Source organism: Amphiprion ocellaris, chromosome 17 (genome assembly GCF_022539595.1).
Source record: "Amphiprion ocellaris isolate individual 3 ecotype Okinawa chromosome 17, ASM2253959v1, whole genome shotgun sequence".
NCBI lineage: Eukaryota > Metazoa > Chordata > Actinopteri > Pomacentridae > Amphiprion > Amphiprion ocellaris.
In genome coordinates, this window is record NC_072782.1 from 32,149,543 (window position 1) to 32,293,721 (window position 144,179).

The 144,179-nt window shown below is 37.5% G+C and overlaps 6 protein-coding genes across 12 annotated transcripts in view; 4 read left to right on the top strand and 2 right to left on the bottom strand.

The window, feature by feature from the left end:
* Window positions 1–13,093: 13,093 nt before the first annotated feature.
* Window positions 13,094–17,175, bottom strand: LOC129347249 (uncharacterized). 5 transcript variants are annotated; one of them, XM_055004109.1, is made up of 4 exons: window positions 15,799–17,172; window positions 15,369–15,455; window positions 14,711–14,802; window positions 13,094–14,615 (listed from the first exon to the last, which is right to left on the bottom strand). In XM_055004109.1, the coding sequence occupies exons 2-4, from the start codon at window positions 15,371–15,373 to the stop codon at window positions 13,540–13,542; spliced, it is 1,173 nt and encodes a 390-aa protein (XP_054860084.1). In that variant the 5' UTR covers window positions 15,374–15,455; window positions 15,799–17,172; the 3' UTR covers window positions 13,094–13,539. The 5 variants fall into 5 exon arrangements, with proteins under 5 accessions (XP_054860084.1, XP_054860081.1, XP_054860083.1 ...); XM_055004106.1 differs by lacking the exon at window positions 15,369–15,455; XM_055004108.1 differs by having other exon boundaries at window positions 13,094–14,802.
* A 33,552-nt stretch (window positions 17,176–50,727) lies between these two features.
* Window positions 50,728–57,437, top strand: ntmt1 (N-terminal Xaa-Pro-Lys N-methyltransferase 1). Its single transcript, XM_023267894.3, has 4 exons — window positions 50,728–50,879; window positions 54,081–54,240; window positions 55,045–55,297; window positions 56,905–57,437. Exons 2-4 carry the CDS (start codon window positions 54,082–54,084, stop codon window positions 57,159–57,161), a joined length of 669 nt encoding a protein of 222 aa, XP_023123662.2. The 5' UTR covers window positions 50,728–50,879; window position 54,081; the 3' UTR covers window positions 57,162–57,437.
* A 2,293-nt stretch (window positions 57,438–59,730) lies between these two features.
* zcchc9 (zinc finger, CCHC domain containing 9) lies at window positions 59,731–63,613 on the bottom strand. The gene is made up of 6 exons (XM_023267905.3): window positions 63,525–63,613; window positions 62,138–62,526; window positions 61,254–61,404; window positions 61,045–61,137; window positions 60,019–60,087; window positions 59,731–59,928 (listed from the first exon to the last, which is right to left on the bottom strand). Exons 2-6 carry the CDS (start codon window positions 62,522–62,524, stop codon window positions 59,816–59,818), a joined length of 813 nt encoding a protein of 270 aa, XP_023123673.1. The 5' UTR covers window positions 62,525–62,526; window positions 63,525–63,613; the 3' UTR covers window positions 59,731–59,815.
* On the top strand, window positions 62,198–72,398 carry LOC111567049 (high choriolytic enzyme 2). 2 transcript variants are annotated; one of them, XM_023267906.3, is made up of 11 exons: window positions 62,198–62,335; window positions 64,634–64,803; window positions 64,900–64,932; window positions 65,012–65,074; window positions 66,330–66,379; window positions 66,493–66,562; window positions 66,634–66,748; window positions 67,977–68,149; window positions 69,487–69,568; window positions 69,664–69,785; window positions 72,169–72,398. In XM_023267906.3, exons 2-11 carry the CDS (start codon window positions 64,752–64,754, stop codon window positions 72,366–72,368), a joined length of 960 nt encoding a protein of 319 aa, XP_023123674.2. In that variant the 5' UTR covers window positions 62,198–62,335; window positions 64,634–64,751; the 3' UTR covers window positions 72,369–72,398. The 2 variants fall into 2 exon arrangements, with proteins under 2 accessions (XP_023123674.2, XP_035802991.2); XM_035947098.2 differs by lacking the exon at window positions 69,664–69,785.
* Window positions 72,399–80,006: 7,608 nt separating this feature from the next.
* Window positions 80,007–97,601, top strand: LOC111567046 (alpha-2B adrenergic receptor). Its single transcript, XM_035947088.2, has 2 exons — window positions 80,007–80,567; window positions 83,175–97,601. The coding sequence occupies exon 2, from the start codon at window positions 83,296–83,298 to the stop codon at window positions 84,778–84,780; it is 1,485 nt and encodes a 494-aa protein (XP_035802981.1). The 5' UTR covers window positions 80,007–80,567; window positions 83,175–83,295; the 3' UTR covers window positions 84,781–97,601.
* A 40,531-nt stretch (window positions 97,602–138,132) lies between these two features.
* Window positions 138,133–144,179, top strand: part of LOC129350900 (uncharacterized) — an 8,615-nt gene continuing 2,568 nt past the window's right edge. Inside the window, exons 1-2 of one of the 2 annotated variants that reach the window (XR_008604479.1) lie at window positions 138,133–139,160; window positions 143,365–143,490. Coding sequence is in view for 1 of the 2 variants with exons in the window: in XM_055019031.1 (XP_054875006.1) it covers window positions 141,783–142,703 (921 nt within the window). In the remaining variant the exon portion in view is untranslated. Of the gene's footprint in view, window positions 139,161–140,692; window positions 143,340–143,364; window positions 143,491–144,179 lie in introns of those variants that run through there. The other variant, XM_055019031.1, reaches the window with a different exon arrangement.

The following is a 144,179-nucleotide window of genomic DNA, read 5'->3' on the forward strand; positions in this document are numbered from 1 at the left end:
GGCAGCATCATGATTTGGCCTCTGGTCCAGCTGAAGACCAGTATTTGTGTGATTCAGTAGTACAATGACCCAAAAACATCCAAGTACACCAACTATGGACAGTTTTACAGTTTTGACTATTTCCTTCGTCTTTTTTGTTTGTTTTCTCCTGAAAAGTTAGTAGTCAGTAAAATTTAATGGGGGATTTCAGGTTGAGGTGCAACAAAATCCAGTGTCCAGATTTCATTAACCCTCCTGTTGTCCTCATTTACAGGCACCAAAAAATCTTGTTTCCTTGTCTGAAAAAAATCCAAAAATTCAGCAAAAAAATTCCCCAAATTTCCGAAAATTTGCAAAACCTTCAGGAAGAAAATTCCAATAATTCCTTAAAAGTTTCCCTTAAAAATTTTATAAAAAAAAAACAAAAAAACACCACAACAAAAAAGGATGACAGATAAAGTTTGTGTCAATTTGTTTTCTAATAATTTCTACGGTTGCACGTCACAGTTTATGTTGTTTTAATGTGGTTTTAAATTAATCTCGTGTTATTGAGGACCTGAATAAATTAAAAAAAACATGACTTTAGTTGGACTAATAGACTCCATTTGAACTGTTTTATTGATCATATTTAATGCATAAAAATGGGATTATTCCATGGTATAATCTAGGTTTTATATCATCTCTAGTATTTGATTTTACTGTATGCATGCTAACTAGGAGCTGATTTAATAAAAATAACGTCTCTTTAGTCAGACGGATAGAATCAAGTTTGTCTGATCAGTTTCTAATAAAAAAATAAAAAATACTGATCGGATCCATTAATGTTAAATTCCACGATCTGAGCCTCTTTTATTGCACTTACTTTAACTTTTGTCACTTCAGCATTTGTTGAACCAAGCTGTTTAGCACCGTCTGTGGTTGCTATGCTAAGCTAGGCTAGGCTAACCATGACAAAGCTGCTTTATATTGTTTTATTATGGTTTCGAAATAATCTCTAGTATTTAATTAAATTGAAAAACATCAGTTAAGTCAGACTGATAAAGTCTACAGAGAGATTCACCAAAAAGTGACTGACTTTAGCTGTTTTTACTTGTTCCAGGGGATAAGAAAAGAAGCATAATGTTAAAAATATTGAAATGTCCCATTAATGTTTTAACTTTTGTCACTTTAACATTTGTTGAACCAGGTTGTGTTTTATCACTGCCTGCGGTTGCTATGCTAAGCTAGGCTAGGCTTACCATGTCACTTTGTTATAATATGGTTTTAAAATAATCTCTAGTATTTCATTAAATGGAAAAACTGGAAAGTCTACAGAGAGAGTTACCTGATTTTAATTGTTCCATTTGCCTTTTTCAAAATCTTTAAACAAGTCATATTAATCAATCTCTGCATGTCGCTTTCAGAGGATAAGAAAATAACTCATCTTGAAAATATTGAACTTTATGCATAATTGGACTGTTGGAGCCTCTTTTATAACATTTGTGTTGCAGATTTTGGTGTTTTTCTTCTAATTAAGGTGTCGTACATCTGACCATCACTTAATGCATCTATATGTACTACTTCTATCCTTATGAACTCAGTCTGTATGTACTACTTCTGTCCTTATAAACTCAGTCTATATGTACTACTTCTATCCTTATGAACTCAGTCTATATGTACTACTTCTGTCCTTATAAACTCAGTCTATATGTACTACTTCTGTCCTTATAACCTCAGTCTATACGTACTATTTCTATCCTTATAAACTCAGTCTATATGTACTACTTCTGTCCTTATAACCTCAGTCTATACGTACTACTTCTATCCTTATAAACTCAGTCTATATGTACTACTTCTGTCCTTATAAACTCAGTCTATATGTACTACTTCTGTCCTTATAAACTCAGTCTATACGTACTACTTCTATCCTTATGAACTCAGTCTATATGTACTACTTCTATCCTTATAAACTCAGTCTATATGTACTACTTCTATCCTTATAAACTCAGTCTATATGTACTACTTCTGTCCTTATAACCTCAGTCTATATGTACTACTTCTATCCTTATGAACTCAGTCTATATGTACTACTTCTGTCCTTATAAACTCAGTCTATACGTACTACTTCTATCCTTATGAACTCAGTCTATACGTACTACTTCTATCCTTATAAACTCAGTCTATATGTACTACTTCTATCCTTATAAACTCAGTCTATATGTACTACTTCTGTCCTTATAAACTCAGTCTATACGTACTACTTCTATCCTTATAAACTCAGTCTATACGTACTACTTCTATCCTTATAAACTCAGTCTATATGTACTACTTCTGTCCTTATAAACTCAGTCTATATGTACTACTTCTGTCCTTATAAACTCAGTCTATACGTACTACTTCTATCCTTATAACCTCAGTCTATACGTACTACTTCTATCCTTATAAACTCAGTCTATATGTACTACTTCTGTCCTTATAAACTCAGTCTATATGTACTACTTCTGTCCTTATAACCTCAGTCTATACGTACGACTTCTATCCTTATAAACTCAGTCTATATGTACTACTTCTGTCCTTATAAACTCAGTCTATATGTACTACTTCTGTCCTTATAACCTCAGTCTATACGTACTACTTCTATCCTTATAAACTCAGTCTATACGTACTACTTCTATCCTTATGAACTCAGTCTATATGTACTACTTCTGTCCTTATAAACTCAGTCTATATGTACTACTTCTGTCCTTATAACCTCAGTCTATACGTACTACTTCTATCCTTATAAACTCAGTCTATATGTACTACTTCTATCCTTATAACCTCAGTCTATACGTACTACTTCTATCCTTATAAACTCAGTCTATATGTACTACTTCTATCCTTATAAACTCAGTCTATACGTACTACTTCTGTCCTTATAAACTCAGTCTATATGTACTACTTCTATCCTTATAAACTCAGTCTATACGTACTACTTCTATCCTTATAAACTCAGTCTATATGTACTACTTCTGTCCTTATAACCTCAGTCTATACGTACTACTTCTATCCTTATAAACTCAGTCTATATGTACTACTTCTGTCCTTATAACCTCAGTCTATACGTACTACTTCTATCCTTATAAACTCAGTCTATATGTACTACTTCTATCCTTATAAACTCAGTCTATATGTACTACTTCTGTCCTTATAAACTCAGTCTATATGTACTACTTCTATCCTTATAAACTCAGTCTATACGTACTACTTCTATCCTTATAAACTCAGTCTATATGTACTACTTCTGTCCTTATAAACTCAGTCTATACGTACTACTTCTGTCCTTATAAACTCAGTCTATATGTACTACTTCTGTCCTTATAAACTCAGTCTATACGTACTACTTCTATCCTTATAAACTCAGTCTATACGTACTACTTCTGTCCTTATAAACTCAGTCTATACGTACTACTTCTATCCTTATAAACTCAGTCTATACGTACTACTTCTATCCTTATAAACTCAGTCTATACGTACTACTTCTATCCTTATAAACTCAGTCTATATGTACTACTTCTGTCCTTATAACCTCAGTCTATACGTACTACTTCTATCCTTATAAACTCAGTCTATATGTACTACTTCTATCCTTATAAACTCAGTCTATATGTACTACTTCTGTCCTTATAAACTCAGTCTATATGTACTACTTCTATCCTTATAAACTCAGTCTATACGTACTACTTCTATCCTTATAAACTCAGTCTATATGTACTACTTCTGTCCTTATAAACTCAGTCTATACGTACTACTTCTGTCCTTATAAACTCAGTCTATATGTACTACTTCTGTCCTTATAAACTCAGTCTATATGTACTACTTCTATCCTTATAAACTCAGTCTATACGTACTACTTCTGTCCTTATAAACTCAGTCTATACGTACTACTTCTATCCTTATAAACTCAGTCTATATGTACTACTTCTGTCCTTATAACCTGAACCACACGTTCAGTTTATCCTATATATATTTTCAGAAAACCTGCTGCTTTCGTTCCATCCTCATGCCTCCTTTCTCTCCAAACATTCTTGGCTTCTACTGCGGCGTCTTTCTATTTTCAGTCTGTCCTCGTTGTATCTGCCCTCCCCGTCCTCCCACCCTCCGTTTTTACGTTCATCCCTCATCTTTTCAGCCTCGATGCTCGCTGCCTCTCCTTTTACCACTCCTCTGTGAGCTCTCTGGTTTTTCAGCCCTGGCTTTTCTTCATGTTTATTTCCCTCCCCATGCAGCACTGCAGCACAGTTGCAGGTTCAGCAGAGTAGACGCCGTTTTCTTCTCGGCTTCCTTTGCTTGCTCTGTCAGCAGTGAAGCATCAGTCCTGCATCCATACCTGCTTTTACCACTCCCCGTTCAAACTCCCGGCTGCTGCTCTTCCTACCAACACTTCCTCCAGCTTTGTTTGCCTCTCAGCAGATAAATTAGATTTTAAATTCCAAAGACTTTGCTGTGAAAACGAGGAGTGTGATGATTAATTGATGAAGACTTTCTCCCACGTCGAGGCTTGGGAGGGACGATCACGCCTGATTTCTCCACCCAGCGCTTTATGTCCATCAAGCTAAATATATCAGATGCTGCTGATTGGATTTTAATGAAGCTCTGGAGAACGATACGTGTCGCTGATTAACCTCAGGCCATAGAAGCAACACTTGATTTACTGAGCAGTGGATGTAATGTAGGACGCCCACAATGATAAAAGATACCCTATGTAATGTTTACTACGTACTGTACCACTATGCAGTAGGTCAGTTAATGCTGGAAGACATATTCATTGTTTGCTTGAAAGCAGCTGCCAATTACTGGAAATATAATTAGTGAAATCAATACTTACAAGGTCGGTTCAGCCAGATAATAAATAGAGTAAACATACATTTCACATACTTCTAGACATGCAGTACTTTTATATATACATGTAGATAGAAAATAAATAAACAAAAGAACTCCACTGAAATCAGTTTTAACATAATTTTCTAAATGTAGAGTATCTGTTTAACCAAACTTTTAGGTAGTTTATATCGTCTGTAGTAACATTTCTGAATCACTTTCAAAACAAAACAAGTCTAAGCTGAAAGCCGTCACATTAAAATATAGGCACGGCCACCAAGACACCCATGAGTCCTCTGAAGGAGAAAGAGACTAGAGAGGGAGGCCACCAAGACTCCTATGACTCCTCTGAAGGAGTTCCAGCTTCAGCAGCTGAGATGTTAGAAACTGTTCATCCAACAACTGTTGTCTGTTCTTCACCAGTCAAAGCTTTATGGAGACAAAGAGAAAGACTCTGATGGAAAAAGCTCCAATTAAATCTGGACTAGAGTTCACCAGAAGACATGTGGAGACTCTGAAGACACCTGGAAGAAGGTTCTTTGGTCTGAGGAGACCAGGATGGAGCTTTATGACCATCAGACTAGATGATATGTTTGATGGACACCAAACACTGAACATCATCACAAACACACCATCCCCACTGTGAAGCATGGTGGTGGCAGCATCATGACATGAAGCACGGTGGTAAATACTAGCTTGTAACTCCTTCAGAGGAGTCATAGGAGTCTTGGTGGCCTCCGTCTCTAGTCTCTCCTTCAGAGGAATCATAGGAGTCTTGGTGGCCTTCCTCTCTAGTCTCTTCCTCCTTCAGAGGAGTCATAGGAGTCTTGGTGGCCTCCCTCTCTAGTCTCTCAGGTCTTGAGGACATCCTGCTCTAGTCAGATTTATTCATGTTCCAGCTTCCTTCCATTTCTTAATGATGGATTTAACTGGACTCCAGGAGATCTTCATGAACTTTAAACGTTCTTGTATTGTCCTGACTGATGCTTTTCAACAAGCTTTCCTCAGAGTTTCTTGGTTCTTTAGTCTTCATGGTGTAGTTCTATCCAGGAGAACTGATCCACCAGAGACTGGACCTTCAGATCCAGGAATCTTTATCCTACAATCACTGACCTCAAATCATCCATTTACTGACTGATGACTTCTAGAACCAACTGGCTGCAGCTGAGTCCAATTAATTACTTTACAGGGAATGAATATTGATGAGATCATTAATTTCATTTTTCTTCCTAACTTTTAAATGATTGGCATCACTTTGTAGAAATCTGTTTTCACTTTCACACAAAAGAGTTTTGGTAGTTTCTTGTCCAAAAAGCCAAATTAAATTGACTATGATTCAGTGTTGAAAAGCAATAAAAGGAAACTGTTATGATTCCTGCTTCAGCCTCTGCCCTTCTTCCTCCTTCTCCCTCTTCTTCCTCCTTCTCCCTCTTCTTCCTCCTTCTCCCTCTTCTTCCTCCTTCTCCCTCTTCTTCCTCCTTCTCCCTCTTCTTCCTCCTTCTCCATCTTCTTCCTTCTTTCTCCTATTGTTCCTCATCAGTTTCTGTTTTGACCTGTCTCTCTCTCCCTCCTGTCTCTCTCTCCCTCCTGTCTCTCTCTCCCTGCTGTCTCTCTCTCCCTCCTGTCTCTCTCTCCCTCCTGTCTCTCTCTCCCTCCTGTCTGTCTCTCTCTCCCTCCTGTCTCTCTCTCCCTCCTGTCTGTCTCTCTCTCCCTCCTGTCTCTCTCTCCCTCCTGTCTCTCTCTCCCTCCTGTCTGTCTCTCTCTCCCTCCTGTCTCTCTCTCCCTCCTGTCTGTCTCTCTCTCCCTCCTGTCTCTCTCTCCCTCCTGTCTGTCTCTCTCTCCCTCCTGTCTCTCTCTCTCCCTCCTGTCTGTCTCTCTCTCCCTCCTGTCTGTCTCTCTCTCCCTCCTGTCTCTCTCTCCCTCCTGTCTCTCTCTCCCTCCTGTCTGTCTCTCTCTCTCCCTCCTGTCTCTCTCTCCCTCCTGTCTGTCTCTCTCTCCCTCCTGTCTCTCTCTCCCTCCTGTCTCTCTCTCCCTGTTCTCTCTCTCCCTGCTGTCTCTCTCTCCCTCCTGTCTCTCTCTCCCTCCTGTCTCTCTCTCCCTCCTGTCTCTCTCTCCCTCCTGTCTGTCTCTCTCTCCCTCCTGTCTCTCTCTCCCTCCTGTCTGTCTCTCTCTCCCTCCTGTCTCTCTCTCCCTCCTGTCTGTCTCTCTCTCCCTCCTGTCTCTCTCTCCCTCCTGTCTGTCTCTCTCTCCCTCCTGTCTGTCTCTCTCTCCCTCCTGTCTGTCTCTCTCTCCCTCCTGTCTGTCTCTCTCTCCCTCCTGTCTGTCTCTCTCTCCCTCCTGTCTCTCTCTCCCTGCTGTCTCTCTCTCCCTCCTGTCTGTCTCTCTCTCCCTGCTCACCTGTCTACATTCTACCTGCTGATTACTGTAATGAGGTTCAGCTGCAGTAATCAGTTCACTCTACTCTCCTGCTCACTGCTTCACCTCCAGCTATTTAAACTTGGTTCTTTCATTCACTCCTTGCTGGATCATAAAGACTCACTTCCCTTCACAGATTCTGCACCCCTCTTAGATTCTTTTTTCCCCACTGAGCTCTGCTTCCCTTTCGATGGCTTCAGCCCCATAGACTGTGATCCCCACTGATCCCAGTTTACCTCCAGCCTGCTATAGCCCCACCTGGACTCTGGTCCCCCCATCCCTGGATAACTGCCCCCAGCCTTCTGTCTGCCAGTTCTGTTCTCCTACCAGCTTCTGGATTCCCTGATCCCGCCTGCTTTGCCCCCTTAGTTCTGTTTCCCCTGGTTTTGTAAGTACATGACTTTGTTGTCTGGTTTAGTTTATCCCTGTTTGGGATTTGTAGTTTAGCAGTGGGATTTTGTAGGTTTAGTAACGCAGTTTATTCTAGTATTAGATTTGGTTTAGTTTATCTCCTGGTTTGTTTTCTCTTTTCTGTATTGGTGGGGATACTTTATACAGACACTGTAAAGGCAGCATTTAACTGGGTCACACCGTCAACTTTGAGACTGCTGAGATCAGAAAACAACTGAAGCCGTCACAAAGTTCCATCTTTGAACATGTTAACATTAAAAACTGATAATCCAGAAGTCAACTAGGGATATTTTCTGAATCACATGTAATAATACAAAGCTAAACATGTAGAATACTTTAATATGAAATGCTTGGTCATAAAAATGAAAAAGGGCCATTTTCGTAGAATTTTCATAGCTAATTGAGCAGGTTTGACAAGTTAAACCTCACCAAACTAAAATATTAACAGATAATCTGATCCAAGTAGAGTTCTGGCGTTTCCAAGCTTCTCTTTCATATTTCAACCATCCATCCACCCTGATCTCCTCCACATGCATTTCTAACTCTACTTTAATTATATCCAGATTCTGAATTAATGTCATGATGAGAAATGACAGAAAAGTTCAGGTTTTTGTCTTTAACAGTTCCTCAGATATTGTTGTTCAAATGGACTCAGATTTAAATGCGAAAAAACCTGATGAAAGAAGATTGGTGGGTGATTTTAAAATAAACTGTCTTGGTAAGTATTTAACATATCGAGCTAAAACTGGACATATATTTTTATAAATATCCAGGGTTCATGACAGCAAAGTTTGAAGTAAATGCAGTGAGAGTGGAGCAGAAAGAACCTGATGATGTCGCCTATTTAACCCCCTGCTAGATATAAAACAACAAGATTCATTCAGACGTCTCAAAAGCTGCACCAAGAAAACCAGATTTTTTGGGGGTGTTTTGGATGAAACTAAAAGGTTCTTTGAGCTTCTACTGCAGGAAAATTAGTTTTAGTTTGTTGCAGAAAAACACACAAAAAAGGCTTTTTACCAACTTGTCCTTTGTATATTTGTTCTTTTGCTAGCTAAGGTAGCGGCTAACCAAACAGAACCAATAAAACCATTGTTTTTCTTTATCTCTTTAAGTATTTGTAAGATGGAGCTAAAATTCCACAGATATCTTTATAAAAATCTACAGTTTATGATAGAAAAGTTTCAGGTAGATGCAGAGATAGTTGAGCAGAGATAACCTGGTGGAACTGAGATGGAAAAAACTCTTAGTTGATGTGACGAGCAAACAGTGGCCTATTTAAACTGAACTGAATTCATTTGCATGTTTCAAAAACTGCACAAAGAAAATCTGATTTTTTTGGGGGGTGTTTTGGATGAACCAAAAGGTTGTTTGAGCTTCTACTGTAGATTTTTTTTTTGTTGTTGTTGTTGCACAGAGACAGAAAAAAAGACTTTTTAACAATTCGTCCTTCAAAGATTTGTTCTTTTCTGAGCTAAGGTAGCGGCTAACTGACTGAATCGAACAGAACCATTTTTCTCTTTATCGCTCTAAGTATTTGTTATATGAAGCTAAAAATTCCCAGATATCTTTATAAAATACTATCGTTTAAAATAGAAAAGTTTCAAGTAAATGCAGAGATAGTTGAGCAGAAAGAACCAGATGATGTCACCTATTTAACCATCGACTAGACATAAAACAATTCATTTGCATGTCTCAAAGACTGCACAAAGAAAATCAGATTTTTTTTGGGTGTTGGATAAAGCAAATGGCTCTTTGAGCTTCTACTGCAGAGAAAGTTTTTTGTTGCACAAAAACACTAAGACTGAGTTTTTGACAGCTTGTCCTTTGTATATTGGTTCTTTTGTGAGCAAAGGTAGTGGCTAACTGACTGCACTGTTAGAACCGTTTTTCTCTTTAAGTATTTGTTATATGAAGCTAAAAATTCCCAGATATCTTTATAAAATGCTATCATTTAAAATAGAAAAGTTTCAAGTAAATGCAGATAGTTGAGCAGAAAGAACCAGATGATGTCGCCTATTTAATGCAGAGATGGTCAACTAGAAAGAATCTTAGATTAGAAGGTCTTTATTCTACTATTCATAAGTGCATTGAGATGATTTGCAGCGTTGAAATGAGACAAAAACACCAACAACTACTGAATGACTGAAGGCATCCCCAGAGGATGAACCCTTCTCCCTCCTGAACTCCCCTGCAGCGCCACCTACAGCTCAGACGTCCATTAGCTCAGTTACTGGAAACCTTTTGTCTTCTTCTTTCTGTCCTCGACTTGTTCGTCCTCCCATCGTTATCTGCCAGTTTTTCCCTGAGACAAACCACCACCTCCTTCTCTTTTCACTTCTGTTCATTATATAAAAACATAAAAGCTTCTTTCTCTGCTGCCAGTAGAAAGAAAATGTGTTTTTTTCCTCGCTGTCTGGGTCCCTGCTGCTCTGCTGGCTGCTCCCCCTCCTTCCTCTTTGCTTTTGCTGGCTCTGCTTTCATTGCAGCTCCCCCATCCTCCCTCCGTCTTCCCTCTGGAGAATAGGGGTCATTGCACAAATGATTACTCAGACCCCGGTCGCCATGGCAATGCTGCCGTGTAACGGGCGACAGGCATGCATCGAGCACGGCAAAGACGCCGATTAGTAAGCCGGCGATGGAGAAAAAGCAAAGCGCTGCCTTTGTGTGGCTTCGTTTTGCCTCCATTTTTTCTCTTTTTTTTTTCTCCAGTGTCTCCAGCTAACTGGGGTGGAGGAACGAAGGGAGGGGAGGCAGCGAAACAGAAAGAAAAGCCTGCAAACATTCTGCTCACAGCCCTCCAGCTTTGTCTGCTCTTTCTTTCTCGCCTCCTGAGTCTGAATGAAGACGGCTGTCGGGTTTAGAAAAACGGTTCCAACGGTTCTGCAGCAGATCTGCTCCGTTAGCTGCTACCTTAGCCCAGAAAAGAACAAAAACACCAAGGAAGGCTTGTTAGAAAGCCATTCTTTGTGTTTTTATGCAACAAAAAAGCTCATTTTTCTGCAGTTGAAGCTCAAACAAACATTTAGTTCATCCAAAATACAAAAAAATCAGGTTTTCTTTGTGCAGCTTTTGAGACATAAACAAGCGACTGTTGGTTCGTTATTTCAGCTCATAATGAGTTAATCATCGGGTTCTTTGTGTTCAGCTACCTCTGCATTCACTTGAGACTTTTCTATCATCAACTACAGATATTTATTAACCCATTTTAAAGTTTAAAGTTTTTAAAGTATAGACCTGTTTTAAAGTTTGAAAATGTGGGGGAAAAAATATATTTTCACAGTGAAACTTCTGATGTCCACATTTTCAACATTTTTGGGAAATCTATGAACATTTTTTGGTGGGAAAAAAAGAAAAAAATTATTCTTTAAGAACATTCACAAAAAAATCAACCAAAACTCCAGCGAATTTTGCTGGATTTTGGTTGATTTTTTTTTCTGAATGTTCTTAAAGAAAATATTAGAAGTTTTACTGCTATATATGGAATCACTTCAGATATTTTTAGAATTTTTTTTTTAAAGATTTTTAATCATTTTTTGAAAATATTTACAAGAATTTTCTTGCCAAATTTGGGGATTTTTTTTTCAAAATAAAACTTTTAAGGAATTATTGGAATTTTCTTCCTGAAGGTTTGGCAAATTTTCAGAAATTTGGGGGATTTTTTTTGCTGAGTTTTTGGATTTTATTCAGACAAGGAAGCAATATTTTTCGGTGCCCATAAATGACGACAACAGGAGGGTTAAAGCCAGAAATGTGTAGGGAGGAGGTTGAGGTGGATGGACGGGTCAACAAAACGTTGGACTTTAACCATCTGTAATGTTGGACAGGTGGTTCAAATATGGAAAAAAATAATTGAAAATTCCATCCTTGACCTCAAATTAACAACAAAATTAATAATCCAGAAGTCAACTAGTGATATTTTCTGAACCACATGTAGCTGCAGGTCACAATAATACAAAACTAAACATGTAGAATACTTTAAATATGAAATACTGGGTCACAAAAATGAAAAAAAGCATTTTTGTTCTCTTATTTCTCATCATGTCATTGATTCAGAATCTGTAATATTGGACAGTAGATCAAATAATCTCTGATTATGGAGGAGTTGAAGTCGAAGTATCAAAAAATGAAATTGCTATGAAAAGTTTCACCTTTGAGCTCATATTAACAACAAACTGATAAAGCAGAATCAACTAGTGATATTTTCTGGTCTGAGAATGAAAACTGTTCCCATATTTTTAAAACAATATTTTCTTAGTTATTTTGAGAACCATGTTGAACCTCCAGAACTCTGCTTGGATCAGATTATCTACTAATATTTGGGTTTTTGTGGTTCAACCTGTCAAACCTGCTCAATCAGTTATGAAAGTTCAGCTAAAACAACTTCATTATGTTTTTGTTATCTGGTATTTCAAATTAAGAAGTTTTCTAGGTGTTTTGACATTGCTGTTTTTATCTTTAATAGTTCCTCGGTTATTGTCGTAGCTTTAAATTTCAACGTCTTCAATATCTTCAGGAGTTTACCAAAAAGTTTCGGCTTCTGTGACCTAAAATTGCATTAATGTGTTAATAAAAGGCCAAAAGACAGACAAAAGCGCTGATGTTGGTGTGAACCAGCTCCAGTTTTGTTGGTCTGAAGGATTTTAATGTAATTCATGAGTGTTTCTCAGGATATCATGTAGACGAATCTTGAGCTGAAACACAAAGAACCGAAAAAACATTCTGTTAGTTGGACATCTGACAGCTGGAAGCAGCTGTCCAGACCTAACAGCGACCGTCCTGACTGTAATCTGATCCACGTATTTAACTCTCAGGCTGCAGTTTTTATCCTGCAAACATCCAGAAAACGCTGCAGATCTCAGAGAGTGTCGAATATTCCCAAAGCAGCGAACGCCTCACGCTCACAATTCAGACATACAAATAAAACTTCACATGTTAAACACAGATTCTACAGATTCTGAATCAATGACATGATGAGAAATAAGAGAGAAAATTTCAGGTTTTTATCTTTAATAGTTCCTCAGATATTGTTGAAGTAACCAGCAGACTTTGTAGGGTACGTATACTGGTGGTGGAGATTGTCCTGTTTAAAAACATCTAAAAACACACAAAAATACATGAAACACACTAGTTTTACCTCAAATGGAAGGTTTAAGATGTAATATTTCTCAAAAGAAAGTCTAATAGTTCCTCAGATGTTGTTCAAACAGACTCAGATTAAAATGTGAGAAAAAACCTGCTGAAAACAGGTCGACGGGCAGATTTTTAAACAAATATATCTGAAAGTATTTGATATATGAAGCTGAAATTACACAAATATCTTCACAAATATCTGTAGTTTATGATAGAAAAGTTTCAAGTAACTGCAGAAATAGAAATACAGAAAAAACTTGCTGAAGCAGTAACTGTGACTTGAACTGAAGCAAGAAAAGTCCGAGGCACTCTGTACTTACTCAATTAAAAGTCCTTTATTAGCTACATGGACACCACCAACATGTTTCGACACCAAGTCTTCGTCAGGGCAACATTTGTAAATGAACTGAACAGCAGGAAGTCTACTTTTAAAAAACACTTAACAGGAAGTCACATGATCGTGTGTGGTCATGTGACTCCACCCAAGTATTCATTCATAAAAGACAAATAAAATATATACACTTTGGAATATTTTCACAGAGCAATAGGCAAGCATATCATCCATAATGCATAAATAAAGCTCATTATGTAACACTATATTTCAATAATAAACCATGATGCATCATGTTAACATATAGAAGAAAATAAATAATGAAAAAATTACTGACTGCAAGGCACTGTGTGTAGAATAGGAAACAGTGGCATGAAACAGTGAGTAAACCCTCATCATCAAAGACAATCATTCAGAACACATTAATATATTTACAGAAACGGAGAAAAGTCTATTTCTTCATTTAGTCCAGGGAACACAGTTGCTTTCAAAGAGTGGATCCAGAAGGTTTCCCTCTGCAATAATCTTTTCAACCTGTCACCCCCTCGGGGAGTGTTCTCAATAACTTCAATTGCCATGATTGTGAGTTCATTAATGTTTGTGTGGGTCATGTTCTTGAAATGTTTTGCAATCGGATATTCCATGTTTCCTTTACGGATAGCATATTTGTGTTCTGCAAAACGCTCTTTCAGTTTTCTTTTTGTGCGACCAATGTAAAAACACCCACAAACACAGTCCAGTCGGTATACCACATGTGTTGTATTACAGTTTGCAAAAGAACGACATTTAAAAGTGTAGGTGCATGTAGAGTCCATAAAATGTGTAGAACGATTGATCTGTGTGCAATGGACACATGCCCCACATCTGAAGGTGCCAATGGGTTTTTTGAAAAAAGTCTCAAGTTTTGATGCTGGCAAATAGTTTTTGACGATTTTGTCCTTGAGGGTGGGGGCTTTTTTAAAGGCAAACCTGGGGGGCTCAGAGAACAAGGGGCCCAGTGAAGGGTCACAAGCCAGTATGGACCAGTTTTTTGTAATGGCGTTTTTGATTTTGTATGCCATGTTGCTGTACTGTAAAGTACAGAAAATTCTGTTTTTTGTTTGTGATGGAGCTCGCTGTCTCCTTATGAGAAGATTTCTTCTGTCCAAAGTTTTTGCTCGTGTTAGAGCCCCACTCAGTGTCTTTGCTTTGTAGCCCCTTTGAACGAACCGCTGTTGCATTTCCGTAGCTTGGGTATTAAAGTCCGTTTGAGAGTTGCAGATGCGCTTGAGACGTTGAAATTGCCCAAATGGAATGTTTTCAATGAGACTCTTAGGATGGAAGGATTCAGCATGTAAAACAGTATTTCGATCTGTACTTTTTCTGAACAGAGATGTGTGTATTGAGCCTTGTTCATCCAGTGATATTAGAAGGTCCAAGAAGTTTATTTCTTTGTTGCTGAATTCCAAACTGAGTTTGATGTTAGGATTAGTGCTGTTTAAATATTGATGAAATTCTTGAAGTTGTTCTGTTGTACCAGTAAAAATGAAGAAAAGGTCATCAATGTAACGACCATAGTATTTGATGAGCTGTTTGAAGGGGTTTTCAGTGCTGTGCACATACCTCTCTTCCCATAGCCCCAAAAATAATCCCGCATAGTTGGGGGCGTATGAAGCCCCCATGGCAGTCCCCTTGGTTTGTTGGTAGAGACGATCCTGGAATAGGAATATATTGTTATTGAGGGACCATTGGGTGAGAGAAACAACAAATTGTGTCGGAGGAGTCTCGGTGTTTGATCTTTTTTGTAAAAAATGTTCAAGGGCCTCTAGGCCTTCCTGGTGGTCAATATTTGAGTAAAGTGACTCAACATCCATGGTTGCTAAAATAGCATTTGGGGCTTGTTGCATTTCTTGAAGGTCCTTGAGTATATGTGTAGTATCTTGCAAATATGCTTTCAGTGACATTGTTAGGGGTTTGATAACAAAGTCTATATATTGAGAAGCTGGTTCTGTAATAGTGTCAATTCCGTTAATTATTGGTCTACCTGGGGGTGAATGAAGGTTTTTGTGTATTTTGGGAAGAAGATAAAAAGTTGCCAGTTTAGGGTTAGAGGGAGAGAGAAATTCAAATTCATTCTTGTTAATCCACTTATTTTCCAGTGCAGGGTTCAAAATTGCAAAAAGGTCTCTTTTTATGTTCTCAGTGGGGTTCGATTTGAGTGGCACATAATACTGTCTATTGTTTAATTGTTTTTGGGCTTCCATGATGTAATCATTCTTACCCCATATTACTGTAGCTCCCCCTTTATCCGCTCTTCTCACCACGATGTCTTCTTCTTTTTTAAGCCACACCATAGCTCGTCTTTCACCTGAGCACAAATTTGACGTAGTTGCTGTGTTATTTTGTAGAATCAAGTTGACATCATGATCGACTTTCTTCATAAATGCGTTTAAGCATGAGTTGTTACTCAGTGGGAAGAAGGTTGATTTTCGTTTAAAGTAGGATAGGGGCTGTGAAGGGTCCGTGGATGAAGTGGTACAGGGCGAGGGGTGTGTGTGGTACCATGTTTTTAAATGTAGGTTGCGGTAGAATTTATAGAGCTCTATTCTAGTTTGAAAACTATTGGTTATGTGAGTAGGTGCAAAAGATAATCCCCTTGATAGGAGTTTTTGACAGTCTGGTGGGAGAGGAACATTAGATATATTGATTACCGTTTGTGGTGGTGGTGGTAATTTTGATGGGGCTGTCGAGGTCTCAGCTGTCGTTTTCCTCCTCCCCCGTCTGCCCCGCCGTGTTTTCTTCCTGCGCCACTGTGAGGTGTCCGGGTTTTGTCTAAAAAATGAGAAGAACCAGCCAGACTTGTGTCAGAGCGGTCCTCGTCCTCACTTGTGGTGCTGCCCGGTAAGCTGAATGAGACTGTACGGCCGCGTCTCGGTGGTCCCCGGGTGTGCCGGCGCTGCCAAGAATAGATGGCTCCTTCATCATAATCTTTTTTGTCTCTTTGAAACTTATTCATTTTTGTACTTGTGATGGTCTTTGTCAGCTCACGTATGTCGTCGTTTATTTTACTTTCAGTGATAGCTGCTTCCTCCTTCTGTTGTTGTGTCACGTTGACAAGTGACAACTTCCGTTTTACTTCCGGTATCTTCTGTTTGATTTCTTCTCTTTGATTTTTTGCCTCATCAATCAGTAATAGCATCAGGTCAAAAGAGCATTTATTTAGTACGGACTCCCATTTTTGTTTAAATTCAAGGTTATCTTGTCCAAAGGATGGAAATTTATTTATCCGGAGCCCACGAGGTATGATGTTCTGCCGCCAGTAGTCGGATAGCGTTATTGCATGTAACTCCAGTTTCTTTTCTTTCTCAAGAAGTCTTTTAAGTTCATTGTAAGAAGGTAGTTCAGGTGAGCCTGGGTTTTCCATGCAGAATAAAGAGTCTTGTACAATAATATTGCGTCCTTCCTCTTGGGTAAAAAATAATGTGTTCTTAGATGGCTGTGTCATCTTGTGATCCAATAACGTCCAGGGTAAATTGAACGGAGCAACTCAACAAAAAACACCACGGCCCAGTGGTGGGTGAAGTAGAACTTTGCAAAAAAAGGGAGGATTGTTGAGTGCTGCTTATGGCTCCAAAACAGGTGTGAACAATGGGTAAAAAGCAGGTGCTCTACAAGGACCAGGCCCGCGGATGAATAGAAATACAGAAAAAACTTGCTGAAGCAGTAACTGTGACTTGAACTGAAGCAAGAAAAGTCCGAGGCACTCTGTACTTACTCAATTAAAAGTCCTTTATTAGCTACATGGACACCACCAACATGTTTCGACACCAAGTCTTCGTCAGGGCAACATTTGTAAATGAACTGAACAGCAGGAAGTCTACTTTTAAAAAACACTTAACAGGAAGTCACATGATCGTGTGTGGTCATGTGACTCCACCCAAGTATTCATTCATAAAAGACAAATAAAATATATACACTTTGGAATATTTTCACAGAGCAATAGGCAAGCATATCATCCATAATGCATAAATAAAGCTCATTATGTAACACTATATTTCAATAATAAACCATGATGCATCATGTTAACATATAGATGTGGGGCATGTGTCCATTGCACACAGATCAATCGTTCTACACATTTTATGGACTCTACATGCACCTACACTTTTAAATGTCGTTCTTTTGCAAACTGTAATACAACACATGTGGTATACCGACTGGACTGTGTTTGTGGGTGTTTTTACATTGGTCGCACAAAAAGAAAACTGAAAGAGCGTTTTGCAGAACACAAATATGCTATCCGTAAAGGAAACATGGAATATCCGATTGCAAAACATTTCAAGAACATGACCCACACAAACATTAATGAACTCACAATCATGGCAATTGAAGTTATTGAGAACACTCCCCGAGGGGGTGACAGGTTGAAAAGATTATTGCAGAGGGAAACCTTCTGGATCCACTCTTTGAAAGCAACTGTGTTCCCTGGACTAAATGAAGAAATAGACTTTTCTCCGTTTCTGTAAATATATTAATGTGTTCTGAATGATTGTCTTTGATGATGAGGGTTTACTCACTGTTTCATGCCACTGTTTCCTATTCTACACACAGTGCCTTGCAGTCAGTAATTTTTTCATTATTTATTTTCTTCTATATGTTAACATGATGCATCATGGTTTATTATTGAAATATAGTGTTACATAATGAGCTTTATTTATGCATTATGGATGATATGCTTGCCTATTGCTCTGTGAAAATATTCCAAAGTGTATATATTTTATTTGTCTTTTATGAATGAATACTTGGGTGGAGTCACATGACCACACACGATCATGTGACTTCCTGTTAAGTGTTTTTTAAAAGTAGACTTCCTGCTGTTCAGTTCATTTACAAATGTTGCCCTGACGAAGACTTGGTGTCGAAACATGTTGGTGGTGTCCATGTAGCTAATAAAGGACTTTTAATTGAGTAAGTACAGAGTGCCTCGGACTTTTCTTGCTTCAGTTCAAGTCACAGTTACTGCTTCAGCAAGTTTTTTCTGTATTTCTATTCATCCGCGGGCCTGGTCCTTGTAGAGCACCTGCTTTTTACCCATTGTTCACACCTGTTTTGGAGCCATAAGCAGCACTCAACAATCCTCCCTTTTTTTGCAAAGTTTAACTGCAGAAATAGTTGAGTGGAAAGAACCGGATGGGAAAACTTCTTTATTAGTTGATGTGACGAGCAAACAGTTGCCTATTTGAACCGAACTGAATGAATTTGCATATCTCAAAAGCTGCACAAAGAAAATCTAATTTTTAAAATCTGAATCAATGTCATGATCTGAAATAACAGAGAAAATTTCAGGTTTTTGTCTTTAATAGTTCCTCAGATATTGTTGTTCAAACAGACTCAGATTTAATGTGAGAAAAAACCTTCTTGAAGCGGGTCGACGGGTGATTTTTAAACCAATTTATTTCAAAAAGTGTTGGATATATGAGGCTAAAGTTACACAAATATCTTTATAAATATCCAAATTTTATGTTATAAAAGTTTCAGACAAATAAGAGATGGTTGAACAAGAAAATCTGGGGACTTTTGATGGATAAAAAATTTAAAAGTGACGCATTAAAAACGTTACTTAAAGTATGTAAGTACGGTCAGAAAAAAGTAGTACGTATACTCATGATTGTTGCACAATAATACAATTTATTTAAAGTTTCAGGTTTTTATCTTTAATTGTTCCTCAGATATTGTCGTTCAAACTGACAGATTTAAATGTGAGAAAAAAATCTGCTGAAAGTGGGTCAATGGGCAGATTTTGAATAAAATATCTTGATAAGTATTCCATATATGAAGCTAAAATTTCACAGATATCTTTATAAATATCTGCAGTTTATGATTAAAAATCAAGTTTAAAGCAAATCAGAGCTGGTCAAACTGCTGATTTTAGATGTTCTAACTCTTATAAAACAGTCCGTCCAGCTGTGTGAGAATTACAAAGATTTGTTGAAGCAATTTCACGGCTTCGTTGCTCCTCGATGACTAAAGTTGTTGTTGTTGCGTCATCAGACTGAAGGAGGCAATGAGGCGATCCGGGCCGAGGAGAATGTTCCATTAGGGCTGAATCACAACACAGCGTGAGCTATGAGTCCTGCCAATCAGCTGTGGAGGACGTTTGGTCCATCAGCTCCACGTCCACAAGGACCTTCAGGTTCCTGCTCAGAAAAAGACCTTGAAGAAGAAGAGAACACTGTTTATCTGACTTAAATGCCACAAAGCAAACCAGTGTTTTCACAACAACACACCCTAAGGTCAAGTTTCAATAAGACCTCCAGCTTCACTGTTGTTGTTTAGATGACGTTGTGTACTTTTGAGAAAACACCAAAATTAGGCTTTCAATCCAGTCTAATGATCATAATCACAAGATAGAGTCCGTTTAGTTGACATTAAATAGCATTTTTTTAAAGGTGTATTACATCAAACGTGCAGTTGATACTGAATCGTGGTTAGCAAACTGCACACCAACATAAAAATATCATCCCAAAAGTGAAGCACGGTGGTGGCAGCATCATTATTTTTGGGGTGCAGTTGTTGCCTCTGGGTCTGGATAGATCACCATCATTCAGGTCAAAAAGAATAAATAGTTTATGAAGGTATCGAACACAATAATGTCAGGATGGAGGTCCAGCTGAAGGCTACTAGTTGGATGATGCAGTAGAACAATGATCCAAACATGATGCTGCCACCACCATGCTTCACATCATGATGCTGCCACCACCGTGCTTCACATCATGATGCTGCCACCACCATGCTTCACATCATGATGCTGCCACCACCATGCTTCACATCATGATGCTGCCACCACCATGCTTCACAGTGGGAATTGTGTGTTTGTGATGATGTTCAGTTTTTGGTGTCCATCAAACACATCATCTAGTCTGATGGTCATAAAGCTCCATCCTGGTCTCCTCAGACCAAAGAACCTTCTTCCAGGTGTCTTCAGAGTCTCCACATGTCTTCTGGTGAACTCTAGTCCAGATTTAATTGGAGCTTTTTCCAACAGAGTCTTTCTCTTTGTCTCCATAAAGCTTTGACTGGTGAAGAACAGACAACAGTTGTTGGATGAACAGTTTCTAACATCTCAGCTGCTGAAGCTGGAACTCCTTCAGAGGAGTCATAGGAGTCTTGGTGGCCTCCCTCACTAGTCTCTTGCTATTTGTTATAACCATGATCACCCCATAACTTAACCACATGTTTATTAATGTAACTATGACCAAAAATGTTCTAAGCTTTTAACCAATCATATATTAGATAGACTTGTCTCCATGGTAACTGAGGAAATGGAGGAGACGCTTTAAACATGGAGTGAAAGACTCGTGTTTTAACCCAAACCATGACATTTTCCCAAACTCTAACCAAGCTATTTTGGTGCTGAACCTTCACCAGGCATCTAACTCGCTGTCTAGTTTGGTATTTTTCTGAAACCGAACCAGAAACTGAGTAAAAACCCAAAGTAAACAACGAAGGAAAACTAAATTGAATTAAAGCTGCAAGCAGCGTTGGACGGGTCCTTGCATCCGTGCGGCCCGACTGGCCCACGCATGTCCACCAGGAGGCGCTGCAACTGAGACAGTAAAGTTTCAGGCAGATTGGACCATGTACAGGCTACTTACACAGCACTTCCTGTTTCATGGTGAGAAATCCAAAATGGCTGCCAGGTGGCGCATAGATGTGATTTGGGCCGGACTCTGATCATACCTGTAAAATTTCAGGCAGATTGGAGCATGTACAGGCTGGCTACACAGCACTTCCTGTTTCATGGCGAGACATTCAAAATGGCCGCCAGGTGGTGCTATGACTGTGAGTGTACATCGACCTATGGACGTGATTAGGGCTGGACTCTGATCACACATGTAAAGTTTGAAGCAGATTGGAGCATGTACAGGCTAGTTAGATAGCACTTCCTGTTTCATGGCGAGACATTCAAAATGGTCGCATTGCACTGGTCACTATGGCCACGCCCTCAGACTTTTGCAGAGCATTTTGATAACTTTTGATCAACCATGACTGGTGTCCATCCTGACCAAATTTGAGCTCTCTCGTGGTTACGCTGTTTGAGTTAATAGCTTTTGAAAATGTCCAAAAATGACAAAATTGTCCAAAATATGAATCATATTTCAAAATGGCCGCATTCCGTGGCTCGCCATTTCCACGCCCTCAGACTATTGCGGAGCGTTTTGATAACTTTTGATCACCCATGACTGGAGTACATCCTGGCCAAATTTCAGCTCTGTCGGGGTTACGCTGTTTGAGTTTATAGATTTTGAAAAATGTCCAAAAATGACACAAAACTGTCCAAAATATGAGTCATAATTCAAAATAGCCGACTTCCTGTTGCATTATGGGTAATGATGCAAGAGGCTTTTTTGTGCGTCTTGATGAGTTACATATGTGTACTGAATTTCGTAGCTCTAGGTCAAACTCGGTCCGGGGGCTGAATTTTCTTAGTTTTCTAGGGGGCGCTATTGAGCCATTTTGGCACGCACGCATGCCATTTCCCTAAAATATCGAATTTTTCGCTGGTCCTGATGTGTGTGGCGATTTTCATGCGTTTTCGTGTATGTTTAGGGCGTCAAAAAGGCCGATTTCGACGCCTAAAAAGAAAGTATAATAATAACTAGAGAGGCGACACATTCACATAGAAAATCCAACAATTCCTTCTGTTTTTACAGTTTGTGACTCTGGTAAATGGTGTCATTTTTCAAAGCTGGTGGGTTTTGGGCTTCACAGATTGAACCTAAATGCTTTTCTTAAACAAACTGCTGAGCTGCTGCACAGTGAAATGTTTGAGTGGAGCTCAGGATGAAAGCATCAGAGCTGTTTTACATGTTTTTATGTTCAGCTAATATCATTTCCTCTGGACAATGTTTGTGGTGTTAGAAGTGGACGTTTGTAGGGAGTTTTCAGTTGTGATACTTTAATGCATAAATATTTGCAGTGGTGGTTTCACTGCAAGCATCTACTGATGTCACCAGTGAAGTAAATAAAAACAGCATTTGTTGAACTTTACGCCTCTCAGTGTCTGCAGTTAGTTTAGCTGAATCAATGCAAAGATATTTCTATTTTTCTACATGACAGGAATGTCAGTGAAATCCAAATGCTAAGAATAAACAAGTGATCTGCCTGGTCACAGATCCCACTTTAATCCAAAATAAAGACTTTGCAAGGAAATGAACTTGAGATATGAGCCACCAGTAAAAGTTGTGATCAGACAGAAGGGCCTGTATTTTATCTTTGGAGAAGTTTAACATGTAAGTTTGTGCAGCTGATCAGTGGTGAGGCCTGTGGATGACTGGAGATGTGTGTGGACACTTAGACGAAGCAGCAAATGTGTTGAAAATGAGTTGTCTTCTCAGAGTCTTGAAGATGTTTTGTCAGAGCTAAGAAAGAAGTAAGAGATCCTGCAGGTGATTGTTGAGTGGTGTTGAGGAATTTGAATGTAGAGGAATAGCAAAGAGATTTTGAAGATATTTAAGCCATAAGTTGTATTTTATTTGTTTGCTGTTCTCTCCCATTTGTAGTGAAGAGAAGTGATTTGACATGAAGAATGTGATTTGTGGCTTTGAAATTGTGTTAAAATGTAAAAATGAGTGATGAGGAGAAGAGTGTGACTTTTTAGTATTGTGTTTTTTAGCGTGTTCTTTAAAAGTTGTAGGTAGATTATGTTCTTTTTTTGATTTTGTGGATTGTTTTTGTTTTCTTTCAGTGTTGATGTCACCGCCTTGACGAATAGAAGAAAAGCCTGTTTTTGGGGTATGTAGGACCGGTAGTCCAGAGGTAGTGATGGTGGTTTGGAACCTGGAGAGTGCAGGTTCAATCCCCCACTCTGCTCAAGCTTTTTTTTCCACATTTGGGCAAAATTCGCCAAAAATCTTCTTGAAAGAGGGTTTGCGCTCTTTGCGCTCTTTGCGCTCTTTGCGCTCTTTGCGCTCTTTGCGCTCTTTGCGCTCTTTGCGCTCTTTGCGCTCTTTGCGCTCTTTGCGCTCTTTGCGCTCTTTGCGCTCTTTGCGCTCTTTGCGCTCTTTGCGCTCTTTGCGCTCTTTGCGCTCTTTGCGCTCTTTGCGCTCTTTGCGCTCTTTGCGCTCTTTGCGCTCTTTGCGCTCTTTGCGCTCTTTGCGCTCTTTGCGCTCTTTGCGCTCTTTGCGCTCTTTGCGCTCTTTGCGCTCTTTGCGCTCTTTGCGCTCTTTGCGCTCTTTGCGCTCTTTGCGCTCTTTGCCTTTTCCAGCAACTTCTTGGTTTTACAGGAACCACCCTTCAACTCCAATCCACTGACACCACAGACCACAACCTTTCCACTCCACTATCATCCTCCGCAAGGTTCCCAGTGGGGATTCGAACCGTGACCCTCCACATGACAGACACACAACCTATGTGTGAGCTATCTTTCACACAAGGTCCTTCGTGGACTTTGTTGTAATGATGGTTGAAAGAGGTTGTCATACAGCCAAAGTATGTATATATTGTAAATAAAGCTGCTGTAACAATGTAAATTTCCCCTGGAGTGGGGAGAAATAAAGAACTTTATCTTATCTTATCTTATCTTAAAAAGTGTCAAAAGAGCCCTGGGCTGGATTCGAACCAAAAACCTCTTGGATGAGAGGCAGATAACTTACCACTGCACTATCCTTCCTACTAGGTGTAACTGTTAGTTTTCGTAAATGATGGTACACAAAACTATTAAGGAGGTGAAGATAATAAAGGTACTAAGGTGGATTTCAACCGGGGACCTTCAACATGCCAGGCAAAAAACTTACCTCTACACCACCTGTCCTACAAGATGCTGCTCTAACTTTGCTTAAATGATGCTAGCAATTAGTACTGGAGCATCCAAAGGACACATAAAAAGTGTGAGTGGGGATTTGAATCATGGACCTTCAACATGTGAGGCACAGAACTTACCTCTGCACCACATTTCCTACAAGGTGTTGTTGTAAATTGGCTTAAATGATGGCATCAATCAGTACTGGAGCAATCAAAGGACAAATAAAAGGTGTGAGTGGAGATTTGAATCATGTGAGGTACAGAACTTACATTGTAGGTTTGTTTCTGAGACTGAATACACCCAATCTCATCTGATCTGCAAAGCTAAGCAGGGCTGGGCCTGGTTAGTATTTGGATGGGAGACTACCTGGGAATACCAGCTGCTGTAAGCTTTTTACTTCTCCTCACAACCTGAACAAGACACTGCTGGTCATTCACTAGAGACAGCTATCAACTAAAACCACTTGGTTTCTTTATTATACACTCTATGAGGTGGATAAGCTGCAGCTCATGCTGATTTATTGCTGGTTCTGGTTGGAGCCAAAGAACAAAGGCGTCACCTGTTGGAGCAGCTGATGTCCTGCAGCCTCTTCACCACAGAAAGCCTCTGACAGCTTCAATTCTTTACACTCTGACTGCAAGACACCAATCACATAGGAACATATACATGTGTGGAACAAAGAGCTGAGCTGACACTCAACATGTGTTTGACCATTTATTGATAAAGACATTCAAACATGTCTAGAGATAGAACACCAACGCACGGTGTAAGAAAGGTCAGAACAGACTTCACCTGCTCAGGAAACTGAGGTCCTTCGGGGTGCAGGGAGCAATTCTGAGGACCTTTTATGGTTGTGTGGTGGTATCAGCCATCCTGTATGGAGTGGTCTGCTGGAGCAGCAGCATCACGGCTGCAGACAGGAAGAGACTAAAGAAACTGGTTAAGAAAGCAAGCTCTGTCCTGGGCTGGTGTTAGACAGGAGGATGATGACAAAGCTGTTGTCTATCATGGAGGACATCTCCCACCCCCTGCAGGAAACAGGACCATCACCGGCAGCTCCTTCAGGGACAGACTGCTTCACCCACGATGTTTGAAGGAGGTCCTTCCTTCCTGCAGCAGTCAGACTGTGTTCAATCAAACCTGCTCCCAGTAGTTCAGATCACCCATGAAGTAACTGCAATAAAATGTAAATAAGTCAATATGTGCAATTTCACAAGATTTTTTTTTTTTACAAGCATTTCTATTTCTTCTCTAAGGAGAAAGCATCTATTTATATCTGTGCACTGAGTGCTGCTTTTCTTTTTACTTTTTTTCCTATCTGCTACTGCCACACTGAAAATTTCCCCACTGCAGAATCTACCTATCCATCCATCTATCTATGGTCCATCTACCTCCCTACCTATCTATCCATCCATCCATCCATCCATCCATCCATCCATCCATCCATCCATCCATCTCTCTCACAGGTGTGGGGGTTGATTCACCTGTTCTCAATCACCTTAATCCACGAAGGCCCGGTTCTTCATTCTTCCGCTCTCTGCCAGACCAGAGACTTTGAAACCAGAACCTTTCTCCTACAATTAGTCTGGTTTCCCCTTTTTGTTTTCACCTTGGTTTAGTTATCCTTTCTGTGTTGGTTTTAGTTTCATTCGTTAAATAAACTCCTTGTAATCTTTGACCTGTGTCTGCAGATGTCCTGTGACACCAATGATCCCATCTGATATTTAGCATGTTTTCAATTATTGGTCCCATTTCTTAAAAAAAAAAAAAAAAAAAAAAAGCCCCCTGAAATCTGATCAGATAAATGAATGTGAAACTACTTTGGGTCTGCTGCAGCTGCCTCCCTCTGATCTTGTTCCTGCCCACAGCACAATCTGATCAGTGAAACACTGAAGGACAACTTCAGCATGTAAAACATAAATAAGCAAAGGCTGCAACTCGTGATTATTTTAATTTTAATTTTAACTTAACTTTATGTGCTGTTCAAAAACTTTATTTTTTCTGCAAATGTGTAGTGATTCCAAATCTTGGTTACTGATCTCCTTGATTACAAAAAAAATCTGTATCGACCCGGAAAAAAAACAAACATGTCAGGCACCCTATGATGTTAACTGTTTGCCTGAATGTTTTTGTTTAAAATCCTCAGTAATAACCTTTGACTGGTTGCTCTTAACCCTGTAAAACTCACTGCTGCAAAAATACAACATCAGCTTATTTTTTAATTACTATTTTCTATTATATATATCTGAAATAAACCCTAATCTGGGGTCTGACAGCAGCGTGAGGTCAAAGAAGCTGCCATCAGCTGCTGCACTTCTGTCCGTCCAGCAGATGGAGCCATGGAGCTGCAGTGAAGTGAAGAGCAGCACAAGGCAACCACCACTTCCATCCACTGACGCATTCAATTTGACTGACGCTAATGTTTTATTGACTTCCAACCACTAAACCAATAAAAGCTGCAAGCAGCGTTGGACGGGTCCTCGCATCCGAGCGGCCCGACTGGCCCACGCATATCCACCAGGAGGCGCTGAAACTGAGAGAGTAAAGTTTCAGGCAGATTGGAGCATGTACAGGCTACTTACACAGCACTTCCTGTTTCATGGCGAGAAATCCAAAATGGCCGCCAAGTGGTGCAAAGATGTGATTAGGGCCGGACTCTGATCATACATGTAAAATTTCAGGCAGATTGGAGCATGTACAGGCTGGTTACACAGCACTTCCTGTTTCATGGCGAGAAATCCAAAATGGCCGCCAAGTGGCACAAAGATGTGATTAGGGTTGGACTCTGATCATACATGTAAAATTTCAGACAAATTGGAGCATGTACAGGCTAGTAAGACAGCACTTCCTGTTTAATGGCGAGGAATCCAAAATGGCCACCAAGTGCCACAAAGATGTGATTAGGGCCGGACTCTGATCATACATGTAAAATTTCAGACAAATTGGAGCATGTACAGGCTAGTTAGACATGACTTCCTGTTTCATGGCGAGAAATTCAAAATGGCCGCCAGGTGGTGCTATGACAGTGAGTCTATATCGACCTATGGATGTGATTAGGGCTGGACTCTGATCGCACATGTAAAGTTTGAGGCAGATTGATGCATGTCCAGGCTAGTTAGACAGCACTTCCTGTTTCATGGGGAGACATCCAAAATGGCCGCATTCTGCTGGTCACCATGGCCACACCGTCAGACTGTTGCAGAGTATTTTGATAACCTTTGATCAACCATGACTGGTGTCCATCCTGACCAAATTTGAGCTCTCTCGTGGTTACGGTGTTTGAGTTAATAGCTTTTTAAAATGTCCAAAAATGACAAAATGTCCAAAATATGAATCATATTTCAAAATGGCCGCATTCCGTGGCTCGCCATTTCCACGCCTTCAGACTTTTGCGGAGCGTTTTGATAACTTTTGATCACCCGTGATTGGAGTACATCCTGGCCAAATTTCAGCTCTCTTGGAGTTACGCTGTTTGAGTTTATAGATTTTAAAAAATGTCCAAAAATGACACAAAATTGTCCAAAACATGACTCATAATTCAAAATGGCCGACTTCCTGTTGCATTATGGGTAATGATGCAAGAGGCTTTTTTGTGTGTCTTGATGAGTTACATATGTGTGCCGAATTTCAGAAGTCTTGGTGGAACGCTGTCCGGGGGCTGAATTTTCGTAATTTTCTAGGGGGCGCTATTGAGCCATTTTGGCACGCACGCGTGCCATTCCCCTAAAATATCAAATTTTTCGCCAGTCCTGATGTGTGTGGCGATTTTCATGCGTTTTCGTGTATGTTTAGGGCGTCAAAAATGCGTTTTCCCCGTCCGTAGAAAAAAGTATAATAATAATAATAATAATAATAATAATAATAATAATTCCTAGGGTTTCAATAGGTTCCTCGCACCACTTCGTGGTGCTCGGACCCTAATAATAATAAACCCACGGGTTTCAATAGGGTCTTCGCACCATTCGGTGCTCGGACCCTAATAATAATAATTCCTAGGATTTCAATAGGTTCCTCGCGCCACTTCGTGGTGCTCGGACCCTAATAATTCCTAGGGTTTCAATAGGTTCCTCGCACCACTTCGTGGTGCTCGGACCCTAATAATTTCTAGGGTTTCAATAGGTTCCTCGCACCACTTCATGGTGCTCGGACCCTAATTCTCTGATGATAGACCTCTGGGTGAAAGTCTGGCTACTGGTTTATACCTGTTGACTCAGACTTTAACTGGCCACCTTTCCTACAACATGACTGGTTGGAAATTACATTTATTTGAAAAAATGCTCCTGAAAATGTAGTTTAGTTTCATAGTAATGTGATGTTGTGGAGACTGGGTGGACCTATAACCGTTTCCACTCTGAGAATTTATCACCTCTAGTCCACTCACCTTGATGTAAAAAATCATCTGCTCTACCTTTTTCCAAACCTCAGACAGCGCTGACCTGATCGACAGCGTCCATTTACCCTCCATCAGTAGGTTCCTTCTGGTTTATCCGACGACGTAACACCAATATTGCAGCATCTTATGTAAATGTCCCATCAGAGAACAACCACTCTGTGTTTTATGGTTCCATCTGGATCATAAACCACCTATAGATTGTACACAGGCCATCAGCACGGAGTTATCACATCGTAAATCTGCTTTATGATGTGACGAAGCTGTGGGTGTGTTTAGGCACCGAAATGACTTGATTTAGTTTATGGTTTAGTTTCAAAGAACTTCTTTTAGACCCGAGGAGCTTTTTTTTTTTTTTTTTTTTAAAAAAAACAAAACATGATTACATTTATAATTAAACAGTTCAAATGGAACATTTGCATTGAAAATGGGAACCGAACTGATGTTTCTTGGTGTTAAAATCCAGTGTTTTGTTCACCCATCCATCCACCCCAATGTTTATTTTGTTCCATTTGTTGTAAAATGTGTCTAATTTTGAAATTTTTCCAAAACTAATACTTCTTTAGCACTAAAACAACTCAGAACCAACAAGTTCTTCAACCTAAATAACCAAACATTTATTGAAACCTGTTTTTATAGACGTGCTTTTATGTGATGTTTTCTATTTTAGTTGTCTGTATTTTTGTTTTTGTTTTTTTACACTTTTTTATTTACTTGTTTACATTTTCAGCACCAACATTGTCTTGTGTGTCTGCCATAAGGTGAGTTTTCACAAAAGAACGTTAGCCACATGAATGTTTTAAACCACTGGCAACCATTTTTCAACACGGCTGCCATTGATCGTTGATCTCGAATGATCTTGTAGAGCGATTTATGTGGAATTTATCATGTAGAATCGAAACTTGCATGCTTTGATGTGATAGCTTACATCTTTATAACTTGTTTTGATACAACAATCTACCTACATGTTGGTCCTGGTGTAAATGGGCCACCAAGACAACCATGATCTTCTTATTATTGCTGCAGGAACATTCTCACAACTTCGAGAACTTCAGTAATGTGGCTAATTCTTGGATCCACGTTTGTTTACATGGTCTGCATGTTCTGATCTGATGCTAACTTGTAAAGCTACGGGGATAAAACAGTTGGAAAAACAAACCTGCGTTAATCTATAGTTGACTTTTCCAACTACGACAAGATCTCCTTAAGTCAAACACGTAGAGTTCAAAGTACCCGCTTCACTTGAAGTGTTTTTATATCCAGTAAGTCTGGTTAATTCTAAGGCTTTTAGTCCATTATGTGTTTGGTTTAATGAGATATTAGTGTACTTAGAAGGTTCATAGATGCTTTCTGTTTCCAGTATCGAACTCTAAGGTTTTGGAAACGTATGGAACAATGTGAATATCATAAAAATTAGATAACCGAGTTCCAAAATTATGTTGCCAATATCCGTCATTTTGGATCTTTCTCATGTCTTTCTCTAAAAATGCACATAACACATTTGATGGCTAACAGTTTGACTGATCTTTCTGTTATCTCCCCTCCACACCTTTGATCATTTTTAATTAAAGTATCTCTCAGACGTCTCCAAACGTTATAGATGCAAACCAGTGGAGTATCTGTTAAAGTGGGTAATTAAAGCGAACCGACCTCTCTTCTCCCACCAAAATCAGAAATAACGGAGAAACCGAAATTGAACTAATGAGGAGGCGTGTGCAGAAAAGATTGTGCTCAGTGTTCCTGAAAAAAAAATCCAAATGCACAGCACGGCGGCTTTTTTTTTCTTTCCACATTCGGTATATTTGTCTGTGTGGTTCTGTCAGCTTTGTCCCTCAAAGAGGCTCTTTTTTCCCTCCCTTTTTGCTTTTCTTTTCCATAGAGAGAGAGAGAGTGTGAGAGGGGTGGAGGCTGCCGGGTGGTGATGGGGGGCTGGAGCCAGCAGTCTGGAACAAGCATGACAGGATTTGAATTATAGAAGCAGCACAGCAAAGAGGAGAGGGAGCTAGGGAGGGGAGGATGGTGGAGGATGGGGGTGGAGGGAGGATGGTGGGGGGGGGGATGTGGAGGGAGGATGGTGGTGGAGGGGAGGATGGTGGGGAGGCTATGGAGGATGGGGGTGGAGGATGGTGGGGGGAGGATGGTGGAGGGGAGGAGGGGGGAGGAGGGTGGAGGGGATGATGGGGGTGGTGGTGCTTCTGTTTCTGTGTGGCAGGGAAACAGAGAGAAGGCAAAGACAGAATCATTTCAGCGGTGGAGGCTGTTATTTCGAAGGCGTTGTTGAAAAGGAACCGTAGTTTAATCGCTAATTTGTCATTTAGCTCGATAGAATCTACAGTACAGATAAAAACTCACACTACGAAAGCAGTGAATACATCGTGAAACTGTCCTAAATGTAGTCCAAAACACATTTTGTGAGGTGGAGCTTTGAGCTAATGTGTTCACAAATGAGTCGACAATCTGACACCATGCTCAGTTCATTGTAGTGTAATTCAGCTTTATGGATATACAGGAAGTCCTCGACCTACGTTGGCGTTCCGTTCCTATGGATCGCCGTAAGTCGGAACTCCAACGAAAATGTAAACAAAGCCGTTCCGTGCGTCACATTCTTTGGAAAAGTCATGAATACCAACGACTTTAATGCATGTATGAATCATTTTACAAAAACATAGCAGAATATGTTGCACTGTTTTTACAACTTGAGTGTTTTATTCTATCTAATTTCACTTCCATGGAGACGGCTTTCCTTTTCTTCCATATACTCTTGCATCAGAAGAGTCTGACTTATGCTGGGAGCCATAATGAAGGGCAAGAAGTTAGTGAATGTAGCACAATCCAAGGTGGTGTACAACCAGAGAATGTAAACAAAGCCGTCTGAATGTAACGACATATTCATCCACTCCACTCACCAACTAGTTCCATGTAACCAGTTCCGACGTAACGATGAAACACCGTAGCATGTTTGTGCTAGCTTGGGTAGTCACCATTTTCAGATTGATGATGAGGTCATGCATGCTGTTAAGGAGTCTGAAGATGTGACCTTCTTCCATGAAGCGACAGCAAAGTTTAAACATAAGTGAACCACGTGTCTTAAAGTTAAAGGAGACTATTTAGATGAATAATGTAAGAACAAACTTTCTCCTGCAACATTTTCTGATGAGTCCAAGAACTTTTTGAACTTTTCGACCCACTTACTGGTTACCGTTTTCAAAGTTGTTGAGGAGAATTTGGAGGTTCAAGATGTAACCTTCCATGAAGCAAAGCTTGAATGCACTTGGCATTGTTGAACCAAGTGCATTAGAGTTGAATGAGAGTATGCTGCAAAATAATACCATGTTGGAACTGTGTTTCATAGCTAGTTTTTCATATAGATGGGGGGTTCTCTTCACCCTGTCATAATGAGGAGAAAAGATGCTAAACGCGATTTACAGTACAGTAAAAACCTCTAAAAACAGCCTGGTCACCAGCTTTATAGAGACAAAGAGAAAGACTCTGATGGAAAAAGCTCCAATTAAATCTGGACTAGAGTTCACCAGAAGATATGTGGAGACTCTGAAGACACCTGGAAGAAGGTTCTTTGGTCTGAGGAGACCAGGATGGAGCTTTATGACCATCAGACTAGATGATATGTTTGATGGACACCAAACACTGAACATCATCACAAACACACCATCCCCACTGTGAAGCATGGTGGTGGCAGCATCATGATGTGAAGCATGGTGGTGGCAGCATCATGATGTGAAGCATGGTGGTGGCAGCATCATGATGTGAAGCATGGTGGTGGCAGCATCATGATGTGACGCATGGTGGTGGCAGCATCATGACGTAAAGTATGGTGGTGGCAGCATCATGATTAGAAGCATGGTGGTGGCAGCATCATTATTTGAAGCATGGTGGTGGCAGCATCATGACGTAAAGTATGGTGGTGGCAGCATCATGATGTGCAGCTGGTGGTGGCAGCATCATGATGTGAAGCATGGTGGTGGCAGCATCATGATGTGAAGCATGGTAGTGGCAGCATCATGATGTGAAGCACGGTGGTGGCAGCATCATGATGTGAAGCACGGTGGTGGCAGCATCATGATGTGAAGCATGGTAGTGGCAGCATCATGATGTGAAGCATGGTGGTGGCAGCATCATGATGTGAAGCATGGTAGTGGCAGCATCATGATGTGAAGCATGGTGGTGGCAGCATCATGATGTGAAGCATGGTGGTGGCAGCATCATGATGTGAAGCACGGTGGTGGCAGCATCATGATGTGAAGCATGGTGGTGGCAGTCTGTGATCTGGAAGTTGTAATGCATAAATGATAAACGGACGCTGAATATTGTCGAAATTAAACTCAGGAAATTTCAGGTTGTTCATAGTGTTTTGTAAAAAGATATTTCCTTCAGCATGAACATTTTCAGAATGTACTTTTTGCACAAAAACAAAGGAAACATTTGGACTTGTGGTTCTTTACAGGTTGTTATGCTGTGATTTTACTGGTCACTGGAGATGAACTTGGGCTGAATGTGGTCTAAGATGAGTTTGATTCCTCTGGTCTGGAATCAGCCTCATCCCAACACAAACCTGTCAAACGTTCATTCCAGAGCTGCTGGGAAGGTGGAACATTCCAGAGCCAGAAAGAGAAAGAGGGGGACCGACATCATGCAACTCGATAGTCCTGCATGCTGAATATTCCCCCAGAGGGCTTTTTCCATTACCCCAGCCCAGCTTTTCCTCTCTTTCTCCTTCACTCTTTCCTCCTTTGTTTCTGCCTTTCTTTTTCACTCCCTCCCTTCTTTTGCTGTTTTTTTTCTCTTTTTTTTTTCCGCGGACACATTGTGCAAATGTAACCTTTCGCGAGCCCCGCCGCCTCCCATCCCCAGGAAGTTGGATCGCCACTTAGCTGCCAAGAAATATGAAAAACTGGCAGGCTGCCCGTTTCATCTGCAAACACACGGCGAAGCGGGGAGGGAGGATGGAAGCAGCGGGAGATGGAGGGAGGAAGGAGGGAGTGGAGGTGACACTGCTGCTGGAAAAAAAAAAAAGACTGAAGCGCAGAGAAAGCAGGCTGCCGCGAGATAAGGATGAATTTTACTTGCATGAAAAGAGGCCACATTACCGACTGAAGATAAATCATATGTGGACGTTTCCTCAGCCGGTTTAAACACAAACCGTCCAAATCTGAGCTCGGCGTTTCCGTGTCGACGTAGTGGAGCAACCGGTCGCCACAACATTACGTTCCTATGCAACTAAACTGCATCCAAACATGTAGAGGAAGAGTCGTATTTCAACCCAAACCAGGACGTTTTTCCTCTTCCTAACCAAGTTTCTTTAGTGCTGAACCTTAACTAAGATTCTAAGATCTTAGTGTCGAACAAAACAGTAATGTTTTCCTAAATCAAACCGAAACTAAAGAACGACAGTAAACTTTACTGAACAGAAACTTAATTCTGAGACTCATATTCTCTAATCAACCCAGTCTCCACAAAGTTACACCACTGTACAGCTAAACTGCATCTAAACATGTCGTGACAGTTTTATTTTCGCCAAATCACATTTTCTGAACACTAACCAAGTGTTAAGCCAAGCTCCTAACATGTAAAAGTGTCAACAAAGTGGGATATTCTCCCAAACCAAGCAGAAAGCACTTAAAAAACAAAAGTAAACAGCGCAGAAAGCGAAGTTAAGTCTGAGACTAATGGTCTGTCGTCAACCCAATCGCCACAACATTATGTTCCAATGCAACTAAACTACATTGAAATACATAGTGAAACAATCATATTTTAACCCAAACTATAACATTTTTGTGATTACTAACCAAGTAATTTTGGTGCTGAACCTTAACTAGGATTCTAACATGTAAAAATGTTGAAAAAAAGTGTGATTTTTCCTGAAATGAACCTTAAAGCAGCTAAAAACAAAGTAAACTACATAAAACTTAATTACAAGATTGATAATCTCTCATCAAACCAGTCTCCACAAAGTTGCACTGCTCTACAACTAAACTGCATCAAAATATGTAGTGAAAGAGTTTTATTTCGACCCAAGACAGGACAAATGATCATGATGTGAAGCATGGTGGTGGCAGCATCATGATGTGCAGCATGGTGGTGGCAGCATCATGATGTGAAGCACGGTGGTGGCAGCATCATGATGTGAAGCATGGTGGTGGCAGCATCATGATGTGAAGCATGGTGGTGGCAGCATCATGATGTGAAGCACGGTGGTGGCAGCATCATGATGTGAAGCATGGTGGTGGCAGCATCATGATGTGAAGCATGGTGGTGGCAGCATCATGATGTGAAGCACGGTGGTGGCAGCATCATGACATGAAGCATGGTGGTGGCAGCATCATGACATGAAGCATGGTGGTAGCAGCATCATGATGTGAAGCACGGTGGTGGCAGCATCATGACATGAAGCATGGTGGTGGCAGCATCATGACATGAAGCATGGTGGTGGCAGCATCATTGCATTTGACCTCCATGGTCTCATTTTCTGGTTGTTAAATGATATCAGAATTATTAAATCAGGAAACTGGAGCTTCAGTTGACTTTTCTTCAGCAACTATTGAAGATGAATTTATTTCCCCACTGGTCCGATGGGATTTATCTACATACATGTATGTTGTATGTGTTCATACAACATACATGTATGACTTATTAACATTTACAGCTTCAGGCTGCACAGATTATAGTAGAGGAGGAAACATTTGTAACTACATGAGCGTTTATTAATGACTTAAACTCTGTAAAATCTGTGGTTATGAATTTAGTAGGTGTTCATCCCAATATTTAATATTTATTCCAGAAATACGGTCGTTAACTCTGATGGACTGGATTTGATGTTCTGAAGCAGGAGAAACCGACCATCAGACAACCCAAACTTAGATTAGATTTCTATGATTTATAAATATGATAAATAATCCAGAGCTGCTGGGACTCACTGGGAGCTTTAAAGGAGGTTTTATTTTCTGATCTTTGACTCGTCACGCTCTTATTGTGAAGGTCTGCAGAGAATTTCCTCCTGACATGCAGAGTGGATTGTGGGACATTAAATATACACAGATGTGCCTTTAAATCATTTCCAGTCTGTTAAATTCACTCCAGTCTGCTTCTATAACCAGATTTTATTTTTAATTTCTACAAACTATTTTCTCTTTTGTTAAACTGCAGATATTATCAGTAAAATCACATTTATTCAAATGTTTTAATTTACATGTTAACTCCAAAAAACTGTCAACATCAAAAACCTGTATTTTTACAAATAGTTTTTTTTTTACTAAAAATATTATTTGTTTATAGAAAAATTATGTGTATTGACAAGTGAAAAATGGCAAATAAATGTATAAATACACTTTTTACAGTTGTTGTGATTTATTTTATAATTTTCCTTGTTTTATTTGATGACAGATAATATCTGATAAAATCAGAGAAAAATATTAATCTACATAAATAATTAAAAAATAAATTGTAAATAAAAATAATAGATTATTTTATATATATTAATATGCTCTTTTGCAACATTTGACTAAAATCTATATTTGATATATAAGATAATATATATAAAAAATAATTTTTCAAAACATCTTAACTGCAACACAACTAATTTGTCACTAATTACATTATCTGTATCTATATATATTTTTTAAAAATTATGTATATTGAGAACTGAAAATTGACAAATAAATTTGTAAATAAATTTATTTTTGTTTTTTATTTTATCCCTGTTTTTTTTGTGACAATAATATTTAGTAAAATCAGAGAATAAAATATTTATCTACATGTTGACTGTACAGTAAAAAAAAATAATTCAAAAATTTAAAAAAATTGTGTTTTTACTATTTTTTTCATTTTTTAACAACATTTACAAAAAATGCTATTTGAAAGAAAATGTATTTATATTAATAAAAACTGGCAAATCGTTTTTTGACTGTTATTTTTCAATTCTCTCTGTTTGGTTTGTAAAAAAATTAAAAAATTGTAAATAAAAAACTAAACTAAAAGAAATAACAAAGAAAAAATGCTATTTGAAAGAAAAATAATGAAAAATAGTAATTTAAAAAATTGTTATTTTGTAATTTTCCTTTGTAAATTACAGATCATGTGTAGTAAAATAAGAGAAAAGTAATAATTTACATGGAGAGGACAAACTGTACGTAACATCTACATAAAAAATCTCTATTTTGACAGTAAAATGAGAGTTCCATATATGTAAATTTGTTAAAAATCTCTTTGTTTTACAGATGTTCATCATTGTTTTTCACAGTTTTACAATTTTTGAACACTACAGTATTTTACTTTTTATTGGACAGTTGTATGTTGTACATCCTTGCTGCCATACTTTCACTTTTCTAATGTATTTATTCTTTTCTTTTTACAGTTTATATATGTCTCAACAGTAATTTAATCAAACCATTTAAATCTGAGCTCCATTTGAAGCTGCACAGTCAAACATCTGAACCCTGAAGAACATTAAAAGGTCGTATTTTCTGGACTATTTTCTATGATCCGTACCTCCTGCTGGTCCAGTCCAGTTCCACCAGTTTGCCGGTGAAGCAGAACGTTGTGCTGATGCTACAGAAAGCAGAGATGACGCTCTGTGAGGTCTTTATTGATCATCTTAAAAGGCTCAATCCATCCTGATGATGGCAGAAAAACTGAAGCAGCTGCTGAGCTTCAACTTATTTCATCTAAAATTATCAAAGTTCTGCTGCTGGACCAGCTCTGATCATAAACTACTGATATTTAACATGGAATATGTGAAATTATAGATTAAAAATAAAGACTTTGAGAGATATTTATTTATTTATTTTAATGTTTATTTGGCAGGTACCATACATACAACATTACCACCGAAAAGGGAAAATGCGATGCATAGAAGACGTCCAGCTTCAGCTAATTTGCAGTCTTTGTCCCTGGTCAGGCATTTTAAATACAATGAAATATACTAAATACAATTAAAAATGCAATGACACAAATACAATGAATAATACAATAAATAAATAAACACAGTTGCAGTTATCAATTACTGATAAAAGAAAACTGAGTTGAATTTAACATTGAACTTTAGTAAAGTGCTGTTATGTTGAAATGAATGTTGACACTTCTGCTGCTGCTTGAGCCAGTATTTAACTTTCACACTAAACCTCTTCAACTCTGTTTGGGATTTAATTTCTGATGGTAAGGAATTCCAGAGGTGTGTACTTTGATTGGCCAAACGTTGTTCTGCATCTTGGAATCTGACAGTTCTGCTTGGTTCTGCTTGGTTCTCCTCCTTGTCATTGTCCTGGAGCTGTCTGTCTTTTTAAAGATCTGAGACATCACTTGTCCATTTAAACACTTAAAAACAACTTTTAGGAAGGAGAACTTTATACAATTGGAAAAAGTCAACAAATTGTATTTTTCAATGTTTTTACAGTGATGCCATTTTTGTGGTTTCTGGTCTAAAATTTTCAAAGCTTGTTTGTGAAGTGAGAGTAGAGGTCTGGTAGCTGAGTCAGCGGCAGAAATGCAGTAGGACGAATGTGAAAGAACCATAGCATGCAGATATAAATGAGCTGCCTTAAAAGAGAGACATGGTCTGATAAGTCTAAAGCAGTTCAGACTGGTTTTTACAGTTTTGGATAACTTCTTTATATGTGCGTCAAACTTAAGTTGTGTATCTAGAATTATACCTAAATATTTAAACTCATTTACCACCTCAGTTTCATTAGTATCAATAGTGATGTGAAATTTCTCAGGGACTTTGTCTTATTGAAAAGCACATTGATACTGTTTTTTTTGTGTGTTAAATGATTCCTTTGTAGCCATTCTGAGACAGTAACCATCTGTCTGCTTAAGATGTCTGAAGCCTGACTGGGAGTCTTTGCTGAAACATAAAATACTGTGTCATCAGCATACATCTGACATTCAGTGTCCGTACAGATGGTAGGCAAATCATTTACATATAAACAAAAAAGAATAGGACCTAAGACTGATCCCTGGGGCAGACCAGTCTTACTGTTCAGAGGAGATGTTTTCACATTCTGTAGTCGAACACACTGCTGTCGATATTCCAAATATGAGCTAAGCCAACTAACAGCAGGAGCAGAAAATTAAATTGATGTCTTAATTTACTGAGAAGTATCTCATGACTTACAGTGTCAAAGGCTTTCTTCAAGTCCAAAAACACTGCTCCATCTATTTCCGTTGTCAAGTGAACATTTTATTCTCTCAGTGAAATGACACAGAGCCATCTCAGTTGAACAATTTTTGTGAAATCCAAATTGAATGATAAAACTGATTATTTTCAAGATAAACCATTAATTGATTTGCAATGACCTTTTCAAGTACTTTTGACATTGTTGGGAGAATTGCTATTGGTCTATAATTACTGGCATCAGTTAATGCACCAGGTTTATATATTGGTGTGATAATGGCCATTTTAAAGCTTTGTGGATATTTCCCTTGTTTGATAGACAAATTTATTAAATGAAGTAAAGGGCTTATCAAAATGCCACTGCGTTTTTTCAAAAATAAAGCATCAATTCCAAATATATCTTTTGCTTTTGAATTGTTTAACTGGATTATGATTTTCTGAATTTTGATGCGGTCAGTCTGTTCGATGTTAAAGTAGGAAGCCTGACCTTTACTTATACCATTTACATTTTGTAATTGTTGAGAATATAAGTTAAGTTCATCTGTGTTGAGAGGTTTTTGGAAGTTTGATGTAAGTTCGTCTACCGATTGAATGAAGTATGTATTTAATTCATTAGCTATTTCATTGATGTTAGTAGAAATCATTCCTTTAATATTAAGTTCTTTTATTTCTCCATGGTGCTTTGACTTAGGGTTTAAGAGTGTTCTGTTTCCAAAGATATAAACTGTTCCCACCTGAATCATTTATTAGTTGCATGAAATAATTTGTCTTTGCCTTTCTTAGTTCAGTTACAATCCAGTGTCGTAGCTCCTTGTAGATGAGGATGTCTGTATGTAATTTTGTGAACAGTGATTTTTTTTTAATGCATGATCCCGCTCCTTCATCAGCTGATAAATGTCATTATTTATCCATGGCGGGGTTGATTTATGCCTAAACTTAAGAGGGCAAATTAACTTTTGAATTACATTTGCCATAGTATTTGTCAAGATATCACAACATCTGTCTGTGTCACTAATTTGCAAAACATTGTCCCAATTTAGATGTTTTAATTCATTTTCAAATTGATTGATTCTCTGTTTAGGAATCCCTGTTGGCACATAATTATGATTCTGTTTGAAAGAGAGTCTCTGTAGGCGTTTTTTAGTAAGTTTCCTAATTATCAGGATCATATTATGGTTAGTTAAAAATCACCTGTCGACCCACTTTCATCAGGTTTTTTTCTTACATGTAAATCTGAGTCTGTTTGAACAACAACATCTGAGGAACTATTAGACTTTCTTTTGGGAAATATTATATCCTAAACCTTCCATTTGAGGTAAAACTAGTGTGTTTCATGGATTTTGTGTGTTTTTAGATGTTTTTAAACAGGACAATCTCCACCACCAGTATACGTACCCTACAAAGTCTACTGGTTACTTCAACAATATCTGAGGAACTATTAAAGATAAAAACCTGAAATTTTCTCTCTTATTTCTCATCATGTCATCGATTCAGAATCTGGAATATTGGACAAGTAGATCAAATAGTCTTATTATGGAGGAGAAGGAGTTAAGGCCAGAAATGTGTAGGGAGGAGGTTGGGGTGGATGGACGGGTCAACAAAACAATGGATTTTAACCAATCCAGAACCTCAGCTACCTGTTTATGACTGTAACCATGACGACAGATAGAATGTTTTCTGACTTTAACAACGTTAGCGCAAAGCGCTCACTGTTTAATCAATAAATAACTTAGAGCATGTTCTGTATTTTTACAACTTCTCCACTACACCAGAACCATCCAAAATCAAGGTTAATTCCAAACCATGGATTTTGTGTTAGGTACTGTTACGTCTGTAGTGATTTGGTTGAATTGTTAAGTGACCTCTAGTGGTCATGTTCAGCAAACGCACCAAAGTCATATGTGTTGGAGTGATGGTGCCCTCTAGTGGTTTTATTAATTATAACAGGAGCAAAAGAAGATGTTCAGTAATCATAAAGCCAGAATGACAATGTTGGGAGGAGGTCAGGGTGGATGGATGGGGCAACAAAACAGGGGACTTTAACCACGATCAATCTCCGTTATTTTAGCCAAACTTTTAGAACTGCACTAAACAGGTTTGACAAGTTGTAGCACAAAAAAAATAATATCAGTAGATAGTTTGATCCTGGAGTTCTCCAAACTTAACTAAGAAAATATATTTTTCATTATTAGACCCCACTTGGTCGTCATAAACCTTAGTTTGTACATTGTTTGTACATTTCTTTTGACATTATTGCTGCATTCAGTCATTTAATTCAAACAAAGTTCTATTTCACTCTGATAAAGTCTCATATAAATGCAACAGATTAACATTAACTAAAAGTCAAGACATGGAACCTCCCCACAGATCTGTCTTATTAGTTACATTATGCTGCTGTTCTCCTGATGACCCACAATCAGAAACCATTAGATGTACTGGTCCAACATCACACATTCTGATTCAATGATATGTTTACAAATAATCAGATTCTTAAAGCAGATCAGAGATGGTTGAGTAGAAACTGTTCTAAAATTTTGATGATTTTAGGCAGAATGATCCCAGTGAGGAGCCATCTATGGGTAGTTTATGCAGAATTAAAGGAAAATAGTGTTAATGTGTCCATGTGAAGTGTTTTAGTTTAGTTCAGACAAGAAATATACAACATGGAACAACATAGTTCCTAGTGATGAGACCTTAGTTCTGATCCACATTCTGCGTTCTCATCGATGAAACCAGCAGCAGATCTCTTGTAGTTTTCTGATTAAAAGCAACGCTGGAGCTCAGAAATGGAACAATCCTCCAAAGCTCGCCAAGAAGAAAATAACAACCAGAGCTTTACTCCCCCTCCCATCGCCTCCCTTTCTCTTTCCTCCCCTCCCATCTCCCTCGGGCTCACCTTCACTCATCACCTCATCTATTTTTTCTCCTCTGTTGCCAGGCAACGGACAGGAAGAGCATCACTCGGAGACGTCAAAACCACAGGAAGAGCTCGCAGAAAGAACCGCGGCGCAGATGTGCCGTGAAAGATCCAGGTTCTGTTCGACAACTTCTAGAAGACGTTCTTCTTCCTCCATAGACGATGTTTGAGCAGCAATAGATGAGAAACAGCAGAGTTCTGGTCACTAATGTCTTCATTTAAGAGCATTAGAATCAAATATATCTACATCTAGAGATCTCCTTATTTATAAAAGATGTTTCTAAAGACACTAAAGAAGAACTGAGGCTCAAATAAAAGTCAGTCAGTAAGAAGTCGTCACTGACTTTTATTGTTTTTCAAAACTAGAAAATAATTTGCATCATTTTACCTTCAACCTTTACAGGCTTTCATGACCCTACTGCTGAGAAATATGATGATGCTGCCACCACCGTGCTTCACGTCATGATGCTGCCACCACCATGCTTCTAATCATGATGCTGCCACCACCGTGTTTCATATCATGATGCTGCCACCACCATGCTTCTAATCATGATGCTGCCACCACCATGCTCCACATCATGATGCTGCCACCACCATGCTTCACATCATGATGCTGCCACCACCATGCTTCTAATCATGATGCTGCCACCACCATGCTCCACATCATGATACTGCCACCACCATGCTTCACATCATGATGCTGCCACCACCGTGTTTCATATCATGATGCTGCCACCACCGTGCTTCACATCATGATGCTGCCACCACCATGCTTCTAATCATGATGCTGCCACCACCATGCTCCACATCATGATGCTGCCACCACCATGCTTCACATCATGATGCTGCCACCACCGTGTTTCATATCATGATGCTGCCACCACCGTGCTTCACATCATGATGCTGCCACCACCATGCTTCACATCATGATGCTGCCACCACCATGCTTCTAATCATGATGCTGCCACCACCATGCTTCACATCATGATGCTGCCACCACTATGCTTCTAATCATGATGCTGCCACCACCATGCTTCACATCATGATGCTGCCACCACCATGCTTCACATCATGATGCTGCCACCACCATACTTTACGTCATGATGCTGCCACCACCGTGCTTCACATCATGATGCTGCCACCACCATGCTTTACATCATGATGCTGCCACCACCATACTTTACGTCATGATGCTGCCACCACCATGCTTCTAATCATGATGCTGCCACCACCGTGCTTCTAATCATGATGCTGCCACCACCATGCTCCACATTATGATGCTGCCACCATCATGTTTGCTGATATTGTTAATAATAGTATTACCAACTAACAACAGCGTCTGTCGGTTTTTAAAGAAGAAAATGTTGATTATTGTAGCAGCTTTATATGTGTATATATATATATATATATATATATATATATATATATATATATATATATATATATATATATATATATATATATACATATATATATATATATATATATATATATGTAAATACTTTATAATATTATTTTGCAGGTAAGAATATTGTTGACAATTTTACGTTAGTACTATGAGATTGGACATTTTCTACATTCTTTTTGCTTTAAGCTAAATTATTTTTCCTTGATCTGTAAAACTAAATGTTCCCAACATTGCCTGCCTTATCTTTCATTGTTCTGTTTGTTTTAGTTCTAAAATGTATTTTTGACATTAAACATATTACAATGATCATTTTACATGAACACAGTGGTTGTGAATGAGTCCAGGTCTTAAGGTTTCTGGTGGAGATGCCGACAGATGGAGGTTCGGTTCACCAGGAAGCTGCAGAAAAGGAAAAGACAAAGAGATTCAGCGCTATTCAAACTTCGATGTTCCATCCAGCCTTATTGGAAAAGCGTCCACGGTGAGCTCAGCGCTGAAATTAGATATTGATCCTTCCGCCACCTCCTCCCTCTCCGGCTTTGGCTCGGCACATATTCCCTTCTGGTGATCCTTTCGCTTTCATTTAGTCCCGCTCTCTTTCTAACTGTCACCGTGGGATTCACTCGATCGGGATTCTTCTCATTTATTCATCTCCTGCTTCCTCCCTCTGAGGAGTTCAAACAGAGGAACCGATGCAGCATCCCAACGTCCTGGACAGGATATTTACACATTCTGGAAGAGGACACCACACTAAAACATGAAATATTAAATACCACGATTATTATTGGCCTGATTAAAAATGGATGTAACATGTAAATGAACATGGTTCACAAGAACAAAGATCTAATGATTAAACACTGATTGTTTGGTTCTTCTGGTTCTTAATTGTCAAAAAAGTTGGAAAAACAGCACAAAATATATAGTATAAGAATCTCAAATTGTTTGGCCAAGAGCAATGTTTTACACTTACTTAATAAAAATAATAATAATAATACAAGAATTAGAAAATTTGTTATCAATCTCCTACTTTATGATTTAAAATAAGTATGTATGTAATGCTGCCACCACTGTGCTTCACATCATGATGCTGCTGATAACTTCTTCTTTGGCTCCTGTTCTAATTATTAAAGCCACTGGGGGCGCTGTCACTCGAACATAAACAGGCCATTTAACAACTAAACCTACCGATAGCGAGCCTGAACTAGTAAGATGTAAAATTACCTTAAGCAAAGTTCATGGTTTGGTATGAGTCTCGGTTTTGGGCGGTCTGATGCACATAAGAGATGGAATGACCCAGTAATGCTGTATTGGGCTCCACTAAGTCAGGTTAATACCTCCGTAAACTGATATTTAGGACTAAATTAACACATTCTGGTTGTTCTGTGGTATTTTAATATTCTTTTAATGAATTAGTACCACATTATGAAGCACAGCTGATCTCTCTGAGGCTCCAGTTTGGAGCTTTGCAGCTAAAAGCTGCTGATTTGCTGAATATCGTCTGTTCAGTTTGCTGGTTTTTGCTACATTTCTTCAGCTCTTTTACTTCCAGCAGCTCTGAGTTGTGTGCAGCTTCACACAAACGCTGTAGCGTCTGAATCACCACAGTGACGCACCAGCGTTTGGTGACTTTCAGATGGAGATGGAGGCAGAAGAAGGAAAAAAGTGAGACAAACTAACGTCCAGCAGTTTGTCTTCTTATGCAGCATTCAGGATTACATCTTAGAGGGAAGCAATTTAGAATTTATCTGTTGGATATTATACATGTACATGCTACAAAAAGAGTTATGTAGATTTATACCCATTGGTTTTAAAGCTAATTGGTACCAGAAATACAGATCTGTATAAGTATGAATATAAATATTTTTGTCACAAATTGTGAATAATTAAATGTTGAAAGGGAAATTTTAGCACACAATATAAAAAGAATTTCCCCATTGATTCAGAATCTGGAATATTGGACAGTAGATCAAATAATCTCTGATTATGGAGGAGAAGAAATTAAAGCCAGAAATGTTTAGGGAGGAGGTCGGGGTGGATGGACACGTCAACAAAACGTTGGATTTTAACCAAGACCACTATATATTCAGTGTTTTCTTCTTTTTAAATAGATACATTTCTGAATTCAGAAACTGTAATATTGGAGAATTAGATTAAATAATCTGATTATGTCGGAGATGAAATATGAGGAAAAACATCTCTCATGAACAGTCCTATCTGCTCAGTTGATAGTTCAACAAAAGTCTTTTTATTTTCATTTTTGTCGCCAACTTTTTCCTATTAAAGTATTCTACATGTTTAGTTTTGTGTTATTGTGACCTGCAGCTACATGTGGTTCAGAAAATATCACTAGCTGACTTCTGGATTATTAGTTTTTGTGTTAATATGAGCTCAAAGATGGAACGTTTCATGATGATTTCCTATTTTTTCCCTCCTATTTCAACTCCCTCATAATCAGAGATTATTTGATCTACATCTAAAATTAAATTAAAGCTAGAAATGTGTAGGGAGGAGGTCGGGGTGGATGGATGGATCAACAAAACATTGAAATTTAACCATGATTGTTAAATATTCAATATTTTCATTTCATCAAATAATCTGTGATTAAGGGTGAGTTAAATTTATCTTCCATTCTTATTGTTTTTGTGCTACAACTTGTCAAACCTGCTCAATCAGTTAATAAAATTCAACTAAAATAACTTTATTTCCATTTTTGTGATCAAGTATTTCATATTAAAGTATTCTACATGTGTAGTTTTATATTATTGTGACCTGCAGCTACATGTAGTTCAGAAAATATCACTAGTTGACTTCTGGATTATTAGTTTTTAGCTATTATGAGCTCAAAGATGGAACTTTTCAGTATGTTTTCCATATTTGAACCACTTCCAGTTTTGTTGACCCGTCCATCCACCCGACCTCCTCCCTACACATTTCTGGCTGTCATTTCTTCTCCTCCATAATCAGAGATTATTTGATCTACTGACCAATATTCCAGATTCTGAATCAATGACATGATGAGAAACAAGAGAGAAAATTTCAGGTTTTTATCTTCAATAGTTCCTCAGATATTGTTGAAGTAACCAGTAGATTTTGTAGGGTACGTATACTGGTGGTGGAGATTGTCCTGTTTAAAAACATCTAAAAACACACAAAAATACATGAAACACACTAGTTTTACCTCAATGGAAGGCTTAAAATCTAATATTTCCCAAAAGAAAGTCTAATAGTTCCTCAGATGTTGTTGTTCAAACAGATTTAATGTGAGAAAAAACCTGATGAAAATTGGTTGTTGGGTGATTTTTAAAGAGTTATCTTGAAAACTATTTCATATATTAAGCTAAATTTCAGAGATAACATTTTAAATATCAATAGTTTATGATTAAAATAGTTAAAGTAAAGCAGAGATGGTTGAACAGAAGGCTTGAGATGGAATAATCCTGCAGAAAATCACCATCATCCTGTTTGAATAACGTTCATTAAGTCAGCAGTTGTTTCAGGAAATGATGGAACATTGATAAAAATGAAAGTACACATGTGTGAGTCAGTAATTTAAATATTTACATCACCTGAGACTTAGTGCCACACATTGAGAACCTCTAGACGTTGTTGTTTCTGGTGTTTTTATTGAATTTGTTGACATTATGGAGAGAATTCTTCAAGTTGACAACACAAAGCCGACAACACAACGGCTCCACCAAGCTGAGGTTTCTGTCAGGTCAGTTTATTTTCTCTCTGCAGTCCGGCCTCAGCAGCAGCGAGTTGAAGGAGAGTTTACAGCCCTGAAATATTTATAAGAAAATGCACCAATGCAACCGTGCAGCAGCTTCAACCGTGAGGCGTTTTCTCCTCGCTGGTTTCCTGCTCTTTGTTGCTTCTCAGCTTTTTATGCACCTAAACTAGAAAATTCAACATTTATTTAACCCTCGTGTCGTCCTGCAGGTCAAATTAACCCATTTTAAAATTTGAAAATGTGGGAAAAAAAATAAATAAAAAAATTTCACAGTGACACTTCTGATGTCCACATTTTCAACATTTTTGGGAAATCTTTGAACATTTTTTGGTGGAAAAAAAGAAATATTGAAAATGTTTCTTAAGAACATTCACAAAAAATGGACTGATTTTTTGTGAATGTTCTTAAAGAAAATAGTAGAAGTTTTACTGATATATATGTAATCATTTGAGATATTTTTAGGATTTTTTTTTAGAAGATTTTTACTCATTTTTTGAAAATATTTACAAGAATTTTCTTGATAAATTTGGGGGATTTTTTCAAAATAAAACTTTTAAGGAATTATTGGAATTTTCTTCCTGAAGGTTTTGCAAATTTTCAGAAATTTGGGGAATTTTTTTGCTGAACTTTTGGATTTTTTTCAGAAAAGGAAACGAGATTTTTTTGGTGCCCGTAAATGAAGACAACAGGAGGGTTAATTAAGAAACTCTAAACTCATCTAGTCCCTCAAGTGTCCAGCTTCTGTTGAGTTTTATTTTCTACAACAAAACTTGACTTCTTGCATATTATTTGACTTCTCTTCCAGTCAGTTCAAACCAAAAGCACAGCTTAAGTTTTTTCTAATATGTATTTAGCCTGCTGTGCTAACGCTGTAGCCCTGAAGTCATAAAATAATGAGCTCTAACATGTAAAACTGACTTTGTTTTCGGTCTCTACTACTTCCCGGTGTTTCCTGGGTGAATCCTCGGCTCCTCCTCAGGTCATTATACCGTCTAATTCCCAGAAACGGTGCAGAGGACGTGACCTCAGTGTCACCGGTGGCAGCATCACCGGCCTGCAGACATGTTCATGGCTGCACAACACGCCGTCTCTGGTGGGTGTTTAACATTTTACATTCCAACATCCAGCACGACATTTTCCTGCGTTAATGGTACATGATGAGGAGAGATCACATTATCACACTCAAAGAAGACAGTCATAGGAAATAAAAACATTTTTGTTTTTGTTTTTTTACATCTTTGAGCAAACATTCGTGTTTCACACAGATAATAGTGCAATATTCATATTTCTAGGGTGTTTTTGACTTTAATTGCTTCTCAACATTGATTCATGGTCAATTTAATGAGACTTTCTTGACAAGAATTTACAACAAAAGACAGTTTTCTGCAAAAATAATTTGAAAAAAGTATCATGACGTGAAGCACGGTGGTGGCAGCATCATGATGTGAAGCACGGTGGTGGCAGCATCATGATGTGAAGCATGGTGGTGGCAGCATCATGACGTGAAGCATGGAGGTGGCAGCATCATGATGTGAAGCATGGTGGTGGCAGCATCATGATGTGAAGCATGGTGGTGGCAGCATCATGATGTGAAGCACGGTGGTGGCAGCATCATGATGTGAAGCATGGTGGTGGCAGCATCATGATGTGAAGCACGGTGGAGGCAGCATCATGATGTGAAGCATGGTGGTGGCAGCATCATGATGTGAAGCATGGTGGTGGCAGCATCATGATGTGAAGCATGGTGGTGGCAGCATCATGATGTGAAGCACGGTGGTGGCAGCATCATGATGTGAAGCATGGTGGTGGCAGCATCATGATGTGAAGCACGGTGGAGGCAGCATCATGATGTGAAGCACGGTGGTGGCAGCATCATGATGTGAAGCATGGTGGTGGCAGCATCATGATGTGAAGCACGGTGGAGGCAGCATCATGATGTGAAGCATGGTGGTGGCAGCATCATGATGTGAAGCACGGTGGAGGCAGCATCATGATGTGAAGCATGGTGGTGGCAGCATCATGATGTGAAGCATGGTGGTGGCAGCATCATGATGTAAAGCATGGTGGTGGCAGCATCATGATGTGAAGTGAAATTACCAGCGACTGTTTTTGTGTGTCTTTATTGTAACATCCATGTCGTGAATGTTTGTATTTCATGAGCCCACATGTTTTTCCCGTGTTATGCCGTACTCTTTACTCTCTGCATACTAACATGTATCCCATCCTCACATATCTGACGTCTTCCTTCCCTTTACTGCATTCTGTGCAGGAATGAACAAATCTTCAACACTGAATCCTGGAGCTGAGCTTGACAAAAACGATTTTTTCCCCCTTTTTTTAAATGTTATTTTATTTTTTTGCGCTGGAGCTCCCCTCAGTGGTGACCGAGGCGAACGACACCCTTCCTGCTGCTGGTTTAAAGCTTCCACAGGCTGGAAGCTAAACGAAACCAGCAACAGATTGGCTTTAATTAAACAACTATGTGATGTTTAGATTATAGGGAATCTCTGGTGGTGTAAAAGGCGAACAATTAGGGGATAAAATGTGTTAATTTTAGTGAATACTTTTGGAATCTGGACGGTAAGAATTTGTCAGATTCAGGTCACAGTTCGCGTTTTAAAGACAGAATTTAAATGGAGTCACCTTCGACTGACAGTAAACTTCCCAAAGCTGAACAGGACAGGAGCTGATGGTTGTAGCGTTATGCTGCACTGCCCTCCTGTGGTTCATTTAAAGTACTGCAGCTCTGCGTCATGGAACTGCAACAACTTGGAAGTCTGATGAAGTAGTGCTAGTTTATTCAGTGCATTTAACTGGAACATGTTTATAGAAGTGTCTTTCCATCTCAGTCAGTCACAAATGGATTCAAAACAACGTCACTGAGATGCCAGCAGCTATACAGACACGAAACAAACACAGAGAGATCAAATCTGGCTTCAAACAGACGAAAAACCACCGAAAATAGACACAAAACAAGTCAGTTGCAAGTATTAAAAACAATTATATTGTGGTTGTTTTGAGTCTCTTTCACTCTGTTGGATGGTTGGGTGGGGTCTCTGAAAAACACTACCAGAGAAGACTCCTATTCTGAAGGACTCATAGGAGTCTTGGTGGCCTCCCTCTAGTCTCTTTCTTTTCGGTCTCTCAGTTTTTGAGGACGTCCTGCTCTAGTCAGATTTACTTGTGCCATCATCCTTCCATTTCTTAATGATGGATTTAACTGGGTTGAATTTAACTAATTTCAGATTAAGTAAAAAGAAAACTAATATGCACATATTTTGCATTTTCAGTCATCACTTTGTAGACATAAACTTTAGTTTGGAGGACATTCGTCATGTAGTTTTGTGTCGTTTCTTTGTGAATTATCACTGCAGGGTTTATACCTAAAAAGTGGAGTCCAAAAATGAAAAATATGCCAAGATTTAATAAACATTTTCTCTAAAACTCTGTTCCACTCAGATCAGACCATCTACCAATATTTGGTCTTTGTGCTACAATTTGTCAAACCTGCTCAATCAGTTATTAAAGTTCAATGAAAATAACTTTTTCTTTCATTTTTGTGACCCAGTATTTCATATTAAAGTATTCATCATTCAACAAAATGTGAAGTTGCCATTCTCAAACTTATCTTCTCTGGGTTGTCATTTTTGGAGTGCTTTTATCTGAAAGTGGGTCGACAGGCAGAAAAGAATTTTAGCAATAATTTCACTAATATCTTTATTAATATTCATATTTTATGCAACAAAGATTTCTGTTTTTGTTAATGAGCTCAAAGGTGGAACTTCTCATGATGACTTCACTTTTTTTCATATCAGTTAATGGTTAAGGTTAAAGAACAACGTTTTGTTGACCCGTCCATCCACCCCGACCTCCTCCCTATACATTTCTGGCTTTAACTTCTTCTACTCCATAACCATTAAAAACATCTAAAAACACACAAAAAATCCATGAAACACACTAATTTTACCTCAAATGGAAGGTTTAAGATCGAATATTTGCCAATAGAAAGCCTAATAATTCCTCAGATATTATTGTTCAAACAGACCGTAGTTTCAGTGTGAGAAAAAATAATCAAATATCTCAGAAAATATTTGATAAATGAAGCTAAAATTTCACAGATAGAATTTTAAATATCCATATTTTATTATATTAAACTTTGACGTGAATCAGAGATGGTTTAGTAGAAGATTCCTGATGTTTTTGTCTTTTAACCGTCCTTCCATCCACCGTGTATCCGGAAGTTCATAGTGACGTCCAGCAGGCGGCGCTGCGTCACTGCCGCTTCCGGGAGCCAAATAAGGAAATGACGCCGATGGACCCGAATAGAAACACGGAGAAACCGGAGACACCGGAGACACTGGGGGAGGCTACCCGAGCACCGGAGAGGGACAGGAGGCTGCTGCTGGCGGAGGACCAGGTCAGTGGCTGCTTTAAAAAACGGTTTTAATGTAATTTATGAATGATAAAGTCTCAGTTTTAGCTCCGCAGCTAACAGGCTAACAGTTAGCTGAGAGTTAGCACGTGTCGGGCCTGAAAACACACAACTTACTGTTAAATTAGCACAAATATACCATTACACTCATTAAAACACACTTAACACACACACACACACACACACACACACTGCACTAGAGTCGGTTTAGACTCACTGTGTGTCATTAAAACGACACATAACGGAAAGCTACCTGCTAACTTTAGCTAATGTACAAGTTAGCTCAGTGCCATAGTTTAAAGGTTTAGCATCAAAGCTACAGAGCTGAGAAACTTCCTGGAACATGTACACTCTAAAACAATTTACAGAATCATTCCAGCTCCCAACACGAGATAATTCAGTAAGCATTAACCCCTTTACTACAATATACAGAAGAAAAAATGAAGAATAGTGTACCACAGAATGAATGACTCCATTTAAAACTCAAGAAGTTCTGAGAAAAATATATTTTACAGTTAAAATGAAACATGTTCTATCAAATTAAATTAAGTTTATTTATATTTTTCGCACGTTTAAAAGAACCTGAACTGAACAAAGTGCTGCAACAAGTGAAAATTCAGTTGATTTATAAAAGAAAATAAACAAAACAGGACGACAAGCTATAAAATTAAGGTTTACGTTAAAATTAATCTAAAATACTAAATGTTAAGACCATTAACTATCACTTAAAGACATTTAAAACATGTACGTATTATATTTTTATATTTTAAAACTGAGAAATTAGCAGTTTAATGCATTTTTAAATAGTTGTACAGTGAAAATAAAACACCACAATTTAAAATACTGATATCGTTTTGTTTTTAAATTCAAACAAGACCTTCAAAATTACTCTAACCGACTCATTCATGCACGTAAATATTAATATATGTAATGTTTATTTAATTTTTAAAAAATTTGTTCAGATAAAGCATAAAATAGCAATTAATTTTCTTAGTTTGGAGTAATTCATAAGTATTTTTTTTAACATTTCAGCTGATTGATTAATTCAGAAAATAACTAACAATGAAATGAAATTAAACTGGACTCTTATTGTGGATTTTAGAGAGTAAATGGGAGATTTTAGGCAGGAAATCAAGAAAAACTAGAATTAAATCTACATTTTTGGTGCTCCTCAGGACAACAACTAACTATTATTTTCATTTATTATTAACCTGCTGATTATTTTAGAGATTATTTTTTATTGTTTTGTCTTTTAAAATTTCGCAGGACGGTGAAAATGTCAATTTTCACAGCGTTTTAAAGCCAAAGATGACATCTTTGTTCAACCAAAAAAAAAATTATCAGCTTTGATCATCGATTTTAGCAAATTTCCAGAAAAAAACATTGACGTTCTTTGAATATTTGTTTTTTTCCTGGTAAACAGAAAATCTTTGGACAAGACTAGACATTTGCATATGAAAAATTAACATTTTTCAACATTTTCTGACATTTTTGAGACAAAAAAAATAACAAATAAATCTATAAAATAATCAACAGTGATATTAATTATTAGCTGCAGCTGTCAGGAAACTTTGTACAGAAATAAGCCATTTATAAGACGATATATTATTATTATTTTAATGCTCACTTTGATTAGCATCAGAATATTTAAACATATTTAATATTGTCTGTGGTTTGAAGGTTTTAAAGGATGTTTCTGTTGTTTTCTACATGTTTATTTGTGATGTTTACATCTGAATCCGGCTGATTAAACACAAACATCACTAAACTATGAGTTTAAAATCTAATTATAAACTCAGTTTTTGTGTTTTCTGGTCGACTGAAGTGAATCTTTCAGTCTCTCTGCTGTCGGTCGGAGCTTCAGAAACAATGTCAGGTCACAAGACGAGTGCTGACAGCTGACCTGACACATGTAGAGTTAGTGTGTGTGTGTGTGTGTGTGTGTGTGTGTGTGTGTGTGTGTGTGTGTGTGTGTGTGTGTGTGTGTGTGTGTGTGTGTGTGTGTGTGTGTGTGTGTGTGTGTGTGTGTGTGTGTGTGTGTGTGTGTGTGTTGGCCTTGGTGGTTCTATAAACAGCTGAAGTGGAAGCTTTGATTAAACGTCCTCTTGAATGTGGATGAAGGACTTTTAATCACAGAGTTGAATTGAAACAATAAGAACAGACAGAATTCAAACATGCAGGAGCTTAAAATGAAGACAAAAAACATGAAAATAAAACAAAAAATCAAGAGTGGATCCAGTGGGTCATCGGTGAGTCCAGTTTCTGAAGGTTTCTGAGGGCGAAGTCAGAGAAAAGTGTTTGATATTAGACAGAAACAATAATAAAATATATTAAATCTAATTATAATATTAAAGAACAACTTCTACTGACCTTCTCTGATCGGTCCGAAAGTTTTACAGCATAAAATATGAATATTGATAAATATATTAGTGAAAATATTGATAAAATTCTTTGTAAAAATTGTCCGTTGACCAACTTTCAGTAAGTTTTTTTTTGTACATTGAAATTTGAACAATATTTCAGTAAAAAAAAAAAAAACAGTGACTACAATTTATAAAAATAATGTTAATAAAATACCTGAAAAAATTACTAATTTTCTAAAATTATATATTTTTAACAAACATGAGAAGTATATAAAATATCTGGAAAAGCATTTTTAACAAAGTAATAATAAATATGAAAAAATAATAATGAATTAAAAAAAACTTATTTTAAATTAATATTAGAAAAAACAAGTCTAAAAAAAAGTTCGCAAATACAAATCAAATATTTTCATATAATAAAAATGTTGTCTGAGACATGACAGAAAAATTAATTCAAAATATCTATTTTTAAATGTCCAAAAAAATATGTCCAAAAAAATATTAATTAAAAAAAAATCTCCAAACTATTAATACAATGTCAGAAAAATATTACTAACAAATATCTGAGAACAATAATGAAGTGCCTAAAAATGTCCAAAACATACCAATAAAATGTTTGAAAATATTATTAAAATATATGAATAAAACATTGGCTAAATAGTTTTAAAAATAAATAAAAACAAGCTAACAAACCGACAGGACCATATTAGTTGTGAGGACTCCAGCCTACATGCTGCTGTGAGGTATTTTCAGCGTCCAGGTGGTAATTATTGGTCTTTTGATTGATCTTTTGATTGATTTTTCCTGTGTTTTCTGTGGACAGGATGGGTGACATCGCAGAAGACGAGGCCAGCTTCTACTCCAACGCTGAGGACTACTGGAGGGAGGTTCCTCCCACGGTGGACGGGATGTTAGGAGGCTACGGCAGCATCTCCAGCATCGACATCAACGGGTCCAAGGCCTTCCTGCAGAAGTTCCTCGGAGTAAGAAGCTTGTTTTATCAGTTTAATCGCACATATAGACTCCAGGTAGATGTTCAGTTTATGTCTCGGCTCAGAAGGAATCGACAATGTTTGGGTCATTCAGTTTGAAATCATCCGAAACCTTCTGCTTTACCATCTTTGATTTTACCCTAAAGTTTTACAGCATAAACTTTGGTCAAATACTAACATGATAGACCAAACTTTTTCCTAGATAGAAGTTATTTCAAACTGACCGTCGACCCACTTTCAGGGCCTTTTGCAAGAAGGAAGTTCTTCCTCTAGAACCTCAAAGCTCCACTCAAATTTGCTGCTGATCACATGGACAAAGAAAAGGTCTTTAACCCCAAGAACATCAAACCTACCATCAAGCATGGAGGTGGCAGCATCATGTTCTGGGGCTTTCTAGAAGAGCTTCTGGACTGGTTTCAGACTGGATGTTGGACTGGTTCTGGACTTTCTTGGGACTGGTTTATGTTTGGTTCCAGTCTTGGTTCGCCTGGTTTTGGATGTGATTTAAAGTTGGTTTAGGATTATTCTACTCTGGATCTGGTCCTGGATGAGGACTGGTTTCAGACTGTCTTTGGCGGGACTTGGACTTTTTTTAGGTATAGTGTCCAGAGGAGTCATAGGTGAACCAGAAGTTTGAAACCGGAAGAACCGAACTGAGGTGGAAATGGACAAATTTAACCAAATACTAACATTTCTGTTTGTATATTTATGACCCAGGTGAGAACACCAAACCTACTTTAAAGCATGGTGGTGGCGGTATCATGCTTGTATTATTATATTTTACTTCCTGTGTAGGAAGGCGAGGGGAAGACGAGTCCCGTCTGTGCTCTGGACTGTGGCGCTGGCATCGGTCGGATCTCCAAACGGTTGCTGCTGCCGCTGTTTCAGACGGTGGACCTGGTGGACGTGACGCAGGAGTTCCTGGATAAAGCCAAACCCTACCTGGGAGAAGAAGCCAAGAGGGTCGGGAACTACTTCTGCTGTGGTCTGCAGGACTTCAAACCGGAAAACGGAAGATACGACGTGATCTGGATCCAGTGGGTCATCGGTGAGTCCGGATCCTGAAGGTTCCTGAAAGTTTCTGAGGTCGAAAAGTGGTTATTATTAGACAAAAACAATAATAAAAGACATTATATCTCTCATTATAATATTAAAGTACAACTTCTACTGACCTTCTCTGATTGGTCTGAAACTGTTACAGCATAAAATATGAATATTGATAAAGATATTAGTGAAATTATTTATTCATTTTTATTTTTTTTTAATTGCCCATTGACCAACTTTCATCAAGTTTTATTTATTTATTTTTTCACGTTAAAATTTCAATAATATCTCAGAAAAAAACAACTACTACAATTTATGAAAGTAATATTAATAACATGCCAGAAAAAGATTGCTAATTTTAAAGAAATCTATATTTTTAACAAACATCAGGAATATCTAAAATGTCTGAGACACGTCTGAAAAATATTTTTTAATGAAACAATAATTAATGAATATTGAAATTGAATGAATTGAATGAGTATTGAAATATTAATACCATTTTAAAACATTATATTTTTTAAAACAAATATTAGAAAAAATGTATTAAGTCTAAAAAAAAAAAAAAAAAAATCCAACAAATGTAAATAAAATATTTTAATATAACAAAAATGTCTGGAAAAATATTAAAAATGTCCTTGAGAAATGATAGAAAAAAATCTGTTCAAAATATGTATTATTTTAAATGTCCAAAAAAGTGGAAAAAAAAAAAAAAAATATATATATATATATCTATATCTATATCTATATATATATATATATAAAAAACATTGCTAAAACATAACTATTAACATGTCTCAAAAAACATTCAATTTTTAAAATCTACAAAATATTAATACAATTTCTGAAAAATATTAGTTTACCAAAAAAGAACAAAAAGTCAGAAAAAATTTTAAAATATTTCTAAAACATAACAATTAACATGTCCAAAAAACAATCTGAAATAAAAATTTAAAACATCTACAAAATATTAGTAGAATTTCAGAAAAGTATTAATAACAAATATCTGAAAACAACAATAACGTGCCTAAAAATGTCCAAAACATACTAATGAAATGAAAAATAAAATATCTTTTATCAAGATGTTTCTTTAAAAAAAGAAAAGAATCCTTAATATTTTCCTAAAATGTCAGAAAATATTAGCTTGAGCTGCTGATCTATGATATGATATATTTCAAGTTATTTCATGTTTTTACTCTGAACATGAATGAAGGTTTTTGTCTGAGAGCTCGACGGTGAATTTCCTATCAATAAAAGTTTAAATTAAACATGAACGGAGGTCGAGGTGGATGGACGAGTCCAACAGAGCTTGACGGAGACTTTCCTATCGATGAAGGATAATCTGAGTTTTATTTACTGAGCTGGAAGACCGTTGTGGTTCCATTTTAAAGCCATAAATGTGTAGGGAGGAGGTCGGGGTGGATGGACGGGTCAACAACACATTGGACTTTAACTTTGGCCATTAATTAATATTTAATAAACATACAGTCCGAACACGAAGGTTTTTGTCTGGAGCTCGTCGGAGACTTTCCTGTAGTTTAGGGCTTATCTGAGTTTTATTTTCTGAGCTAGAAGACCGTTGTGGTTCCATTTTGACACCAGTCTTTCCTCCAGGCCACCTGACAGACGAGCACCTGGTGAGTTTCCTGCGTCGCTGTCAGAAAGCTCTCCGTCCCAACGGCCTGGTCGTCATCAAGGACAACGTTTCGTACGAAGGCGTCGTCCCTGACGAGGTGGACAGCAGCGTCTGTCGGGACCTGGATATCGTCCGCCGCCTGGTGGACTCGGCCGGACTCCGGATTGTCCACGAGGAGCAGCAGATGAACTTTCCCAAGGAGATCTACCAGGTCCACATCCTGGCTCTGAGATAGACTGGCAGGTTTCTAGAGTTTTTATTCAGAAATACGACGGCAGTTCTGGAGGATTCCTTCTGGACTTCATCGTCTTTTATTGGACTAACGCCGTCGAACTGTTTCAACGATTAATTCATCGTTGGGGTCGAGAAAATGTTCAACTGGAGGCTTCAGAAGATGAATCTTTGCTGCTTTTATACGTTGAAGCCTGAGGGACGTTTTGTAGACCAGATGTTTGTTCATTAAAACACAACAGCAGGTTCATAAATAATAATAAAAAAACATTCATGACAAGTCCTTCTCAGTTTTATTAGTCCATCAGAAACCATCAGAACTTCAGCTCCACCTTCTTCTGATCTACCTGGAACTTTTATAGCATCAAATATGGATGTTTATGAAGATATCTGAAGTTTTAACTTCATATATTCATTTTATGAGATATTGTCACTTTCATCAGGTTTTTCTCTCATTAAATCTGAGTCTGTTTGAACAACATCTGAGGAACTATTAGACTTTCTTTTGGGAATTGTTAGATCTTAAACCTTCCATTTGTGGTAAAACTAGTGTGTTTCATGTATTTTTGTGTGTTTTTAGATGTTTTTAAACAGGACAATCTCCACCACCAGTATACGTACCCTACAAAGTCTACTGGTTACTTCAGCAATATCTGAGGAACTATTAAAGATAAAAACCTGAAGTTTTCTCTCGTATCATGCCATTGATTCAGAATCTAGAATATTGGACAAATAGATCAAATAATCTCTGATTATGGAAGAGATTAAATCAGATTATCTACCAATATTTTAGTTTTTGAGCTACAACTTGTCAAACCTGCTCAATCAGTTACCAAAGTTCATGAAAATAAACTTTATTTCCTACTTTTGCTACCAAGTATTTCCTACTAAAGTATTTTACGTTTAATTTTGTATTATTGTGACCTGCAGCTACATGTGGTTCAGAAAATATCACTAGTTGACTTCTTTGTTAATTTGAGCTCAAAGATGGAACTTTTCACGATGAATTCACTTTTTCTTCATATTAATTAATAGTCTTGGTTAAAGTCCAACGTTTCGTTGACCCGTCCATCCACTCCAACCTCCTCCCTACACATTTCTGGCTTTAATTTCTTCTCCTCCATAATCATCAGAGATTATTTGATCTACTGTCCAATATTCCAAATTCTGAATCAATGACATGATAAGAAATAAGAGAGAAAAGTTCAGGTTTTTATCTTTAATAGTTCCTCAGATATTGTTGTTCAAACAGACTCAGATTTATGGGCATTTTTAAAATAATTTATCTCAAAGTTTTTTGATTTATGGAGCTAAAAACTCACCAATATCTTTTATAAATATCCACATTTAATGCTATAAAAATTTCAGGTAAATGAGAGGTGGTTGAGCAGAAATCTGATGGAGTGACTGGATATTAAATTCACATCTATGGACAGAGAATGTAAACTTGTTTTCAGAAGCTGCTCTGATAAAAACTGATTTGTTTATAGCAACAAATGGAAGTAAAAAAGTCCAGGATCATCAAATAGACACGATTCACTCTGTGAGCAAATAAATCTCTAACAATCATAAACACTTAGAAAATGTCCAATCTGAGATTCTAAAGGAGTTAAAACTGTAATAATTCCTGCCAAATGCCACGTTTCCTCTGGTGAATTATCAGAACCACATCCAGGGAACCAATGATTGTTTCTATGACCGAACTGTTCACACTAGGATACATCCCATAATACTGATGATCACAGTTGGTTATAAAGAAAATGGTGGTCAAAAATGACTCAAACTTTTTTTTAAATGTGAAAAATTTCAAAATGACTTAAAATTGTCCAATATTTTCCAAAATTTACCAAAATTCAGTCAAAAATGACCAAAGATTTGACCAAAGTAGCCAGAAACTCTCAGAAATTGTCCAGATTGATTCAAATTTTCTCCAAAATGAACCAAATTTTTTAAATGACATGAAACTTAATCTCAAATCTGTGACTCAAAATTAGTTCATAATGACATGAAATGATTTTTAAAAAATGTCCAAAATTGTTCATAAATTGTCCAGAATGATTCAAATTGTCTCTAAAATTAACCAAAAATGTTATAACCATTAAATGTTTGCTGTTTTTACATCATAATTCAAAACTAGTAAGATATTATCTGAAAACTTAAAGAATATACAATACCTAAAAATTTACATAAAATGTCAAAAAAAAAAACAAAGTGTGGGATGAAAAGGCAAAAAAAAATTATAGACGAAAATAAATTAAGAATGAATAAATTATCACAAGAGCATTTAAAGTATATAATATTGTGGTTTTAAGTTAAAAAAAAAAAAAAAAAAACTAGTAAGATATTAATGTCCGAAAATGTAAGAGACTACATAATACATAAAATCTAAATAAAATGTCTTTAAAATCAGCAACATGCTCAAAACATTTGTAAAAAGTGAAACAATTCAGAAAACATTAAATAATAAAGTATTTTATAACAAAATGATTTTAACTCAAAAACCAGCAGATTTTAAACTTTACACCAAATATTTATTTTTTTTTACAGGATAATGAATCAGAACAAACACCAGGTTTCATATTTAATATAAATTCTTTATTAACAGAAACGTTTTTAGCACAAACCTGAAGGATGGTTTATTATTTATTAACGACTCTATCAGAAGTTGACCACTTTGGGCGTCTTCGTCTTGGTCTTCATCAGAGGGACGTGGACGTCTTCATGGTCGGCGCTCATGTTGTTGGACAACCAGCCGACCGTCACCGAGTTCGCTGGAACCGAATCACAACGTTAATAAAATAAAATAATAAAACCTCCAATAATCCATCAGTAATCAATAAATAGTAAGTCCAGACACTCACTGGCTGCCTGATGTTCTGGACAATCTTTCTGGAAATGTTCCACCGAACCACAAACACGACAACAGCCTCCTGGAAAACACAATAAATACACAATCAGAAATACCACAAACATGACAGCAGATTACTGGAAATATTAATGTCAGAAATACCGCAGAAGAAAATAAGAATAAATCAACTTTAATTAAAGCTGCAGAACATAAAACAATAAAAATAGAAATAAAATGTCTGAAGATATTAATAAAATGAAGCAGAGAATCCCAAAATGTCTGAAAAATATTTTAAAAATATATTGTAAAATAAAATCACAAAAAAATGAACATTTGATTTTTTTTTAAAATATATTTTTTAACAAATTAATAAAATCATATAATTTGTGAAAAATATCTAAAACGTCTCAGACTTACTGGAAAAAATCTGGAAAAATATTAATAAAATGTAAATACTAAAATATTTTAATTTAAAATAATGAAATGTCTTAAAGTCCAAATATTCTAAACAATATTTGAATATTATTAAAATGTCAAAAATATTAAAAACATTTCTTAAACACGATTATTAACAAGTCCAAAAAAATAAAAAATAAAAAATTTACATTTCAGAAAAGTTTTAAGGAAATTTCTGTGGAAAAAATGATAAAATGCTTAAAAGGTCCAAAACGTAGTAATAAGATGCTTGGAAAATATTATTAAAATATATTAATGAAACACTTTTTATTAAAAAAAATATAGAAAAAAACTGTTGAAAAGATACTCAAAAATATGAATAAAATGTCTGGAAATATTGGCAAAATATTTTTTTTAAAAAACTAAACAAAACAAGAAAGACATTTTTAAAACAAGAAAAAGACATTTTTAAAATAAATCATAATGATTTACAGATCTGACTCAGCAGCTCTAAATATTCATAATTAAATATTATACAAATATTTAAATATTAATATTTAAATGCCACCAGCAGCTTCCAGAACTGAAGCTGCTCTGATCAATAATAAACTGATTATTGATCCTAACGTTTATCTATCGGTACCTTGAGCATAAAGTCCTTTCGGGTTGTCGGGACATGATCTGGAGAGATGACCGGTCTGAGAGCAGATGAAGCATTTAGCAAACGGAAACTCACCTGGAAAAAACACACGGTTAGAACAGATGTTAGAACAGCTTCAGTCCAGATGTTAGAGAGGATCCAGATGTTAGAGAGGATCCAGATGTTAGAGAGGATCCAGATGCTAGTCTCACCCATGGCCGGGTCCACCTTTGCTCTACATTTGTGGATTTCGTGTTCGGTGGATCCACAGCGGAAACAAACATCTCGTCCCATCTCCTCGTCTCTGTCGGCCTCCGGACAGTCAGACAAACCGTGACCCGGCTTCCTGCAGTTAAAACACACCTGAGGACCAAAAGATCACAGACTTAAACGTTTTTACACGTTTTAGAAACGCTTTAACACCTCATCAACAGCAGGAAACAGACAATAACCTCCTTTTATTTAAAATCCATAAACATCTTTTAAAATATCAGAGAATACGGCGCATTTTCTATTCAGACACTGACTGGATTCAAAAAGGCCAGAAAAAAATATATACAGAAAAAGACTCTTTCATCTTTTGAAAATGAATAAAAAAATAAATAAAATTAGACAATGTTTGTATTAAAATCGTACACAACAAATACAATATATAAATATTTGGAAAAATAGTATTAAAATATCTAACAAAACTGATGAATAAAATGTAAAATACACAAATAAATAAACAGAAAAAATGAAATATAAACAAACATCTAGAAAAATATTAATAAAATGTCTTAAAAAAATGCAGCAGTAGTTTTGCAGTTAAATCAAGTTTAAAACTGTAATTATTAGTGATTTTACTCATTAATTAATAAAACATGCAACAGAATTAACCAATTAAATAAAAACACTACATTTTATCAGAGTGGAGGAGATTTTCTGAACATTTTAAATGATTTTTCTAAATCTTCCTGTTGTTTAGTTTTAGTTTCCTGAGGAGCAACAGGAAGCTGGATTTAGTTTCAAACGTGAGATCAGTTTAGAAAAGATCTCAGTCCTCAGTAAACGTAAAGATTCATCTCCTCGTTAACGGATGTTTAATTAAACTCGCCATTCTGTTCTTCTTGTCGTTCTGCCTCTTCAGCCGGCGGTCTTCTCTCCTCCTGTCCTTCTTTAAGGCCGTCTGAACGTCGTCTCTCAGTTCTTTCTCTTCGTCCTTCGACGCTCCGTTCTGCTGCAGAAACTCCAGGAAGCCGTTCACGTCTTCGTCCACGTATTCTTTCTTCTTACGGTTCGGCTTCTTTACAGGGTGAGTTTTCCTCAGAGGATCTCTCTGACCTCCATGACTTCCTCCTTCACCTCCATCAGCTGCTCGTCCTCCAGATCTTCCTCCTCCTCCTCCTCCTCCTCCTCGTCCTCGTCCTCTCAGCTGGTTCCAGGGCGTCGCCTCGGCTGGTTTGTGTTTGTGGACGTTGTTGGCTCTGGCCCACCTCGTCATCACTGAAAAAAAGAGAAAAATGACTTCAGACGGAAACATTTAGACTTTCGGAGCTTAAAGTGAACTTTTATAGATATATAAAAAAATGAAAATGTCTCAAAAATATTAATAACATTTCTAAAACACAAATGACGTGAAAAAATATGAATTGAATTAAAAATAATATTTCTACATAAAAAACTAACAATTATCCAAAAATAATAATAAAATGTCTGAAATATATTAATAAATATCTGAGATATGTCTAAAAACATTTAAGTATTTTTAAGTACATAAAGACCATAAACTGGTTTTTAAAAATGCATAGAAATATTAATAAAATGTCTGAAAATATTGGCAAAATATTAAATAATTATAAAAACATGTATCCAGAAGTAAAATGTCCCAAGAATAAATATTAATAATGAAAATCCTGATTCACAGTTTCTAGACTAAAACCTGATTTAATGTTAGATTCATGTGGAAAAGCAGGAAAATCACCATTTATTGTGCTGAATGAAGGTTTTAAACATCTGACATTGAGCTTAACACAGTGTTTAGACTTTAACTGAGATATTTAACACGTTTTAAACCCAATAAGTGTATTTATTTCACTATTTTAGCCCAGTTTGTTGTAGTTACAGTTAATTTAAACTAATATATATATTTTTTTTTTTTTTTTTACAAAAACATCACTGTCAGATGGTAAAATTAGCCGTTTTACTGAATCTAAAGTTGATTTTAACATCGTGGGATCATCAGAAATGTATTAAAACCATCAAAAAGACATTGAAAACTAAACTATTTAGTCTAAATCCCAGAATATTTTTTAACTAAAAACACTTTTAGCTTCGTTAGCTGTTAGCTGCTAACCCTCACTTCCGGTTATTTTCGCTAAAAACTGAACATTTTTCGGCTTTAAAATCATCAAACATGAGTCCAGAAGGATAAACATATTTTGAGCGAACGAAACGATGATAAAAGTAACGTTTCAATAAGTAAAAACAGTATTTTAAGTTACCTGCAGAGGATTCTGACACGTGTGTTTACGTTTTCTACCGGAAGTTATTTCTTCTTCTACGGTTTCTTCTTCGTCTTCCGGTCTCAGCGCCTCCTGCAGGCTGCAACAGGAAGCACAAAATAAACAAATATATGAGAAAAACTGCAGATTTTTCAACATCTTTTATTCTAGTTTGAATTAGTAGAGCTTATTATTTTTAAGGAAACGTTTTAATCTAGTTTACTCTATTTTTTAAGATTATTTTTTGAAGCTTTAACAGTTAAAACAACAACTAATGAGCCACAGCTGATTTTTATTTATAGAAATAAAACAAAATAACCCAATTAAATGAAGCAAAGATCCTGCCAGTGCATTCACACAATCAAACAACAGTTTAAAAAATAGTAGAATAAAATATACAAATGTAAAAAGGAAAATGTGTAACAACATTATGATCAAATAAGTATTTTTTAATAAATAATATTTGAAATATTACAGCAGCAAAGAGGAAAATGCAGATATTTAAGAGAAGAATATCCATAAATAAGTTGTTCTTTTTTATTTGGGTATTCAGCTGGTTGAAATTTATCTGGATGTGGGAAAATAACAAAGGTTTTGGATTCTTAGAATAAAAATAAACTGGAAAATAGTCACATTTAAGAAGCTGCAATCACAGAATTTAGAGGTTTTTTTTCTTTTAAATAAATACTAAAGTCAGTTAAGCTCCATTGTACATCAAATAAATGAAAATAAACATTCTGCACGTAAAATACATCTAAATGTAGTGAAGACAACAACGTTAGAATGGCTTAAAACTTCAAATAAATGTAGAAAAAATTAGAAAAGTCACATTTAAGAAGCTCAAACCATCAAATAAAATGCTTAAAAACAGCTAATCAACACATATTTTATTTTATAGTGCTTTTTTTTGTATATTTAGAACTTTAATGTGTTTTACATACAGATTGAGTTCTTTTACTGGTATTTAATCTGCTTTATTTGTTGAATTTTATGGTGTTTTCTTGACGTTTCTGCTCTGAAATCTTCCTCGGTTTCAGTTTAAGTTTTTTAGCTGAACAGAAACATATATTTATTTCCAGTAAAGGTGAGGTTTTGGGTTTGTGGAGCAGAACCGGACCTCGATTTGGAGGCGGGAGTCGGACTGGAGCCTCACAGCTGATTTCATTCAGACTCTGACGAGGCTTTCCTGGAGGTGGAGGTTCAGTTTGCTGCTAGAGCTCCGTCAACATGCTGCAGCTGCTTGTTGTTGCTCTTCTGTTCACCGAAAACCTCGAACCCGGTAAGAAACCAGAGCCTGAACCAGAACCAGAACCAGAACCTGAACCTGCTGCAGTTTCAGACAAACAAACTGAGGGTTTTATTGTGTTTGTTTCAGGGAGCTGCAGTCCTCGACCAGACCAGAAGCCAGGTGACGTTTGTTCTGATTTTGAGGCTTTTTGATGAATGTTTTTGATGTTTTTAGTTGAATAAACGTCTTTTTGCTTCAGATCAGGATGACTGGATCAGAAGAGCCATTCATTACATGGAGTCCAACCCAGAAACGTTACAGGGTGAGTTTTATTAACAGGGTTTAAACAACTTTACACAATAATAAAACCAGAAGGGCTCAGAAACAGAGAACAGAAGTAGTTGGAGATCCATCCAGCATGGTGAAACATCTTTCTATCACCATTTTAAACTAAATTTCAATAATTTTGAACCAGTTTAATGCAACTATGGAGAGTTTTCAACTTATTTTGGATGATTCTTAAGTAGGTTTTGACAAGATTTTAGATTTTTGGGCAGTTTCTGTTACTTTGGACAAGTTTAAAAGTTATTTTGGACAATTTTTAGTCATTTTGGACAGTTTTTGAGTTGTTTTGGACAATTAAACTGAGAGTGAAGTGCAGCATGGCTCAGAAACAGTGAACAGAGGAGGAATTTGTTGGAAGATACATTCAGCATGGTGAAACATCTTTCTACAGTCCTTTTAAACTAAATTTGAGTTATTTTAACCAGTTTCATGTAATTATGGAGAGTTTTCAAGTTGTTTTGGACAATTCTTAAGTAGGTTTGGACAAGACGTGTCAATTTTGAAATTTTTGGTCACTTTTGACAAGATTTTAGTAAAATTTTGGACAATTTTATATAACTTTGAACAAGTTTTAAGTTATTTTTGACAAGTTTTTAGTCATTTTGGACAGTTTTTGAGTTGTTTTGGATGATTCATACATAGGTTTTGAGTCATTTGTGATTTTTTTTTTGTTACTTTGGACAAATAATTGGTCAATTTTGGATGCTTATATCATTTTATACAAGTTCTAACTTATCTTCAACAAGTTTTACTCATTTTGGACAATTCTTGAGGTGTTTTGGACAATTAGACTGAGAGTGAAGTGTAGCATGGCTCAGAAACAGTGAACAGAGGAGCAGGTTGTTGGAGATACATTCCAGCAACTGAAATAGCTTAAAACTTGTCCAATGTAATATAAAATTCTCAAAAATTGATTCAAAATTTGTCCAAACCTACTTAAGAATTGTCCAGAATAACTTGAATTGAAGGTTAATTTTGACTGTTTTTCCAGTTGGAGCCACTTGATTCAAGTTCTGTTGGAAAGCTGAAAATCCAACAATTCTTTTTGGTTTTTACAGTTTCTGGCTGATAAACATCGTAATTTTGGCAACTTTTTAAAGAAAACTCTCCTTTCAAAACACAACTTGTAGGGTTCAGAGGATTAAACAACCTTCAGAATTGTTTGGTTTTGTTGAGCTGTTTCTAGAAAACTTGACTCGGTTTGATATGTTTCTTTGTGTTTTGTTTTCCAGAGCTAATGTCCAAAGATTTCGATCTGATGGAGGGAGACATAGTTCTATCAGTGGGTAAAATCATTGGTTTTCTAGTTTAGGAGATTACTGACAGTCTTTTCCCCAATCTGAGGATAAATTTAACATGTTTTATTAATATTAAAGCATAACTTTGTATCTCCAGAGGGACAGGAACGCTGTGGGCTCCAGGTGGCCGACACTGAGGATACCCTACGTGATCAGCTCAGATCTGGGTAAGGAGACTGTTGGTGGTGAAGGTTAAAGCTCTCCGGAGTCTTTGTTTCTCAGTCGGTTTGTTTTCCAGACGGCCAGACTGGAGACATCCTGGCTGCCATGGAGATGTTGTCCAGACACACCTGTATCACCTTCCACAAGAGGACCACCGAGACGGACTACCTGTTCTTCAGACCCAGCAGAGGGTAGGTAGAGCTGGACTCATGGTTCCAACCAGTCACCTCCTTCCAGTCAAGATTCAGTAGATGAACGTATCAAACTCTATCAGGTTCCACAGGGATCAGGCGAAAACAGAACTTTTCAGACACACATTCTCAGTTGGATTGAGGTCTGGACTCTGTTCCTCCAGAACTTTCTCCTTGTTATCTTCAAACCATTTCTGAGGATCTTTGTCTGTTTGCTTCGACTCTTCGTCTTGATGGAAAACTGATCTTCTCCAAGTCTCAGTTCTCTTCAGACTGCATCAGGTCCGGGATTTCATTTACCCTCTACCTTTACAAGCCTTCCAGGACCTGCTGCTGAGGAACATCATGATGCTGCCACCACCGTGCTTCACATCATGATGCTGCCACCACCGTGATTCACGTCATGATGCTGCCACCACCGTGCTTCACATCATGATGCTGCCACCACCATGCTTCATATGATGCTGCCACCACCGTGCTTCATATGATGCTGCCACCACCGTGCTTCACATGATGCTGCCACCACCATGCTTCACATCATGATGTTGCCACCACCATGCTTCATATGATGCTGCCACCACCATGCTTCACATCACGATGCTGCCACCACCATGCTTCACATCACGATGCTGCTACCACCATGCTTCACATCACGATGCTGCCACCACCATGCTTCACATCACGATGCTGCCACCACCATGCTTCACATCACGATGCTGCCACCACCATGCTTCATATGATGCTGCCACCACCATGCTTCATATGATGCTGCCACCACCATGCTTCACATTATGATGCTGCCACCACCATGCTTCACATCACGATGCTGCCACCACCATGCTTCATATGATGCTGCCACCACCATGCTTCACAGTGGAGATGGTGTCTTTGTGATGTTCATTGTCTCCTCTGACCAAACAACCTCGTTCCAATTGACTTCAGAGTCTCCACATGTCTTCTGGTGAACTCTAGTTCCGTCATATGTGTCTTGGTGGCCTCCTTCACTAGTCCCTTTCTTCTCGGTCTCTCAGTTTTTGAGGACGTTTTATTTATTTTATTTGTGGTACCAGGTTGCAGTAAAACTTTTGTTCCATGTCTATTTTTAACTCATTGTGGGCTCGTCTGGGATCCAACCAATCGTCACAGTAGCTTTAATTTTCTGTCGGTCACCAAATTTTAGTCGATGACATGAAATTAACCTGCAGTGTTTTGTAATCTTTTCCTCCAGCTGTGCGTCATTCGTCGGCTACAGAGGCGGCCAGCAGCCGGTGTTCATCGGCCCTCATTGTATTGTGGGGAACATTGTCCATGAGGTCCTCCATGCTCTGGGATTCCACCACGAACACACGAGGACGGACCGCGGACAGTACATCACCATCCTGTCCCCTAACATCATGCCAGGTAACCATACTGGGAGCCACAAGGGTTATAAATACTGGAAATCGGCCCGCTCTACCTCCAGAATAAGAATTTATAGGCCAAAAGCACCACTTGAAGACTTCCAGAAGTCCACTTGGAAACAAAAACAGTCCAGAACTTGCCTGAGAAGTTTTCTGCAGTTTGACAGTGATGGTTGACATGAAAACATAACAAACTTTTGATGCTAACCGCTAATTCACCTGCTTTTACTGGTGCAATTTTTTTTTTTAAATGTAAGTGCCGTAAATTTGAGTAATTTTCTTCAAATTGAGCACCGTGGTTGCTTGTCTTGTACTAATATTATTGTTTTAATTAGTGGACAATATGTTAGCAACAAGAGTTTAGCTGTTACGTATCCCAGACGTCATTTAGCATCACAGAAGTCTTTGTCATGGTGCCCCTTTACAAGCTAAACCCCCAACAATACCCTTAACCTGCCCGCATCCTCTGGTCACTACAGTATTAAAGATTAGGAGGCCATCTGGTGGAACAACCAGGTCCTACAGCTGATCTACAGTACTTAAGGTGTGTATTATCTGGGAACATGGTATCAGGCATCATCAGACTCAGATTGGGATCAAAACTGTCCCTCTAGAACCTCTTTCAGAGCAGTTTTTAGGGCAGAAAAAGTATCTCTTCCAGGGTAGGAGCTTCCACATCTGATTGGTTTAACTAGAGATGACAACGTACAAGCTTCCGTAACAAACCTCTATTGTTCTGTTTCCTACACAGGACCAGAGTTAGGTCCATTAACTGCTGTTTGCCGTCATTTTAGAGCGCTCAGAGTTGTTGGACTTTACACCACATGGAAACAAAAAGCCTGAAAACACAGATTATGGGGTTGTTCCTGTAAATATTGGTGCCACCTTGAGTTTCTTCAGTGGAAAGCTGCCTTATAATGACATTAAATGCATCTGTAGAAGGTTTGCTTCTTGAGGACGTTTCATCCAAGAGGGTTCCTCAGTTCCTACTCAGATACTTCGAGGCGTTCGTTGTTGTAAAACCGTTCTGGATGGATCTCAGAACTGCATTATAAGTGATGTTGTAGAACCTCCACTGGTTAGAGATCAACATTCTAGTCTAAAACACAGATGTCCTCCTTCATTCCTCCTTCAAACCATCCGTCTTGAGTGTTGTGGAATCTTTACATCACTTTATTTAACTTTGATTTACTAACAACCAACATTTTTGACGAGAATTTCTCTTCCTTGCAAAGCAGCATTTCCCAGGTAGGTTCCATGAGGTCTTTCATCACTGATTTTACATTTTTATCATTAAAAAACATCCTGTTTGTTTTAAACTGTGTTTTTGTGTTTCAGGAAAGGAGCGAAACTTCCAAATGTATGATGGTGAAACCTTTAACCTCCCATATGACACCGCGTCCATCATGCACTACGGCAGGTAAAGAGTCGCAGATAACAAACATGTAAAGGAATCAGATTTGTAGCGTTCTGTAAAGGTTATTTATACATTGTGTTGTGTTATTTCTGTGTCAGCACATTTTTTTCGTCCAATGGTTTGCCAACCATCGTCGCTAACAAAGACGTGAATGGGATGGGACAGAGAGTTAAAATGACCGAGACAGATGTCAAGAGAGTTCGAGAACTTTACAGCTGTGGTACGTTTGTAGAACACAACAATTTACCGAGGAGTATCAACAGAAAGACACATAATGACTACAAGAAGATGCAAACAACCACAAAAAGACGCAAAATGATCACAAAAAGATGGAAACGAGCTACACAGAAACACAAATGACCATAAAAAGACATCAAATGACTACAAAAGTTTCAAAACAAATCATGAAGAGACAGAAAATGACCACAAAATGATGGAAAATAACCACAGAAAATTAAAAAGACCATAAAAAGACAAAAAAACGTACTGTGCGATACAAATGATCACAAAGTGACAGACATGATAAAGAAAAGATGCAAAATAATCACAAAAATATAAACAACCACAAAGAGACACGAAATGACTACAAAAAGTAGGCCAACCATCACAACAAGAGGATAAACAACAACAACAAAGAGACAGAAAATGACTAGAAAGACACCGAAACAGATCACAAAAACCACAGTGACCAGAAAGAGACACGACAATGGGAAATTACAAAAAAGGGACAGAAATAGCAACACAAAGATGCAAAATGACCACAAAAAAAGACAGAAAGACAAAAAATGACCATAAAATTAGAAAAAACTACCACAGACACAAAATGACCATGATTCGACATAAAGTGACAACAAAAAGATGGAAAACAACTGCAACCAGACAAAAATAACCATAAAATTTCATCAAATGATCACAGAGACATAAAATAACAATAGTTGCAAAACACCCACAAAGAGCTGCTCAATGATCATAAAGGAGAAAAAATGACCAGACATTCAAAGTAAGACCATAAAGACAGACAGAAAATGACTCAAAGAAACACAAAACGACCACAAGAGGTCACTAAATGGCCACAAAAAGATTGATCATGCCCACAAAACTATGGAAAATTAACACACACAAAATGACCACAGAAAGATGAAAAATCACGAAAAAGAGACGTAAAAAGAACAAGGACACCAAAAAGACGGAAAAATACCACAAAGACACACAAACGGCAGCTAAAAAAACACAAACCGTCAACAGAATCCAACACAGAAAGATGGAAAACACCTAAAAGAAACACAAATTGACCACAAAGAGACATAGAATGATGACAAAACCATGTAAAATGACCACAAAGACACACAAGCGGTCAGCAGATACAGTGTCCACAAAAGGACTGAAAATGACCTCAAAGAGACACAAAATGACCATTAAGACACAAAACAACCACAAATGGACACAAAAAGATGTATAACTACCACAGGCACACAAATGACAGCAAAAAAAACACAATCTGTCAACAGAGGTCAACACAAAAGGACGGAAAACACCTAAAAGAAACACAAACCGACCACAGAGACATAAAATGATGACAAAACCATGCAAAACCCAACCACAGAGACGCAATAAGATTTTTTTAAAAAACACTAAAAAGAGCCATAAAAATCCCAGAGACCCCAAAAAGACGGAAAAGTTCCACAAATAGACACAAAAACGACCACAAATTGTCAACAGATACACAAAATTACAATTATAAAATCCAAAATGAATCCAAAAAGACACAAAACAATCACAAAGACACAAAATGATGAAACAACACTAAAAAAGAGACATAAAAAGCCCAGAGACTCCAAAAAGATGCAAATGTACCACAAATAGGCACAAAAATGACCACAAATAGACACAAAAGACAGCAAAAAAAACCTCCACAAACTGTCAACAGAGACACAAAATTATCACAAAAGGGCAGGTATGACCCCAAAGACACACAAAATGACCATGAAAGGACCAAAAATGTCCACAATGGGATATAAAATGACAATTAAAAGATCCAAAATGGTGACAAAACAACCACAAAGAGACACAAAACGATGGAAAACCACTTAAAAGATACGTAAAAGTACCAGGGAAGCCAAAAAGTACCACAAACACACAAAATGGTGACAAAACAATGCAAAACAACCACAGAGGTCAACATATAAAGATGGACAACACCTAAGAGAAACACAAACCGAACACAAAGAGACATAATATGATGACAAAACTATGTGAAATGACCAAAAAGACAAAAAAATGACCACAAAGCAACAGAAAATGACAATTAAGACACAAAATGATGACAAAACAATGAAAAAGAACCACAAAGAGACACAGAAAGATGGAAAACAACCACAGAGACAAAAAAAGACCATAAAGAGAGACAAACTGTCAACAGAGGTCAACACAAAGATGGAAAACGACTAAAAGAAACACAAACTGACCACAAAGAGACATAAAAAGATAGAAAACTGCCACAGGGAACACAAAAACACTGTTCTAGTAGTTGTTTGACTGTATTTCTTTATGTTGCACTGAAGGCTAAAAATAATGACCAAACTGAATCATCTTTTCTTCTCCAGATTCTCTGAAACATGAAACTGAAACCAGGAAGACGGACGACAACGGAAACTCAAGCATGGCCGACGCCGTGACCTCTGACCTCGGCACCAACAGAACCAACCAGAGCTCCTCGTCCTCCATCACTGTGGTTCCTCCTGTCTCCCTGCTGCAGCTCACCTCCACCAGCAGGAGGTGCAGTAACTCCACCAGGCCACTCTGACCCACTCACCAATAAACCAGTTGTTCCACAGATCCATCTCCAACGTCTTCTTTATGTCGCTAATTAGCCGCTGTTGCATGACAACAGCAATTAATCAAGACGCTCTTCCCGGGCAGTTTGAGCTTTAATTAGCGTTAGCATATTTACAGCAGCTACAGTGAAATAAAGTCAAAGTTCACACAGTTGAATGGATCAGTTTAACAGGAGCTGCTGGGTGTTAACAAGAATGGAACCAGCTGATCCTCACGTTTTACTGACAAATTAATTAATCCTCTGAACTCTCAGCAGCTGTTTCTGGTGGGTTTTTAGTTCTTGGTTCATTTTTCAACATAAAGTCCTGCAGCTCCATGGAAACAGAATGAAGGGGAGAAAACTCAGAAATATGCCAAATGAAACCAGAAAAAATTACAAAAGCTGAAATCAACATTTAACATGTTTCCAAGAGTGAAAAATGGCTCCATACTGTAGATATTTGTCAAAGATGACTCAAGTTTTGTCCAAAATAACTCAAAAAAGTTGTGCAGATTCCTCAAAACCCGTCAAATATGAATTAACATTCATCCATATTGACTCAGAACCTGCCTAGAAGGACTCAGATCTTTAATAATGACTTGAAAGTTGCCCAAATTAACTCCAATCCTGTCTAGACTGACTCAGAATGTGTCCAAATTGCACGAAGCCTGTCCAAAATAACTTAAAAACTTCCCAAAATGACTTAAAACTTGCCCAAAGTCACTAGAAACCTTTCCAGAATGGCCTGATCCTTTAACAATGACTTGATAGTTTTCCCCCTAAATGTGTCCAAAATAACTTAAACTTGTAATAAATCACTTAGCACATGTACAAACTGACTCAACACCTGTCTAGACTGACTCAAAAATGACTTGATTTCTCCAAAATGACCGAAAATGTGTCCAGATTACCCAGAACATGTCCACAATGACCCAAATCTTTTTTTAATGACTTGAAAGTTGTCCAAATTCCTCAATCCATGTCCATAATTATTCAAAACTTGTCAAATGTGGCTTAACATGCATCCATATTGACTAAAACCTGTTTAGAAGGATTGAAATCTTTTCAAAAATTACTTAAAACTTGTTCAGTCACTTAGACTTTTCCAGAATGAAGCAATGACTTGAAAGTTGTCTCACTTGACTCCAATCCTGCCTAAATTGACTCAAAATGTGCCCAGAATAACTCAAACTTGTCAAAAATGACAACAACTGTACAACCGACTGACGATGTAATATAATCAGTTTATTCAATAACCAGTATTTCCTCTTTTCGCTCTGATCAGTCTCTCATGGAATGTAGGAGGTTCTAGGTGTGGATGGTTCTATCTTCTAGAGTTGTTTTATGGTTCTAGATGTGGATGGTTCTATCTTCTAGAGTTGTTTCATGGTTCTAGGTGTGGATGGTTCTATCTTCTAGAGTTGTTTTATGGTTCTAGATGTGGATGGTTCTATCTTCTAGAGTTGTTTTATGGTTCTAGATGTCGATGGTTCTATCTTCTAGAGTTGTTTCATGGTTCTAGGTGTGGATGGTTCTATCTTCTATAGTTGTTTCATGGTTCTAGGTGTGGATGGTTCTATCTTCTAGAGTTGTTTCATAGTTCTAGGTGTGGATGGTTCTATCTTCTAGAGTTGTTTCATGGTGGTCGGTGGTAGACTGGTTCAGATGTTCAGGGTTCCTAACAGTTCTCCATTGGGTTGAGGTCAGAGGTTTGGGTTCCATTCCTCCTTAAAGCCAGGTAGAAGCTCAGAACACCACTGGTGAGTGATACGGGGTCCGTCTACATAAATACCAATTCAGAACATCCGTTCAGTCACAGAACTGACCAAACAGGCCTGAAGTGGATGTCACCCCTCAAACCTAATATGGACACTGAATTTACTGCTCAGAAGGTGGTACTTTTCACCATCATCTGCATAGAAATGCTGGTTTTGGCAGTTGGGTCTCGGAGATAAGTAGAGAGGACGTTCTTCAGAGAACATTCAGTCCTCCAGTCTTTAGGAGTCACAGTTATGGACTTCTTTGTAAAGCCAGTCTCTTCTCCTTTTAAGGTTTGGCGAGTTGTGGGGTACGTTGCCTCTTGTTAGCTTTCAATGTTTCTGTTGAATGACGATCCACAGAACTCGTAGAAACATCTCAATGATTCTCCAAGATTCTTCGGCATGACTGTAGTCTTTTACCCTCAGCCTTTCTCATCACATCCTTGTCAGATCCTTGAAGTCTTTGATGGATCCTCCTTAGTTGTACCTTAAAATACACTTCTGCACCCAGAGGATACTTCTGCCAAGTCCTTGAGCTTCCTGCTGACCAGTGTTTCCTGCATTTTGAAGAGCTGTGGCATGTAGACTGGAAAAAATGTTCCTCTCAAAACAAGAAAAAAAAGCTTATTTCAAGGAACTTTTACCTTGGAATAAGTGAAAAAAATCTGCCAATAGGACAAGTGAAAAATGTCTTGGTAAGATTTCTTGAAATAAGATATGATATTTAGAACATTGAGATCTTAAAATTAGCTGGGAAAACTTACTTTCAGCTATATTTTACCAGGATTGTAAAGCTTAGGTGTCTTAAAATAAGCCAGATATACTAAAAAAAAAAAAAAAAAGAAGACGAAGAAGCTGTTTTTCATTCAAAAATAGAATTTTGCTTTCATGTAACCTCCTACTCTGAGATGTATTAAACTCAAAACAAGATAATTTCAAGATTGTTTGACTTAACAAGATATTTAAGATGCATTGTCTTAACCCTCGTGTCGTCTTGTGGGTCAAATTGACCCGTTTTAAAGTTTGAAAATGTGAGAAAAAAAATATTTTCACAGTGAAACTTCTGATGTTCACATTTTCAATATTTTTTGGTGGAAAAATATTAGAAGTTTTACTGATATATATGGAATCACGTTAGATATTTTTAGGATTTTTTGGAAGATTTTTACTCATTTTTTAAAAAATATTTACAAGAATTTTCTTGCCAAATTTGGGGGATTTTTTTAAAATAAAACTTTTAAGGGAAACTTTTAAGGAATTATTGGAATTTTCTTCCTGAAGGTTTTGCAAATTTTCAGAAAATTTGGGAATTTTTTTTGCTGAATTTTTGGATTTTTTTCAGACAAGGAAACAATATTTTTTGGTGCCTGTAAATGAGGACAACAGGAGGGTTAAAACAAGTCCCTCCATCTGCTGAAATGTCTCTTGTTAAGTGAATTTATCTTAAATCAAGTTGGATGAGACATTTTGACTAAAAATAAGACAAATAGATTTGGTGAGATTTAGAGTTTTTGCAGTGGAGACGAATCTCAGAATCTGAAAGAGTAGCATCTCCACCCTTAGCCTTTGCCATGGTAACAACGCTTCCAACATCTGGTTGTGAGTTTGATGCATTTTCAAGCAGGAAATGTATCTACTGGGACAGTTGGACCAGACCAACAACCAGACCGTCCCTCATTGACCAGCTGGAACTCAACAATCAAACATGTCCAGTCGGGACACGGCATAGAAATGTGTCAAAGACGACTCAGATTTCATTAAAAACACTATAGTTACTGTAGATGTTGTTTTTTTCTGACTTTAGTTCAACAAAATGACTAAAATACAGAATAAAGGTTCACATTTGGTGTCCATCTAAACGTCTCTGGACCTCTGACTTTTTAAATTCCATCAGTCTGCTGTGATGTTCGTTGGTAGATTTCCACATTTCGTCCTCATTCTGTCAGCCGGACTTCACATTAACCGACGTTTCTGTTCTTTTAGCCTCTCTGCTGTTTGATGCTGGATGTCAGGAGTAAATGTCAGAGTCATTTTCCTGCTGCCCACCTGGGCGACAGGAAACCAGCTGCACAGAAAAACCTGGCAGCATCCCAAGCTTTCCTCCTCTGAAGGGTCGTTTTTATAGAAGAATTTAACATTAATTCCTGGTTTAACTCTGAGGAAATTACGTTAAAGTTGGAGATAAACTTACAAACACATTAAAATTCAGTCTGAGAGCGACAATAAAAGCACCTGATGTGAGGAAAAAGCTGCATATGTGATGAATTCAGAATCACATAAATGACCGACAGTCCCAGCGACTCTCTGCACAACATTAATCTTGTGTTTCCTCCCACAGAGAGGCGCCGGAATACATTTCCATTGTATTAGATATCCAGGACGGCTCTTATTAGAACATTAAAAATAGATCACAGGTTTTTAATCAAAAAGAAACAGGAAACATAAACAGGCCCTAATGGTGTTTTAATTACAGGAGTAATTAGAGGAAATCATTTGTGCTTTTCTGCAAACATGGAAATAGAACTCAGTGGTTTAGCCTGAAACGGAGCAAAATCAGGTTATTTGTGATGGATGATGGGAAATAGATGCGTCTTTATTCTGCTTTTTTACTGGGAGAAGAATGTAAATGTGAAGGAAACGCAACAAATCAATGTCAAGGATCCAGGATTATGAAACAAAACCAACAATTATTCAAATTATTTTCAGTTTGGATTGTCTCCTGATCATTTTTTATCTGTTAATGTAGTTTAAGAAACGTCAGGAAAGAGACAAAATGTCCTTCACAACTTCAAAATGTACAGAAAGTGGGTGGATGTCGGCCTAACCGGAACTTCATATATGCATTTATACTTTGTTTGATATATTTTGTCTTAAAAATTCATGCAAAATTTCAATTACAACAGCAGCAACAATAGCAATAATAGCTAAAAAATAACTGACTCACAAAACTGACTACAGTTGGCCAAAAGTAATAGTTAGCTCAGAGAAATTAATAGCTAGATAAAAGTAATAGTTACCTAAAAGAAATAAATAGCCAGATACAAGTAATAAATAGCATGCTAACAAGTAATAAATAGTTAGCTAAAAAGTAATAAATAGTTGGCTAAATGTAATAAATAACTAGCTAAAAGTAATAAATAAGTAGTTAAAAAAGTAATAAATAGCTAGCTGAAAGTAATAAATAGTTAGCTACAAGAAACAAATACTTAACTAAAGGTAATAACTATTTAGCTAAAAATAAACTCCTAGCTAAAAATAAACTCCTAGCTAAAAATAATAAATAGCTAGGTAACAAGTAATAAATAGCTAGCTAAAGGTAATAAATAGCTAGCCAAAAATAATAAAAAGCTAGCTAAAATAAGTAGCTAACTCAAAGTAATAAAAAGCTAGCTAAACAGTAATAAATAGCTAGCTAACAAGCAATAAATGGCTAGCTGAACGCAATAAATAGGTAGCTGAAAAGTAACAAATAGCTATCTAAAAGTAACAAATAGCTAGCTAGCAAGTAACAAATAGCTAGATAACAATAATAAATAGCTAGCCAACAACAAATAGCTAGAAAACAGTAAGAAAAAACAAGCTAAAAGTAATAGATAGCTAGTTAAAATTAATAAATAGCCAACGAAAGCTAATAAATAGTTAGTTAAAGTAATAAATAGCTAGCTGAAAAATAACAGTTAGCTAAAAGTAATAAACAGCTAGCTAAAATAGCTAAACAAATTGGAATTATTAGCTAAAAAACATTCTACAGTTCATAAATGTCCAGACTTTGAAAAGTTCGGAATACAGAAGAGTAAATTTCATTGTGCAACCCTGATTCAGACTCTCAGCAAAATAAAACCCAACAACATTCTGCTTCCGTTTTAGTCCCAGCAGCACCAGAACCTTCTTTTCTTCTTCGACCTCCATAAACTGGTTTTTAGATCTCCAGGATGAACTCTGCCGACACACTTTACTTCCTGTTTGTCCCAGATGTCCTCTTGTGTCTCCATGTTGGTCTTCTGGGTATAAATGGAAGCTGATAAATCTCCAACGCTGTCCAGACCCAGTTCTTCCTGACAGAAGCTCCATCCATCGTCTAATATTAGCGTCAGAGATCTACAGGTTCTGTCACTGTGGATGAAGGATTCTGACCTTTTATTAAAGTACAAATACTGCAGTACTAGTAGAAGATGAATCCCACCTGCAGATCTACAGCATGTAGTTAAAGTACTGCAGTAAAAGTCAATAGTAATATTATTACCAGAGAAGCTGCAGTGTGTCGCCAGCAGGTAGAGCTACTTTACGCCAATTTAGATCCACTTTAATGAAAAAAATCAATTTAAAAAATGGGAAAAAAATATAAACATGTACAAAATCAAACCTGTGAAAATCTGGCAGCTAGCAGTTTAAAAAAATTAATTAAAAATGTACCCTTGAAAATGCCAAACAGTAAATCTACTGGATTGAAAGGAACGAAATTACAGCTAAAAACTGAACAGTATTTAGCTGCAATTTGTTTTTCACTTAAAAAAAATAAAAAAAATTCACACATCTGGTGAAATCATTTTTAAAAAATGTTAACTGACATGTAAAATGTAAAAATAAATAAGTAAAAATCTGTAAATAAGGTCCGTATAAAAAATATTGTATTTAAATAAGCAATAAAACAAACAAAAAACTAATTTTACAGGTTTTTCAGTAAAATCACAGAATAAGTTTTAATTTATTGGAGAAAAAAAAAGTCAAAACTGTAAATAATGTCCACATCTAAAATCTGCATTTTTACAAATAATAATTAGTTGTTTTGTAAAATTATTGTTTTGAAATCAGTTAAAAAAATCTAATTTTGCAGGTTTTTGCCATTTCAAAATATAATTATTATTGTTAAAAAAAATTATTTTAATTTGCAGACAATATCTGGTAAAATTATTTTTAAAAAGTGTTAATTTAAAAAAAATAAAATCTGTAAATAACATCCATATCAAAAAACTGTATTTAAATAAGCAAAAAATAATGTTTAATAATGTTTAAAAAAAACTGTTATTTTACATATTTTCTATACTGTCTCCTGAAAAGTTTTAATTTCTTTGAAAAACAAAAAACTGTTAAACTGTAAATACTGTCCGCCTAAAAAAAAGATGTGTTCTTATGAATAGGATTTTATTATTTTGTAAAATTACTGTTTTGAAATCAGTTAAAAATATAATAATTTATTTAACACAATTTACATATTTTTTCAGTTTTTGTTTTTAAATTTGTTAAATTCAAAAATATAATTATTCAAAATATAATTTAGTTTAAAAAAACGATTTACAGTTATTCTGTATTTATGTTAATTAATGACAGTAGCTGGAAAAAAACGATTAAAAATAAAATAAAATAAAATAAATAAATATGTTGTATATATGTTGTATATACTGTATATATTTTTTAATAATTATTATTTTTATTGTACACATGGTCAGTGCTGCTCTGAAAGATTTCTGCTGCTGTAACCCTGGAAATTTCCCCTGATCTGATCTGCATATCAAGGACTGAAAAAAACAAACATAAAAAATCTATTTTAAAACAAAAATAATAAATCCTTTTGTAAAATTTCTGTAATGAAATCTGTTAAAAATATAATTAATTTAAAGATATTTCCTGTTATTTATTTAATAAATAAATGTTGCTTCAAGATTATTTATTTCTTGCAGTGTACAGAGACAGCAGATAAATCTAAATATAATAATAATAATAATAATAATAATAATAATAATAATAATAATAATAATAATAATAATAATAATAATAATAATAATGTCTTTAATTTATAACGCACTATACATACAAATTCTCAAAGTGCTACAATTGGGAAAGTACAAAATACATTTAAAAAACATTTCAAAACCAGTAGCGACATGTTAAAACTTAAATAAGAACAATCTGTCTTATTTATAAAATGAGCTCTTAAAGAAACAAAACCACCAAAAAATAATTAAAAATGAAAAGAAAAAACTCAGTTTATGTTTCTGTGTGAAATAATTCATCTAAACCTGTGAACAGAATCTAATCTTCCTCTGCTGGTGAATAAATGTCTTTTCTCTCCATCGTCATCCTCTACTGGTGAATAAATGTCTTTTCTCTCCATCCTCATCCTCCGCTGCGCGTAAAAAGCGCGCGTCCGCATCCTGTGCGTCACTTCATCCGGAGCCGCGGCAGCGAGAGGAGCGGAGCCCGGAGAGAGGCGGCCGTAGGCGGACACAGCAGCCCGGGAGGAGCCGCTGCTTCTGGAGGAAACTTTAGCATCGAGCTGCTTTTTTCTCTGGATGGAAACTGGATTATTTATCTGAGACTTTGACATCCAGCGGATATTTTCCTCTAAAATTTTGCCTTTTTATGAGAGAATAACACTTCTAAAGTTGAGAGATGGATGGAGGCTGCAGATGAAGATCCTGATGTTCCAGTAAGTTAATTTATATTTAGATTAATATGGAGAATAAAGCAGCAAATGGAGAGTTTACTGCAGTTTATCCACAGATTTTAAAATATTATTATTTATGCTACAGTTTTAATGAAGGAAACAGAGAATTTAAATTGAATTTTATCTATTTATTATATTTTATTCTGAATGAAATCAGGTCTGGGTGCAGAAATCCACATTTATCTGATTTAGGAGGAAGAACTGATGTGACAGATGCTCTGTAAAAACTAGAATGAAAATATATGTAAAGAATGGTGTAATACTGTTTTATTTAAAAACTATTTTAAGAAGTGGTGAAAATGAGAGTAAATATCTGTAAATTAATTAGATTTTTTTTAGGTTAGATATGGTAAAATTGTAATTTCAGATTTAATTTTAGTGTTTTTTGGTTGTAATTTGTAAATATTAAAATACTAAAAATAAATAAATAAATACATTTTAAAATGTAATAAATACTCATTTGTGAAAAGGAACAATTTAATTAAATACAGATTTTTGATGTGGACATTATTCACAGATTTGGCCTGTTTATTTACAGTTAATGTGTAAATTAACATGATTTTGTGTGATTTCATAGATATTATCAGCATTTTTACCAAAAAAGGGAAACTCCTTAAATTAACAGTAAATTCTTTTTTTTTCAAATTCCCAGTTAAAATCCACGTTTAAAAACTATAATTTTTACAGTGTACACAATTTAACTTTCAAATTATGGCTACTATGGTATTAAATAATATTTTTGTTAATTTATCACAGTAAAAACTGTAATTTGATTTCAGACACTGTAAAAGAAAGATCAATTTTCAAATCTTATTTAACAGTTCTAGACATTCTTTAAATTTATAGTTTTGGCCTGTATTTTTATGCAGTCAATGTGTAAATTTGAACATTTTTAAGTGATTTTAGAAGTTTTTATTTATAATTTAACAAAATGGGGACATTTCTAAAAAATATAAATTTCTCAAAAAACATTGTTCAAAAAATATAGATATATTATTTTTTACAGTGCACACAGCAGCAAAAACACGACTCTCACCTGAAAAATCAATTAAAACGTTTTAGTTTTTAAAACATTTTAATCTCTCTTTTAGTCTCTGCTCGATCTCAGAACAAACATCCTCAGTGGACAGATTCTGCAAAAGTAGGTCATTAAAAAATTATCCAATACATCTCACAGCATTACAGTTTGTGTTACATAATAGACCTATTAAAGCAGCAGGGATTAACCGATTAATTAATTAATTATCAGCTATTACACTACCAATTACACTGTAAAAAATAGAATGCTTTTAGCTCTAACTTTTTGGACAAGTAAGAGTTATTTTACAGATTTTCCCTGTTTTGACACATTATTACTGTATTTAAATCAGCTAAAAGCCTAATTATTTTACAGATATTTGCCATTATTTTCACAGTTTTTAAATTTTTTTGCAGTATTCAACCCTTGCTGTCAGATCAGCTGTAGTACCTGATTGTTCCAGCAGGTGGAGCCTCTTCCTGTTTAATCCTGTAGAGACCAGAGGTGGCGTCATTCAGACTACAGTTCATGTAAAAGCAGAGAGCATTGTGGGAGTCAGCTAGTGAAGGGGCACCATGACAAAGACTTCTGTGGAGGTTAATGATCTCCAACCAGAACTCAGTTCAAGTACTGCAGATTATCTGTAGTGGCGCTTCATGCTGTTTAATACTGCAGCAAACAGTTTTCTGTTGGCAGAAGCAGACAGCATTATAGGGGTTTAGCCAGTAAAGGGGCACCATGACAAAGTCTAATGACTTTGTGGTCTTTTTATGTCTCTTTGTGGACGTTTTACATCTTTTTTGGTTGTTTTGTGTTTATGTAGTCATTTTGTGTCTCCTTGTGGTTGTTTTGTGTCTCTTTGTGTTTATTCTGTCTCTCTTTGCTAGTGTTTTGTGTCTCTTTGTCGTTGTTTTGTGTCTCTGTATTCATTTTCCGCCTCTTTATGGTCATTTTGTGTCTCCTTGTGGTCATTTGTGTCTCTTTGTGGTCATTTTGTGTCTCTTTGTGGTCATTTGTGTCTCTTTGTGGTCATTTTGTGTTTCTTTGAGGTGGTTAATGACCTCCAGCCAGTGACCAGATGTTAAAACCAAGCAGAGATAAATAGGGATAGTAATTCTAAATCCAGGAGGATATCTCACAGCAGATTTGGCAGCCTTTTGTCAAGTTTGTGTATGCCAAGAAACAAAATCAAATAACCGGGCATAGATTTATGATTGACTAAAAGTTCCTCTGACCGCCTCCGAGTTTAGGGTCAACTTGGGATATCCCTAAAAACTGCAGTCTGAATTCTCTGATTGCAGCTTTTAAAATGTGAATGTTCCCTGGTTTCTTTACTCCTTTGACAGTAATCTGAATATTTTTGGGCTGTGGACCAAAAACAAAAAGGTTTGATTGACATTTTTCACCTTTTTCCGACATTTCACAGGACACCTAACTGCTTCAGTGAGAAACAATTGACATACTAATCAGTGTTGTAGATAATAACTGCAGCCCTGTTTGCAATGACTTTGAGTTATGTGTACTTTTACACATTATTTAACAGATCTTTAAAATATGTTTGTCTTTCGTAGATCTCCATGTAAAGGTCACATGGCATCATCTTGACCGGAACCCTCAGCCCCTTAGCGCTAAAGAAATCGAGTTACTTGATGTGTTACCGTGGATACGTCCTTTAAAATTCCCCTCATCACCATGGCAGCTGCTCCAGATGCTCCCTGCCTGTCGGAGCTTGGTGGACTTCCCAACAGGAACATCAGCTTTGTCTCTGGCGCCCGACTCTGCAACCGGAGCACCGTCAGGACCTCGCCCTACACGCCTCAAGCCACAGCCGCCTTCGCAATCGCCATCACCTCCATGATGCTCCTCACCATCGTTGGTAACATCCTGGTCATCATCGCCGTCCTGACGTCCCGCTCCCTGAAGGGGGCTCAAAACCTCTTCCTGGTGTCGCTGGCGGCCGCAGACATTTTAGTCGCCACGCTCATCATTCCCTTCTCACTGGCCAACGAGCTGCAGGGCTACTGGGCGTTCAGCTCCATCTGGTGCGAGATCTACCTGGCGCTGGACGTCCTCTTCTGCACCTCCTCTATTGTCCACCTGTGTGCGATAGCACTGGACCGCTACCTGTCCATCTCCCGGCCCGTGTCCTACGGCGCCAAACGCACTCCACCACGCATCAAGGCGGCCATCATCGTCGTGTGGCTGATCTCGGCGGTCATCTCCTTCCCGCCGCTTCTCACGCTGGACAAGAGCGAAGGAGGTGAAGAGGGTTGCGAGCTAAACAACGAGCGCTGGTACATCCTCTACTCCACCATCGGCTCGTTCTTCGCCCCCTGTGTGATCATGATTCTGGTATACGTAAGGATTTATCAGATCGCCAAGCAGCACACTCGCTGTCCACCCGGACAGAAGCATAAAGTGGTGGCAGCAGGAGGAAACGCTGGTGAACCTGCCGCAAAGTTGTCTGAACAGTCGCAGCAGAACGGGGATCAACGAAGCTCCAGCCAATGGGAGAAAGCTGACGCCACGATGTCTGGAATGGATTCCAACCTGCCATCACTTCAACAACCGATTGAGGACACAGCTGAGCACCATCCTCCCCATGATACAGTCCAAACAGTTCCCCAGAAACACCCAGACAAAGGCGGGGAAGCGCTCCCCGACAACACCTCCAGCTTCGGCTCCGATGCCGAGCTGGATATCGGTGAGGAAGGCATTCCGACAGGAGAAAAAATGAACAAGCCAGACGAACAAACATTTGAAGCATCCCAAAGCAAAGGCTTCAAAGTCCAGGCACTGAAACTGGCCTGCAGGTACAAAAACACCATGGCAACATCATCTGGCACCAAACTAGTACCCGAGGAGATGCCCAAGGTGCAGGGAACACCCACATCCCGCCGCAAGGCCATGGCAAGCCGGGAGAAAAGGTTTACCTTCGTCCTGGCCGTTGTGATGGGAGTTTTTGTGATCTGCTGGTTCCCCTTCTTCTTCTCTTACTCCCTTATGGCGGTGTGCCCCGACACCTGCAGCATCCCCAAGCCTTTGTTTAAATTCTTCTTCTGGATCGGCTACTGCAACTCGTGCCTCAACCCGGTCATATACACCATTTTCAACAAGGATTTCAGGGGGGCCTTCAAGAGGATACTGAGCAGGGACACAAAGGGCACATTCTTCTAGAGTGGAAACTGTTATGGAGTTTTGAACCACTGGTGGACAGAAGGGACCCTTTTTCTGTGCATTTTACATTTGACTGGGATTCATTTTCTATGGCATCAACATCAAGCCTTGGAGATGAGGGAGGATGTTTTGTCCATGTACTGTTAGCTGGCAGGCAGGTATTAAAACACCACGGTCATATTGACCAAACTAGTATTTGAGGAGATCCCCAAGACTCAATGGATGCCCACATCCTGTAGTATGGCCAGTTGTGACTCAGAAGAAGGCCATCAGGGTGGGAGTTTTCCCTTTCTTTTTCTGGTATTATCATCAGGTGATGTTCATAGACACTTCCCAAATTCCTCTTTCAGATTCTTCTTCTGTATCGGCTACTGCAATTCGTGCCTCAAACCAGTCAGTTACACCATCGTCAAAAGGAATTTGAGCAGAGACACGAAGGGTACGTTGTTCTAGAGCCACTGGCAGATAGAAGGGCCTTTATCGGAAAGGTTTTCTGTCTTTCTGGACTCTCTACATTTGACCAGGCTTGGCTTTCTGTGGCATCAACATCAAGTCATGGACATGAAGGAGGGTATTTTGTCCATCAACTGTTAGCTGACATGCAGGTATTAAAACACCATGGTCACATTGTCTGGCACCAAACTAGTATCTGAGGAGATCCCCAAGACTCAAGGGATGCCCACATTCAGGTAGTGTTCCCAGACACTTCCCAAATTCCCCTTTCAGATTCTTTGTCTGCTACATCAGCTAGCAGTCTTGGACATTTGGGAGGATATTTTGTCCATCTACTGTTAGTATTAAAACACCATGGTCATGTTGTCCGGCACCAAACTAGTACCTGAGGCGATGCCCAAGACTCAAGGGATGCCCACAACTTGTTGTAAGGCCAATGGTGACCCAGAAAAGAGTCATCAGTCTGGTTGTTTTTCCCTTTCCTCTTCTGGTATTATTATCAGGTGGTGTTCCCAGACACTTCCCAAATTCCCCTTTTAGACCCCTCTTCTGGATTGGCTACTGCAATTTGTGCCTCAGTCCAGTCAGATACATCATTTTCAAAAGGAAACTGAGCCACTTGATCCACCGGCAGACAGATGGACCTTCATCAGAAATGATTTCTGTCTTTCTCTGTTTTTGATCGGATTGTCTTTCTGTGGTGTTGACATAACTCTGGGACATTAAGGAGGAAATTGTGCTCATTTTCAAGGGACGCCTGCATCACTTTATGAGGCCGATGGCGACTCAGGAGAAGAGATTCACTTTCAGTCCTGGTGTGAGTTTTTGTGATCTGTTGGTTCTTCTTCTTTAATTCCTATCATGAAGTGTGCACTGACACTTCCCCAGCCCCTTTTTAAAATTCTTTTTCTGGATCCACCTGGTTATTTACACCATCTTCGTAAGGATAAACAGGGACTCGATGGGAACGTTCTTCTCAAGTGGAAACTGTTATTGAATTTTAAAACCGCCGGCGGACAGATGGACCTTTTTATCGGAAATGATTTCGCTCTTTCTGTACACTCTACATTTGCCCTGGATTGGCTGTCTGCGGCATCGACATAAACTCCGGGACATTAGGGAGGAAATTGTGCCCATTTTGTGCCGTTAGCTGAGTCAGAGCTGAACTGACAAAGAGGGAGATTTCAGAGAGTCAAGTGGCTGCATCAATTATCTTTAATGTTGTTTAAGTATACAGTGTAATTATATAGAGGAATGATTTGATTGTATTTTGAAACAGAAGTCGGGAGGCTACAGGGTCTGTGTTCAGTAATTTAAAGTACAGACAGGACTGTGTGTTTGTGTGTGTGTTGGTGTGAATGCATGGGAGTGGAGGAGAGTCGCCTCAGGGTTTTACTGGAAGAGAACAAATATCACTAAGTGTCCTTTATCGGAGATAAAATGGGCACCGAAGGAACACAAGATCAGGGAAAATGGGAGCGTCCTCGTTTCTGTTTCCTCTGTTTATTTCCTCCTCCATGTAAAGCTGAGATTTGTGCATTATACATACGTTAGAGGTTTTCTGTCCTCGGCGTATAACTGAATGTTAGACCTCTCTCTGGGAATACCTCATTAAAGTGGTAGCCAGAGGGCTTAACGTGAAGCTGAAAATCCACAGAGGTTGCATGAAAGATGGAAACTGTACATGTGAATGTGATACTTGGAGGCATCATGGGCTGAGCTGTTCACTTTTACTCGCTGTGTTTAATCTGTCCTCCTCTTTAATGTGTTTGTTGTATTTCAGCTCACTGGCCGCTTACACAGGGTTTCTGCAGTGTTCGTCCAGTTAACTCCAAGACTTTTAAAGACCTTCAACTCACAGTGGTTTGATATACTTTTACAGTAATGTAAGAATAGTACACTGATTGTAAATAACAATAATTCCTAGATTGGGCCTTCAGGACATCAGGAACACAGAGGGCAGTGGAATGTAAAACATCCACAAGACCTGCAAAAGGGGGCACAAAAGCCACTGCAAAGACACCCAAACTACCACAATTATAGGCAAAACCAACCCAAAGACACTCAAAATGGCCACAGAGACACACACAAACAATCTAAACACACTTAAAACTACCACAAAGACACTCAAAACACCAAACACATAGACTGAAAATAGCTAAAAAGACGCATAAATGACCTAAAATAGATATAAAACCTCCACAATGACACTTAAAATCACAAAAAATAGACACAAACCGCCACAAAGATGGTAAATGGTAAATGGTCTGAATTTATATAGCGCTTTTACTATATCGGTAACGATACCCAAAGCGCTTTACATTATACATCACATTCACCCATTCACACACACATTCACACACTGATGGCGGAAGCTGCCATGCAAGGCGCTAACCACAAAGAGACACAAAACCACCACAGTGATGTTGAAACACCATATTGATATGTGAAATCAGATGGAGGTTACTCAAAACCACCACAAAGGGACTCAAAAACACCAGGAAAAGATACAAATGCAACACAAAACGCTGAAATGGCTCCAGAGACATGTAAAACCACCTAAAGCAGACACAAAATTACCACAAAGACACTCAAAAATTACTACAAAGAGACACAAAAACACCACAAAGGGACACAAAAGCACCACGAAGAGACAGAAAACCAACACAAAACACACAAAAAGGCTACAGAGCCATGCATAACCACCTAAAGTAGGCAGAAGATCACCACAAAATGACAAAGACACACAAAATTACCTAAAATAGACACTACTGTTTTAGGTAATTTTGTGTAATTTTGTCTATTTTTGACAAACTACCACAAAGACAGTTAAATTGACCACAAAGAGAAAAAACTGCTACAGTGACATGCAAAACAGCCACAAAGCACTGAAAATGGCTCAAAAAACACACAAAACCACAACAGAGACACAAAACCACCACAAGTGGACACAATAACTATGATAAAAAAAAAACTATAAAAATGACCAGGAAGACACAAAATCATGTGAAGTAGACACAAAAACACCACAAAGAGACACAAAACCATCACAAAGTGACATAAAACTACCACAGAATAGTAAAAATTACACAAAGACACACAAAATGACCTAAAATAGACACAAAACCTCCACAAAGGGACTCAAAAGACCATCATGAAACCTTTTTCAAAGTGACTAGGAAGACACGCAAACCACCTGACAAAGACCACAAAGAGACTTAAAATGACCACAAAGAGACATAAACTGCCACAGTTACATGCAGAACCAAACTTACTGACACAAAACCACCTTGAAGGGACCGAAAACCATCATAAAAAACCTAAAATGGCTACAAAGCTATGCAAAACCACTTAAAATAGACAGAAAATCACCACAAAATGCTCAAAATTATACAAAGACACGCAAAACTACCTAAAATAGACACAAAACCATATTAAAAACTGTGAAAATAACTAGGAAGATGTGCAAAATCACCTAAAGTAGCCACACAACCACCAAAAATGGACTCAAACCCACCATAAAAACTGTAAAAATGGCCAGGAAGTCACCTGACAAAGACATAAAACCATCACAAAACAGCAAAAATGACCACAAAAACACTGAAAACCGCCAGAAAGAGAACCAACATGGATTCAGAGACACCAAAGCTTCACAACAAGACTAAAAAAAGATGTTGTCTATCTTTTATTGTGGAGCTTCTACAGGATGTTGGAGGTCTTTGTCTGGTTTAATCTGACAGAAACCCTGCAGATCCCCCAGTGACGGATGGATTATTGATTATTTATGGTTTATTCTGGGTGTTTCTGGTTGTTTTCTTTGTTTCCCTGAGCTCCTGCTGAAGCAATACAGGAACCCTAAAGTGAACTGAGTGAAGCCCTGATGAAGATGCTCCTCCTCCTCCTCCTCCTCTTCAGCCTGTAGGTGTTTGAGCTGCATGTTTTTCAGAAATGAACTAAACATGTGTACCATTAGTATTAAACCAGTAGTAGTGCTCGTTGTTCACAAAGTCCAACTGAAATTAAACTAAAACACCCAAAATGCACATTTATTCCCACCACAATCTGACTTTTACAGCAGAATTATGTTGATTTTTAATGAAAAAATCAAGTAAAACTGGTAAAAAACCAAACTGTAATTGTTTTTAAATTAGATGAATCTTATACAGTAGAACAACAAAACAACAGAACCATTTATTAACTCAAAATTTCACTAAAAGGTCCAAATATTTCATTGTTTTCTCTCTCTGTGGTCACTATTTGGTATCTTTATGATCATTTCTTCTCTATTTTCTGCTCATTTTTGCTTCCTTTAGTACTAATTCCTTCTCATATTGGTTGTTTTGTTCATTTTTTGGTCGTTTTACATTTCATTTTGGTTGGTTTTGCATCTCTTTGTGGTAATTTTGTGTGTCTTTTTAGTCACTTTGCTTCTGTTTTGTTCATTTAGTGCCATAGTTTGGTTGTTTTGTGGCCATTTTGCTTCTTTTTGTGTTTGTTCTTGCTTGTTTTGCGTCTCTGTGTTGGTGTGTCACCATTTAATCGTCCTTTTTTATCTATTTTTTGGCAAATTGTTGTCTGTTTGTGGTCACGTTGCTTATTTTTTGTCAGTTTTGAGTCTTTTTGTGGTCTTTATTCTTCTTTGACTGTTAGTTTTTGGCCTTACTTTAGTTGTTTCTCGTCTCTGTGGTAATTTCTCCATATTTTTTGGTCATTTTGTGTCTCTGTTGTTTGTATTTTGTCTTGTTTTGGTCATTTTATGTCTCTTTGTGGTCAGGTTACTTAGTTTTTGGTAAGTTTTGTGTCTTATTTTGGTTGTTTTACATCTCTTTGTTGTCATTTTTCTTCTCTAACTGTTAGTTTTTGCCTTACTTTAGTTGTTTTCAGTGTCTGTGGTAATTTTTCCAAATTTTTCTGGTCATTTTGTGTCTTTGTTATTTGTATTTTGTCTTATTTTGGTTGGTTTGTGTCAATTTGTGGTCATTTTGCTTGGTTGTTTGTCCATTCTTTGTCTGCTTATGGTTATTTTTCTTTATTTTCTGTTAATTTTCTGTATTATTTTAGTTATTTTGCATCTTTTTGGTCATTGTTCTTCATTTATTGGTCATTTTGCATCGCTTTGTGGTCATTTTGCTTCTTTTTGTGTTTGTTCTTGGTTGTTTTGCATCTCATTGTTGGTGTGATGCTTCTTAATCATCCTTTTTTGTCTATTTTCTGGCAAATTCTTGTCTTTTGTGGTTACATTGCTTCTTTTTTCTGTCTTATTTTGGTCATTTTTGTTTGCTGCTGGTCATTTTTCTTTTTTAATCTTCGATTTATTGCCCTAATTTAGTCATTTTCTGTGTCTTTCTGGTAATTTTTCCACATTATTTTGGTCATTTTGTGTCTCTGTTGTTTGTACATTGTCTTCTTTTGGTAATTTTATGTCTCTTTGTGGTCACAATACTTATTTTTTGGTCAGTTTGTGTCTTATTTTGGTTGTTTTGTGTCAATTTGTGGTCATTTTGCTTGGTTGTTTGTCCATTCTTTGTCTGCTTATGGTTATTTTTCTTCATTTTCTGGTAGTTTTATGTATTATTTTAGTTATTTTGCATCTCTTTGGTCATAGTTCTTCATTTATTGGTCATTTTGCTTCTTTTTGTGTTTGTTCTTGGTTGTTTTGCGTCTCTATATTGGTGATATGCCATTTAATCATCCTTTTCAAATCTATTTTCAGACAAATTGTTGTCTCTTTCTGGTCATGTTGCTTCTTTTTTGTCAGTTTTGTGTCTTATTTTGTTTGTTGTTGTTTGCTGCTGGTAATTTTGAGTCTTTTTGTAATCATTTTTCTTCTTTAATCTTAATTTTTTGCCTTACTGTAGTCATTTTGTTTGTCCTTGTGGTCATTTTTCTATATTTTTTTGTCATTATGTGTCTCTGTTGTTTGTATTTTGATTTATTTTGGTTGTTTTGTGTCTCTTTGTGGTCATTTTTCTTATTTTTTTTAAACTATATTGACGTCCATTTATTGTAATTTCTCTTCATTTTCTGTTAGTTTTATGGATTATGTTAGATATTTTGCATCTCTTTTGTCATTGCTCTTCATGTTTTGGCCATTTTAGCTCATTTAGTGGTCATTTAGGTTCTTTTTGTGTTTGTTTTGCTTCTTATCTTGTTTATTTCCATCTCTTTGTTATATTATTTCCATCTCTTTGTGCCTCTTTGTGGTTGTTCTTCTCCACAAGTGAACCAGATTTCAGTTGCTCCGTAAGAATACTGAGATTTGAACGTAGTCAGATTTAATTAAAAATACAAATGTGGTTGAAAGACTAATTTAAATTATTAACTAATAACAGACTGTCCTCACAGCAGGGAAACCTAAAGTTAAAAACTAATTTGAGTGAATGAATGAGTGTGATTTCAGTTGGACTTTAGCTCTCAGTGTGTCTCTTCTCTCTGTGCTGTGATGTTCTGCTTCAATCCAAGGGAGAATAAACGACTCGCTGAGACTCTGAGCTGCTTCTTGTTTCCTGACAAAAAATGTATGGAATCTGGAAATTAACCGTCATCGCTTTCTGGTAAAATCAGCAAACACACACTTAAACACCACAATGACATGCAAATCTAGCACAAGGGGACTCAAGAACACCACAAAGGTACATAAAAACGCCACAAAGAGACACAAAAACATCACGAAGCGACACAAAACCACCACAAAAATGGTAAAAATTACACAAAGACACCTATAACTACCTAAAATAGACACAAAACCAAAACAAAGGCACTTAAAATTACAACAGAGACAAAAATTGCCACAATAATACGCAAAACAACCACAAATGAACCAAAAACACCACAAAACACAAAAAATGACTACAAAGGCAATCAAAAACCATCAAAACGACACACTAACAAACACTACAAAACACTAAAAATTACCACAAAGATGCTTAAACTTGGCACAATAACACACAAAACCATCAAAAAGACACTAAAAATGGTTACAAAGACAATCAAAAACCCACAATAGAGACACAAAGACATCACAAAACATAAAAAATGGCAACAAAGGCATGCAAAACCACCTAAAGTAGACATAAAACTAACACAAAGACACTTTAAAACATCATACAAACACTGAAACTGCCACACAAACACGCAAAAGTACCACAAACAGACCAAAAGACACCACAAAAAAACACAGGAACACCATGAAACACTAAAAATGGCCGCAAACACAATCAAAAACCACAATAAAGAGACACAAAAACACCCCAAAGAGACACAAAGCCACTACAAAACAAAACCACAACAAAGATACTTAAAATTACCACAAAGACACACAAAAATACCACAGAATTGGTAGAAATTATACAAAGATGCCTAAAACTACCTAATATAGACATAAAACCAAAACACACTAAAAACCACAACATAGACACTTAAACTGTCACAATAAGACACAAAAACACCACAAACAGACACAAAAATACACAAAACACTAAATATGACTACAATGACAATCAAAAATCATCAAAAACAGACACAAAACCACTGCAAAACAATAAAAATGGCCACAAAGGCACGCAAAACCACTTAAAATAAATACAAAACCACCACAAAGACTCACTAAATTACCTAAAATAGACATAAAACCATCTCAAAACAGCAAAAATTATACTAAAACACGCAAAACCACCACAAAAGAGACACAAACTGCCACAATGACATGCAAAAACCAACTTAAAGACACAAAACCATCACAAAGACATTTTCACCACAATGAGACTTAGAACCATCTTAAAAACTATAAAAATGACTAAGAAGACGCATAAAACCACCTGAAAGAGACACATAACCACCACAAAATTGGTAAAAATGATCAAAGACATGCAAAACTACCTAAAATAGACACAAAAACACAACAAAATACAACAAAATAGACACAAAGACATGTAAAACCATCAAAAGTAGACAGAAAACCACCACAAAATGGTTTAAAAAAATCGACAGATACGCAAAATTACCTAAAATAGACGTAAAACCAAAAGAACACAAAAAAGCACCACGAAGGGATGATGAAAACCACAACCAATCGCCAAACCCCCCAACCAGACTGGGTCTTCGTAGAGACTCTTTGCTGTCAGAAACAGTAATAATGGAATCAGGTATTTCCTGTCTGTCTGGGAGTTTTACTGGGTTTATTTGGACCAGAACAACATGTTTCTGAATCTGTGACACTGATGATAATAAAACCCACCTGATCTATAAATACGTCCTCAGATCTGGAGGCGATAATGAAGCCATTTAATACCTGAACCTCTGAACAGGAAGTGTTGTTTACTTCCTCTGGAGACGAGCTAAAGGCGCTAATTTAGTGTCAGTTACTCGGATTTCAGCAGCTGGTCCAGGAGATATTTATAGAAACCTGGGAAAACATCATGTTTTACATTAATAAGGTGAATTTGTTGGCAAATAGTGACATTCTTTTACAACAAACAGTTACTAAACGTGTTTGTGTCCATTTTTTGCTCTGTTTTTGGTCTCCTCCACCTTCTCCACCTCTAATTATACAGATTTTGAACAAATATTTCACCATTTTGCGTCTACTTATAGTCTTTTTGTGTGTAGTTTGGGACAATTTTAGGTCAGTTTGTGGTCATTTTTATCTCATATTGGTTGATTTCTGACAGGTTGTGCTTGTGTTGTGGGTCTTCTTTGGTCAGTTTGTGTCTTTCTGTGGTCATTTTTTGGTTGTTTTGCTTCTTTTTATATTTGATTTGAGTCTCATCTTGGTTTTTTCCTTCTCTGTGTTGGTCTTACATCTCTTTATGGTCTTTTTCCTTCTTTTTGTAGTAATTTTCTTTGATCATTTGGGATTCTTTGTGGTCATTTTGGTTGTTTTACATCTCTTTATAGTCTTTTTGTGTGTCGTTTTGGCAAATGTGAATCAGTTCATGGTCATTTTTTTTATCTCATATTGGTTGTTTTATGTCAGTTTATGGTTATTTTGTGGGTCTTCTTTGGTCAGTTTGTCTCTTTGTGGTCATTTTTTGGTCATTTTGCTTCTTTTTATATTTGGTTTGAGTCTCATCTTGGTTGTTTGCTTCTCTGTGTTGGTTCTTGCATCTCTTTATGGTCTTTTTGCTGTAATTTTCTTCCATCATTTGTCTCTTTGTGGTAATTTCTTTGGTCACTTTGCTTCTTTGATGTTGGTTTTGTCTCATTTTGCTTGCTTTGCATCTCTTTGTGGCTGTTTTGTGGTCATTTCTTAAGTCTCTGTGGTAATTTTGCATCTAAAGTTGTGTCTCATTTTGGTTGGTTTGTTTGTGGTTGTTTTGTGTTTCTTTATGGGTCATTTTATTTCTTATTTTGTTGTTTTGCATTGGTTTGTGGTCATGTTTCTTCATTTTTGGTTTGTTTTTTGGCATTTTGTACCATTTTTTGTGGTCATTTTGGTTATTTTTGCGGTCATTTAGTGTCTGTTGTTGGTCATTTCATGTCTCTGTGGTGATTTTACTTCTTTTGGTTATTTTATGTCACTTTATGCTCGTTTTATTCTTCTTTGGTCATTTTGTGTCTGTTTGTGGTCATTCATCATTTGATTTGAGTTCCATCTGGGTTGTTTGACATTTTTATAGTTATTTTATTTGTATTTTAGGGAAAATTTTGATCTCTCTGTGGTCATTTTTGTGTTGTTTTGTGTCTCTCTGTGGTCATTTTGCTTGTTTTTGTTATTATTTGACCTATTGGTTGTTTTGTGTCTCATTTTCTGCCCCGAAGATGAATCTTATGCAGTAGAATTACAAGCAACAAACCAACAGAACCATTTCTAAACTTTGAATTTCACTAAAAAGGTCCAAATATTAAATCATTTTGTGTCTCTGTGGTCTCTGTTTGGCATTTTATCATAATTTCTTGTCTATTTTCTGCTCATTTTTGCTTCCTTTAGTGCTAATTTCATCTCATATTGGTTGTTTTGTTCATTTCGTTTTGGTTGTTTTTGCATCTCTTTGTGGTCATTTTGTGTGTCTTTTTGGTCACGTTGCGTCTGTTTTGTTCATTTTGTGCAATAGTTTGGTTGTTTTGTGGTTGTTCTGCTGTTTTTTGTGTTTGTTTTGTGTCTCGTCTTGGTTGTTTTGCATCTCTGTGTTGGTGTGACGCCATTTGATCGTCCTGTTTTGTCTATTTTTGGGCAAATTGTTGTCTCTTTGTTGTCAATTTTGGGTCTTATTTTGGTTGTTTTTGTTTTGCTTGTGGTCATTTTTCTTCTTTAATCTTAGTTTTTTTTGTCTTCTTTAGTAATTTTCCATGTTTTTATGGTAATTTTTCACATTTTTTTTGCTCATTTTTTGTCTCTGTTGTTTGTATGTTGTCTTACTTTGGTTGTTTTCCGTCTCTTTGTGGTCATTTTTTGGTCATTTTATGTGTCTTTTTAGTGACTTTGTGTCTGTTTTGTTCACTTTGTGTCATAGTTTGGTTGTTTTGTGGTCATTTTGCTTTTTGTTTTGTATTTCATCTTGGTTATTTCGCATCTCTGTGTTTATTTTGCATCTCTTAAGGTCGTTTTGTGTCTATTTTTAGGGAAATTCTCGTGTCTGTGGTCGTCTGGCTTGTTTTTGTGATCATTTTGTGTCTCATTGTCGTTGTTTCACGTCTGTTTTGGTCATTTTGTGTCTCATTTATTTGGCATTATTTATCTTTAATGAGAAAAATTATGATTTAATCATCCTGAATTACATAATTGGACTTTCTTTAATGTCTTTGAATGCAGGAAAGCAGCCGAACAGTTGAACAATGAGCTGAAAATCACTGTGAAATTCATGTAATTGTCCCGTTTTCACACCTTTTCATGCTCTGTTATGAAACACTGATTCCAGCTGCAGATACAGTCGAGAAGCTGCAGTTCTGTCCTCGTATTTTAGAGTTTAAACCATCGGCGGCCGTGAAATTACAGTAAACCTGGGATTAGAGTCAGTGTTTTATAGTTTTGGTGTCTGTAAAACATGTCAGCGGATCAGATTTGTGGATCTTTGCTGCTGAACTTCAGGACTGACAGAAACGAGGCTTAATGTGGCGTCATAAAAAAGACATTAGGAGGCGACCGGCCTGAAGCCTCGCAGCCGTGAAGCTGTCGTCATAAATGTGAAGAAATGGATGTAATTTTTCTCTCTGCAGCTCAGCAGGAGGAAATCTGACACCTGAGTAGACTTAATGATCTTTGGATATTTCCAGCAAAATGTCGAAGCGAAACCTCGACTTTTACCAGACGGACGAGGAGAAGCAGATTCCTGTAATATTAATAATTAGTTAGAAAGAACTTTTCACATCTCTGCATTTAAATTCTTCAGCACAAATTACCATTAATGTGTTGTCATAAAAAAAACTACTCATTTTAATTCCATTTTCAGAAATCTACAGTTTAATTGTGATTATGCTGTAAAAAAAAAAAAAGAAAAGCAATCACAGTTTTCTTAAACACTTATTTTTTTAAAAACAATTTCCTGTTATTTTACTGATTTCTCACGTTTTTAACTTACAGATAACATCTGGTAAAGTCACAGTAAACATATTCGTTTGCAATTCAAAAGTCCACAAGAAAAATATGTATATTTACAAGTAATAATAATTTGACACCAAATGACCACAAACTGACAAAAAATCAACAAAAAGAAGCCAAAAATTACAAAATGATGAAAAAGAGACACAATATAATTGCAAAAAGATGTAAAATGACCACAAAAAACACAAAATGACCATAAAAATAACAAAAACAATACACCAAGTAGTGGCAAGAACACACAAAACGATGACAAAGTGACATAAAATGACCACAAAATGACTGCAAAAAGATGCAAAATGACTACAAAGGCATGAAATAACCTCAAAAATGCAAAATAATGACAAGGAGACAAAATGAAATTAAATCACAGACACATAAAACACAGTAAAGAGACACAAAATGATGAAAAAAGGAACAAAATATCTACAGAGAAGCAAAATTAGAGAAAGAGAAAAGCCACAAAATGGGCATAAATAGACACAAAACAACCACAAAGAGACACAAAATTACCACAAAGACAGAGAAAATGACTGCAAAAACATACAAAATGACCACAAATAGACAGTAATTGGCCGCAAAAGACAAAAAATGTCCACAAAATAACAAAAGAGACAAAAAATAAGAGCAAAAAGATTAAAAAATTACCACAAAGACATTAAAAAAACTCAAAATCACACAAAATAACAACAATGAGACAAAATAGAATGAAATCTGTGATGAATATGTAGATTTGTGAACGTTTGTTTTTGACCAGGAAGAATTGAATCTTTGAATCTTTGCAGCTCAGATGCAGTCGGTTGTTAAATATTAAAGCTGCAGGTCAACCTCATGTGCTTCATGTATGTTCATTTACATGTTATATTCATGTTATATTCATGTTATATTCATGTTCACGCCGACCTGCAGGCAGCAGCACGTCAGAAAACATACATATTGTTGTGACTCGTGGTGACAACACTTCAATGTTTAACATGTTTCAGGTTCAAATGATGCTTCCACCTCCATGCCCTGAAATGTTTATGACAGCGCAGCATCCAGAAAGACACATAATGACCACAAAGAGACACAAAATGACCAAAAATGAACACAAAATGACCACAAACAGACACAAAACCAGATGTCTGTTATGTCTGTTAGTCTGTAATGAGAAAACATGAAGATGTAGATCTCTGAATTGTTGTTTTTGACCATTAGGGATTGAATCTTCAGCTAACGTGTTGTTGTGACTCTGTCTGAGATGATGCTGCCACCTCCGTGCCCTGAAATGTTTCTGAGCATCAATATGTAATCAGAGTGAATTATTCACAGCACTCAGCTGTAATGCACAGCGACCCGCCGTGTTACTCACCAAGGACACACAATAATGGCATGAATGTGTTCTGGGACGTTCCAGTAAACGGCGGCATTAAGACGAACCGCCGAGACCAACATTAGCAGACAGATGGAGGCTGGAAATGGACCAGTAACCCAGTTAAACCACACTTCATACAGCTTAAACATGAGGCTTTTCCACTAAACCTTTAATAGATTCATCACTTCTGTCCTTTATAAAACTACAGGAGTATCTCAGAAGTCACCTGATATTTACTGGGGTTGTCTTTATTTTTAACATCTTCTACAGTAGAAATCAAAACTGGCGACGCTAAAGACACAGACAGAAATTATGGAGTAAACAAAAAGAGGTTTGCTGCACATTTCTGTAGTAAAACTGGAAACGAACCTAAAACAACCACAACTAAACACAAAATGATCAAGAAATGACCACAAACAGACACTAAACAATCAGAAAAGATGTGAAAACTGACTACAGAAAGACACAAAAAGACACAAAGATGCACAAAAATACACAAAATAACCACAAAAAGACATTAAACAACCACAAGGAGACACAAAATGTCCAAAAGAGAGATGCAAATGTCTAGGAAGATACAGAAAATGACCATGAAAAGACACAGAACAACCCCAAAGAGACACAAATTGATCTCAGAGTGACATAAAATGATCACAAAAGACAAAATTATTTACAAAATACATAAAACTACAACAGCAAAGTGACCATCAACGGACACAAAAGGACCAAAAATCCACAAAAAGACCATAAAAAAACCCAAAATGACCGTAAACAGAACCAAAACAACGACAAACAAACACAAAAAGACACAAAACAATCACAAATAGTCACAAAGCAATCAGAAAAGATTTAAAACGGCAGCAAAGGCATGAAAACTGACCACAGAAAGACACAATATAACTACAAAAGACACCAAACAACCACAAGGAGACACAAATGACTACAAAAAGACATGCAACAATCACAAAATGACAGAAAACACATGCAAAATAGCTGCAAAAAGATGCAAAATGACCATAAACGGACACTAAACAACCACAAAGAGACAAAAAAGACTAAAAAGAGACACAAAATTACCATAAAAATACACAAAACAACCACAAAGTGACTCAAAATGACCACAAAAGACAAAACCATTTACAAAATACATAAAACCACAACAGCAAAGTGACCATGAACAGACAAAAGGACAAAAAATACACAAAATTACCAAAAAAGACACAAAATAACCACCAAAATACGCAAAACGACTAGAAATTCACACAGATAACCACAAAAGACACTAAATGGACATAAAGAAGCACAAAATCACCACAAATTGACCTCAGAGTGACACAAAATGACCATAAAAGACAAAACCATTGACAAAATACATAAAACGACAAAAGTGACCATCAATGGACAGAAAATGGCCAAAAATACAAAAATCCACACAGAAATACACAAAATGACGAGCAAGAGACAGAAAATAACCTGGAAAAACACAAAATGACCACAAAAATAGATAAAATAACCAAAAAAAGATATAAAAAGACCACAAAAACACACAAAATAACCAAAGAGACAAAAAACAACCACAAAAAGACGTAAAATGTCCACAAAGAGACACAAAATAACCACAGAGACACAAAATGACCACAAAGAGACACAAAATAACAAAAAAGAAACAAAATGACCACAAAGAGACAAAAAACAACCACAGAGATACAAAATGACCACAAAGAGACACAAAACAACCACAAAGAGACACAAAACAACCACAGAGACACAAAATGACCACAAAGAGACAGAAAATGACCACAAAGAGACACAAAACAACTAAGAAAAGACACAAAATGACCTCAAAAATACACAAAATAACTCAAAAAATACATAAAATGATCACAAAAGACACAAAATGACTGCAAAATTCCCTAAACAACTAGACAGACACATAAAAGGCAGTAAATGTTCAGTTGTGTTAAATGTGTTTGCAGAGCAGAAGATAAAGGGATGAATAAACAGTGTGGAAGTTAAAAATGACACACTGACATCAGAGTAAAAAATAAAACCAGTCTGACATCAGAGCAATAAAAGATGAAGGATAATAAAATAAAAACGCTTCAGGAGAATAAATCCAACAGTAAAAGTCACTGACATGAAGAAGGTTAAATAATAAAAGAACAGAATAAACAGGTTACAGTGAGATTCGCTGAGCAATAAAAGTCATAAAACACACAACAGCATGAAATTACATGAAATAATAAAGTTTATTTTTTACTGTATGCATTAAAACCAGACTCACAACAAAGAGCAACACTGAAATACACAATAAAAGACAATTAATTATAATTTAGATTTACAGATTAATTAATGATGTAAAACATGACAAGAAGGGATACACAACAACCACAAAGACACAAAAAATGACCACAGAATGGCACAAAAAGACACAAAATGACCAAAAAGAGATAAAAGTACTATAAAAAAACCACAAAACAACCATAGAGACACATGACCACAAAGAGACACAAAATGACCCAAAGAAACGCAAAACAACCACAAAGAGACACAAAATTATCACAAAGAGACATAAAACAACAACACGAAGACACAAAACATCCACAGAGACACAAAATGACCACAAAGAGACACAAAACAACTATAAAAAGACACAAAATAACTATAAAGACAAAACAACCACAAAAAATGCAAAACATCCACAAAAAGACACAAAATGACCAGAGAAAGACTGAACTGAAATGTTAAAGCCTTATCGCCACTTCTTTATTCTTTCAAACACATCATGACGGCCAGAAAACAAAACAAACAAAAACCCAAATACTGTTTACCAACAACACTGATTTCCTGTTTACAAATATTAAAACATCAAATCTGTCATCAGAGTGAATTAAAACACGTAAAAACAAACAATATTTTTACATATTATCACTTAAATCACAATGTTTCAGTTTACTACACAAATACATGTACAGCCTGTGTGTGTGTGTGTGTGTGTGTGTGTGTGTGTGTGTGTGTGTGTGTGTGTGTGTGTGTGTGTGTGTGTGTGTGTGTGTGTGTGTTAATCTAATTGTGTTGAGTTCAAACGAATCAGGAGTTGATTGTGTTAAAGCAGCTGTGGTGCTTCAGGGGTTTACTGCTGCCACATGTTAAATGTCAGACTGGATCTGAGCACAGGAGAACAGGACGACAACACAACACAATGCACACAATACAATATACACAACACACGCACACACTTTTCATCTTTCTCATTTTTATTTATTCCATCTGTGTGGGGGTTAAACAGCCCTCACATATTTATTTTTATTGGACCAATAGATGAACTGACTGTATTAAAAAGATCTCCATCAGCTGTCAGCAGCTAGCCTTTTCTAGCCTTTTTTTTTAGCCTTTTCTAGCCTTTTCTAGCCTTTTTTTTTTAGCCTTTTCTAGCCTTTTCTAGCCTTTTTTTTTAGCCTTTTCTAGCCTTTTCTAGCCTTTTTTTTAGCCTTTTTTTTAGCCTTTTCTAGCCTTTTCTAGCCTTTTTTTTTAGCCTTTTCTAGCCTTTTCTAGCCTTTTTTTAGCCTTTTCTAGCCTTTTCTAGCCTTTTTTTTAGCCTTTTCTAGCCTTTTCTAGCCTTTTCTAGCCTTTTTTTAGCCTTTTCTAGCCTTTTCTAGCCTTTTTTTTAGCCTTTTCTAGCCTTTTCTAGCCTTTTTTTTAGCCTTTTCTAGCCTTTTCTAGCCTTTTTTTTTTTAGCCTTTTCTAGCCTTTTCTAGCCTTTTTTTAGCCTTTTCTAGCCTTTTTTTTAGCCTTTTCTAGCCTTTTCTAGCCTTTTTTTAGCCTTTTCTAGCCTTTTCTAGCCTTTTTTTAGCCTTTTCTAGCCTTTTCTAGCCTTTTTTTTTAGCTTTTTCTAGCCTTTTTTTAAAAATGAAATTTAATTAATTTTTTAAAAATAAAATAGCCAAAAACACACAAAAAAATTACAAGAAAAATACACAGAATAATAAAGAACAACAAAAATGACCACAAAATACAGAAAATTACCAATAAACACACAAAATGACCACAAAAATACATAAAAATAACCAAAAAAGACACAATCTGATCACAAAAATGCACAAAGCGACTAGAAATTCACACAGATAACCACAAAAATACAAAACGTAGCCAAAAAAGACACAAAATGACCACAAAAATCCCCACAAAATACACAAAACGATCAAAAAAGACACAAAATGATCACAAAAAACACAAAACGAGAAATTCACACAGATAACCACAAAAATACATAAAATAGACAAAAAAGACAAAAAAATAACCAAAAAATACACAAAATAATAAAAAAAACCACACAAAATGACCACAAAAATACACAAAACTATCAAAAAACACACAAAATGACTAGAAATTCACACAGATATCCACAAAAGGCACGGAATGGACATAAAGAGACACAAGCCATTGACAAAATACATAAAACCACAACAGCAAAGTGACCATCAATGGACAGAATTTTTTTTTTTTTTCAGATTTAGCCTCTAGAAATTACCTTCAGCTAAGGCTAGCTCTCTCCTGCTAGCTTTAATTAGCCAGAGTGTTTGTTTTTAACCTCTGTTTTCTAGTTCTTATGAATTTGGCTGGGCTAAGGATTATTGTCATCAGGAAAGATATCACACAAGCAGATTCTGAGTTTCTCAGTTTATGTGTTATATGGCAGTGTAGCAACAAAAAGTTAGCTGCATTTCCAAGCTAGGCTAATTAAGATTTAGCCACTGTATTTTTTTCTCTTTGTTCTGATTTCTGATTTAGCTATTGTCTATAGCTATTGCTAAATAGAAACATACTTCTACTAAGAATTTGAAGTATTTTTTCAGAAATAAACCTCTAGAACTTAGCTTTAGCTAAAGCTAGCTCTCACATGCTAGCTTTAACAAGCCAAAGTGTTCTGTGTTTTGTTTTTAACCTCTGTTATATAGTTCTTGTGACTTAACATTTAGTGGTGTAATTATTTCTGTCATAAGAAAAGCTATGAAAAAGTTCAGATTCTGGTGTCTTTTATGTATTTATGCTAGGTATCTTTTAGCAGTGAGGTAGCTAACTCTTTCTCCACTTTTAAGCTAGGCTACTCCAACACTTTGCAGTCAATGTTCCTTGTTTTTCGCCATTATAATTTCAAATTTAATTGCCTTTTTAATTTTGTATATAAAACTAAATTATTAAGACTTTGAAGCAGTAAGACAGTTTTTTTTCCCCAAATTAGCATGAAGATTGAGCCAAAATGAGCTAATGTAGCTTTAATTAGCTGTAGTGCAGCCACTGCAGTTTTATTTTCTAGTTATCTTATATTGTTTCCATTCTAAGAGAAGCTGACTGAAAGCCCAGCTGATTATTATGTATTTTATTTAGCGGTGAAGCTAAAACTTTCTCTGTTTACCTCGTAATTAGCACCAAAATTTGTGGACATTTACAGCTAAATACTTTCTAATTCAGAGGAACTCAGGCAGAAGGTTTCCCAGTAATTACCTGGAGAAGTTATTCTGCACTGAAGGTGATGCAATGTGTTTTCTGAGCACATCTCAGGTAAATAAATAATAAATTGTTTATCTGGGAGACATTCTGCTGTTTATCTGCTTTAATTAGCTGTTTATCGTCTGAATATCTCCAGGTTGTGTTTCCTGAAGGTGGATGTTTCCTCCATCATGGTTCTCCATGTATTTATGCAGTCGGCTGCTGCTTCTGCTGATTCTGCACATCTCCAGGTCACACAGTCACACTTTACTTCCACATTTCTCTGGAGGCTTCTAGACGGTTGGCAGCTTCTCACTGTGATGCCATCTGTGTTCCCTAAACCACAAAACAACCACAAAGATACACAAAATGACCACAAAAAGACACAAAATGTCCACAAAGACACACAAAATGTCCAGGAAGAGACACAAAATGTCCACAAAGAGACATAAAATGACCACAAAAAGACACAAAATGTCCACAAAGAGACACAAAATGTCCAGGAAGAGACACAAAACAACCACAGAGACACAAATTGTCCACAAAAAGATACAAAATGTCCAGGAAGAGACACAAAACAACCACAGAGACACAAAATGTCCAGAACGAGACACAAAGGGTCCACAAAAAAACACAAAATGTCAACAGAAAGACACAAAATGACCACAAAATGCCCACAGACACAAAATGTCCACAAAGAGACATAAAATGTCCACAAATAGACACAAAATGTCAACAGAAAGCCACAAAATGACCTTAAAAACACACAAAATGTCCACAAAAATGTGGTTGTGTTGTGTTTCTTTTTGGGTCATCTTGTTGTTCTTTTGTTGTTCTGCATTGGTTTGTCATCATGTTTCTTCAATTGTGGTTAGTTTTTTGGCATTTTGTGTGACTTTTTGTTGTCATTTTGGTGATTTTAGGTATTTTTCCACTTCTTTAGTGTCTCATGTTGGTCATTTTATGTCTCTATGGTGATTTTGTTTTGTGTCTCTTTATGGCCATTGTTTCATTGTTGGTCCCTTTGTGGTCATTTTAATTCTTTGTGTATTTGTTTTGTGTCACATTTGGACGTCTTCCATCTCTTCGATGTAGTTTTGTCTTGTTTTTGTTGCTTTGTGTCTCTTAGTGGTCGTTTGGTTCCAGTTATTGTTTATTTACTGCTTCTGGTCTGTTAGAGTCTGTATTTATCAAACTGCTGAGTAACTGAATAAAAGGTTATCTTAAAGAAAAGGTTGCAGCAAAGTGAGTTTAATTCTATTATTATTATTGTTTTAACTCAGAGGGATCAGCTGATGAATGTGTTTTATTCCTCACCGCTTCAATAAGCAGGACTCAGCTGTGATCACAGACTGGAAGCTGTCAGGCAGAAGCTTCAAAGATTCTTCATCAGCAGCTCGTTTCTGCTCGTCTTCAGTCTGAATCTGCTGAAGAAGAAGAAGTGTGTCGCTCAGAAATGCTTCCTCTGCAAACTGCTGCTCGTCTGTCAGCAGCTTCAGTTCCAGAGCTTTGACTTTTCAGAGACGGAATGAGATGAAGCAGGAAATAAACCACATTTATTGATCGGCATTATTTTAAAGACACACAAAATTATCACAAAAAGACACAACATATACACTAAAAGACACAAAACGACCACAGAGAGATAGAAAATGTCCACAAGGAGACACAACATGTCCACAAATAGACACAAAACGACCACAAAAAACACAAAATGATCACAAAGAGACACAAAATGACCACAAAGAAACACAGTGTTCATATAAAGACACAAAATGTCCACAGAAATTCACAAAATGTCCACAGAAATTCACAAAATGTCCACAGAAATTCACAAAATGACACAGATATTATACAGAGATATTTATATATAAGCTGAAAATAATGGTGTGTTCTGCACATGTGAGGACTGAAAACGAGGCCAGGAGGAGGAAGAATCAAATAAAAAGCTGCATGGAGACTGAAATCTCAAAGGAACCGACAGAAACCTCCTGAGATCTTCTGGAGGTTTAAACTCAGAGCTGCTTGTGAGGTTTAGTGAAACCAGAAAGAAGGATTCAGCAAATGGACTAAAGAAGGTTTTTACTGTTCAGAAGGAGAACAGCTGGACAGGAGGATGAAATATCCAGATGTTACTGAAAAAACCTGAAGAACAGCCTCAGATCTGCACATCTGGATCAAAGTAAACTCTGATTAGAGATAAAACTCTTAAAGAAACAAGACATTATTAGAATATGATTATTATTGTTATTAGAATATTTATGTTTGTGTTTATGTATAATTACTGATATAACATGTAATATTGTACACTTTAAAATTAAAACTAGATAAATTTATTGAACATATATTGTTGGATGTAATATTGAATCATATTAATGATTAATTAATCATCATCATGTACTAATTAATATTATTAGTTAATGTTGTACATTAGTTAAATATATATATTGTTGAGTTTTAACCTTAATATTTAACTAAATTTGGGAAATTTGTACAATAAAAAATAAAAATTGTTCACCTCAATATTTAAATTAGTCAGGCACATTTTTTATATTTTATATAATATTGTCGGGTCATAATTGTAAGAGTTAATAATAATGCAAAATAACATACACGTGTGTGTGTGTCTGTGTGTGTGTGTGTAGGAGGAATATATATATATATATATATATATATATATATATATATATATATATATATTCCTGTTTTCTACTGTTTAAACCTTAATGTGTAAATTCTAGCGTATAGCGCTACTAAATAATACTGTAAGTTCTTTAACATGTGAATTAGGTAAATTTGTAGACATATATATATAATATTGTCTGGTATTAAAACTGATATATATATATATATATATATATAAGATGTATATAGGTCAGGTAAATGTACATAATTATCTATATTATGTAATTATAATTTAATAATTTGTATTTGTATAATGTTAATAAATCTAGTCATGTATATTTCTATAATTTTATAGGATCTAAACCTACAATAAACCTAAACTTTTATATTGAAACTAGACCACTAAATGTATATAATCAATATTACAGTTTTTTAACTTTAGTTTTTATGATAATTATTATTATATTTGTCTGTTTGAAGCTCTTGGGTTCAACATCAGTTATTTAAATGTTCCGTATAAATAACAGAGATGACATTTAGCTATTTATGTATTTTACACACAACGGATGTTCTTATGGTTTATGACAGTTATTTAAACATTCTTTGTTTTTTATTTAACTCTGAATCTCTGTGATATAAAATAATCTACATGTTGTGAATATAAATCAGCAGAAACTCAGAGGTAAATTAATGCGGACGTACGGCCCAGAAAGCCGTCAGCCGGCTGAAAGCAACGCTGCAAAACACTGAATAATGGCTGCCATTAATTTCAGATTACAGTACAGATACAGAACAGGCATCCATTAAGGTCAGCACCAACACCAAGCACAGCCCGGCTCTACCACAGCAGCTGGATCACACGTGGCTTCATTTAAAGCTGCTCCATCACAGATATCTGCATGTTTTCTTCTCTGTGTGCAGAAATCTTCCACGCAGGAATGAAAACACGCCGCAGAGAGCAGCATTAGCTTCCATTAGCTGCAGAGGAGGAACCAGAGGTGAAGCATGGGGGAGTCGGCTCGGAGAAATGACTGAAAATTGGGCCTAAAATCAGATGGAGGACGGAGGTGGGAGGTGCAGTATGGATTTAATAGGACGCCACCGCAGCCAAAGCGGAGGATTAATGGAAAACATTTACTGTGACTGCTCTGAAAACAGGAGTTATTGGAAAAGAGACGGAGGATGTTTCAGAGTGAAATGTGACGCTGTTAAAATCCAACGTTCTGTAGGTCAGCTGCTTCGTTAATGGATTATTGGATGGATCCAACTGGAACAGAGGTCAGAGGTCACGCTATGGGCCTCAATATGTGACAAAAAATAGAATAAAGAGGCACTAAATGACCACAAAGAGAGACAAAACCACAACGAAATGACAGAAAACAGCACAGCAAGATGCAAATCGGCGTCCAAAAGTAACAAAACAACTACAAAGAGATGCTTAACGATCAAAACAACCTTAAAGAGATGAAAAAACTGGGATAGAAAGATGCGAAATAGTAACAAAGAGTCACAAAACAAACACAAAGGTCAAAAAACAACCCTTAAATACACATCCACCAACTAAAGACAGGCATAAAATGAAGAAAAAGTGACACAAAGCTACTAAGATAACACAACTACTGAGGAAGCGAGAACCTACAAAGACGCTAGTGAACCACCGATGAGCCTTTGGTTGATGATCCTCTGGATGGTGTTGATGATCCTTTAGATGGTGTTGATGATCCTTTAGGTGGTGCTGATGATCCTCTGGATGGTGTTGATGATCCTTTAGGTGGTGCTGATGATCCTTTAGATGGTGTTGATGATCCTTTAGGTGGTGCTGATGATCCTCTGGATGGTGTTGATGATCCTCTGGATGGTGTTGATGATCCTTTAGCTGGTGTTGATCCTCTGGATGGTGTTGATGATCCTTTAGCTGGTGTTGATCCTCTGGGTGGTGTTGATGGTGGAGACACAAAAATGGTTTGACAAAATGCAAAATTACCACAAAGAGACACAAAACAATGGCAAAGAGACATAAAATGACCACAAGAGGAACAAAATGACACTAAGATGATCACAGAGACATAAATCAGCTACAAAATGATGCAAACGTGGACATAAAGCCTGAAAGAGACACAAAATAACCAGAAAAAGACAACAACAGAACATCTGGGGGGTTTAGGTTAAAAATACACAATGGAAGCTGAACCCTGAAATGTTTTTATGATAAATGTAATGAAAAAATCAAACTGCTGAGCTGCAGTGGGTGGAGGGTCCAGAAGGTTCCACTTCAATACTTTGTTGGAGCAGTTCTAAAACTCTGCTTTGTGAATGTGAATTTTAAATGAAGCCATGGAAGCAGATAAAGAAAAACACTTCAACAAACAAAAGGAGATCTGAAAACACCGATACAGGAAAGACTGAGTGAATAACAGACTCACAAAGATAATGTAGTTAGACAATATGATGACAGAGACACAAAATGACAACAAAGACTCACAAAACAAGAACAAATGAATGCAAAAATGACCACAAAGAGACACAAAATGACCAGAAAGAGAAACAAAACTGTTATAAAAAGGCACAAAATGATCAGAAAGAGACACAAAGTGACCACAAAAACACACACAAGATGCCCACAAAACACACAAAATAATCACAGACACAAAATGACCAGAAAGACACACAAAACAACCACAAAAGCACACAACATGACCAGAAAGAGACACAATGTCCACAAAAAGACACAAAATAACCAAAAAGAGACACAAAATGACCAGAAAGAGAGACAAAATGTCCACAAAGACACAAAAAACTACTATAAAAATACCCAATAGACCTGAAAGACACACAAAACAACAACAAAAACACATAAAATGACCAGAAAGACACACAATGCCCACAAAAAGACACAAAACGTCCACAAAGAGACACAAAATGTCCACAAAAAGACACAAAACGTCCGCAAAGAGACACAAAATATCCACAAAAAGACATGAAATGATCACAAAAAGACACAAAACAACCACAAAAATAAACAAAATGAGCACAAAGAGACAAAAACATCTTCAGACAGACACCAGATGTCCACATAAACCTCATGGCTGTGAGGTTCCTCCTCTTTGTTATCAAACTGTGAATATTCTCAGAGTTTAATTCCATAAACTGTTCGTTTGTCTTCACACATTTATGAATTATGCATCATCCTGTTTTATTGCTTCTCTCTCGGCTCTCCTCTGTCTTCAGGAAGCTCATAAATGTAGTTTTTCTGACACCAGCGGCTCCGTCAGATAAATGATTCACTCCACAGGAAGATGTGCGCCACGTCTAATGTGGCCCCATTAGAAACGCTGCCCACCGGCGGCTTCTCCCGGTGGAAGCTACGTGGGCGCGATGAATCCTGCCTCGGTGTGAATCCACTGTGCTGCTGTCAGAGGAACTGATGCACAGCAGGACGCATGACGGAGTCGCACCTGCAGACAGGAAGTGGATCCTGAAGATGAGAAACGGGAGTTCAAACGCTGAGATTATACGTGGACAGATCAGCGGTGGGGTCCAGGTGGAGGCTGCAACACAACTAAGGCTTCAAAGGGAAATTATTCAGCAGCAAATACACAAGAAAGCTACAAAGAGACATCAAGTGGCTGCAAAGAGATGGAAAACAACCACAAAGAGACTAAAAATGGCCAAAAAAGGAAAAAATACTGCAAGGACACACAAAAAATTAAAAATAGACATGAAATGGCTACAAAAACATTCTAAGAAAAACCCCACAATGACCACAAAGGTACAAAACGGCGACAACACAAAAAGACACAAAATGACCACAAAAAGACACAAAACAATCACAAAAAGACACAAAACAATCACATAGAAACACAAAACACTGACAAAATGACATAAAATGACCACAAAAAGACACAAAACAACTACAAAAAGACACAAAATGACCACAAAGAGACACAAAATGACCACAAAAAGACACAAAATAATCACAAAAAGACACAAAACAATCACAAAAAGACACAAAACAATCACAAAAAGACACAAAACAACTACAAAAAGACAAAATCACGACAAAATGACCACAAAAAGGCACAAAATGACCACAAAGAGGCACAAAATGACCACAAAAAGACACAAAACACCCACAAAAAGACACAAAACAATCACATAGACACACAAAACACTGACAAAATGACATAAAATGACCACAAAAAGGCACAAAACAACTACAAAAAGACACAAAATGACCGCAAAAAAGACACAAAATGACCACAAAGAGGCACAAAATGACCACAAAAAGACACAATACACCCACAAAAAGACACAAAATGACCACAAAAAGACACAAAACAACTACAAAAAGACACAAAATGACCACAAAAAGACAAAAAATGACCACAAAGAGACACAAAATCACCACAAAAAGAGAAAACACACCCACAAAACAACTACAAAGAGACATAAAACACCTACAAAAAGACATAAAACAACCACAAAAAGACACAAAACAATCACATAGACACACAAAACACTGACAAAATGACATAAAATGACCACAAAAAGACACAAAACAACTACAAAAAGACAGAAAATGACCACAAAAAGACACAAAACAATCACAAAAAGAAACAAAACAATCACAAAAAGACACAAAACAACTACAAAAAGACACAAAATGACCACAAAAGACACAAAATGACCATAAAGAGGCACAAAATGACCACAAAAAGACACAAAACACCCACAAAAAGACACAAAACACACCCACAAAACAACTACAAAGAGACACAAAACACCTACAAAAAGACATAAAACAACCACAAAAACACACAAAATGACCACAAAAACAAACAAAACACCTACAAAAACACACAAAAAGCACAAATAAAAGCCCAAAAGCAAACCACGATAAAAAAAAACAATTGCAGATGTGGAAAATTACCACAAACAGACACAAAACAATTCTAAAAACATGCAAAATGACCATAAAAAATAAAAAATGTTCAAAAGATACACACAAATACCTCAAAAATACACAATACAACTGCAAAAAGACACAATACGACCATAGAGACACAAGAAGCTCCAGTGTTGCTAAAAATATTTTTAATTCAGAGATATTTTCTGTTGTTTTGACAGTTTTTGTGTATTTTTTACAGTGTGTTTGTAAACCTGAACTCTATATAATCCAACCTGTACGTTCTGTCAATATTCCTTTAAATTCCCTTTAAAACGTGTAAATTATCATTATTTTACTGAAATTATTGCATTCTAATGAATGAAACTTCGTCCTAAATGCATCGAGGCTCATCACCAGCAGCTTTTATTGAACCATCTTTTAGTTTTTAACGTTTCCAGGAGCTGAAAGTGTGATTTTCCTCTTCAGTCGAGTTTCTGAACGGAGCAGTAAAACTGGATTTACTCTCACATTCGCTCTTTTTCTTCCCACTCCGGTAATTTTCAGCTGCACTCTGCACCTTCATGGAACAAAAAAAAAGAGAAAAAGGCTGCAGGTCAGAAGCATCAATTCATGCCGGATGTTTCTGAGCAGAAAATCTCCTGTTTGTTATCGGCTTTGTTCTCGCCACAGAGCGTTGATGCTGCAAATAAACAAAGTCCTCGTTAGTGTCTATATTATGTTGACAGACACTTTAATGAACTGTAGTTTACAGCAGGACTGTTCTGATTCTAAAAAATACGCTTAAAGCGGAAAGATCTGATGATTTGTGAAGCAAAAACAACGGAACAGTGTTAATAGCAGACTGCTGTATAAACTGACAAAGTGAAGTGAACAAAAACACAAACACAAAACGACCAAAAACAGTCACAGCTGACAAACATGAGACACAAAATGATAAACGAGATACAAAACGACACAAACGAGAAATAGTGTATTAGTGCTATACAAAAGAAAACTGAGACACAAACCAACACAAATGAGACACATAATGACAATAAGGAGACAAAATTAACTCAAAAGACATGAACAAAACATCACAAACGTGACAAAGGAAAAATGAGATACGACACAAATGAGGCACAACATGATTCAAACAAGACACAAAATTACACAAACAAGATACAAAATTATACAAATGAGATATAAAATGACACAAGCAAGATCTAAGACGACACAAATGAGGTCAAATATGACACAAACAGGATACAAAATGACACAAACAAGACACAAAATGACACAAATGAGATACAGAATGACTCAAGCGAAATACAAAATGACACAAACGAAACATGATTCAAACAAGAGACAAAATGACACAAACTAGATACAAAAAGATAATTGTGAGATACAAATGACACAAATGAGATATAAAATGACTCAAACAAGATGCAAAATTATACAAATGAGATATAAAACAACACAAACAAGACACAAAATGACACAAAGGAGATATAAAACGACACAAACAAGACACAAAATGACACAAAGGAGATATAAAACGACACAAACAAGACACAAAATGACACAAAGGAGATATAAAATGACACAAATGAGATACAAAATGACACAAGCAAGATATGAAATGAAATACAAGATACAAAATATGTCAAAATGACACAAATGAGATGCAAAATATTTCAAAGGAGATACAAAAATGACACAAATGAAATACAAAGTTACTCAAACAAGACACAAACGAGATACAAAATGACAAAAATTAAAGAAAATTTTCACAAAAACACACGAAACAACATGAACCAGACACAAAACATCAAATATTATTACTATTATTGCTGTTCTACTGCAGAGGCTGTAATCAGTTAAATTTAATGAACTGTTACAGTAATTTTAAACAATAACGCAGTAAGAATACAGTAACATAATATAAAAAACACCTGCCAGTATTTACCTGGAACATTTCCTTCACGTGTTAAAGATCATTACTATAGTTTTACACTGATTAGATATTAATGACATGCAGAAACCTTTGAATTCACACCTGAATCTGCTGACAGAACAATAATAAACCTGAAATCCACTGCAGGTTTTCATGTCGTGACTTTAGATGAACACAAAGAGCTACTTATGCATGAAATGTGGTTTTAATGAATCTGTTGTGAATAAATGAGGAGCAGAGAATCCTCAGCGTCTCAACAAATGATTTATTTCGTCACAATAAACCATTTCTGCTGCTGTTTTAAAATATTAAGCGCTGGAGTTGATTTGTTGAAGAGATGTTTTATAAAAGTGTTTAAAGCTTCAGGCGCCTCCAGACCTGAACAGTAAATCTTATACTGCTGCACTAAAAACCTCACAGACATTTAATGAAGCGCTGCACGAACCTGCAGTTAACCTTCTGAAATAAGAGCAGTTTCTTCTTTTTTATCTTCACTGTAGCTTCATTTTTCTGTGCAACATAAAGTCCTGCAGCTCTGTGCAAACAGAACAACATGAATAAACACTGAGAGAACTCAGAACTATTTTATGACTCAGTTAGAATCATGGAAATCAGGAAAAATTGTTTTTGTTTGATTGTTTATGTCACAAAAATGTAATTAAACTGGAATCAACATATCCACAGATGTTACCAACACCAGGAAATATGGAGTCTCCACATACTTTAGGTATTTGTTTTATATTTTTAGTTTCCACACTTGTCCAAAATCGAAACATGTCCAGATTGGATGAAAACCTATTCAGATGACTCAAAAACTGACATAAAATGTGTCAACAACAACTCAAAACCTCTCACAAATGACTCAGAAACCGTCCAAAATGAATCACATTTGTCCAAAATGATTCAAAACCTGCTCAAAATGACTCAAAATGAGATTTCACAAACACACAAACTTGTAAAATAATGCATTACCATTGAAAAAAATGATTATTTATTTCACAGTTTTGGCCTTTTTGTTTGTTTGTGTCGTGGGGTTTTTTGGTTCATGTGTAAACTAACAATTTTTTCTATGATTTATGCAAAAGTTATCATCTGTAATTTTACAAAAGTGGAGAAATCTGCTTAACAACAGATAATAGTTTGTAAAATTACAGTAAAAAAATGTTTAAAATGTGATTTTCTTTCATTATAACTACCAGCTTTAGCACCACCAAGCCTCTGATTTGGTCACGCCTTTTGATTTGTGGTTCAACATGTAAAAAATGTCATAGAAATGTTTGAAATGACAAACATCCCACCAGACTCCTCACATTTACCGTCCATGTACTGAGGTGAATCTGAGTCTTTAGTGAGAAAAAAGATCAAACTCCATCAGATCTCTGAGGTCAAAGAAGAGATTCATCCTCAGATTGGCAGCAGCTGATTGAACTCAGAGACGAAGGTTTTCACAGATCAGATCAGTGAGGAGGCAGAGAACCAAGCCGAAGGCCACCAAGACCAACGTGTCGGATCAATACCTGCAGCCAGGAGCCAGAAGGTTTATTCTGTAGGAGTCAGCCTTCATTAGGTCCACGGTGGTGGAGTGGAAACACCAAGAAACGTAGAAGTGATGGAGGTAGAAACACCAAGAAACGTAGAAGTGATGGAGGTGGAAACACCAAGAAACGTAGAAGTGATTGAGGTAGAAACACCAAGAAACTTAGTTTCTTCTAGTATGTTTCTTAGTGTTTCCACCTCCATCACTTCTAGGTGTTTTGAACTGATTTCTGACCTGGTTTTGGACTGGTTTTAAGGCAATATTTTGGTTTGGGCTACTTTTAGGCTGGGTTTGGAACTGCTTTTTGAGTGGTCTTAGACTGATTTTGGACTTGGTTGGTAGACTGATTATGGACTGGTCCTAGACTGCTTCTAGACTTGGCCTTGGACTAGTTTATGACTGGTACTGAACTGGTTTTGGACTTGGTTTTATACTGCATTTGGACGTTTTGTTCTTGGGCTAGTTTTAGACAGGTGTTTGGCTGTTTTTGAACCGGTTTTAACTGGTTTTAGACTGATTTTGGACTTTTTATGCTGATTCTGCAGTTGTTTTTGACCTAGTTTTGGGCTAGTTTCAGACTGGTTTTTAACTGGTTACACACTACTTTTCCTTCTCAGATTGTGGAGTTTAAGCAGCAGCAGCAGCAGCAGCAGTGGAGTTTATTTATTCTGCTCCAGCTCCCTGTTTGCATGAACCATGACTGTTGTCATCTTGTGCAAATGATGAAGCGAACGAAGGCGAGCCTGTCGGAGCCTCCACGTATTAGAGATGTAGCTGGGAGCTGTGGTCACCATTCCCTCCCAGGTCGCCCTGCTGGAACTCATACATTACATCTGTTCCATTTATTCATGGCTTTCTGTGGCCCTGACGTTTGCCATGTCACCCCCAGAGACGAGGCAGAGAGTCATTTTAAATCAACATGCAGAGGAAACAAGCCCTCAGAAGCGGGAATATAAATGTACGGTGGAAGAAGACGTGGCCTCCCCTCTGATTTTCTCTTTGTTGGGTGTATTGCTTCCTTTACAATGACGGATCTCTGTGGGTGAACATGTTCTCCATCTGCCATTCAAACAGAGATGCTGTTTATGTCTTAATGAAATTCAAAGTGTCAGAAAAACATCGTCTCCTTCATCTGAATCCAGGTGGAAAACATTTCCATCACATTTCCAGGAGAGAGATTTGATCTGGTTGGACGTAGTTCAGCGAAACAGATAAAATTCACCTTCAAACAAACTGTCAGAGAGAAAACTGATCAATAAGACGATCGATTTCAGGTTCAGAGATCAAATCCAGAAACCAAAGTGTCAAACTAGCAAAAATAAACAGAGAAATAAACGGTTCAGGTTTCCGTTGCTCAGCTTGTTGTTACTCAGAAAAACTTTTCATGTCTTTAAATTTCTACATCTTGCTGCTTTGTTTATGTTCTGAGAAGGTTTACAGCTCATCTACATAGATTCATAACTCGATTTTAGACCTGGTTTTAGACCGGGTCTAGTTTTAGTCTGCTCTTGGGTTGGTTCTTGACTGGTTTTGGTCTGGTTTTAGACTTGTTTTTGATTGGTTTTTGACTGGTCTTAGGGTGGTTTTAGTTTGGTTGTAGAGTGGTTTTAGACTAGTATTGGAATAAGTTTGGACAGGTTTTTCAACTGGTTTCATATTTGGTTTGGACTTGCTTTTAGACAGGTTTTAGACCAGTTTTTAGACTGGTCTTGGGGTGGTTGTAGAATAGTTTAGGGCTAGTTTGGGACTGGTTTTGGAGTTGGTTTTAGACTGGTTGGACTGTCTTCGTACTTGGTTTTTGTACTGGTTTTGTACTGGTTTTAGACTAGCTTTACACTAGTTTTGGAGTTGGATTTGGACAGGTTTTAGACCTGGTTTCTGACTGGTTTTTGTCATGTGACCCCTCCTCCTGGGATTGGCTCATCGGTTTCTGCCCCCGTCTCTCTGCTTGGCTGGTGATCAGTACAGAGTGACAGCAGCTGTGGTTGTCCTCACCTGTGGCTGATCACCATCATTACCAGGCCTTTAACAGGGAGTGCCACACTGTGTGCAGTACTGTGTACTGGGAGTACTGCCAGCATTTTGTCAGACTGGTCGACGGAGCTGCCTGCCTTTACTGTGAGACCTACAGATAGAGGTCCTGGACCCCCACCTAAGTTGGATCAGCACTGGCCTCCTGATAGACGACGTTTTAGACTAGTTTTAGCCCAGTTTCAGGCTGGTCTTCGATTAGTTTTTGGAATTTTTTTCGGTTGTTGAGCAGAATTGCTGGAGATTCACCTCCTGGACTCTCCTGTTCTTCCACATTGAACAGCAGCAGAGGTGTGGGGAGTTTATCCCAGCCAGGGGCCACAGCCAGGGGCCACAGCCAGGGGCCACAGCCAGGGGCCACAGCCAGGGGCCACAGCCAGGGGCCACAGCCAGGGGCCACAGTAAGGAACCTCCATGGCCCCGGTGATGATCGACTCTGCTGATGAGGACCTGCACTACATTAGAGGTCGTCAGCGAAGCCAAAACGCCCAGAGGGGCCGCTAAAGTTCATCATTAAATATTAGCAATAATCGGCTCTGAGCTGGTTTAAAGGAGCAGCGAATGAAATCAGAATTATACATCCAGTCTCCTGGTTACTGCATCATTTATGCAGTCATGAACTCTCTGAATACTGCATGTCCACCGCCTCATTTATGCAGGGAGGTCAGAGTATCAGCTCAGTTTATCCACTGAATGCACTCAGACTCGTTTACAGCTGTTTGCTTTCCTGTTAAACTTTCCACCGAGCAGGAAACTTGTGCTCTTTAAATCTGCATCTCTTCCCGTCATCTGCTGCTTTCATTCACCTCATAAAGAGCTGGAGGAGAACGAGAAGCGACAGCAGGGAGGCTGGATGGGAATCCTGCTGCAGCCAACGCTAATAAGCTGTTGAACATTAGCATACACGGTGCGGCTGGCGGACGCCCACACGGACGTTTACGAGGACAGACGGACGCTTAAATGGGACGCGGTGTTCCTGGTGGTTCTGTGTTTGTGATGGAGACGTTTGACACCTGGAGGTTCAGCGTTCGGCTCTCATCAGGAGTGAAAACCAGAAGCTGCAGGAGCTGTTTGCATGACAAATGGAAATACAGTAACAGCAAATACACGGCTCGCTGTAAAAAAAAATAAAAATACAGGAGCAAAGGTGCCAGAAAAAAGCACGGTGACGTTCAAAAACTGTAAATATATCAGAAAATATCTGTCAAATAATGACATTATGTAAGGTGGTTAAAAATACAGGAAAACTAGTCAGAAACCAGCCTAACACCAGTTTAAATCCATGTCCAAAACCAGTAGAAACCAGTATAAATCCAGGTCTAAAACCAGTCAGAAACCAGCCTAACACCAGTTTAAATCCATGTCCAAAACCAGTAGAAACCAGTATAAATCCAGGTCTAAAACCAGTCAGAAACCAGTCGAACACCAGTCTAAATCTAAGCTAAAAACCAGACTAAAACCAGTATAAATCCTAGTCTAAAACCAGTCCAAAACTAGCCAGAAACCAGTCAGAAACCAGATTAACACCAGTCTAAATCCAAGTCTAAAACCAGTCCAAAATTAGTCAGAAATCACTCTAACACCAGTCTAAAATGAAGCTGATTTAAGCTGGTTTAAGCTAATTCAAGCTAATTTAAGCTGATTTATGATAATTTAAGATGATTTAAGATAATTTAAGCAGCTAATTTGCAATGATTTGAGTTTATTTAAGATAATTTCAGCTCATTTAAACAGGGAATTTAAGCTCATTTTAGCCGATTTTAGCTAATTTAAGGTTATTTAAGCTAGTTTTAGCTAATTTAAGCAGCCATTTTAAGCTAATTTAAGTAGCTAATTTAAGCTAATTTAACCAGCTAATTTAAGCTGATTTTAGCTCATTTAAGCAGGTAATTTAAGCTGATTTAAGATCATTTAAGCTAATTTAAGCTAACTTAGCTGCTGTTCAGACCTGAAACATGTTAAATAATCACCTTCTCCAAACAATGAAGACAAACCTGCAGCTCATTTTTCACTGGAGTCCGTAACGTTGAGTCTGAATGGAAGGAGGCTGATGGTGATTCTTCAACCTGTCCACCTCTAAATAAAACCACATTCAATCTGTTTAGCCCAACAGCTGGAGTCCTGCTGGAATCTCAGAACTAAACACACAAATAAACCATTTTATTCTCACATCAGGAGGAAAATCAGATTTCTGATCACACAGATGGGATTTATTCCTCTTTATGAAGGTAAATTGAGCCTGTCGCTGCACACAGAATGCTTTTTTTAAGGTTTAACGTTTGCTTAAATAGTTGTTCTCCACCTGCTGAACGTCATTCAGCAGAAACCAGAGCTGACAGATCTGAATAAACTGTTTAGTTTAACCATCCTGGAGGTTAAAACACGAGTTAACGAGGTAAACCAGCCAAGAACATCCACTGAAGTCTGATAACATTAACCATGGAAGGATGTGTTTTAAAAAGCAGAACAAAAATACATATGGAAGTAACAGAGAAAATCCAGAACAGAAAACGGTTTCACTAACAGGAATTGTGATAAATAAAAGCTAAATCAAGTACTTAAAAAAGGAAAAGTCATGGTGTTGTTCACTATTTGTAATTTAGTTAAATCAGCATCAAATATAATTAAAGACTAGGGTGGTTTTAGACTAGTTTTAGACTTGGATTTACGTTGGTGTTAGACTTGTTTTAGGCTAGTCTGGAGTTGGTTTTGAATTAGTTTTGGACTTGGATTGGATTTGGTCTTGGTCTTGGACTGCTTTAGGATGTTTTCGACTGGTTTTAAATAACTTCATTTTGGACTGGTGTTGGATTTGTTTTATACTTTGTTTTAGACTGGTTTTGTACTGGTTTGGGATTTGGGCTGGGTTTTGGGATTGGTTTTGGATTGCTTTGGACTGCATTTGGATGTTGTTTTAAAGTGGTGTCAGACTGGGTTTAGATTTGGTTTTAGACTGGTTTTGTGCTGGGTTTAGACAGTTTGTACTGGTTTTGTACTGGTTTTAGACAGCTTTGTACTTGTACAGTAGAGAATTCTTGATCACTTTATTTTTATTCCAACATTTTATGTCTCTTTTGTTTTTATTTTCATTCAGAAACTGAAGCACAACATCTGAAGGGTTTTTGGAATATCTTTTTGTTCTGATTTACGTGTTTCTAAATGACCTTCTGGGTTTCCAAACCTCACTATTAGATGATCTTTCAGAGCTTCCAGCAGAGCTCCAGCTGTTCAGATAAATGGAGGAATGATTGTATGTGGTCACTGACCCGAGTTTAATCTGACAGATGAGAACCTGGAGGTGGACTGACAACATGAAGAGCCTCCTCAAAGGTTTGTTCTTCGAGTCTTCAAAGGGATACATATACAGCCACCATCAAACAGCCGAGCTGCTCTGAAGGCCTTGAAGTGAAGATGTTCAGGTTAAGATGCAGTCCTCAGACCTGGAACTGTAGAACCAAAGTGTGGTGAATATCTGAGTCTGGTTTTAAACCTGGTTGGTGTTGGACCTTCTATGGATTTCAACCTTCTGTCTGCTCAATGGTTTTTGGTTTTTCATTGGTTTGAACTTTGTTGTGGTTTCAGACAGTTTTTTAGTTTTGGTTTTGATCTGGTTTCGGAGAATCTTGGAGAACCTTTGACAGTTCTTCAGTGTCTTCAGTCTTTTCATGAGATCTAAGGCTGATATTGAGATAAAGCCGTTACATATATATTTAGATTTGGTTTGCATTTGTTCCTGGACTGGTTTTCAACTAGCTTTTGACTTGTTCCTGGCCTGGTTTTAGATTGGTTTTGGACTTGATTCTAGACTGGTTTAGTTCTTTGTTTTGGACATGAATTTAGATTGTGTTTTGACGTGGTTTAGACTGGTTTTGGACCAGGCTTTGGGCTGGTTTGAAATAAGTTTTCCACTTGTTCTTGGACTGATTTTGGAATGGCTGTATACTCTGTTTTGGAGTGGTTTTGGAATGGTTTCAGACTGGTTTTAGTCTGGTTTTGGACTTGGTTTAGGCTAGTTTTGGAGTTGGTTTTAGGATGGGTTTGGACTTGTTCCTGAGCTGTTTTTAGACTACTTTTGAACCTGGAGTTAGGCTTATTTTAGACTTGGACGGGCTTTCGGACTTGGTTTTAGACTGGCTTGGTAAATTGTTTTGGACATGATTTTAGACTGTGTTTTGACTTGATTTTGACTGGCGTGTTCTTGGACTGGTTTTGGAATTGTTTTAGGCTGGTCTTGGAATAGTTTCAGACTGGTTTTAGACTGGGTTTGGACTAGTTTCTGGGCTGTTTTTAGACTCGTTTTGAACCTTGTGATAGGCTGATTTTAGACTAATTTCAGACTTTGTTTTGGATCTGGTCTTGGGTGTAATTCCCTTTTTTTCAAAGCTAATCATTCCTTAGACACTGTTAGAGCAGCTGCTGGTGTAGAAACTCTGTGCATTTCTATAACTAATTGTTATTCAGGTATTCACCCTCAAAGTGAGTTTTGGGTGGAAGAACTTTCTTCTTGGTGGTTTTATTTCTGGCAGCGCTACAGAGGTCATCCTCACCCTTCTCCCCAGATGTGACGCTCATCTCCCTTTAATCTCGCTCATCTCCAAGTGAGATTGATGTCTTGGGAGAAGCCGATCGATATCCATGTTCTCCGGAGAGAGAGATTAATGTGGGCCGAGGAGCTGCCGGAGAGCCAGTTAAGTAGAACACTTCCCCCCAAGGAGATCACTCACATCTTAATTAGCTGCTAATGGGACGCTCAGCCACAAAGTGTGTGTTTAAACCCACCAGTGTGTGTGCCGGTGTCATATCAGCGATTAATAAGATTGAAAATCCCCAAACAAACTCTCCAGTGGGCCACAGAGAGGATTCTGTCCTCAGGAGTCGTGAATTAATGATACTCAGTTCAAATGATCACAATATTTGCGCTTCGTGTGCAGTTAAGGGGGATTAAAGCGTAAAACCGTTGACGTAAATGCGGATTCTGGTCACAGTTTGCTGATCAATAATCGCCCTCGTCGTCGATCACAGCTGGGTTCTCCACAAAGGCCGGAGTCTGGCTTTGTCTGGACTGCAGGATGAATAAAAACCTCCCAGACAGCCTCCCTCTGGATAATTCTGCTTTATTTCTGCTGTTTTTCTAATTAATGGGCCTCTATGGTTGTTGAACTTCTTCACCTCCGTCCTACAGATTCAGGACACAACACCGAATATTTGAGAGATTTTCTGAACTCCCTGCAGCTTTCCAAATTAAATCATTTTAGACGTTTTTTTTCCAGTCTGACTGAAAGGAAACACAGAAATTAGCCACCAGGAACAGACATTTTGCTAACTGCATTAGAAACCTACATCTGGGGATAGTTCCTGTCTGACCTGATCACCTGCATCATCATCTATATATCTATGTTTAACTATGTTCTGGGCCTGGTCTGACCCTGATCTTTAACCTGGTCTTGGGCTGGTTTTAGATTGGTTCTAGATTGGTTTTGGCCTTGATCTTGGGAGAGTTATGGACTGATTTTGGACTTGTTTTTAGATTTATTTTAGACTTGGTCCTGGGCTGTTTTGGACTTGTGTTGGACTTTGTTTTAGGAAGGTTTTTACGTTGGATTTAGACTGGTGCTGGGTTAGTTTCACATTGTTTTTGAACTTGGTCTTGAGTTGGTTTTGGCCTTTATCTTGGGTGAGTTATGGACTGTTTTTACACTTGTTCTAAATTTGGTTTGGGTTGTGTTTATACTGTATGGGATTTAGACTGGATTTGGATCCTGATCAAAGAATCTGTAATTGTACATTTTCTGACTCCGATAAATGGTGGAACATTTGTGATTTTAAAAAGAGAACCTGCTTTCTAAACCTGGTGGTAGGTTTTAGGGTTCAGAGTAATAAAATGAGACATTTTAATGGCACATTGTTCCTCATATGGGCGTTCCATTCAACGCTACTCCTGACCCACAGAGGACATTACACAACCGCCATCAATTGTCAGCATTTCCATACAGAAAGACCCTATTTTTACTCCGCGGTTCTAAATCTTGTCCCGACTCACCTGCATAACAGCGACCAGCTTCCTGCGTCCGTCCTGGAGAGGCCCACTCGCTGCTGTTGTGTCAGGACGGTGAGTCAGGCTCTTACGCAACGCTCAGTCCTACAGAAGCATGAATGTGTGGATGAAGAGCGACCGTCTTCGTCTCTGGCAGCTCCTCATTGTTGCTCTGAGGGCCAAAAAGCTCCTGGCAAGCGGGGAAGGAGTGGGTGGACCCTCCATTGTTGTCTAAAACATCAGGCGCTGTGATTCATGCAGCGGCTAAAAGGCAGCTTTGTGTTTTTCTGCTGCTCCGAGGCGTCGGTTATGAAGGTGATTAACACCAATTAGCGCTCCGACAGAGGCCTGGATGGCATCGTGCGTCCGAGCGATGCAGGGCAGCTGTTTGATCAGAGCAGAAATTAAAATTATACAAAGAGAGCAGTGATTTGTTGCGATGATAAGAAGTCGGCGCCCGGCGGCTGCCCGTCGGTGTCCATTAGGACCAGTATTTACGTCGGCCTGGACCCTCCAGTCGGCAGCATTTATTAGCTGCAGATATCCTGTGAGCGCCACAATCTGATTAACGCAGATCAGGAGGTTAACTGAGGGTGACATCATAGCTCGTTAGGAGTGAAATAAGATTGTGCGCTGATATTTTACACCACAACTTAATCCTCCGTTGTTCCTCCTGATCCCAGCAGCTGCGGCTCTGAAACTGAACTCTGACGGCTTCAACATCAAGTCTGCAAACGAAATCTCATCCAAAGAGGAATTACTGCCAGTTTATATCATGATAATTATCTCCTAAACCCGTCAGCTTGCTTTATTTTTTCAAGAAAATGGTTTAGGACTTGGTTTAGACTGTTTTTTGAGCTGGGTTTGGACCGGTTTAGAAAAGGTCTTGGACTTTGTTTTCTACTGGTTTCAGACTGTTTTTGGACTTGGTCTTAGGCTAGTTTTAGGATGGGTTTGAACTTTGTCTTAGGATGGTTTTGGACTTGGTATTAGACTAGCTTTGGAGTTGTTTTTCAATTTACTGACAGTATTTTTCTGCTTTTCTACATGAATGCAGAATGTTTTTCAGGTTATTTCATGTGGAATCGAGTGATTGAATCAGGAAATTCAGATTGTTGTAGCTGCATCTATAATATAAACAGCAGAGAGGAAAGAACAGCGATGGAGGTTAAAGGATTAAACAGTCTTAGAATCCATGTGAACGTTTATCTGAAGCTAATACGTGACTTTTACCATTTAGATTAGTAAAGAGAACATCCACTGTAGATAAAGTAGGAAACACTGGACTGAAAAACCCTAGATTTCTACTTGATTTTGTAGTATCTGATGTGTTACTTATCATATGGAATGTGGGATGTATGGTCTATTACAATGGAATGTGTTCTCCTTTAGAAGGTACTCTTATTAGGGTACCTATGTCCAAGATGTTGAGTGATGGGGTTCTTGGGTCTAGGAGAAAGATTGACAGGGCCCTCTGTTTGCTATTTTGGTCTTTTAGCTGAAACTATTGGTTGTGACCTCATATTTGACCTTCTTGTTTAGAGCATATAAAAGGGACCTTCGGTTGGGGTTCAGAGAGGTTTGTTTGGCTGAATTCTCCCAGACAGTCTTTGTCTGACTGATGCTGTTCTTCCTTATAATAAACGTATTATTGAGTAAGTCAGTGTCAACGGACGTTTCTTCTTAACCTGCACATCATGAACATCAGAGAAACCACGACAATTTCACCAAGCATTTAATTCATTTAAAGACATGTTATCTTTTTTAATAAAATGGCTAAATTACGTTATTATCGAGTCAGAAAACTGTAAAAACTGAAAGATTTTAGTGGTTCCAGCAGGAAAATCAACCCAATTTAAGATTAAAATTGAGATATTTCATCAAAATCACTTTATTTTACACATTTTATTCACAAAATTTACCTAAATTTTCACCAGAATCTATAAAAACAAAAAAAAACAATCGTCCATGACTCATTGATTTAAACAACTTTGGATAACCATGACCTGGATGAATGAGAAACTACACAGACATCCTTTGGGACTATTTTTGAGTTGTTTTGAAGAAATAATCTTAGACCCGTTTTGAGTAAGTTTGGATGAATGGAAGCAATTAAATTAATTGTGAGAAATCTAGGACAGGTTTCATGTCATTTGGAACCATTTTTGAGTAATTTGAAGCCATTTTTAAATAATTTTGAGTGTATTTTAGGTAGTTTAAGTCATTTTCAGTAAGCTTGGACACGTTTTAAGTCATTTGGGACAATTTTTGAGTTATTTTGTACATATTTTAGGTAATTTAAGTCATTTTTAGTTTTGGACGCATTTAAGTAATTCTAGAGTAATTTTAAGTTATTTTGGACACATTTGAGTAATTTTAAGTCATTTTGGACACATTTGAGTAATTTTAAGTCATTTTGGACAGGTTATGAATATGTTTGGACACATCTAAAGTAATTTTAGGAGTATTTTAGGTAATTTAAATCATTTTCAGTAATCTTGGACAAGTTTCGAGTCATCTGGAACAATTTTTGAATCAATCTGAGCAAGTTTTAAGACACATTTAAGTAGTTTTTAGTAAGTAAGTTTTAGGCCATTTTGATAACAAGTTTGACAAGTTTGGAGCTGTTTGGAACCATTTTCAGGTCATTTGGAACAATTACTGAGTAATTTTGGACGTATTTTAAGTAATTTAAGTCATTTTGGGGAATCTTGGACAAGTTTGGAACCATTTTCAGGTCATTTTAAGGATGTTTTACATCATTTTGGACAGGTTTTATGTAGGTTTAGACATATTTCAAGAAATGTAATACATTTTAGAGTTATGGTTAGGGTTAGTTTCAACTCATTTGGGACAACTTTTGATTAATTTGACGTACTGTACACATTTTTTGTAACTATGGAGATGTTTTATTTCATTTTCGACAAATTGTAAGTAATTTTTGACAAGTTTTGAGTTATTTTGGACACATTATAAGTAATTGTGGGAAATCTAGGACACGTTTTGTGTCATTTGAGACATTTTTTTGAGCAATTTAGAGCATTTTTGCGCAATTTTGAACGAGTTTTAAGTAATTTTGGACTAGTAATTTTTTACAGCTCTTGAGACATCTTGGACATTTATGAGTAGTTTTAGACAAGTTCTAAGTTATGAGGAATCTTGTACAGCTTTGGAGCCATTTTTGAACCATTTTTGCGTCATTTGGAGCAATTTTAGAGTCATGGTGGACAAGTTTTATGTAAGTTTGGACATATTTCAAGAAATGTAATGCATTTTCAGGTTAGTCTCCAGTCATTTTATGTCTCTTTGTGGTAATTTTGTGTCTCTTCATCGCCGTTTTGTGTCCTTTTGTTGTTGTTTTGTGTCTCTTTGTGGTCATTTTGTGTCTCTTTGTGGTGGTTTTGTGTCTTTTTGTGGTCATTTTGTGTCTCTTTGTGGTGGTTTTGTATCTGGTTTTGTATCATTTTGTGGGTCAATTTTGGACAAGTTTTAGGCCATTTTGATGAATCTTGGACATGTTTTGAGCTGTTTGAAACCATTTTCAGGTCATTTGGAACAATTTCTGACTAATTTTGGACGTATTTTAGGTAATTTCAGTCATTTTGAGGAATCTTGGACAACTTTTGAACCATTTTTGAACCATTTTTGTGTCATTTGGAACAATTTGGAGTCATTTTGGACAAGTTTTATGTAAGTTTGGACATATTTCATGAAATGTAATGCATTTTAGGGTTAGTCTCCAGTCATTTGGGACAATTTTTGTTTAATTTGACATTTTGGACAGATTTTTAGTTTAACTGTGGACATGTTTTAGGTAATTTATGAGATTTTCTGTCATCTTGGACACATTTCTAGTCAGTAGGGATGGTTTTCTATTTCTTATTTGAGTCATTCTAACTGTTTCTTACAGACAGAAGACATTTTTTAGTTCTCTCTCCTTCTTCATTGTGTTGCCGTGGAGCTGCAGGACTTTAGATTATAGTAAAAAAATGAACCACGGTGAATAAAAAGCTGCCATTTGGACTTCAGACGGTTAATAAGCTGTTTATTTACAGCGTCCTGGACTGTTGTTGTCGCTGTTGCTGCTGCTTGTCGTGTCAGGAAAGCTAATTCCAGCAGATAAAAGCTAATCTAAAGGAACATGAGTCACGGCGGTGCAGATATGAAGAAGATAAAAGGAAGCTGCTCCATTAAAGCTGGCCGAGGAGCCAGGAGGTCACAGATTCCGAATAAACTCAGCAGAATAAATAATCAGAGCCATTAGCAGGAGTTAATGAAGAGGACGTCTGCTCCTTTCAAAATGCAGAAATTGTTATTCAGTTTGTTCAATCAGCCTCCAGCGCCGAGGAGACCTTTAACACCGTCAGAGGTAGAACTCAGCTCCTCACTGATGAGATTCGGCTTTTATTCTCTGAAAAACGACGTTATTTCTCTGGGAAATTAGTTATTTATTCTGCTTTAACCATCAAACACTTTCAGTCTGATTCACTTTCAAACCTCGTTAGTAAAATTTTACGTCCATTTAAATCTGACACACGAGGAGAGAAAACAACATTTATCAGCAGGTTTCATCTTTTATTTAACTTTAGTTCATTTAATGATCAAAATTTTTGCTTCAAACTGTGGATCTTTCACAGTTACAGACACAAATTCATCACTTTTTAATGGAATTTTCAGTTTAAAGCTGGTTTTTTTGGTCATTTTGTGTCTCTTTGTGGACATTTTGTGTCTCTTTCTGGTCATTTTGTGTCTCTTTCTGGTCATTTTGTGTCTCTGTGGGCATTTTGTGTTTCTTTGTGGTAATTTTGTGTCTCTGTGGTAATTTTATGTCTCTTTGTGTTCATTTTGTGTCTCTTTGTGGTCATTTGTGTCTCTTTGTGGACATTTTGTGTCTCTGTGGTCATTTTGTGTCTCTTTGTGGTCATTTTGTGTCTCTTTCTGGTTAGTTTGTGTCTCTTTCTGGTCAGTTTGTGTCTCTTTGTGGTCATTTTGTGTCTCTTTCTGGTTAGTTTGTGTCTCTTTCTGGTCAGTTCGTGTCTCTTTCTGGTCATTTTGTGTCTCTTTCTGATCATTTTGTGTCTCTTTGTGGACATTTTGTGTCTCTTTCTGGTCATTTTGTGTCTCTCTGTGGTCATTTTGTGTCTCTTTCTGGTCATTTTGTGTCTCTTTCTGGTCACGTTGTGTCTCTTCGTTGCTGATTTGTGTCCTTTTATTGTTGTTTTGTGTCTCTTTCTGGTCATTTTGTGTCTCTTTCTGGTTAGTTTGTGTCTCTTTCTGGTCAGTTTGTGTCTCTTTGTGGTCATTTTGTGTCTCTTTCTGGTTAGTTTGTGTCTCTTTCTGGTCAGTTTGTGTCTCTTTCTGGTCATTTTGTGTCTCTTTCTGATCATTTTGTGTCTCTTTGTGGACATTTTGTGTCTCTTTCTGGTCATTTTGTGTCTCTCTGTGGTCATTTTGTGTCTCTTTCTGGTCATTTTGTGTCTCTTTCTGGTCACGTTGTGTCTCTTCGTTGCTGATTTGTGTCCTTTTATTGTTGTTTTGTGTCTCTTTCTGGTCATTTTGTGTCTCTTTCTGGTCATTTTGTGTCTCTGTGGTCATTTTTTGTCTCTGTGGTCATTTTGTGTCTCTTTCTGGTCATTTTGTGTCTCTTCGTTGCTGATTTGTGTCCTTTTATTGTCGTTTTGTGTCTCTTTCTGGTCATTTTGTGTCTCTCCAGCAGCAGCATGTTATTTTCATGTTTAACTCTCTACAGCTCTCTTTAATTCTGCTGTTTCCAGCTGCTGCTGTTCTAAACATGAAATAATTAAACCTGAAACATCCGAAGCTCAGCTGCGTTTTAACACAAACGTTCATCAGCTCTGAAGGCGTGAAGCGATGAAACGACTCGGCAGGTAATCATGACGTTTGAATTCAATCACAGACACCATGAAGGTGATTTAAAGGAGCAGCTGCTGTTTGAAGCTTATCAACACATCTGTGATTCATCAGGAGGCTGTAAATGCTGAATAACTCCTGCTGAGGTGGATCCACACACGTCAACACAACACGCCTAATGAGGCCATTTAAACCAGCTAATTACACGTCATGTTCAATGTGTGTTTCTCAGCTGGATGGGAATCCTGCAGATCAACGCTTAGTCTCTATTTTAGCAGATTCAGCTCTTTGTGAAAGCTTTGTAGCTGGATGGAAGCAGGATTTTACCCAGAAAACCATCAGTTCACGTAGTTCTACCTGCCAGCATTTAGTTCCTACTGTCAGCTCAATAATACAGATGTTCACCCATGATGTGTTGCTAAATAAGATCAGTTTAGTCATGATTTTAGTGTTTCTAATGGTTCATCTGTTAAACCAACAACTGCTGACTGATCCTGAATATATTTTGTACTGGTTTAGGTTTGATTTTGGTCCTGGTTTTTGACATTTTTAGGACTGGTTTCAGACTGTCTTGAGTGGGTCTTCTTTTAACCCGAAGAACACTAAACCTACCATCAGGCATGGAGGTGGCAGCATCATGTTCTGGGGCTTTCTAGAAGAGCTTCTGGACTGGTTTCAGACTGGATGTTGGACTGGTTCTGGACTTTCTTGGGACTGGTTCATGTTTGGTTCCAGTCTTGGTTCTCCTGGTTTTGGATGTGATTTAATGTTGGTTTAGGATTTATTTTACTCTGGATCTGGTCCTGGATGAGGACTGGTTTCTGACTGTTATGGGTGGGACTTTTTTTTAACCCCAAGAACACCAAACCTACCATCCAGCATGGAGGTGGCAGTATCATGCTCTGTGGAACTGGAGCTTTACACTGTCAGAGGATTACCGCCTCCAGCGGGCTGACTCCAACCTGGATCACAGAACTGAGAGGAGAGAAACAGATCAAACACAGACAAAGAGATTTCTTGTACAAGGGCACCCTGCTCAGCTTACGTTCTGAGGCAGAGACGCGCCGAGCAGTTCCTTATCCCTTTATTTATAATAAAGCATAGGTTACAGAAAAGCAGAGGGTGGGGCGGTCCCACGCTCTGAGACAAAACATATGTGTGGTGAGAGAAGAAGAATTTTCTCGTGAGAATAAGAATGTTTAGCAGGTGAGGTGTATGTGTGTTGTGACTGTAAGCTGCATGTGTGGCAATGTGGTTACAACATACATTCTTGCGAGTGTACAGGCAAGTAGAAAACTACTGAAACTTAGCACAGAGATATATGATCATGTGAACACTCAATTTTCTTCTAACATTCCCTCCTGTTGGTCATCATGATTATATGCATTAATTCAATATTAAAGAACACAAAATAACATGATAGGGTAAACAAGATACAAATGAGATAAGACATACATTTCCATGATATCAGTAATTAACAACTCATTTCTGTTTTCTGTTAACACGTCATAGAGGATATGCATGACTTAAATGTTTGCCTAAGCGGAGTCTTCTGCCTCAGAGCCCTCAGAATCCGTTGACGAGTCTACACCACCAGGTGTGTCTTTGTGAGGCAATGGATTGTAACGGACGAGAGCTGCAGAGACTCTGAAATCAACAAGTCTGATAACGCAAATACGAATACAGGGTAAAATACATGAAGTAAACATACAGAGCATCAACAATAAAACACCAACAGTAAATAGGAACCTTTTCAGTAGTTCAAACCAAGTTCCTGAGAAAAGTTTTGAGAACCAATCATTTTCATTTATATAATCATTAGTCATCACAATCTGTAGCTGTTTCAGAGTTTCAAGGGCTCTGGTCATATTTTCAGAATGTACATTATCTGGAATATAGGTACAACAAGTGTGATTGAACAAAACACAAAGTCCTCCCTGTGAGGCCAGCATTATGTCAAGGGCAATCTGATGTTCCATTAACATAGTGCGCATCATGTCTATCTGATTATTCTGTTGGTCTTCTATTTCACAAGAGGCATTGATGAAAAGTCCGAGTCTGTAATCAATTGTTTCAATCTGTAGAGCATGCTTGCCTACTCCTATCCATGGTAGGAGTGCATGCGTGACCTTTTGTCCCATGGTCCATACCTTAAAATCCTTAGGCACATTTTTACCCCATATTGGGTCATGTGGTTGTACCTGGGTTGCACTACGCCTGGTTCTGCTATCTGTAGAGGTTCCCTTCACAATGAATGTATGGTCTGAGATCCAAACGGGGGCGCACGTCCCTGACCAATAGGGTGGCAATATGAAATAAGCCTGATTACCACATAGCCATGCCATTCCCTGCACCCAATAGGTGCCATTTGTCCATGGCTGAGACACTCTTACGGGGGCTCCTTCCCCGTTCTCAGCTGTTTGATCACAATTAGTCGTGTTCCCTAACGGGTTCGTTCCGTTGTCTTGGCAGTAACACATAGTATGATTATACACAGTTGTGTCTTGTGGCATGTGTATTAGAAATGGATATGTAGTAATTGAAGCAGTCACATTAAAATCTACCCAGAAGAGCTTATCACATGTTCCATTTCTTAAACCAGTGGCATGTGGGTCTGTGTCAGTTATTTGTATCTGTGAACTTTGCATTCCTATACCTGCAAAGCTCGCTGCACACTTAGCAGCACTTCTGTTCATTGGTCTACCATAAATAGTAGGGCTGGCCGTTGTAGTTGGCATATAAGAACAAACAAAGCAATTACTACTGTTCTGGTGACCCTTTACGCGATCATGTATGTGTCTATACCATGCATTGTTCATCCAGGGATGGTCATGATCAGGTTTCATTGTGAACGGTCGCAAGTGGGATCCATCGTGCGTCCATCGTCTGGGACGCTTAGTTCTTTTATCCTGTATGTGAAGCAGTAGAGCTGCTATTATGCAGGAAACAGCTGTCAATAACAACCACCTAGGGGCCACAGTGCCAGTTTTAGATTGAACAGACCTCATGTTGAATAACCTTTAGGTCAGTCAGTCACCTGCAGAGATTGCATAGGGCGGTTTGGCCTGTTGTGGCGTCCGCGTTGATTTCTTCACTAGCCTATAGTGCCAGACTTGTCAGTCTGTGTCCCCAGACGCATCAGGCTAGTCCTGCATACTGTCCAGTAGACTGCCCTATAGGAAACTCTAGTCTTTGTCACTATGCAACTCTTTGACTGCCTCGGTTACTAACTTGCAGTGGGTCAGATGAATCCACGATGGTCGTTCTGCTACTTTTATGGCTGTTGGTGTGGTCAACAATACTTGGTATGGGCCTTCCCACTTGGGGGCGCTCCAGCTACGTCGCTGGAACACCTTGATCAGGACCCAGTCTCCTGGCTTCACTTTCTGTTGGTGAGAGATAGGATTTTGTGGTACAGTATTAGCTGACTGTATTTCTTTGTCATTCAGCATTTTTGTCATGTAGTCAGCTAGTGTAGTTTCTCTGTCAGATTTATCAAGGTCATTATTAAACTGCGGTAGTGGAAATGTTCTTCCATACACTACTTCAAAAGGTGTTAAACCTGTGTCACTTCTGGTGATCCTCATCCACATCTTAACTAAGCAAACACAATCATTCCATGGTCTGCCTGTTTCTTCCATTGTTTTTCTAAGTCTGCTTTTAATTGTACCGTTTGTTCTTTCTACCAATCCAGCACTCTGTGGGTGATATGCACAATGATTCTTTAATTCAATCCCTAATGCTTCGGTTGTCAACCTAATTACTTCATTGACAAAATGTGTGCCATTATCAGATCTAATGACTTTAGGCACTCCATATGTTGGGATGTAATGTTTGACTAGGCATTTTGCGGTACTCAATGCATCATTTTTCTTTAGTGGGTATATTTCTACCCATTTGGAAAAAGCACAGATTATTACCAGTGCATATTTGCCTTCTCGTGATTCAGTTAGTTCAATAAAATCCATGTGTATTGTGTGAAATGGATGTAGTGGTGTAGGAAATCTGCCTCTCTTTGGTCTTATGTTACCCTGTGAATTATGTTTTAAGCATATCATGCATTTTGAAATGTGTTGCTTTGCGGAAGATTCGAAATTTATAGCATAATAGTGTCGATTGACAAGTGTAACCATCCCTCCTGTTGAGACATGGGTCTTCCCATGACTCACTAAAGCGGCTGTAGCATGGAGAGATTTTGGTAAGATTGGTTTGTTGTCAATATAAAGAACGTTATTTTTTGTTATTGCTCCTCTGGCTTGCCATGACTTTTGTTCAGCAATAGGAGCTGTTTTCTGTGCATCTTGTAGAATGTCAGAATCAATGTTGGTCATTGTTAATAAATTGTTGTCACATTGAGGTTCAGTTAGTGCTGCAGCTTTAGCAGTTGCATCTGCTAAGTTATTTCCTTTGGTTGTGTCAGAATCGTCTGTTTGGTGAGCAGCACATTTGCATAGTGAAAGACTTTTTGGAAGCAATATAGCCTGTAAAAGTTCGATCATTTTTGCACTATGTGTGAGAGGTTTTCCAGTGGCAGTTGTTAGGCCACGTCTGGACCAAATACTGGAAAAATGATGTACAGCATCATGTACATATTGGCTGTCTGTCCATATGCATACATCTTGTCCTTTTGAGATTGTACATGCACGAGTTACTGCATGCAGTTCAGCTGTTTGTGCAGAATAAGAGGAAGGGAGGGCTCCTGCTTCGAGCACTTTTGAGGAAGTGGTTACTGCGTAACCAACTCTGTTCCTCCCATAACAGTCTTTCTGTGCCGAGCCGTCAACAAACAGATGCTTCTGATTACATTGTGGTGTCTCTGAAATGTCAGGTCGTAGTTTCGTTTCCCTTTTGATAAGATCTTCGCAATTGTGTGGTGTTCCATCTACAGGTGTTGCAACTAGTTGGGAGACTGAGATAGTTTTACATGTTTTAAAAACAATGTGTGGGTGGGAAAGTAACCTTGAAATCAGTCCCAAGTGTCTCGATGTTGTGAGAAAAGGAAGTGGCGTTTGTAGCAGAATAACTTCAACTGAATGTTCTACATACACTGTCAGCGGGTGTAAAAGAACTATTTCTGCCGAAGCGTGTATAGCTTCTGCTATAGCAACACAAGCTTGTACACAGTGCGGTAGTCCAGAAGCTACTGGATCTAATTTTTTTGAATAAAACGCTATTGGTCTTGGCTTATCACCACTTCTCTGTGTAAGAACTGCTGTCATGTGTGTATCTTTATTTGAAACCATAAGAGCAAAGGGTTTATCGTAGTTAGGGGTGGCGAGAGTGGAACTTGATGCTAATTGTTGCTTTAGATGTTGAAATGCATTATTTCCCTCATCTGTCCACTCTATTTGTGCATTCATAGCCAATTGCTTTCCATAAATAAGATTTTGTAATGGCTGTGCAAGCTTGGAGTAATCAGGAATCCACGTTCTACAAAAATTGCACAGACCTAGGAAAGACATCATCTGTTGTTTTGTCTTTGGTTTCGGTGTTGCCAATACTGCTTCTTTTCGTTCTGGAGTGATTTGTTTTCCTTGTGCTGATATAATGTGTCCAAGATATCTGACACTTTCTGTCCAGCATTGTAATTTATGCTGTGAGACTTTATGGCCTTGCAAATATAAATGCCTTAACACCACTAAGGTGTTTTCCTTGCACTGTTCTTGAGAATCTCCTGTTACCAAGATGTCATCTACATAAAATAACATTTGGCCTCCTGTCAGGTCAGGACAGGTTGACATTGACATCTGTAAGGCTTGTGAATACATAGTGGGGCTATGTGTGAAGCCTTGTGGTAGTCTGGTGTAAGTGTAGGTTTTGTTTTTAAACCTAAAAGCAAATAATCCTTGTGAATCTTTGTGCAGTGGAACTGAGAAAAATGCATTAGACAAATCTATGACACTAAAAAATTTGTCTGTTGATTTCAGGCTATTCAGAATTGTGTGTGGATTAGCAACTTTTGCTGGAAGTGGTTGTACTATATCATTTACAGCACGTAGGTCATGCACTAATCTCCATTTTGAGGTAGGTTTTTTCACGGGAAAAATAGGGGTGAGGCACACAGGGTTATCAATTTCTCTTAGGATTCCTGCTTTAAGCATATCTTCAATTACTGGTGAAATTCCATCTATAGCTTCTTTTGAAAGTGGATATTGTCTCTGAACTATACTGGGATGTGGTTTAGTTTCTATTTTAATTGGTGGTAGGTCTTTGATTAGTCCTACATCAGTGGGACCATTAGACCAGACTTGATCAGGTAGTTTTCTTAACTCTTGTAATTGTGAGTCATCTAATGCACAGTTCGCCTCGACAGGTCAATCTGGGGCGTCTAGATGTGATTGAGGTGAGACTGAAGTGTAATTTCCTACAGTCTTTTTCCATATGTACATATCTTTGCTTTGGCTCCATCCTGATTTGTCAGGTGGTCCATAATCCTGTCTTTTTGCTCGTTCTACAAATGCATTCATGTGTTTCCACTCATGCCTAATGTCTTTGGTTAAAGAGACATGCGGCTCATGTTGGTGACTTAGTTTTTGTTGATCTGGTTTGAGTATTACTGAACAGCAACTTTGACCCATGTGTGAAACAAAAAGATTTTGAATGCAGATTGTAGTTGGATTTTTCAACTGATGAACCTGTTGATCATAACGTTCATCTGGACCAGGTGTGGTCTTATATCTTAATGTGCAATGAAGATCTGAACTTGACATTTCTTCTATTTGTCTGCCTTCCTGCATCACTTCTTTAAGCTTTTCTTTTGCCTCTGTAAGGAGGGTGGTAGCTAATTGCGTGTCTAAAAGGTCAAGGCTCCAGTAATGGCGTGGTTCAGTCATTCCTTGTCTTAGCATTTGATAGTCTCCTTCTACAGTGGCAGTTGTCATTCCCCCGTCTGCGGTGGGAATAATGGCTATTTTCAAAACTGTCAGGAGATCTCTCCCTAAAAGGTTTAGCGGACAAGAGGGATCTACCATGATTGAAATTTTTGTCTCTTGCCCGCTGTCTAAATCTCTTATTGTTGCAGGTTGGGTCATACGTTGTTTCATGACATGTCCAGATGCTGATCTAACCCAAATGGTTTTATTTGACATTTTCATTCCCGGAAAAGGTTGACGTACAACTGTAGTACATGCTCCGCTGTCACATAGGAACATGTAAGCTTTTCCATTTATTGTTAATTTTCTCATTGGTTCAGTAACTTGTTTGTCTTTTAATAAACTGAATATATCAAGCTGGACACGAGTGTCTGTCTCAGTGTCTGTTTTGTCATCAGTTTCCGTTACAGGTGTGGCTTGTGGATTTTGCTTTACAGCATGATTTTCGTTTTCTGCCTGATTTTTGTTTCCTGCCACGCCTCCTAGTCATGAAGAAGCCTGTGTGTTTAGTTTGCAGTCTTTGGCATGATGCCCTGGCTTATGGCAGATGTAGCAACGGTTATACCGTTTATCATCATCTATTTGCTCCTGATGAGAGCGTTGTTGGGGAGCGTTATATCTTGAACCTCTGCCCCTCCCTCGCCTTCTGCCTCTCCCTCTGCCTGGGAAGGAGGGGTGTCCTTGATAAGCAAGAACATCTTGGGCATCAACAAGAAACACGGCTTTCTGTTCCTCTTTATCTTTCAGTTGTTTTTCATAATGTTTAGCTTGTTCTACTGCCTGGGCTACAGTTCCTGTGTCCTGATGCACCCAGTACTTTTGCACCTTCTCCCTAGTTTGTGTTCTCAAACCTTTAATGAAAAACATTTTCAATTGTTGTTGATAAGCGCTTTCTGCCTCATCATTATATGGCACTCCTGAATTCAGACGATAGATCTTCTCTAGTCTATGCCTGTAATCAGCAGCATTTTCTCCCTCTTTCTGAATAGTTTCAGTTATGGCATTAAAATTGGATCGTTGTGGCCATTCACGCTCGATGACAGCATATAACACTTGTAACTGTGCTGTTAATTGTTGCGAATCATGTCTTAGCGCTTGGCCATTCACACCGGAGCCAGTATAATCACCTCTGACTCGGTGCCAGTCAGCTGTCAGCACGTCCATTAAACAGTCTGTGAGCTCATGTCCATTCAAGTTATAACTCAGTCGTATACCCTCCATGTCACGTTTGAACTTGTCAAGGTCTACTTTGGGATGTGGTATGTCTTTTGTCGCTTTGCGTCTGTCATGTGCGCTCCATGGTCTGTAAACTAGCATGGTCGGTTCTCGGTCCACTCGTGGTTTGCCCTGTCCATCTACTTCACCCGTAGGTTGGCCAAACCTAGGGTTAGCGACCTCAATGAGGGGACACTGAACTTTTGTGGTCGGGCGCGATCCACAGTCCTCACAGTCCTCTATTTCATCATCATAATCGTCTTGATCACTGTCAGACCGTGGTTTGTGTCGGGCCACTACCTGTGTTAAATCATCGGTCGGATAGAGACCTCCTTTCTTCTTTTTCTCTTTCCGTTTGCGCTCCTCCGCTCTTGTTCTACCTAACTGCTCTGCTTCATCCTGCCCTCTCGCGACATCCTCTGATCCTGACGCCCCCTCTTGTGCAGCTGGTTGTTTTTGGTTGTGATAAACAACAGTTTCCTCATCCTGCTTTACTAATACAGCTGCTGTTTTCTCTTCCCTTTTCTTCTCCTTTTTCTCCTGTCTCTGTTTATCTCTACGCTGACATTCCTCTAGCCATTTCTCACTTAACTCATACTCTTCTATTCTTCTTCTCTTTTTCTTCTTTTTCTTTGTTTGAGATATTTCTGTTTTTAGATCAACTTGGAGACGCAGGACGTCTTTAGTGTCCAGTTTCCCAGTGAAATTATGTTTTCTTATCCATCTTATGCTTATCTGGCCTGCTCTAGGGAGGCTTTTCTCCATGAACAGACTGTCCTTGGATAAGGGTTGTGATGATTTACTCCCCATGTTCTCTGTCTATGTCAGAACACTCCAAGTTTAAAACTATTGCTTCTGCTATTTCTAGGTTAATTTCTCCGTAATTTACTGTTACTCCACCGCTCTCATGAAATGTTCCACCTTGTGAATCAACTAGTAGAGAGTTTATTGACGGAGGAGTCCAGAAATATTTAGTTTTTATTTCTCCGTCTTTAGATACAAAATGGATAATTACCAAACTCTTTTAATTTTACACTATGAGGGTTCCTCTAAGGATGTCACAAACATGAGGTGAAATTGAGTGAAGTTCCTCCACCAAGCTTCTACAGTAACTAATTTACTGCGGGCAGAGCTTACTCAAAACACCGTTTGTACGTGATCCTTATTGGATAAAATAAAAAATTGAGATCGCAAACTCACTAGAGTTTTTTAATGAGCGTTTCTCAAAACACAGAACACAAACAGACTCATTCACTCCTATTTACCGCTGACTGGGTATTTTGTAACAGTACTGACTGACTGTTCTGTAGCTACTTATCTGGGACTTTTGCACTCATTCACTAAGAACTTTTGTGCTCATCCAAGGGACTTTTGGACTCATCCATTATGGACTTTTGTCCTCATCCAGACTAGTCTTTTCTGGGACTTTTGCACTCATTCCTAAGGAACTTTTGTGCAAAAGTCCCAGAAAAGACTAGTCTGGATGAGGACAAAAGTCCATAATGGATGAGTCCAAAGTAAATGGAATAATGAAGAAGGAGGATCACCTCCACATTCTTCAGGAAAACCTAAAACCATCAGCAGAAGGTTGATCTTGGACACAGTTGGATGTTTCAACCAGACAATGAGCCCAAACACACATCAGATGTGGTAAAGAAATGGTTCCATCAGACTAGAATGAAGGTTCTAGACTGGTCTCCCCAAAGTCCTGACTTAGACCCATCAAGACCCTGAAGAAACAAGTCCGAAAGACTACAGATTTGTCGTCGTTCTCTCTGACTTGATTCAATTAAATTGATAGTATAATGATACTGCCACCTCCATGCTTGATGGTAGGTTTAGAGTTCAGAGGAGACAAAGATAAACCAGAAGCTTGTGGACGGAAACCAAACATTTTTATTTTATTTATGTGTCTCTTTGTGGTTGATTTGTTTCTTTTTGTGGTCATTTTGCGTCACTATTGTTGTTTTGTGTCTCTTAGTGGTTGTTTTTGTCTTTTTGTATTTTTTTTGTGTCTGTATTGTTGTTTCACATCTCTTTGTTGTTGTTTTGTGTCTCTTTGTGGTTGTTTTGCATCTCTATTGTTGTTGTTTTGTGTCTCTTTGTGGTTGTTTTGTGTCTCTATTGTTGTTGTTTTGTGTCTCTTTGTGGTTGTTTTGTGTCTCTATTGTTGTTTTGTGTCTCTATTGTTGTTGTTTTGTGTCTCTACGTTATCCTCGGGGTGTGATGATGTCGGATTTCGTCTTGTTGGTTGTTTTCCTGCTGATTAAACGTCTTTCTGCTCTTTATTCTTAGTAAACGGAGGCTGAGTTTGACCCTCTGACTCTCTAAAGGTCCTGATATTTATCACACATTTCACTTTGTGTTTTCTGAGCTGCTGCTGGAGGGAAAAGAGAAGCAGTTAATAACCCGACCTGACCGGAGTTCAGAAAAACAACGAAGACGCTTTGGTTCGACTTCTAACCAGCGACTGCATGATCCAAACATCCTGAAGCAGAGAAACACTCCAGAGATCAGGTAGTCGGACAAACAAACTCCCTCTAGAGTCGTTTATAGAGCCGTAAAACCAGGAACTTCATAACGGCTCAAATAAACACCAGCTTACTGAGTTATACTTTACATTTTGATGTAGTTTTGTGTCTTATTTTGGTTATTTTCTGTCGTTTTGATGCTGTTTTATGTTCTATTGTGATCATTTTCTGTCATTTTGTGTTTTTTCATGTCTCATTTTGGTCATTTTGATGTAGTTTTGCATCTGATTTTGATAATTTTCTGTCATTTTGATACAGTTTTGTGTTGAATTTTGGTTAGTTTCTGACATTTTTATGCTGTTTTGTGTCTAATTTGGGTTGTTTTCTGTCATTTTGTGGTTATTTTGTGTCTAATTTTGATCATTTTTTTATCACTTTGATGCTGTTTTGTGTTCTACTCTGATCATTTTCTGTCATTTTGTGGGTTTTTTTTTGTCTCATTCTGGTCATTTTGATGTTTTTTTTACATCTTATTTTGACAATTTTCTGTTGTTTTGATACTGTTTTGTGTCTTATTTTGGTTATTTTCCATAGTTGTGTGTTTTTTATTTCTTATTATCGTTCTTTTCTGTCATTTTGATGTTGTTTTGTGTCAAATTTTTGTTATTTTCTGTAATTGTGTGTTTTTTATGCCTCATTATGGTTATTTTCTGTAATTTTATGGTTGTTTTGTGAATTTTAAAAAGTTTTCTGTCATTTTGATGCAGTTTTTTGTCTTATTTTGGTCATTTTTTGTCATCTTGTGGTTGTTCATGTCTGAATTTAGTCATTTTTGTGTTTTTTCTTGCCTGATTTGGTAATTTTCTGTCATTTTATGTCTACTTTTGGTAATTTTGTGCCTCATTTTAGTCCTTTCCAATCTGTTTGTTGTAGTTTCCTATTTCTTTAATATGTTTTTTTGCTTTGTCTCACTTTTCTGATAATTTTCTGCCATTTCGTGGTTGTTTAGTGTATAATTTTGGTTGTTTTATGTCTCTTTGTTGTTGTTTTCCATTTGCTTTTTGTCACATTGTGGTCATTTAGTGTCTTATTTTGGTCATTTTCTGACATTTTGTGGTTCATTATGTCGAATTTTGGTCAATTTTAGTCATTTTTGTGGTTTTGTGTCTAATTTAGGTAATTTTCTGATATTTTATGTCTAATTTTGGTAATTTACTGTCATTTTATGTCTAATTTTAGTAATTTTCTGTCATTCTTTGATTGTTTTGTGCCGCATATTTACCAGTTTCTGTCTCTTTTTTGCTGTTTTTCATCTCTTTATTGTCATTTTTCTTGTCTCTGTTGTCTTTTGTCACTCTGAGGTAATGTTCTCTCATTTTTGTTCATTTTCCATCTTATAATGGTTGTTTTTTGTCTCTTTTTGATCATTTCTTGCCTCTTTTATAATATTTTTCAGGTGAATAAGGACTGAGCCTTGTTAGTCTGATCAATCATCCATTGTTTCATTAATTCTGACAGGAAGACAAAGTAAAAATTAACTCTAAAGCAGATTTCATGCTGAAGCAGATCTTTTTACAGAACTCGGGTGAATCTGCAGTCAGAGGAGGCGACAGGAAGAAAGAAGCTGAAATAAAAAATTAAAGCTGCAAGCAGCGTTGGACGGGTCCTCGCATCCATGCTCGTCGTCGAATCCACGCACGTCCACCAGGTGGCGCTGCGACCGAGAGTGTATATTGGCCTGTGGATGTGATCAGGGTCGGACTCTGATCACACATACAAAATTTCAAGCAGATCGGACCATGTCCAGGCCAGTTATACAGCACTTCCCTCCATCCACCAGGTGGCGCTATGACTGTGGCTGTATTTCAGCATGTGAATGTCATCAGGGCGGGACTCTGATCATACATGTAAAGTTTGAGGCAGATTAGAGTATGTTTAGGGCAGTTACACAGCAGTTGATGTGTCATGTCGAAGCATCAAAGTTTGGGAGCCTGCCATGGCCACGCCCTCAGACTTTTGCGGAGCATTTTGATAACTTTTGATCACCCATGCCTGGAGTACATCCTGGCTGAATTTCATATCTGTCGGTGTTACCCTGTTTGAGTTGATAGCTTTTCAAAATGTCTAAAAATGACCCAAAATTGAAGGTTGGTGTTAAATTCTAGAAAGAAGAAGAAGATTAAAGAAAGAAAATACATAAAAAAGAAGCAATTAAATAAATGGGAAAAAGTTAAGACAATTAAACTTTTATAAAGTATGGGGGGAAAAAAGATGTAAGAAATTAAAGAATTGTATTTAATAAATAAACAGGAAATTTGTAAATAAGTGTTGTAGTCTTTTGCAGTTAATTGATGGATAGGCGTAGTGAGAGACAGCCAGACAACGGGGTAGAAATAAGAATGAGAACAACTAATATAGCACGGGGTTGCGAGCGGGAATCGAACCAGGGCCTCAGCATTGAGGACCAACTACATGCGTCAGTGGCTTAACCCGCAGAGCTATATGATCACACATGTTAGCTGTCAGCAAAGGTGTATCAATCCAATAGAAAGTCTAGGGGTAGGGTTCGGGTTACAGAGGAAGGTCCTGACAGTAGCAATGTACCAAAAACATGGATATAACATTATACATTTTTTCATAATTAGGACCAATACTGTTCACATTATACATGCTTCCCTTAGGCAACATTATTAGGAAGCACTGTATTAATTTCCATTGTTATGCTGACGACACTCAATTGTATTTATCTATGAAGCCAAATGAAACTAATCAGCTAGCTAGACTGCAAGATTGTCTTAAGGACATAAAGACCTGGATGACCTATAATTTCTTACTACTAAATTCAGACAAGACTGAAGTCATTGTATTTGGCCCCAAACATCTTAGAGAATTGCTTTCAAAGCATATAGCTACTCTGGATGGCATTACATTGGCCTCCAGTACTACTGTGAGGAACCTTGGTGTTATCTTTGACCAGGACATGTCCTTTAACTCGCACATAAAACAAATCTGTAGGACTTCCTTTTTCCACCTGAGAAATACTGTGAAAATCAGGAACATCCTGTCTCAGAGTGATGCAGAAAAACTAGTCCATGCATTTGTTACTTCTAGGCTTGACTACTGTAATTCCTTATTATCAGGTTGTCCCAATAGCTCTCTGAAATATCTACAGCTGATCCAAAACGCTGCAGCCAGAGTACTGACGGGAGTTAGCAAGAGAGATCATATTTCTCCTATACTGGATTCTCTTCATTGGCTTCCTGTTAAATCTAGAATAGAATTCAAAATCCTTCTTCTGACATATAAAGCTCTTAACAACCAATCTCCATCATATCTTAAAGACCTGATAGTACCATATTATCCTAGCAGAACTCTTCGCTCTCAGACTGCAGGCTTACTTGTTGTTCCTAGAATCTCTAAAAGTAGAATGGGAGGCAGAGCCTTCAGTTATCAGCTCCTCTCCTGTGGAACCAGCTCCCAGTTTGGGTTCGGGAGGCGGACACCCTCTCTATTTTTAAGACCAGGCTTAAAACCTTCCTTTTCGACAAAGCTTATAGTTAGGGCTGACTGGGGGACCCTGACGGGGTGAGCTGGTGTTTTCATTTGCACAACTGACTTCCCCTCTTGACGTCCCTTTAGTTTGCCCCTAGTTATGCTGCTATAGGCCTAGGCTGCTGGGGAACCTCTCTTGATGCACTGAGCCCTTCTCTAACTACCTATGTATTTACTATATATACCATTATTGCATTACATTCACTCTGTTTCTTTCTGTGTCCTTTCTCCGAGTGTCCCTGGTCCCAGAGCTGGATGCTGGATGCTTCAGATGTGTGGCTGTGTTTTATGGTCCTTGTGTCCCACCCCCCACCTCTCTATCTCTACCCCTCTATCTCTACCTCTACCCCTCTATCTCTACCTTTCTACCTCTTCTGTCCCTCTCAACCCGCCCGGCCAGCAGGCAGATGGTTCCCCCCACATTAGAGCCGGGTTCTGCTCGAGGTTTTTTTCCCTGTTAAAAGGGTGTTTTCCTTGCCACTGTCGCCTTTTGGCTTGCTCTGGGGGTCAGGCATATGGGTTCTGTAAAGCGTCTCGAGACAATTTGACTGTAATTGGCGCTATATAAATAAAATTGAATTGAAAATTGAATTGAACTGAGAGCTCTCAGCAGTTTTCTACCCATTTAAGAACAGGACAAACCGAACAAGCTGTTGTATCGATTTGTCCACGATTTCCTCTCATGTGTCCATTTTAAGGAGTTTGCAGTCAACCAAGGCCGACTCAGAATCACTCCCACCGGGAAGATCTGTGAAGGAAGGTCCACCCGGCTGGTCCAGAAGCTCCGGTCCAGCAGAGCAGCGTCAGGATGGAGACGTAACCGGGTGAGTTAACTAGAGAGGCGACACATTCACATAGAAAATCCAACAATTCCTTCTGTTTTTACAGTTTGTGACTCTGGTAAATGGTGTCATTTTTCAAAGCTGGTGGGTTTTGGGCTTCACAGATTGAACCTAAATGCTTTTCTTAAACAAACTGCTGAGCTGCTGCACAGTGAAATGTTTGAGTGGAGCTCAGGATGAAAGCATCAGAGCTGTTTTACATGTTTTTATGTTCAGCTAATATCATTTCCTCTGGACAATGTTTGTGGTGTTAGAAGTGGACGTTTGTAGGGAGTTTTCAGTTGTGATACTTAAATGCATAAATATTTGCAGTGGTGGTTTCACTGCAAGCATCTACTGATGTCACCAGTGAAGTAAATAAAAACAGCATTTGTTGAACTTTATGCCTCTCAGTGTCTGCAGTTAGTTTAGCTGAATCAATGCAAAGATATTTCTATTTTTCTACATGACAGGAATGTCAGTGAAATCCAAATGCTAAGAATAAACAAGTGATCTGCCTGGTCACAGATCCCACTTTAATCCAAAATAAAGACTTTGCAAGGAAATGAACTTGAAATATGAGCCACCAGTAAAAGTTGTGATCAGACAGAAGGGCCTGTATTTTATCTTTGGACAAGTTTAACATGTAAGTTTGTGCAGCTGATCAGTGGTGAGGCCTGTGGATGACTGGA

Coding starts and splice junctions, on each gene's coding strand:
- LOC129347249 (XM_055004106.1), bottom strand. CDS start 16,592: ATGACACAGCCATCTAAGAACACATTATTTTTTACCCAAGAGGAAGGA. Junction 14,803..15,798: donor TACCACCACCACCACAAACG/GTAATCAATATA, acceptor TTCCTATTCCAG/GATCGTCTCTACCAACAAAC. Junction 14,616..14,710: donor TTGGGGCTATGGGAAGAGAG/GTATGTGCACAG, acceptor CTGGTACAACAG/AACAACTTCAAGAATTTCAT.
- ntmt1 (XM_023267894.3), top strand. CDS start 54,082: ATGGGTGACATCGCAGAAGACGAGGCCAGCTTCTACTCCAACGCTGAG. Junction 54,241..55,044: donor TCCTGCAGAAGTTCCTCGGA/GTAAGAAGCTTG, acceptor CTTCCTGTGTAG/GAAGGCGAGGGGAAGACGAG. Junction 55,298..56,904: donor CTGGATCCAGTGGGTCATCG/GTGAGTCCGGAT, acceptor TCTTTCCTCCAG/GCCACCTGACAGACGAGCAC.
- zcchc9 (XM_023267905.3), bottom strand. CDS start 62,524: ATGACGAGGTGGGCCAGAGCCAACAACGTCCACAAACACAAACCAGCC. Junction 61,138..61,253: donor AAAGGTGGACCCGGCCATGG/GTGAGACTAGCA, acceptor TGTTTTTTCCAG/GTGAGTTTCCGTTTGCTAAA. Junction 60,088..61,044: donor GAAAGGACTTTATGCTCAAG/GTACCGATAGAT, acceptor TGTGTTTTCCAG/GAGGCTGTTGTCGTGTTTGT.
- LOC111567049 (XM_023267906.3), top strand. CDS start 64,752: ATGCTGCAGCTGCTTGTTGTTGCTCTTCTGTTCACCGAAAACCTCGAA. Junction 64,933..65,011: donor TCGACCAGACCAGAAGCCAG/GTGACGTTTGTT, acceptor TTTTTGCTTCAG/ATCAGGATGACTGGATCAGA. Junction 68,150..69,486: donor GTCCCCTAACATCATGCCAG/GTAACCATACTG, acceptor TTTGTGTTTCAG/GAAAGGAGCGAAACTTCCAA.
- LOC111567046 (XM_035947088.2), top strand. CDS start 83,296: ATGGCAGCTGCTCCAGATGCTCCCTGCCTGTCGGAGCTTGGTGGACTT.